Raw genomic sequence first — 144,179 nt, 5'->3', positions numbered from 1 at the left:
ATAAACATAATTCATCATTGTTGAAGCAGAATGGGAGCATACCTGCTTAGGTAGTGTTTGTCAGGTTTCTCCCATCTGAAGGCATTTTTCTTTTTCCCTTTCCCTACCATACCCTGGAATAAAGTCACTATGCATACGCACATTTACAAATAAGAAGTTGGGCAGGGAGTATCTGTATTTTTCATAATTATGCAAAATTTTGTCTGTTCACTTCTGTCTGTCTATCTATCTATCTATATATCATCTATTTATCTATCTATCTATATTATCTTTCAATCATTCATATTAGTGAGGAGTTGGGGATATCTGTTTTATAGTTATTTATATTCTAACACTACATTATTTTCTGCCTCTAATTATCATAGCTCTGGGCATTAGGAATGTTTTCACAGTTGGGTCTTCTGTCTGTTTGACATACATATATTGCTGTGTTTCCTGTTCACCTTTGCAAAGAGAGAGCCTGCATATGGTCTCTCAGTTTTTAAATCCCTAGAGAGAAAACAATTTAATATTTGTGTGTTTTTCAGGTCAATGAAAGGAAGTGCACAGAGAGCACTGGATCTGCATATTTCACTTTGTTCGATGCCTTCTGTAAAAATGTGAGTGCTGTGTTATTATTTTTCATTGATACCTCACAATGTGTGTAATATCCACTTAAAACTCAATGCTTTAGCCTGCAAATCTTTGCTTGTTATATTTTTAAAAGTTGTGAATTTCATAGAAAATGAACCTTAATTATGTTGCCTTATTGGCAAAGAAATTTGGCATTGTCTAATACTTGATTAGTCTCACATTGCAATCATTTTTATAATCCATCATTTGGAAAAACACTTTGACTGTACATAATCTAAGGGTAAGCTATTTTATTATAACAGATTGCCCTTTGATACCATAGAATTTTGTTCCACACTGTACACATGTAGGGAAGTATCACAATGAAATCCCCTCATATTACAAATGTTTTTTAAGATTTTACTATGCTCTTCCATTCATTATATTTCACCATAATAAATCAATCTGTTTTAGCAAGTATTTTCAATTTATTATTTCTAGCATTTATGCTTATGATGAATTCATGATGAAATGTAAAATTAGAATTTGTTTTCCTTAAATAAGCATAATTCAACAGTGAGAAAAATGTTCTTTGTTTAAAAAGATCACACTGTTGAAATACAGAATATTCTGACTATATATTTGTGATGACACAATTGGTTCTGATTGTGGCCTTTTTACCTTAAGAGGGCTAATAAATATGACAATTTATCTTATTTTTTATTTGCATATAATAGTTGTTACAGGATGATACATTGTGACATTTACACATGTGCTTGCAAAATATCTTAATTAGATTCACCACCTCCATCATTCTCCCTCATTCCCTTCCTTCTCCACCATCTTAGAACAATTTCAAGTAAAAGAGTAAATCTTTTTATTCATCCAACAACTATTTAATGAATTTTGTATACTAAGCAAGTGTTTCTTGCATGAGATACAGCAGTGAGCAAGCCAGAAAAACTGCCTACCCTATGACACTTGTGTGTTTTCTATCCATGCTGTGTAACAGAAATATAATGCAAACCACAAATGGGAGCCACATACGTAATTTTGTCTTCTTTGGTAGCCATGTTTTAAAAAGTAAAAAAATGAAATATATTAATTTTAATACTTTTATTCATCCTGATGTCCAGAATATTATTTCATGTAATCATATAGAGATAGTTAATGTTCTTCTTTTTCAAACAAGGTTTTGGAGATATGGGGTGAATTACAGAAAGTTTCAATTTGAATGAACCACTCTTAAAGTGCCTCTTAGGCACATTTGGCTGGTGTTCACTGTGTTTGTCAACACATTTCCATGTGATGAACTCCACAACAATGGTCATTTTAGGCTAACTTATTGTAAGCTTGGAAAATGGAAATATAGATGTCATTTATTGTAAACCATGGTAGAATTTGAAGAACAAATGTGAACTTGTTGAAACCAGTGACAGACGGTTTTGAAATTTTTGAGTCATTAAATATTTTTAAAACCAGAATACAAGAACATCTCCATTGTAAACTTTTGTAAATCTGGACACCAATAACAGCATTTCTAATTTATTAAGGAAATAAAAGATAACCAGATTTACTTAGTATTGTTCTCAGAGACTATTTAGAAATAAATCCAATTTGATGCTTCTAATATATGTATTTTATTGGTAATTGATAGACTGGTATACAATTTCATAAATGAGTTATTAATCCAGATAATTCTCCCTTCCCACTCAATTCACTATTTTTGTTGCAGTGTGTTAGTTTTTATCCCTTTTCTGATGCCTTCTGAATTACTTGGATACCTTACCTCCTTGGATTGTATGCTCTGCCTACTTCTTTAATAAGAGCAGTTGTTTAGCGATTACTAAAACATCTTTAAATAGTTGACTGTTTTGCACAATAATTTAATGATTTTCATGTATCTCTATTCTCTTATTGGGTGGAAGAATAGTGAGAGGTATTAGAAGGTGAGAAATGTAGGCAAAGACCAATATAATGAAAACTTTGCTGAAGTGCTTTGACAATAATTCTTATTTTCTAAGTTTGTTTTCTTCATTGTCATATTTCTTGTAATTATAACAGGAATGCTCTTGGTCTGTTTTCTAAACTCCATATATTGTTAAAGATCACCATTAAGAACAAATTTCTCTCTAAATGCTGAGTAGATTTATTTGTGCCTTCAAAGGTGATTAATACAATAAGATGAGCTTTTGCTGCTTAATAAACATTGAATTAATAAACCATATTAATATTGTGTGACAGTGTTATGTAACAGGTATAACAAATTAATTATATATTTACAAAAATACAAAATGTGCCAATCATGGTGTGAAAATTTTCTTCTCTTAACCTTGCTTAACTACCAGTTATAAGGTCCCCATGGACATGTGGGGAGGCGTGTGAGGTTCTTGGATGGCACTGTCTCTATTGCTAAGTGAATATAGTCTGCTGAGCTTTCCTTTTGTCTTTATCCAAGATTTTCTTTCTTCCTCTAACTACATAAGATAAAATTGTTGAATTTAAGGTCTTAAAAGGAGAATAATAATTACTAGAATTCATTCTTTTTGTTCTCTAACCCCTCACATGTGCCTGAACCTCGTGACAGAGGATAATTACTTTTATTTTGGTTTGTCTCTTCTTAATATGCATAACAAAGTTTTTCTTGTTTATTCTTTGTTTTACTCCTTGACTGATATTAAGTGCTTATTAAGCAAAGATCTCTTACAAACTTATATTGAACCAGAAGTTTTGAAAAAGAAGACTTAAAGAAATCATATAGTGTGTGGATGTTTTGTGTGTGTGTGTGTGTGTGTGTGTGTGTGTGTGTGCATGGTTGGTTAAGGGGGTGTGAATAGTAGTAGTAACAGTGGTAATAGTAGAGAAGTAGAAGTAGTAAAAAACATAAAACAAAAACAATACAAATGAAAACATACGTTATTCTCCTACCACTCTCACACATAGTATTTAGTTGTATGGAAATCAGTATCAAAAAATGGCTTACAATTTTAGCTTTTAAAATAGATTCCTGTATTCTAGGTCTGGTCTCAGGGAACAAAGGAGTTTGAGATGCCTATAGACAATGTCTGGCATTGACTGTGTTAATAAGGTAAATGAAAATTCAGTAAGTTCGACTGTAGTTTGGCAGATGTGATAAATTAAAAAAAAAAAATCTGCCAGCATGTTAAAATTTACATGTAGGAGTCCTAGAGAGATTTTAAATTAAAGAGAAAATTTGAAATACATGTTCAAACTTATACCTTGTTTTTCTATAACTAAAATATAACAGAAGTAATTGTATATAGACTATTTTCTTTATATTTCTGTAAGCTTCATCTTACCTATTGTGACATTTCCAATCATTCTCCAATCTATGAGCACATTCATTTAGCCATTTATTCATGAAGCATTATTTTTCTTGAAACAGAACTGATGAGTTCATAACTACTATCATGTCTACCCAAAATTTAAGATCATATAATATCCACATAGAATTCCTCAACTAATGCAACTAATCATAACAAAATGTGCTTTTTCAGTGAATTTCTTCAGCTACAGTATTAAGATTTTGATGTCATGGCTTAAGGCCAAAGAAATCCAGCAAGAAGTGAACAGTGAACTTCTAGTCTAATTTCTAAAGTACCTCTTTGGCTTGCTGAACATTAGGTTCTAAACTCCATACTTATTCCTGTCCATTTTTTCATCTATAATATTGAAATGTTTCCTCCACTGTGAAAGAAAAGATATGTAGTTCCTCAAGCTCTAAAAATTTCTGAATATCTTTAATGTAACTCACCTTTGGGGACTCTATCTCATATAAATGAGATGCAATTCATAAAGAAGAAAGGATATCAGTCACCATGTTCTTCTAAAATATCCCTATTACCCAATAGCAGTATGATAATATACACAAAATAAAATTTTTCTCCAATTAAAAAAATATGGTAAAACATTTAGAGACATACAAGATAATGTAATTCAGTGGCTAAATATCAATGTATTACTCCTTATGACATGAAATACTATATGTAATGCTAAAACATTATAACATCAATCTTGATATTGTACCTCTCTTTCCTCCCAGAGATGACTGCTATGTTGAAATTTGTGTGTACTATTTATGCATATATTTCATATATTTACTGCTAATCCTTGTATTCCCTGGATACCCCCATCAACTTCGCAGCCTTGCAGGTGGCTGCCTGATAAATACTGCTGGGAGCCTCACCTGTGTGTTGGTTAAGTTCAAGAGCACTCCCCCAGGCAGCTTCCAGATGAGTATTTTTCAGCATTCCAGTGAGTAGTTTTCTGCTGTCAAATCTCAGCCTGTGGCCACCTCATTAAACTGCTCTGTGATCAGTAGGCTATGGCCTTACCTTTTAAAATGAGGTCGAAATATCAGCCTTGGGGAAGGATTCCTTCTTCCACATTTGTTCCTTGTTTGGAACCCTGCTTCAGCCCTGGGGATAGTAGTTACTCAGTGAATCTGCTTTTCATATATTTATTGGATTTATCTTTATTCCCTGGTAGCTATTCCTCTGTTTCTAGTTAGTAATCTTTTATATTAAACATTTATTATTCAAATTTCTCTGTGGTTTCTTTTCCCTGATTTTAATCTGACCACTATGGTACATAATTATATTTGTACTCTATAAACTATCTCATGGTTTCATAATCCAACCAGAAAATATAAAAATTACTTATGGCTCCACAAATATACACAATGTTTTCGTTCTCAAAAAATAGAGAATGATTATCAATATGTCTAATGACCAAAGGAGATCAAACTCAATTCACACTGATGTGAAGATTGCTTGCTGTCTTGTCATGCACTAAGCACATTCATTTATATAATACAGAGCTAATATAAATAGATAAAATACATCTGTTACTACTGAGGCATAGAGTGTCTTTATAACTTACTTAAAGTTTTGCCTGCATCAAAGAGGGAGCTAGCTATTAAACTGAGCTTTCCTGAATACTAATCTTTTATATATTGCCATATTTGCTTGTGAACTTTCCCCATCTTCTTCTTACCATGTTTCCGTAAGTGAGGCTGGGTACCAAAAGAGGTGAAAAAAAATTTTGCAATATTTTAAAAAAATGTTTTCTTCCTGATTCATGGTTCTTTTCATGCTTAGTCTTCCTTTTCTTTTATTATTTTTTTCCTAAAAACATAATAGATACAAAGTGCATGTTCCTCCCAAACCTGCATTTTCTAGACAGAGTGCCATTTTAAAGTAATAGATTAAAGTATTGGTTTTGGTTCCTTGATTTGCATATTGTGGTATAATTATTGTAAACGCTTGTATGCGATATTCCCAATGTTGTCCCTGACAGTGGTCATTGCTATTAGTCCTTCTCGATGTTCATTAACATAACATTCGTGGTGACTATTCATTATATTTAACCTCAGGAAATAAATAATGGATGTTCATGTCAGCTCCATACACCTGCATAAATGTTTTCTGCTTTGTGGTTTAGGAGAAGCTAATTTTGCAACTGGAAATATATGAAATATATTTTAATAAATTGTAGAGATAAGAGACATGTAACAAAAAGTCCCAGCAGCCTGAGGACAAGTTTGGTTTGTCCCAACTGCATGATCTTACTTAAGTTTCTCAAGATCTCTGTACTTTGAGTTCCTCTTCAATAAATTAAGCCTAATAATATTTCATATATTATGACGTTCTGATTGTTTGAGAACTGCTTAAAACTGCTATGCAGGAAAACTGCTTACAACAATGGATATGATGAGCAATATAACTAAACACCATCACCATCAGTAATAAAGATATATTAGAAATCAGCGATTTAAGATATCTGGTGAAAAACAATTTCCAACTTAGTAACTTTTAACCTAGATCAGGATACCTGAAGAAAATCATTTTATTATTAAACTAACTGGAGAAAAAAATAACAATTTTCTCTGTAAATGAAGGAAATCAGAAATATTCTGTTAAACAAAACAAAACAAAAAAAGACAGTGAGCTTAGTTTCCAAATCAGTAGATATTCAGTGCCAGGAAACACATTGAAGATGCAGTGTGGGACAGGGAACAAGGACACAGTAGTAACCTGGTTTGGGTTTTTCTAAGAACAAGTCAACAAAGGCCAGATAATTCTGTACATCTAGGTATAAAATTTAGGCTGATTTTAAAATTTCAGGCTCTGTTTCCCTGGCTTTTTGTCATATATTCAAACAGACTACCTTGACCAATTTTTGATCAATCTCAGACTGTTCTAAGTTCTACTAGAGTGGCTGTCAGTGGTACTGCAGCCAACGAGTTCACATTCCCTGGTATGCTACAAACCTCACAGTTCCTTGTGTTTTGGGCACGTCTGTGGCTCAACATTGAAGATGGCATGACAATGAACCTGGTATTTGAATTATCTTATTCTCCTAAAAATGTATTGCAATAACACTTATTATTTTATTGCTTATAACACTTACATATTATCTTTTTTCACACCTACTAGTGAAAAGGAGTTTTTGATAGAAGAGTCAACTGCCATATTAGAAGGCAGTTTGTTTTGTTTTGTTTTCTCAAAACCTCCATAAAGCAGGGCAAGCTGTCATAATACTCAGCCTCTAGATTTATCAAGGAATCTGTCACTCTCCATCTTCCTTCACCTCAACCTGGCCTACACAACAACAAAACAAGTAAAACAACATCAATTTTTACTGTCTTCTAAGCAGTTTATTTTATTAATGAGTTTGTTTTTCTGAAACTAATCTACTAAAAGGATCTGAAGAAAGATTGATTAAATTAGGCAATGAGAATTGTCTGAAATTATGCCAACAGATTTATTTAGCATTATTTTAAAAGGCAACATTTGGAAATAAATACACAAAAACAGAGGACTTGTGGAATATATGATTATGATGATGGATTCTATATGTGCGGACTCCTTAAGTTGCAGCTGAGCAGAATATTCAATGGCATAGGGAGACATTTTTACATCAAGCCATATTTTCAAGATCCTAAAAGTGAATTTCTGTATGCAGTATACTTTCTCATCCCACTCCACATATGTGCACACATATTCATAAAAACAAACACATATACAGATTTTACATTGCAAGAATAATGATTGGAATGAAATCACAAAGGCAGTAACAGTGCTTATCACCTGATTGTGGAATAATAGATGGCTTTTAATTTTTAATCTGTCCTTATCTCTATTTTTCATTTGTCTCCACTGGATATGCATTATTTTATAATGAGATTAAATGTTAATTTTTTTAAAAAAAGAATACCATCAAGGCCGGCCTCCCACTCTCTGTGTATTTTCTTAGGTGAAGATGACAGACTAGGTTTATATCCTAGAGTCATCCAATCTAGCAGAGAACTAAAATAGTTCTTTCACTCAGCAAGTGTGATGAGTTTCACTATGCATAAATGCAGTATGTGGTTGTACACAACCACAAAAGAGGATTAATATAGTTGGGAAAGCCCACCCTGTGGAAGAGATATTTAAGATAAGCCCAAACATCGAGTTTAGATAAAATCAGTTTTGTAGATAGCAAAGAAGGTAATATAAATGGCCTGAGAGAGTCTTTTAACCAGGAGAATCTCATGGGAATAGAGCCTGAGAAGAGAAAGTCACATGAATAACAGAACAAGTAGTAAGGGAGAGGAAGACTTATATAAAATGAGATTGGACATGTTTCCAAGTGCTAAATCTGGTAGGGGCCTTAAGCTTATCAATAATGCTTGGCTTTGCCCTCAGGAGTAAGGGAGCCATTAAAAGCCTTAAAAAGTAGGACATATCAGGTTTGCTAGTTTAATTGATCACATTGACAGATGAGTGGAGAACAACACAGAGAAGAGAGGAGTCAGATCTGAGAAACCACTTAGGAGATTATTTCAGTAACCCAGACACGAAAAACTAGTGACTTGAATTAAGGAAACAGCAACAGGGGATGAAAAAAGGGAATTAAACATAAAAGGCTTGGGATGGATCTAGTGTGTGGCGTGAGAAGAAACAGGAGTTAACATCAGCTTATTGGGTTTTGCCTTGTGTGTAAAGAAGAAATCACAACCTTTGCAGCAACACTCCTGATATGAAAGGAAGAAAAATGTTATCAAATTACTCTCATAAACAATCAAATTCTAAGTCATTTCTAGAACAACCAAAAAAGCAAATTCCAAATTTCAGTGCAGGACAAATTATAATATTCACAGAAACTGGATCAATGATGCCAAACCTTTAAACACTCTTTGAATGCTATACCAGCTAATGAGTTTTAACACAATTAATATTGACAAATACCCTTTTGTTTTTTGAGCTTATCCCAATTCTAGAGTTCTTAATAGAATCAGCTGAGACCTCTGCTGTGATTACATCACATTTTAACTTCTTCTTTTACCCAATCCTGCCTCCTCACTCTCCAGAAATATGTTGATTCTGAAAAATCTCCCTGATACATCTCCTTTAAGCACATCTCCATCTCAAATTCAGTTTCCTGCAGAAACCAACATGTAGCATCATTTCATTAAAGTCTGACTTTCAGTCCTTCCTATCTGAGATACAGGCAATATCTCTCAAGCATATTTCTGCAATTTTGATGCCTATGTTCTGAAATCTAAAGTCACTGGACTCTAGAGATTCAGCTGAGTATATTGATAGTTCCTCAGAAGTTAAGAAATCAGTGTTAAGGATTAACACACTTTTCAATAGACAATTGCTTTATAATTGTGGCAATTAACTGTTGAATCTTATCATTGATCTTTGGGCAATTCTGATAAAATTATAATCACATTAGTGAAGTCAAATACAGTTTTAAAACAGGAATGACTGCATCAGAAAGTTCAGACTTGCTTTCAGTTATAATGGAATTGTATCAAAAGTCATCTTGCCTAGTGTTGCTGTTATCTGAAGTAACAGCTAGTCCCTCATGACACCAAAAAAGAAATCTCAGAGCATAAAGGGCTGGTGTTAATACAATAATCAAAGAAGCACTAATTATGGAGGCTTTAAAAATTGTTTGCATACCTGTATGTTTCCTACCTTAGTTTTTATTTGTCTTTCCCTAAAAAATACCTCTACTTGTGTGTTTGTTCTTGATGTCCTGAAAAATGCTAAAAGCAGATAAGAGAAAATAATGCTTATCTTTAAAAAGAAGAGGTATCCACATTTCACAGTGCTGTGAATGGATGAAAGCACAAATTAAGGGAAATAAAACTACAAAAATGTGCTAAGTTTTACATCTTTGTGTTCGAGATACAAATCCTTTAACAGAATGGGAAGTGGTAAAAGGGGTGGATTGGGCAATGTGGAAGATGACTTTTTAAATCAAACTTTCATGGTGAAACACAGAAGCATGCTAGAGATGTGTTATTGTCTATATTAGAGGTCCTGGGATTTCTTAGCATTTTGTTTGCTTTGTTCTGTAGGATATCTATTGTATTGACTTGAACAGATGGGCACTAGATGGTTGACATTTGATGAAGTCTCCTAAATTTCTGAAATCGGGTTTCCAGGGAAATCTTAAATATGCCAGAAGAGGTCAAAAGGTGTGCATTTGTTAATCTTGTTTTTGGGTTCTAGGAGACAGAAAGTCATTCAAAAAAGTGAGTAAGAAACTTTTGAATTTTCAAATTGTTTTTAGTGGGTGTCTGGAAAATTTGATATTTACTGGAAACATTTTAATTATTGATCCATACACAGACTCAGCAAAATTCTTTCCCCAAACTCCTTCAAAATGGGAACAAATCCCCACACATATCTAGCTATATACAAAAAAATCTCTCCACACATCTGTATGTGTGTATGTGTCTGCTCAAAAGGAATATAAAGCACATTAGACACAATGAAACCAAACAAACTATGAGAAAAATACCCCAGAACATCATCCAAGCAAGTACATGTTTCAAACGTGTGAGGCATGAACTAATGTCTAAAATTGAATGGAAGAAGAATGTGCATAACTCAATGAGAAAGCCTTGTTACCTTTCCAGAGTAATTGAAACTGAGGATTAACCCTATCTGCCCAAGATTAATTTTTGCACTGGGACATAAAGAAGCTAAAAACTCCTAGTGTGTAAGAATTCACTTTCAAATCTGAAACATTTCACAATTTCATGCTCAAAAGCGAGTACTTTTTCTTTTAGGGATTTTAAATGATTTAAAATTACACTTCATTGTTATCCAATATCTGCAATTATTTCAGTGGCTCTTAATTCATTATTTTTCTTTCAGAACTTTAATTATTATTAAGTTCCTTGACTATATCTTTATAAAAACATTCATTAAAAGAGAAGACACTGTTTCCCAAACTTATTTAACATTATGCTTAAGGAATAACAGCAAATCTCTCTGACCAAAAATGAATACGTACAGGCTGCATTAACATCACCTGCTGAGTTTATCTCCTTTAAGCTCAATGACATTACCATGTTATTTGTTTTTTATTTATTCTTTCAATCATTTTGTCTCTTTTATTCTCAGTGCATGATACTCTTTAGTTTAGATCTTTTGATACACAGATGTCAAAGGACAGATTAAGGCATTCAACAGTGGATTCCAAAAATGTATTATAATATTAATATGTAATTATTGGAGAGCTATCATTGTAGAGATTTAAAATGATGCAATATAAAAATTTATCAGAAATAGAAAAAATAAAAATGAATATTTAGTATTAATGAAAACATTAGTTTTTTTTAATCCAAGAGATCATTGCTCTAAGTCTACTTTTCAGATGAAGAAGCTATAGCTTATGGAACTTAATTGCCCTGCTCTGGAGTTACAGGTGATTTTTGACCAGAATATTGATGCAAATATGTTTTAAACAGTGCTTCTTATCTTTTACTTATTCTGTAAATCACTGATGTATTGGCACAAAACCCCCACAAACACTGGAATTTTCTTCAAAAGAGTAGGGGACATGGACAAGAGCACAGATGAAGCAAAAGTAGCCTGAACTGAAAATTATTTAGTATAGGTAGTGGATAAATGTTTATCCTACTTGTCTTAGAAATATATTTTCTAGAATTCACATGAAGAGGATATAAAAATTTAATAACAAGCACTAACAAGTTGAAAAGGAAATTAAGAAGCAAATCATTGCTTGACTGGTGATACTAATGAAAAAAATCCTAAAATTAACATAAAAATTTAATAATTATAATCTTTTTTTTGCAGTACTGGGGCTTGAACTCTGGGTCTACATCTTGAGCTACTCCACCAGCTGTTTTTGTGTTAGGCTTATTTGAGAGAAGTTCTCATGAACGATTTGCCCAGGCTGGCTTCAAACCACAATCCTTCTGGTCTCTGCCTCCTGAGTACCTAGAATTATAGTGTGAGCCACTAGTGTCCAGCAACAATTATGTTTTGTTTTATCACATGTCTTATCTTCATTGAATGATGTTCAACATATACGAGAAAATAATGGCTATGCAAGAATATCCCTAGAGAAAAGCAGGAAAGATGTATTTGCATTGGTGCATTTTATACTCTACTATTAATCAATAAATTGAAACATCAAGACTTTGAAACTTCATAGAGAGATTGTTGGGACAGCAGAACCAGAAATTCTCCAAAAAGAAAGACAATTTATTCTGATAAAGAGCATTTCAAATCACCATGAAAGAATGGATTATTCCGTAAGAAAATTGGATACTCACTGGAGAAAAAATTAAATGAGATTCCTAAATAGTCATTTCTCTAAAATAAATTTCAGATAAATCAAAGATAAATTTTATTAGACGAACCATAAATATACTAGAAATATATTTAAAATACTTATGGAATTCTGTATTGAAAGAAACATTTATAAATATGGAAATAAAACCAGAAAGTACAAAGTTACAGTCAATAGTTTTGGTGACATAAACACTTTAAGCTTTTGTGAAACAAATACATAAAAATATCAATTAAAAAATCAAAACACAACTTGGCAAACAATTTTGTAGAGCATAAGAGGGAAGCTGTTCATTTTCTACAGAATTTTTGTGTAGTAAAATGAAATAATGGCTGTGAATAAAGTGCTTTGAAAAACAGAAATAAAAGTTTGAAAAACAGAAATAATGTTTTCCTCCCAGAAGGGTCTCTAGACACAGAAGGAACTTCATGCTGAACAGCAGTGGAACCTGAATAAAGCATACTTTCAAGTCAGTACTGACAAGGAAACTTCAAATGCACACTACCCCACATCTACACCAATAATCCCCTACCGAGGTATAACCAAAGAGGGACTGAATTTGATGCTGTATGCATTGAATTGAAGCAAAAAGGACAAGTTGCACAACTCTGTGAGAAAATGCTGATGGTTGCACCAAATCCTGAAATTACCTTGAGCTAACAGCAAAGGGAGGGAGGTATGGGACTTCAGACATTAGCTAAAACCTTGAAAGGAATTAGAAAAGAGTTCTTGAAAGCACAAAGGCAAATGATCAATTTAGATTGATAAGAATTCTCAATAAAAACAATGGAAACCAGAGGTAGGAAAAAATATTTTCGGTAAAATAAACTACACAAGTACTGTGTGTTCTCTCTCAGATGTGGAAATTAAAACAGAACTGAAAGTAGAGCAGTGATTATCAGAGATTGGGAAGGGTGTGTGTGGTGGGCAAGGGGAAGGAAGGGGACAAAGGAGACTTGGTTTTGCCAGTGCATGCTATATACATGTATGGAAATATCGCACCAAACCCCATATGTACAATCAGTATGTGTTAATAATAAAGAAAAGAAAAAATAGAAATATTTTCAAAGTGCTAAGAAAAAATAACTATCACATAATACATTTAAGACAAAAATGTAACATGATATAAACACATAAATACATCCCTAGAAACTAAGCTGAAGAATCTCAACTTGCCATTGATCGTCAGATTAGAGACTGAGGTAAGCAAATATGTTAAATGCCATACAGAACAAACAGATCTAAACCTAAAGTGTGGAGAGTTTAAATGTACAGAAGGACAGAAATATTATAGACATGTAATGTAACAAAATACAGTCTGAACGCAATATAAATATCAGAAAACATGGGCTTTAAAGACAAAATACAGTATTGGCCAATGCAAAATTGTGGTAAATTAATAATGATTATAGCATCTGGTTAACATCAGTATAACATGGACTATATGTTACACCTTATTCTGAAACTTTGGTACTGTATTAGGTTGTTTTACATTATAATAACATAAATGTTATAATGAAACACCTGAAGCTGAATAACTTCATAAAGAAAAATGGTGCTTTTTTTTTTTATAACACCCCTCTCATGAAAACTTCAGGGTCCTGTAACAACTTTTCAAGACCATGATAACCAATAACTTTCCACTAGGCTACACCTCTTAAAGTTCCTACTACATCTACACTGCCACATTGAGGACCAAGACTTCAACACATGAAACTTGTGTGGAGGGCACATCCAAAACATTCCCTGACCACAGCAGATAACCTAATTCATTTTACCTTTGCCATAATCCAATGAGGTATCTGTTATCTCTGTCCTTGTTCACCAATGAATAAATAGTTCATAGTAATATAATGGGGATACAAAATGCCCAGCAATATACAAGATACAGTTCATAATGTCTAGTAACCAATTAAAATTTACCAGGCATGCAAAGAAGCAGGAACAATGAAACAGAATGAGAATGTAATCAACCACTATAAACAGAACCAGAAATCACCCAGATCATTCTTAAGATAGTTATTATACATGTATTTCATGTGATTAAAATAAATAATGAACACATCAGGTAGAAATACAGAAAATATTAAAAAGATCCAACAAAAAATAACTAATTACTAAGCTTAGCCAAGACATTGAACAGCAGTGTATATTTACTTATTTTAATCTATAAAGCAGTTAAAACATTCCATTTATTGGAAAGATGTAACAAGTATGAAAGTAAATGTACCAATTTTTATTAGCATACATTAATAGTAGAAGGGGTTTTTATTATAATATTTCCATACATACTTGTAGTGTACTTTGGAAAGCCTTGAGATGAATGACTCCTAAATTAATAAAACTAAAGGGAATAATGGATAACTCTATTATCATAGTACAACATTTTAATAGGTTTCTTCCAATCATTAATAGACCAAGTAAACAAAGCCCATAAATATACTTCATATAAGGAGGGTAATCAATAAGTTTGATTAAATGAACATATATAGATTTCAGCATCTAATGACTAGAAAATGAACATTGTTTTCAAGCATAGTTATCACTATACAGATTACTTTATGAAAAGAATTCCAGAAGAGGACTGTTTCCTAGTAATGCTTTGTATGTGTATAGTTGAAAGAATGGCCAGAACATCTATGTAACAATGTCTTCCAGGCCATTTCCTGGTCAAAGAAATGAAGTTAATAAAAATGAAAGTTTCCAGCTGCACTGTTCAGTACAATAGCCACTAGTTATATATGTTTATTGATAAGTTGAAATGAGGTTACCATTTTTGTGAGATACACTTTTTGTATAAAATACAAATGAGATTTTGAGAATAAAGTGTAAACAAAATGCAAATATCTCACCAATAAGTTTTCTATTGTTTAATGTCAAATAACAATATTTTGGACACACTAGTTTAAATAAATACATTATGAAATTTAGCCTCATCTGTATGTCTCTTTACTTTTATATAATGTGGTTATGAGGAAAATTTAAGCTACATGTGTGTCTTGCATTACATACCTACTGGAGAGTTTAGTGCTAGCCTAGAGACTCACTGAGCTCAGACTACCTGAGCCGGCATTTTACTAAACTACAGAATTATTTATCTGTCCAAGTCAAGCCTCAGGTTCCACCAGAATTTTTCTAAAAACATAAATGGAGATATTTACTGTTCTTACAGCTATGGAAATTCTAAATCATATAAACCTTAATTGTCTTCTAATTTATCTAAAATTCAATGCAAACTCCAAAAGTTTTTCATGAATCTTTATGAGCTCATTTCAAAAGCTATCAGGAGGGCCAAAAGATCAAGGACAGATGAAACTAAAAGGTGTGCCCTACCACATATAGAGCTACCATATAAGGCTCAAATGATAAAGTCAATATGGTATTTGCCCAGAGATAGAAAAAATATTGACCAAGGGAAAAAATTAAGTATCTTGGAAGGAGACTGTGTTTTACAACTTGATATAGCACAAGGTGGAATTGAAGGTCATTGTGGAATAAGGGTGGCTGAAAAATTAATCATCCACATAAATTGGATCCTTAAGTTGGATTCTTAATTTCCATCATACACAAAAATTTTTTTCAGATAGGTTTAGGACTTCAAAGTTTAAGGGGAAAATTTGAGGACTTACAGAGACCAAGATGTCTGGTTGATCTTGGAACCCTGTCCTACACAATTACAGAAGTATACTTCAGTTTTGTCAATTAAGATACTATCAGTACCTAGGCAGAACATAATGTGCAACAACCAACCCTCAAGTTAGCTTTTTAAGCACATAACAGCCCCAGAAGCCTGGACGCTGCAACTGGCAATTGCTGGCTGCCTGCTAGAAAACAGTTCTCTGGCAAAAACACAGTGCAGGGAACTGCAAAAAGAGTTCTGTAAGCATCTAAGATGCCATAATTCACACACACAGAACCTCAGAAACTCACCTGTGCCTTCCTGTAGCTGACCAGATTCCAATGGAGTGAAACTGCAAGCCCACTAGGTGAGGGCAACACATCATCTCCTCTGGAGAGAATCACATAGTCCAGCGCAGCTGGTGAGCAGAGTGCAACCTCCCCACTCTCTCCCCAAAAAAACTATTGGCCAAATAAATAGAAGGAATATTTCACCTCCACCTGGTGAGGGTGGGGCAGAACAGTGAGTTGATCCATCCTGCATGGGGGCAGGGTAACTCATCTGCAGTCTGGCAAAAACAACACCACATTCCCCACCACCTTGGTGAAACTGGTAGTGAGCTGAAACTGACAGACATCCAAGAGAAAAGTGGGGAGCCAAAAAGCTCAATTCTAGCCCCCATTCTTGCCCTGTGGACAGTAGGGTCTGGAGACTACTCACATTCCAGCTCCTCATGGAACCACTTTAGAGAACCCATCTACCTGAGATGGCCCATCCCACAAAGAAAAGTTTGTACTAAAACGCCCTCGGCAGATCATCCCACCAAAGCTGTCCTATAAGGAGGGGCAACATCCAGTGCCACACAGTCCAGCATATCAACCTTAAAAAGGGACAGAGACACAGAGAAAGCCCCTGTCAAAAGAGTAAGCAACTGAATTAGAAATCAGAGGAAACAGCTCAGCACTGAGAGGGAATTCATTCCTTTTCATAACAAGGAAGAAATATGAACTATGTGTGTGTGTGTGTGTGTGTGTGTGTGTGTGTATAGAGAGAGAATCCATATATATATTTATATATATATATGCATATATGTCTCTATATATGCATATATTTATATATATATATATACACATACATTTAGTATTTTTATTTTTTATGTTTCAATTTGTTGTTACCTATCTCCCTCTTCCATTCTGTCCAAATATCAATTTGTTTAGGCTATTCTTCTTCTACTTTCCTTATTTTACCCATTTTTTCTCTTCTCTTCTTTTCTTCTCTTATCTTTCTTTTATCTCCCTCCCTTCCCTCTATACTGTCCCTACCCCTTCTACACTCACCACTCATTTAATAGTTTGTTATACCCACTTTACACATTACCTTTGCAATCCCTAACAATAGCACCCTCCCTCAAAATGACTGATTGTGATAATGTGTGTATAACTTTACACACATTAGGGTCTTATTACTTTGTTGCCCCCACACCTCATACTTCTTCTCCTCTTCACCCCATCTCCCTTCCTTATCCTCTCTTCTAGCACCATATTTTCAATTACTTAAGTACCTACTTCTATGCAAACAACTGTTATCTCCCCAATGCCCACTGTTTATAAAAAATATCACCAAGGGTTTTTTATATATTATGTAAATAACTGGTTTGGCATTGAATCTGTGAATTTGTTATTGCTAATTCTACCTCCAGGTTAGGGAACAGAAATATTACAACAAGCTAGCTAACAACTAAACTAGTCAGAGCACAGAAATTATGTCAAAGGAAAGATAACAGGTGATTAACCCCCCCAACTAACTAATCAACAATACATGAGCAAAACACAAAATAGAAACATGGGGAAAAAAGAAGGAAGGGGAATACAACCCCTCAAAAGACTAACAATAACATAACACAAGATTTGATGGCCAGTGAAGGGAATGAATATCCAGTTGCTGACATCAGAAAAATGTTGACAAAAATGTTCAATGAGCTTAAAGCAAAGCTTAAAGAGGACATACTAAAATAACTCAATGTTATAAGAGAACACAGATTAAAAAACTCAAGAAGACTCAGAAACAACTAAATGAACTCAGTGAAGATTTCAACAAATGAAATTAAGGAGATTAGTAAAAAAAAGAGATAATGAAATAAAGAAGACAGCACAAGATATGAAAGAGGAGATTACAAAAGACGTGAAAAGTCTCAAAAAAAAAACACAATAAAAGAGAAATCCTGGAAATAAAAAAAATCCTTAAGTCAAATAAAAAATAAAATTTAAAGTTAATCCAGCAGACTGGAACAAGTAGAAGACAGAATTTCAGGGCTCAAAAGAAAACAGATATTAAGGAAAAAAACAAAAGAATTCTTAGAACAAAGATTCAAGACCTGCAAAAAGAATATGTAAGAAATCTACAACTCCATGAAAACATAAGCCTGCACAGGAATTAAAGAAGGAGAAGAGGTCCAAGTCAAAGGTATATGTAATATATCCAACAAAATAATAGTAGAAAACTTCCTAAATCTTGAGAAAGAGATGCCCATTCAGGTACAAGAAGCCTCTAGGACACCAGTCAGACATGACCAAAATAGAACCTCTCCATAGCATAATATAGTTAAAACAATTAGCACAGAGAACAAAGAAAGAATGTTGAATGCTGTAAGAGAGAAAAACCAAGTGACATATAAAGGTAAACTCATCAAAATAACAGAAGATTTCTCAACAGAAACATTAAAAGCAAGAAAGGCATGGAGTGAGTGATTTCAAGAACTGAAAGAAAACAATTTCAATCCTAGGATACTCTACCCAGCAAAGCTACCATATAAAATGAAAGGAGGAATAAAAATCTTCCATGATAAACAGCAACTAAAACAATACATGACCATGAAATCACCACTACAGAAGATTCTGAAAGGAGTCCTGTACACAGAAGATTAAAATTAACATAGCCATGAAAAGATGGGAAATATTAAACCACAAGAGAAGAATAGACAAGTAATCAGAGAGTAGCATAGAATTAGTTGCACACACACAAACCCTTACACAGCAAAACAACTAAATGGCAGGAATCACCACATACCTCTCAATATTAATAGTGAATGTTAATGGCCTCAACTCCCCTATCAAAAGACACTCCTCTATCACCAATACATAGGTCAACCAGGCAAAAAAATCAGACTGAGAAAGAATATAGGAAAATAATTTCATTTACAATACACTTAGGAATCAGCTTAACAAAGGATGTGAAAGACTTCTACAAGGAAAACTATAAACCATTGAAGAAAGAAAGAAAAAAACACTATAGAGGATGGAAAGATCCTCCATGCTCATGGGTTGGTAGAATCAATTTTGTGAAAATGGCTACATTATCAAAAGCATGTTCAGTGCAATCACCATCAAAATTCCAATGACATTCTTCACAGAGATTGAAAAAATCAAACCCAAAGTTGATTTAGAAGCACAAAAGACCATGAATAGGCAAAGCAATACTGAGAAAAAGAGCAACCTGGAGGTATCATAATACCTGACTTCAAATTATATTACAGAGCCACAGCAATATAAACAGCATGGTACTGGCACAAAAACAGATATGAAGACCAGTGGAACAGAATAGAGGACCCAGACAGGAATTCACGCAGCTATGCCCATCTGATTTTGACAAAGGCTCCAAAACATACGATGGAGAAAAGACAGCCTCTTCAACAAATGTTGCTGGGAAAACTCGATATCTTCAAGCAGAAAAATGAAACTTGATCCATGCCTTTCACACAATATAAGTATTAACTCAAAGTGGATTATATATATTTCTATAAGACTTGAATGTTTGAAGCTAGTGCAGGAAAAAGCAGGGAATATACTGTAAATAACAAGCATAGGCAATGACTTCCTAAACAGAACTAAAATGGCTCAGCAACTAAGATAAAGGATTGACAAATGGGACTACATAAAATTAAAAAGCTTCTGAAGAACAAAAGAATTGGTCACTAAATTGAAGAGGCAGCCCAGAGAATGGGACAAAATCTTTGCCAGGTGTACATCTGACAAAGTATTAATAACTGGAATATACAGGGAGCTCACAAAACTAAACTCCCCCCAAAATCAATGACCCAGTGAAGAATGGGCAATGAACTGAACTGAACTTTTTCAAAGGATGAAGTCCAAATGGCTAAAAAACACATGAAGAAATGTTCAACATCTCTGGCCATAAAGGAAATGCAAATCAAAACCACATTAAGATTCCACCTCACTCCTGTCAGACTGGCTACCATCAAGAACACAAATAACAACAAATGCTGACGTCAACGTGGGGTAAAAGGAACCCTCATTTACTGCTGGTGGGAATGTAAATTAATATAAACACTATAAAAGCAGTATGGAAGCTCCACAAAACTACTAAAAATAAAATTGCTTTATGATTCATCAATGTCACTCCTAGGGATGTATCTAAAGGAGTGTAAGTCAGGTTACAATAAAGGCACCTGCACACCTGTGTTTATTGCAGTATTATTAACAATAGCTAAACTATGGAAACAGTCCCTATGCCCCACTACTGACGAATGGATCAACCAAATGTGGCATTATATAAAATGGTATAAATGTTGCTTGTAGGTAAATGGACTGAACTGGAGAACACTATCTTAAGTGAAGTTATCCAGGTCAGAAGGTAAAATGCCACATATTTTCTCTGATATCTGGAATTCAGATCTGGCAGTATTATAAAAATGGGTCATGCTAAGGGAAGGTCACATACAAGAGAGGGAGGGTAAAAGTAGGAAGCTAAGAAAGCAATTATGGTTGATGTACTCTCCATATAAGAATGAATATAGAATTTTTAAACACGCTGAAATCACCATAAGAAAGGGACTAAGGTAGAAAGGGGAAAAATAGAGGAGATGAACCAAGTCAGGTTATAATTCATACATGCATGGACTTGACTCTAGAAAACTCTCTGCTCAGCTATCTTGAACAAACTGAAATGTCATTTTTTTTTTCTTTTTCTTTTTCAAAATTGGAGAACAAGAGGGCAAAACAGGTCCTTTCTGGAGGATTGGTACCAGTGGGGAGAGAGGTGTGGAAAGGGTGTAGGAGGGTGGATATAGTACAAATACTATGCACACATGTATGTAAATGGAAAAATGATAGCTGCTGAAACTACTCCCAGAATGAGGGGTGGGATAGGAGAATGATGGGGGAGTGAATTCAAGTGTGTTTTCTTTGTCAAATTGTAAGAACTTTTGTGGATGCCACAGTGTACTACCACTCAGCATAACGTGAAATAAATAAATTTTAGCTAGATTACTACATATTCAATTGAAATGTATGTTAAGCATTAAAAGGGAAATAAATTACACTGTTATTTAATGAAATATTCTGCACAAAAGGGCAGCCTAAAGACAGTGAAAAGGCAAGTTGAAAACTGAGAAATGTTTGCAGTTTATAAAATTAACAAGTAAATTAGGAAAGAATGAAGAATCATAGATAATTGAGGAAGGGACACAAACATCTAACCAGAGAAAACATCATGAGAAAACAAACTCATGAAAGAAGGTTTAACTTCACTCGTGCTAAAGCAAATACAAATTGCCATTTAAAAAGCCATTGCCATGACTTTTTTTTACCGCTTTCATAATAAGTCCTACAACAATTAAAAGTCAGATGAATCCAGCTGTTAAAAAGATGAATCAATTAGTTTTTTAAAGAAGTATAATATAAGCAGAAATAAGCTGAGGTTGAATATTTTCATAACTTATGATCCAACAATTGCATTTCCAGGTAAGGCATTATAAACTTTCTTTCTATCAAGTGTCAAAAGAGAACTGTGAAAATATTTGTGGTTAAACTATTGTAATGGTAAAAAAAAAGACTACAAGGAAGGAACAGATGAAGGGAAGAAATAAAGGAATGAAGCAAAGAAGGGGAAAGGGAAGAAAAGAAAAGGAGAAAAAGAAATGAAAGAGAAGAAGAGGAAGGGAAGGGAAGAGAGATTTAGGAGAGGCGGATGGTTAAAAAAAACAGAGAAGGAGGGATAAAAAGAGATGGCAAACTCTAGACAATTGGATATATAAAATAATTTATTCACCTCCATGTATTTATGCATTTGGAGATGAATGAAATAGAGCTATATGCTACAATATGCATAAATATGTCATAATAAATCCCAAAACCTAGATATGATATACTTTTGTTTACAAGGTTTAGAAAGAAGAGAATGTGCCAATTAAAAGTTTATGAATTAACATATATGTAGTAAAATGGGTAAGGAATACTAAAGAGATTATAAATACAGCATTCATAGTCTGGCATTTGTGGGTGAGATAGGAGATAAGGGGAAACAAAGATAAAATGGTATTATAAAATTTTACTCATAAATTGAATGAGGGGGATGTATAGGTGTGGTCATTCCTTTTAATTGATGATGTGTATATTCCATAACCTCACAATAAATGCCTAAAACCACAGAGCACCAAACCCTAGAAATTCCATCTATACTAAAAAGGTTTAATTTATAAACTAGGCATAGTAAGAGAATACCAATAATTAGTAAGAATGAAATAGAAAAACTTATAAAAATTTTTATCTGTAATAAAAATTATTTAAAATTTATAAATTATTTTCTTTATGGAATTTCCCATTCACTATTTTCAAACTGAGGCTTATCACAGCTAACAAGTATAGAAAGGATAACTAAGTATAAAGGAAAGCATTCATTCCTTCATTTATTTTATGGTTAGATCAATACATAGATAGATGGAGATTATAGATAGATATAAAATGCATGCCATATTTATTCTTTTCCATGGATCAAATACTGTTGCATGGAAAGTAAATAAATGCATAAACACAGAAATACCATGGGAATGAGGAGAAAGATGATGGTGGTTCAGTTTTTGGAACTTTCTCCTTATTCCTTGTTCTTTATCCTTTTCCTTCCTCTCCTACATCTATATTCAAGAGCCAGTTTTCTTTTATTCCCTTAAGATTTCCTCTTTGGCTCACTGAGCCACGCAGTGTAGAAAAATGCATGAAGCTATTCAAATCTGTGTTCTGCAGGTGACTTGTTCCTCATTAGAGGATGTGCAACAAATTAAAAATGATCAATGTGTTCCAGATTGTGAAATATTGTGAATAATAATTCTATGAGAATTTCCTAAGCAGAACACCCACCTATTGAGTTCCAAGTTGCATAAGTCATGTAGAAAGAAGGTTTTTTCCAGCTATCAAGAAACAGCACAGTCCTACACACTGCAGGGAAATTATATTTTTCATAATATGTTCTTAAGAGAAAGCAGTAAAAAGAGCTTCATAAAAGAAGGAGAAAAATGCATATGTGCCTTTCTGAAAATGTTGTAAAGCTGACAATGATATTTCTCCTCTGGGCATTAAATCAGTCTCATGCATAAACACTGAAATAGAAATAGACTTACTAAAGAAATAGATCATTGAATGTCTGAAAGCATTTGTGTTATGGGACTAGTAAAAAATAAAGAATATTTTCTTTCCTTGCAATACAATGGAGAGATTTTAAGTGGGATACATATATCTATATCTATGTATCTATATGTATATATAAGTCACTTGTCAAAATCTTTTGGGAAATACAAACTCAGATACATGAGACAAAATTATTAAACAATTAAAGAATTTAAAAAATAACTTTCAACTTTATTATAATAAGAAATGACACCAGGTAATGTTCAGAAGGGAATAGTTTTGTCTCAAAGATTCTTTGTGCTTATAGGTACCTCATTCCATCTTTAGAGGAACTCAGGATGTGCCAAGCAAGGTTATGATTCCATTCAACATCATATATTATTCTGAGAACAACATCATACTTACAGGTGAGATTATGGATATGTTCTTATGGTGTTGATTTGGTGGCTGGATCAAAGGTTGGATTTGAATTTCTTAAATCCTTGTATTTATATGTCACTTCTTTCATAAAAATTATTCACTTTTCTTCTTCTTCATGATATGCTAATGAATGTGGTCTCCCTTACATTTTACAGGAAGAACAAGAGCCAAGATGGAGACAAAGACTAAAAGAAACTTCTATTATCTTTCATTGTTGGTGATTACATTTATAGTATTCTTGGCTTAATAATTATTTTTTTAATTAAAAACTTTTTTTTGCAGTACTGGGGCTTGAACTAAGGGCCTACACCTTAAGCCACTCTGCCAGCCTTTTTTTGTGATGATTTTTTTCAGATAGGGTCTTGTGAACTATTTACCTGGGCTGGCTTTGAACTGTGATCCTCCTGATCTCTACCTCCTGAGTAGCTAGAATTATAGGTATGAGCCACCTGAGCCTGGCTAATAATTATTTTTAATTGAATGCTATTTGATTTTTCATTGTTAGTTTATTTTAGATACTCTAATGATAATAATGTGAATGCTTAATGTGTCTTAAGTATTATTTCTCATTGGTTAAAAGTGCAAATTAGGATCAAATATCAGGGGGCTTTTTTTTTTTTTTTGGTGGTACTGGAGATTGAATTCAGGGCTTCCTGTGTTCTACTCTTGTGCTACACACCTAGTCCCTTTGCTTTTAGTTTGTTTTTCGGATAGGGACTTGCACTTTTGTCCAAACCAGCCTTGGACCACGATTCTCCTATCTCTGCCTCCCTAGTAGCTGGGAATTTAGACGTGAGCCACCATGTTTGGTCCATGAAATAGTGATTCTTAGGGAACTGTTTCTAATAGAACAATATCATCGGTTAAGCTATCACATTAATTTAAGACTTCTCTGCCCACTCCCTGCCCACTTGCATACATTGAAGGTGTTTGGAGATAACACACACACATTCTGACTAGTTGTAATTTCAAACTTGAAGTAGTCTAAAATGTTGCCAGATAATCAAACCACATTTCCCAGGATCATTTATTCTTATATTCTTTCAAGTGATTTATACCTTCTAATCTCTCTTCAAAATTAAAATCCTTATTTATTTAGGTTGCCAAATTTAGTTAACAAAAATACAGAATACCCAGGAAAATGTCAGTTATTTCATAAAGCTTATGTATATGTACATTAAGATAAAGGAAAATGATTACACAGAGAAAACATATTAAAATTATGGATCTGAATTAAGTAATAAATGTATAAATTGCCCACTCTGTTTTTAAAATTTATATTCCCTAATGATTTATCTCTCCTAACTATTTCCTTTTTCTCAGTCTTTGATTATAAAATTCCTTACAGTCTCTGTTTCATTTATGTTCTGACAGCTTTTTCAGTGGTCACACTTACTTACTTTGCAATTTTGTTAACTAAGCTTTTATTAGTAATGACAGAAGACACTCAACATTATGAGCTAGTTTACTACATGTGGTGGCACAAGGTTAACCAGTCTAAGAATGGTTCTCCAAGTCTTAATTTGTTGACACACATAAACCATCTTTCATAGAGTAATTTTTTCTATTCTCCATTTTTTGGTATTAGGTGGCTTCTCCCAATGTATGACTTTTAAAGTGCTTAGTCCTGAATAAAAAGAACATTGTTTCCTGGGTTTTTCTTTTTTCCCCCCTTACTGTTCACACTACCCGTTAGGATTCTACTTGTTCTCATATAACAAATATGTGAAAGAATCAAACTCTTAACACCATAAATACAGTTGGAAAGAAGTTATGGATAGTACTATAATACTTACACATTTAAAAATAGAATTGCCTTTTCTGTTTAGCAGTCATGTCCATTTTAAAATGGCTTTTAAAGGAACACATTCTTCATTGTGCTTTTCTTTAATGCCGTCAGCATGTTTCTTTCAGCAATGGAACACTTCAGTAACACTGTTTGCTCTTCTTCAATTTGCATAATCCTGTTCCTAAAAAGATACTGAAAACTATAAATAATGAATAAATAGGAATAAATAAGGAATGCATTCAGTGTGTCACTTTAAAAGTCAACAAGAATTTTGGAAGTGTCTTTTTCAGAAATAAGTATGATTTTAATAAACAGGACTTTTTCTAAAATGTATTTGTTAGAGCCAATGGGTTTTTAAATGTATGGCAACTAAGAATACCAAATTTCAGCAAAGTCTCAAAAATCCTTTAATCACTGAGTTTGACAGTAAGTGCTAAAATTAGGGAACAATTTTATATGCTCATTTCAATGTAAATAAAAATGTTCAGTGCCAATAGAATGCTGTTCTTTGAGCAGGATAATGAGAAGGATGTGTGTAGACAGTTCACATCTTCCATAATATCATTCATGCTTTGCTTTAACTTTAAATAAACCTTGTTTGCATCTTTTATACATTTGCTAAAATTTGTATTTTATTACTTCTACCAAAACAGTGTAATTTCTCACCCATTATACCTCCTAACTAAAAAGAGTCCCTGCAAAAATTTGCTATTGTTTCTGAAGATTGACCTAATAGGCATGCTAGTCCACATAATCCTATAAGGAAGACTTTGTCATGAGGAAAATATTGTACAAGCCAAGGAAATATTTTTCTGCATTGTGATTATTTTCAGCATTGCTATTTCTTTTTTATAAAGTGAGCCATTTATATCATTGATAATCTTAGTCACAGTAAATGTAGCAATTATATTTTTGTATTATTTCAGTCAATTCAATTCAACTTCTTCAAAGTCTGCTGGAAATTTTAGACTCAGAAAATGCTTTTGATAGCATGTTGCAAAAGCTGTTTGTGCTGGATGACTGTTGCTAATGTACAATGCAGAAGGCCATTACAACTTATATTGTATCTTCTTCACACAATTTCTTTTTTTTGAGACAGGGTCTCGCTCTCATGATCCTTAGTGTCACCTCTGCCTCCTAAATGTTAATATTATAGGCATGCACCATCACACCTGACCTAAATTTCTCCTAATGAAAAACATTGTTACTCTGACACTATTTTGACACTAGTTAATAAATTTGTAACTCCCATGCTTGTGTGCAGGTTTATCTATAATTTTCCACCATTTTGCATATTGAAGGAATAATTGCCTACTGAACAAAAAGCTCAAAAAAAAAAAACCTAAAGAAAATGCCACTTTCCTTGTCTGGTGACTATTATCCACTTCTCAGGAAACTCAACACAAAATATTTTGACATGTGGGGTTTCAAATAAAAACAAACAACAAATAGATACTTGGAATCATCACAAGAATTGAAAACATTGATAATCTCATGGCAATGTTTCTGTATGTGCCACATATATAGTCTGAACCCGAAAGTAACCTTCTGGTAATAGGTGTTAAACCATGGAAAGAATTGTGAACTTGCAAATTTACAATAAAAGTGACTAGCTGGATATGGTGGTGTATGCTTGTAATTGCAGTATAGAGTATGCTTAGAAAAGAGGATAGCAAGTCAAGGCCAGTCTGGGCTACTTAGTGAGACTGTCTAAAAGAATGTAATAAAAATAAAACTGGCTATCTGATGTAAGACAGTAAACTTTTTGTTTACCTGCAAGAGACAGGGATGATTATAAGGCATCATCTCCATGAATACAGTCAAGATTATGGTACATAAAATTTAGCCTGGCTTTCAGAGATTGGTGGACTTTCAAAGTGGTAGGTTTTAGGGATCAGGGTACATTCATTGTTACTAGTGTGCTCACTGTCATAGGGCTGATGTTAACCAGGTGATTTACAGAATCACAACTGAGGAACATGGTGACTAATGATTAAAAGTGTAAGATTGTCACTGCTTGGCCAGTGTTCAAGACAAGTTTTGTCATTGATTGGCTGACCTTCAGTAGTCATAGTTATGGGACCCATTTTTCTTGAGTGATTTTCACAATATGGGATCCTAATCTTGTCTCTACTTGTGGTTACTTATTCATGACATGGAACTTGGGCCAATCTTTTTATTTCTTGAATATAAAATATTTTATAGTTCTCATTTTTACCTCTCTCTTTTGATCTTGTCAAATCTCCAAGAGGAACTATAACAGACTGTCCAGATCTTTGTTTGTAGAAGCATGACTTTTAGCTGGAGTTACCATTTATATGATTTAAACTGCCAATGGGTGTGGTAGAAAAATTATTTTCACAGCTAAATTTTTCTCCCTTATTGAAAAAACAACTGAATACAGGACATTTAGTGTGCCCCAACAAAGTCAGTAAAAGACACAGGGTGAAATTATTTGGTACAAGACTTATTCTGAATACACAAGGCACCTGGCAAGCCTATCTATAATACCTCTGTCATTATCACCCTTAGTTATTAAATTTGTTTTTGAGAAAATAAAAACACATGAAAATTCCACAATTCCAGCCTACCTCATGTACCTTTTTACTTAAATCTGTTCCTATTTATGTTAACTTTTCTCTGGTTAATCATACAGGTAAATGCTCTATACCACTTACAAAGCAAATAATTACATCAAACTATTAGAGTTCATCACATTTTAAAACAATGTCATAATTCAATCAGTTCTCGTCTTTTTCTCAAGTGTGTATCTGTAGTCAGGATTTCTTCCCAGAACTCAGGTCTGTATATCCAACTGTCTACCAGATGTACTTACCAAGTTGTCTAATAAGCATTGGAATCTTTCAGCATCCATAACCTTTCCAGCCCTCAAAAAGTCCCTGACACCATTGTCACCAAACTTGTGCTTTATACTGTATAAAAGAAAATGCCACCATACCAGTTGTTCAGGTCCAAATCTCTACTCACTCTGTCAAAAATTGAATATTTTTGCTTTTCTCTTTTTTTCTTAAATAGCAGTCAGTGTAATATTATGAAAAGAAAGTCAGACTATTTTCTGTACCTTTTGATTACTCACTATCTCACAATAGAAAAAGCAGGCATTACTGTATCCATCAAGGCTCTATAGTATCTACTTCTTGGTAATTCTCTGACTTTCTCTCCACCACTTCTCCCTTTGGTCACCCAACTTTACTTCACAATGTCCTCTTTGCTGTTTTTCAAATGCCAGCCACAATCCTGCTTAAGGCATTTGTGCTTGCTGTTCCCTAGATTAGTTTCCCCTACTTTTACTGATAGTTCTTTTATCTAGTGCGTATGTACTCTGATGTAACCTTCTTAACCTGACAATGCTGTTGAAGATTACAATATTCCAACACTCTTTTCTTTCCCTGTTTTGTTTTTCTATCAGTTATCATCTAGCATCCTATATATTTGATCATTTATTGGCCACTTCCCTCAACTGCATTGTGAGCTCAATGAAAGCAGAGGGTCTTGTCTGATTTATTTTGATATTCTTGGTGCTTAGAATGTTGTTCTGATGTTTTGTGAATGTTTTTTAAATTTTTTTGCTGTCATTTTATGAACTGCTATAATCTCATTAAAAATTTGAGGACATTAAACTGCTCTCAACTTTTTTTGAAACCTGATAGTATAGATTTTGCACTTTCTCCCAATAGAGTACCTGAAAATAGACATTCAATTTAATATAATTTTAAGCTTACTTTAACCTGTATTTCCTTCTTACTATTGAACTACTTTTTTGACTAAGGGGAGATACAGAATATAAATAGTATATATTATTCTCAAAGTGCTTAAGTACTTTCAAGAGTAATGGAATTTAATGATTAAAAGAAAAAAGTACATGAATGGTAAAATATATATTCAGTCATTCTTTCAGATCTTTAACAACTATATCTTGTGTCATTTACAGTCCAATCTAGATGTCATGCATAATAATAAATAGAGATTGATCCTTAGGAACTCATATTTTAATAAAATGCCCCAAACACATCGAACAGAAAGTAAGAATGGTCAGCAACAGAGAGATACAGAAGATGAAACTCAGAGAGGATGTGGTATAGAGATTTTTTTGTCTGGATAACATAGACTAGATGATCCTCAGTGGGAACTGAAAATCTAGTGTGTCAGTCCATGACCCAGAAAATGTCCTCATTTCTTCCATTCCCTTAAACTATGATAATTGGTGTCAAGATTCCTTCTATTTTTACCATAGGTGTAAATTATTCCTCCACATATATCTTTCTATATTACTGTGGAGCTTATGAGCAATGATAACATAACTTTGAGCTAAAACTGGGCTACATTCAAATCTACCTTATGGATGGCCTATAGCTGTCAACTAATTTGGTTCTTTAATTATTACCTCCTGCCTCCTGCTTTTAAATTTCCTCTGAGTATATGTAAAATGAGGATTTCTATCTACTTACAAGGTCATGTTTCACAGTTCTGTCATTCCCTAACAGATGCTGCAAACCTGTTCAGCTCCCATCTATGTATATGCAGGGCTGCCAGTCCCTCAAAGTTACTTTGTCTACCTTCTCCAATGCACTTAGTTTACCCTGTTTCCTAGCAACTGGCTCCATTTCATTTATTTTCCTGCAGCATACCTTGTGCATCAAGCTTCCTTGTTCCTCTCTCTCATTAAGTGGATTTATCAGTGTCTAATATCCTTTATGCCATGTCTATCAAACTAGCCTTCTCCCAGCAGAGCTAGGGACTGGGTAACACCATGCAACCTCAGTGGAACAATTTTAAATTTGGGGTCTGAACATTATTTTCTGGGAGGTCTGGTCACATACTTTGTTAATCTTGTTTTATCTTACAGTATTAAAAGACCTCCCTAGTGAGAAACCACTTTCATTTCCAAAGGCTCATTATAAAATGTTGCATAGATAATTTTTACATTTCTAAATGCAGTTTGTGACTTGTTCAAATTATATGAACTTGCTCTAGTGTTGGCAAAACATTACTTTATTGTTCCCAGTGTCAGCTCTTTCCTTATCTTATAATGAGTATTAAGGGGGAATACACTTTGACTGAATCAATGAGGATCTAATCACGCACATCCTGTCTATAGGACAGCATCCCATTTTTATCTTTTCTGTAGAACAGTGTGACCTACTTTTATAGATTACAGATAGCAGATGGGTAGCAATTCATTCTTTCTAATGGTCATTTTATATCAACCTAATTCAATCAATGATGTACTAATATATATATAAATACCATGGTGATTATGGGCTAGTTTTTGAGTGATAGAGGGATAGAATGTGTGTGTGTGTGTGAGGGAGAGAGAGAGAGAAAGAGAGAGAACACACACAGGTTACCGTGGTGTGACTTCCTTCACAAAGTGAAGATGTCTTTGGAGACTCCCTCCCAAGTGATAGAAGAGCAGTGCCATGCCAAGCATGTCTACACAGGCTCTCCAATGCATTCCACTCTCCACTAGCAGAGCTAATGAAGAAGTGGAAATAAGCCAGAGTTATTCTTAGAAAAAAGTCCATCTTCACAGAAAACTGAAATGGTAAAATCTTCCACTTTAATTCTAAATGTAATTGGTGCTATCTTGTGAATGAAATATTAGGTAACTTACATTAGAAATAAAACCAACAGCATTTTGGGTGGACTAAATGTGTTCAGACTTTAAAAGCAAGAACTGGTAAACCCTTCCATCCCAATGTTCTGTGTTTAGAAAGGGACTTCAAAATCACCAGGAGATATTTACCATACATTTGCTGAAGATCTATCCATAAAATTGCCATCCTCTGAAATGGAGTTTCAGAGGCATATCATGAACATATACAGTCAAAATCTTTTGCAATATATTTATTCGGTACCCTAAACAATGGTATCCCATAATTAGGACTAGACATTTGATTTAATTAAGGGATATTTTATGTATTATTATAATCATTATTACTTTCTGGGGGATCCATCTTAGGGCCTTGCACATGCTAGGTAAGTACTCTACCATGAGCTATACCTTCAGGCTAAGGGACAATCTTTAGGTAGATAAATAGTGACTAATATAAATACTGATTACTTACTATAAATTAGATATAAATTACATATTTTCATATATGAAGAATAATTTGATTTATGTTCCTTTTTCACTGAAAAAATTACTCTGCTTTCTTTTTTCCGGAAAAATGGTCTCTTCTCTTTTTCTTTAATATTAGAATTACACCATATGTATTCAGTAACAATGTCTTTAAGGCCCAGAAGTAATTCATAATGATTCTAATTAAAAGTATTTTGCTGTCATTCAGAAATTAACTTGAATTATCAATTCCTAATTCTTACTGAAAAGATTTTACCAATAATGTAACAATGTAAGTCGACATTTTTCTCACATCTCACACCCTTCTGAATTTTTTTTGACAGTATTAGGGTTTGAATTCAAGACCTTACACTTGCTATGAAAGTACTCTACCACTTGAGCCACACCTCTCCCAGACCTTCCCTTTTGTGCTTTATTTTTCAAAAAAAGTCTTGTACTTTTGCCTAGACTGGTCTAGGCTACAATCCTCTTATTCACGCTTCCCATATAACTGGGATGACAGGTATGTACCATCACACCCAGCTTTTGTCACTTAAAATGGGTTCTTTCAAACTTGTTTGCTTCAAACTGTGATGCTCTTGCTCTCTGCCTCTGGATTAGCTAGGATTATGGGTGTAAACCACTGGGTCAGCTCTTTTGATCTTTTTAAGTATTGTCATTACACATTTTATTGTGACTATAGTCTGAAATAAATGGGATCACATAAAACACAGATGTGTGTATTTTGACATGCCTGCTTATTTCCCCAGATACCTGACTGGTAACTTCACACGTGAAAGATAGTCAAATGTCTTTTGAATGAATGAATAAGTGACCGAAAGTATTAACATTTTCTATGATGACCAAGACCAAGTTTGGTGCTAAATTTGTTACAAGATTGATGTTTTCTAAGTAGAGCTGGAAAATTGTATCTTTTCACCCAAGGTTCTTGTCTTTATGACAAATATTTAATAACTTTCATCTGTTCCCTCTAAACTATCCCCTAAAACTGTCTCACATTATCATCTTTTGCTACCTGGGGGTAATTCCTTCTTTTCAGTACTCTGACATGATTTCCTAAGAAGAACAAAGGAAGGAAAGGAAAGAAGGAAGGAAGGAAGGAAGGAAGAAGGAAGAAAGGAAGGAAGGAAAGGGCTTCTTAACCCTTTCTCTCACTCCACATTCAGCCACAACGAAAGCATTATGTCTTCAAATCTCTCATGTTTCTGGAGGATCCGCTTCATACAACAAAATGCGTCTAGAACAACTAGAAATTTCTTATTGTATGGGAAAAAGTAATTCAAATTCTTTAAAAATGTATTAATACTTTGACATGTAAATAGTATTATGATGTCCCACATTTCCCCTATATAAAATTCATACCATTAAAATTTTAGATATGAAGATATAATCTGGAAACTTTCCAGTCTGCCATATCTGCTGCAGTTTGCTAAGTCACGTTACTTTGTTCTGATTTGTGTGGTTCAAGCCAATTACCCATATTTCATTCTGTGAATTTCTGTCTGATTAATGTGATTTATTTTGGCTGCAGGCAGCCAAAAATGATACGCTTAGCTCTCTGTTTCACAAACTTTACCAACATTTATACTTAGATTCAATTACTAACATTAAGTCAGAGCTTCAGCGCAAAACTGAAATCTAACATCTTCTCATGCGGTACAGAGACTCTCAGTCCTGCCATTTTTTTTGAAGAGTAAACACATAAGGGGTGCACAGCCATTCCTCAGTATCCACATAGGATTTGTTCCAGGACCTCTCATGGATACTAAAGTCTGTGATGCCCTAGTATTTTGTAGACAATGGCATATTATTATCATATAATATATACATATGCATCCATATACTTTGTATCATCACTAGATTAGTTATAATAACTAATGCTATGTAAATGCCAATAAATAACTGTTAAACTGTATTGTTTAGGGAACAATGACAAAAAAGTCTGTCATTGCTCAATACAGATGTAGATTTTCCTAATACTAAGAAAATGGTTCCATAGTTGTAGAACCAATGGATACAGAGGGCCAACTACATTATTGGTCATTGGGTTACAATGTATCAGTTCCATTTTCCTTAAACTTATTTTAGAAAATCTTGCAAACGTGGTAATAGAGTGAATTAATCCAGCTCTCGACTAAAGAATTATCACTTCTTTTTCCTCTATCATTTTAGTAATGCATTTTCTGTCACAATAGCAAAATGTCTGAGACTGAGTAACACATGAAGACATTTGTTTAGCTCATAGTTTTGGAGACTGAAAGTTCAAGACTGGGTAGCCACATTGTTTGGCCTTTGGTAAGGGTCTTATGATGGATGGTATCATATTGGAAGCTGAGAGAGAGAGAGAGAGAGAGAGAGAGAGAGAGAGAGAGAGAGAGAGAGAGAGAGAGAAACAAGACAGAGAGCAAGAGAAAGAAAGAGAAACTTGGTGAGACAGGAAATCAGACATCAGAAAGGGGCCAGTCCTGACCTTTTTTTTCATAATGGTCCTCACAAGAACTAACCATGAGGAACTACATTAATTTCTTCTGAGGGCAGTGAACCCAGTAACCCAACCACCTCCCACCAAGGTTCACTTTGAAAGGTATCACCACCCCAGTACTACCACACCGAGAACACATGAACCCTTGGTAGAAAACCACAGAAAAACCATAGACATCACAAAATAACTTTACATTGAGTCATATTTAGTGGCTTATTTGTTTCTATGGTACAAGTGTTTACACTCAGATCCTTACACTTGTTGGGTGAGCATTCTACCACTTGAGCCACACCTTCAGCCCCATATTTAGGGGTTTTTTTGGTGGCATTTGTGATAGTTTTTTACATACAATTTCCAGAGCTTAAGTCAATTCATACCTATGATGGTGGAGAGAGGACAAAAAAGAAGAAAAAAATTTGCCAATGGAGAAAGCTTCTTTCCTTTGGTTGACAAATGGAAATTCAATATCAGTGTAGCAAATATCACATTTTTGTTTATGTGGCTATAGTATAAATTAATCAATCTAAACTTTGTATACTATAGTTGAAGTAATAAAACTGATAAAATATTCCTGAATTACACTTCACATGAGCAAGTTAAATAAACATTTTTTAAAATGTACCTTCCTGTGAGTTTTAATCATTTTTGCCCATGTGATTCTTTCTTATGGTAATAAAATACAATTACCACAATAGGTTTGAGTTTGTTCTACATTTGAGGAAAAGGAATAAAAAGTATTCAAAATTAGATACTTTGACCAGTTACTTTCTGTAACATAAACTAACAACCAGTACTTTTTCCAATAGCAAGAGCAATAAAATCATTCTAAAAAAGTCAAGATGATGTTACAAAGCCAAACAGCAAGGTTGTTTCCCAATAAGCCTCTGTTCTCATTTTAGGAGCAATGGATTTGCCCAACAGTTGACTTAGTTTGAGTTTCCAGAGGAGGATTCTGAGATGAGGACTTTTGTACAAACCATTTATTGAGGAGAACTTCCAGGGTGCATTAGGGATGGGAAGACTGGTTTAGAGAAGTGAGAAGCCAAGTATGGGTGAGATCTCAGATAGAAATTCCACAGCTTAGTCCCATTTATCTAGACCAAGTGGCTCCAATAGCTGAAGGATAGTCCTTTAATAAAGATTGCAGAGCTAGCTATTAAAGGTCCGTGGGTGGGGTGGGGCAAGAGGCAAATTACTTTTTGCATTACTTGATTCATTTTGGTCACTTCTTATCAAATACAGCACATGGACAAGATTTGTTTTTAATTTGTCTTGGCATCTTTTGAAATAACTTAAAAATAGTATTAAATATTCACAGTTCTGCAAAAATTAACTTCTTTCTACCTAGAAATATAATGCTTGCAACATTTTCCTGTCTACTTTTTACTTATTTATTAATATATTTGTGTATTTATTTATTTTGCAATGCTGTGATCAGACCTCACACATGCTGTGCAAGTGCTCTTTCCTGGAGCCACACCCTAGCCCCTAGCCCCTCGCCTGCATTTTAATGAATATTATTGCTAGTTTTCACTTGTATTTTAAATAACCAGTTACTCTCCTATGTTGGAAGCTTTTAAAATATTTGTACACATTGATATTATCTGATTTATGAAATTCAAATCATAGTCCAAGTAGAATTTTATGACTTTAATGAATTATGCTATGAAAGCTATTCACCTTCCCACTTTTTTGGAAAGACTGGTTGACTGGAAAGTATAGAATACCTGTCTTTTGGATGTATTTCAGCTGGGAAGTCAGTCTTCTTCTTCAGACACATATTCAAATTGGAACTTACACTATCGGGTACCATGCTTCTCGGTCTTTCATATTTGGAGTGGAATTACCTGATTGGCTTTCCTGCATCTCCAGTCTTATAAATGCAGGTCATAGACTTTTCAACCTCCATAATTATATGAGAGCCAGTCTCCTTATAGCAAACATGTATGTGTATCCTATTGAATCTGTTTTTCTGGAGAACTCAGACTTACACATCTGTACAAGAAAAATTATTCTATAGATAAATTGCCTAAATTCATAAAAAATAAATTCTTATTTCATGTACGGGTACCAGTATCAAAACTAAGAATTAAAATTTTAAGAAAATACCAAGAAATTATAAAACATCCTGAAGTAGAAAGATGTGCCCAGCTGACTGTGTAACAGGGTGGATCCCTGGAGAGTATTTTCTTCTTCACCACAGCTAAATGGTAAATATCTGGAGATGAATCCCCAACTCTTATTTCTTTACAATGTTTTCAGTATCTACTGAAATGCTTTGTTCAATGTATGGGTACCATACATTTAGTATGTCAAGGTATATGAGACTGTGATACTAAGTGACTGAGAGATGTCACCTCTGTGACCATGGAACCCTTCATGTCTCAGTCTCCTAAGCCTCTTAAATATGAGCAAACACATAAAAGGACTTCACAGAAAACTAAACACTGCATTACTACATACCTGATTACTTTAGTGTTGTGCGTATTTTCACAAGCCTGGCCAGGTTTAGCTATGTATAAAATATTAGAAAACTGAGACATTTTGTACTTACATAAAAGCATGGAAATTTTCTTCTAAATCCAACATTTGAATGTATCACACCCACATATGGACATACTGTGAAATGTGTATAAACATCTCACGAATTACAAAAAATAATATTATCAGTTTTGGAAGGATACTTGCATGCTTCTTCCCAATCCCATTATTCTGCCTCATTCCACAAGTAATTACTATTTTATGTGTTACATTTATCATTCATATCCTTTTAAAATCTTGAGTTTGGCTAATTTTATTGATTGATTCCTAAGAAACGGAGTTTAACTTTCTTTATTCCTGAATTTTAAAAATATGACATCACACTAAGGTAGTTATGTAGGATAGCTTTTATTAATTCATTTTTTATTTCAAGAATGCATGTAAAGGCCAGGCATGGTGGTGCATACCAGCAATCAGCTATGCAGGAGGCATAGGTAGGAGGATTGTGGTCTGGGAACAGCACCAGGCAAAAGTGTTAGACTCTATCAAAAAAATAACTATTGCAAAAGGAGTTGGGTTTGTGGATCAAGTGGTAGAGCACCTGTCTGACATATGCTAGGCCCTGAGTTCAAACCACAGTACTCTAATAATAATAATAATAAACTAATAATGCATCTAAAATCCATGCACAGTTTTGCTTGTGGGCATATTTATTTTATGGTCCCCCTGTGCACTGAACTGAGGAATGACAATTTCACAATATTTTCTTCAGTTGATGGGAATTAGAGTGTTTCCTTTTCAAAAAAATTATATGAATAAACATTTTTGAGCATGTTTTCTAGTATAAATGCACAAGCCATTATCTAAGTTGTGTACTACATTCACCCCAGCATGAAATTCACTGACAGTCTTGTCAAGTTTTTATTCATCATTCAGTTTGTTTTTATGTTTGATGCTTACTCATAAGCACTTTTTCTTTTATGAAAATTTTTGTATTGATTTTGAGAGTTCATTTTATATATCCTGAATTGCAGGGTTTTTTTAATAGTTTAGCGTTTAAAAAGAAACGTATAGGTAAAATTCCCTGACACTTGAGAGATAACTCAAAGTGATCATGAGAAGAACAAAGTAGAACATCAGAGACACGAGTACATTGACAAAGAAAATGTGTTTATGAAGATAACTGGGCAGTCACAGAAACCTAAGAGAAAGTTGAGGGGATTTGCCTTTCTAAGTTACTTAAAGAAAGAGAGCAAAAACACTACTGTTTGTGGTGATAACACCAGAATTGCTCTTCTTGCTCAGAATTTTGCTTTGACTATTCAGGGTCTTTTATGCTTCCCTATGAATGTTAGGATAGATTTTTCTATTTCTGTGAAAAAATGACATCAAAATTTTGATAGGGAATGCATTGAATCTGTAGATTACTTTCAGTAGTATAGCTATTTTCTCTGTATTCTGCCCATCCATTAACATTGGAGGTATGCCACCTTCTGGTGTCCTCCTCAATTTACTTTTACAGTGTTTTATAGTTTTCATTTTAGAGGAATTTCACCTACTTAATTTATTCCTATGTTGTTTTTTTTGATACTATTGTGAATGAGATTGTTTTCCTGATTTCTTTCTTAACTTACTTACTATTGGTGTACAGAAAAGCTACTCCTTTTTATATTGATTTTGTATCATGCTTCTTTTCTGAAAGTGTTTATCAAATTTAAAAGGTTTTTGATCAAGTCTTTAGGATATTTTTAAGCATAGGACCATAATATCTGTAGTAGGGATAATTTGACTTCTTCATTTCCAATCTGCATCCCTTTAAATTCTTTCTCTTGTCTTCTTGCTCTGGATCAGAATTCAAGCAACATATTGAAAAAGAATGTAGAGCATAGACAACCTGAACTTGGTCCAGACTGCTGAGAAAATGGTTTCAGTTTTTTTCCCCATGCAGTATAATGCTGGCTACAGGTTTGTCTTATACATATTATATTTAGGTACATTCCCTTTATTTCTATCCTCTTGAAGGATTTTATCTTGAAAGGATGTTGAATTTTTCAAAGGCTTTTCTTGCATTTATTGAGATAATCATGTGATTTTTGCCCTTTATTCTGTTTGTGTCCAATTTTTTGATTTGCATGTGTTGAACTGTCACTGCATTACAGAAATGAAACCAAGTTGATCATGATGTATGTTCTTTTTAATGAGGTGTTGAATTTGGTTTGCAAATATCTTTTTGTGTTTATATTCATCAAGCAAATTGGTTTGTAATTTCATTTTTGTGTGTGTCCTTTTCTAATTTCAGTATCAGGGTAATACTAGTTTCACAGAATGAGTTTGGTAGATTTTCTTTCATTCCTATTTTATGGAATAGTTGGAGAAGCTTTTGTGTTAGCTCTTCCTCAAAGATTTAGAGGAATTCAACAGTGAATTCATCTGGTCCTGTACTTTTCTTTGTTGGGAAACTCTATTATATCTTTAAGTATACATTATCATCTGTTTAGGTGGGTTATATCCTCTCGGATGAATTTTGATATAAAGTTTGGTTTATAAACTTTGATATTCATATTTATTGAGAAATGTATATATTTCTTCCATGCTTTCCTGTTTATTGGAATAAAAGTGAAGTTTTCACTGTGTTTCTTTTATAGCTCTAAGATTTAATATTTCTGAACTTCTGAAGGTCTTCAGCTGGCAATTCTTTTACTCCCTGCCTTTCTAAATTGTCTTGTAGCCATGTATCTGACGTTTTATTTCATATTTGTGGAGATACAGGAATGTGGTGGGTGCTTCTAATCCACCATCACATATTACTTCCTTGGGTAACTGGGTGAAAAGTAGATCAATCAAGAGTCGGTAATGTATTGCCAAAAATATTGAGTAATGAGGGATTTGGGTGTTTGTTTTTTGCTACAGAATTTATTCTGCCATCTGGAAGAAACTTTCACAGCCAAGCAAAAAGTTTGGCAGACCTCCTACTACTCAGACAAGAAGAGTTGATAACTTACACATTTTCATTTATAGGTATTATATTTAGTAAGTTATATTACATTCTTATTTTCAGAAATGGTTTACTTATTGGGCTTTCTTGATTAGTTCTGCCCCAGAATATGTAGAAAGATTTCCATGTTACTGAGAAAACAATCTAATATTTTCCATTGAAATCAAACACATGCAGAAACTCCCAATATGCAAAAATTAAAATTCAAGACTTTCAGAATCTATAGGAATAGTAGAAAAAATATTGTTTAGGGAACTTTCTAAATTACTGTTTTAGTCAAGCTACCTACTTTTACTTGCTTATTTCTGTAAATTAAGATATTTAATGTTTACCTATCTGTTTCTTCCATTGTCATTCAGCAACTGAACTTAATAGTCCATGTTTCATTTTTTTATCTTCAGCATATGGCACCATAACTCATACCATTAGTTCATCTGTTACTATTATGGACAAATGCACTACCAGAAGATACTTGTAATATTTCAAATATAGTTCATAGTGAATCTCAACACAATCCATATGTTGCAACAGCATATATATGGCCTGCTGGAATCCATGACTCGGTTATAATAAATGCCATTTAAATTCTTATTATTGTTTGCCTATATTCTTGGCTCAGTTAATACTTTGCCATGAAGAGTTTAGTCAGATCCTTAAAAAATGTTTTGTTCATTAACTGATTCAACAACTATTTTTAATTGTCTTCTTTGTGCTTGGATTTTTACTGCATGCTGGCAACTCAAAGATGAATATTGAATCTGACGTTGGCAGTATTTGGAAGTAGGGCTTCCAGTTCAACAAGAAGAGGTAGACATATACAAAGTAAATGCAGTGGAATGCAACCCATGACATATAACATAGGTTTAGAACACAGCATAATCCCTAGGGGAATGGCAATCATTTCTACATGGAAGAGCAGTCAGAGAAAAATCACACAGATTAGAATCTGATTTTTGGATAAAAGTTAACTTTTGTGAGAGATAAGAAAAGAGAGAAGAATGATGATTATATCAGGGAAAGTTTTGTAGTACATGGTTCCTGTCTACAAAGCTTACTGACTTGATAATTAGATGTTTCCTTTAGATTTTCTAAGAAATAATTTAAGTTTCATTGTTATGACATCTGTAGTATTCATAACAGTATTCTTATGATTTGCTTAATGAATATTTGTTCAATGGATAGTGGAACAAATGAATGAATATGACAACCATTTAGGATCTCTAATACCACTTTGTCCCTTTGTACTTTTCTGTTTCATGATCTTTCTCCTTAATTATGTGCTTTCTATACCCATTTCTCTTTCTCCTCTTCTTACTATTATAACTTGTCTTCCAATTTTCTCATCTTAAAAATAGCATGAAATATAACTCATAGATATGATAAGGGACTGATTATCCTATGAATATGTTCCAGAAGCCATTTATGATAATGCAATGAAGTTTTAAAGTTTTTTTTTTTAAATTATGACTGCCCTTATTCTGATCAATACCAAAAGCCTGCAAAAAAAATCTATCAAGTCATGGAGCTTCTCCTTTAATCCAGTTAAGGAAAGTAAAACTAAGGCAATTTACCTATTACTTAATTTGATTATTGACTCACAGTGATTATATTAGATTCCTTTGGGCAACTCAGTACATGATCCTGAATGAAACTTGCACAGAAAACTCCTATTGTTGTCTTTATCCTCTAGAGGCTTACTCTCAAATTAGCATTCACCAGACCCTCTTTTGGTATTTGTCAAAAATCCACATTTCCAGGCATCGATCCTGCAATTCTAATTCAGTTGATTTGGCTTGGAACACTAGAGCATAGAAATTTACTATGCCAATTCTGGGACTTTGAAGTAGTCTTTATGATCATATGTTGGAAAATTATGACCTATAAGCCTGAAGCCCTTTGCTTTGCACTACAAAAAAATGAACTACTTATAATATACTCTTGACTTAAGATTTACAATGAAAAAAACAGGTGAATTATATTATTTTCTCGGTGGCTTATATGATGTTCTGTAGTTCATCAATGGATGATTATAAAGTAGTAATCATCTCTCAGTCTCTCAACTATATCAAGCAATCATTCATCAATGAATCAAGGAAATAGTCTGCATTTGCTTTGGAGGAGCTGTTGAAATGGACCACACATAAAATTTCCAGAGGAATAAATCCAGCTATGGCAGACATATCTAATGTTAATGCTATCTGAGCTATCACATCTAAGTCCCTATCTTAATTGTCATTGAGAGTTGGTTCTGCTCCTTTGATCCAGTTCTCTATCCTTCTGTTCTCTTTTCCTTCCTTATCACTTCTCATTCTCATAGGTGCTGATGGTTGAATTAAAGATATTCTTCGGGTCATTGAACTTTATTAACCTTGGAATATGCATGCACTCTCCTTCCTTTCTCTATACACATACACAGTACATATATGTGCAGTTTTGTGTGTGCTTTGATCAGATTCACTTCCAGTATTATCGTTTCTTAATCCTCTTCTCCCCTCAAACTTTTCCCTTCCTACATCACCAATATTCTCCCTCTTACTTCATGGCCATTTATTTCTAAGTTCCACATGATAGAAAACTTAAGATGCTTATGTTTGTGAGACAGACTTATTTTGTTTAAACATGATGATTTCCATTTCCATCCTTTTTCCTACAAGTGACATAGTCTTTTTCTTCTTTGTTGGCTGAATAAAATTCTATTGTACATAATATATACTACATTTAAAAAAATTTTTTTTATCAATTCCTCTGTTTATCTATTGATGGAAATTGAAGCTGATTCTATAAATAGACTATTGTGAACAGTGTTGCAGTAACATAGGCATGCAGGTAACTTTAGTAGATTGGCTTTTGATTCTTTGGAGTATAAACCCAGATGTAGTATAACAAAATCATATGGTGCCTATATTTTTAGTTTTTTGAGGAACCTCCATACTGATGTCCATAATGGCTACATTAATTACATTCCCACCAACAGTGAATAAGCATTTCTTCCCCTTATTTCTGCCCTCCTCCTACTTCTCCACCAGCATTGGTGGTTATTTGTTTTCTTGATGATAGCCATTTTGACTGAGGTGAGATGGAATCTCAATATAGTTTTAATGTGCATTTCCTTAATGGGTAAGGATTTTGACTACTTTTTCACATATCTACTGGCCATTTGTACATCTCTTTAGTTCAATTGCCCATTTATTGACTACATTACTTGTTCTTTGTTGTTTAATTTTTGAGTTCTATATATATTTTAGGTATTTATTCCTTTTCAGATGAATATCTGGCAAAGATTTTCTCTCATTCTGTGGGCTGTCTCTTTACTCTGTTGATTGCTTCTTTTGAAGTGCAGAAGCTTTTAATGTAATGCAATCCCCCTTGTCAATTGTTACTATTAATTCCAGAGCTGATAGGGTCCTATTAAAGAGTCATTGCCTATGCTTAAATATTAAAATGTTTCCCCTATGTTTTCCTCTAGTAGTTTCAAAGTTTTAGATCCTGCATTTAGGTCTTTGATGCATTTTGAATTGATTTTTTTCATAAGGTGAGAGATAAGGGTCTAATTTCAGTCTTCTACATGTGGATATTCAGTTTTCCCATCACCACTGTATTGTGTTATTTTTTTCTATTGTATGTTTCTGGTACATTTATCAAGAATGATATGACTGTAGGTACTTGTGCTGAATTCTGGGTCTTCTGTTCCATTGGTCTATGTGTCTCCTTTTGTGTTAGTACCAGGTTGTGTTTGTTATTACAGGTTTGTGCTATAGTTTTTGATTAGGTATTGTGATACCTCAGTATTGCTCTTTCTGTTCAGGGTTGTTTTGGCTATTTGGGGTCTTTTGGGTTTCCATATGAATTTTAGGATTGTTTTTCTATTTCTATGAATAATCTTATTGGAATTTTGATAAGGATTGCACTGAATTTGTGTATCTCATATGGTAATATGACAATTTTAACAATGTTAATTTTGCCATTCCAGTAACATGTTAGGTCTTTCTATCTTCTAATGTGCTTTTCAATTTCTTTCTTCAGTGCTCTATAGTTTTCATTGTAGAGGTCTAAATGTCTTTGGTTAGGTTTATGTATTAACTGATTTTTTAAAATGTGAATGGTAAGGATGAAAAAACTGTAGGATTTTTTTCTGACAGAACCATAGTCATTAAGGAGAATGAAGCCAAAGAAATTTAATATTCTATGCCACACAAATATATTTGGTGACTGTAGGAATAAGGTAAACTTAAGGTCAAGTCCAGTTTTAGAAATTAGAAGAAAAGAAGGTCTTCGATTTTAAAATATTTTCTTCTGAAAAACAGGGCAACATATTTATTAATAAAAATAATATATTTGTACATTTTAAAATTTCAACTTGTATAAGAAAACTAAAAACTATGGGAAAAAGTCTATCAAAACCTTCAACCTTTTTGTTCCAAATGTAATGACTAGTAAGTTTCTTGTGATTCATTTCAGGGAAACAAGTTGCTTATTCTTACATATATAATTGTGAGAGTCTTTGTATATATGTGTGAACACAAAATCACACACACACATACAAACATATATATATAAACCTATTTAATTTACATACCATAAAATCATTTATTTTAGTATATGATTAATGATTTTAGTAAGTTTATAGAATTATATACCTATTATCATGGTCCAGTTTTTAAAATAGCTCCATCTACCCTACTCTGCCAAAGCCCTTGGAAATCACTTATCTGCTGTATGTATAAAGTTGTCTTTTCTAGAATTGCTATACAAATGGAGCATATAATATATAATATTTTTAATCTGGTTTCTCTGAATTAAAGGAAGGTTTTCAAATTTAACTAAGTTATCACATATATCAATAGTTCCATATTTTAAAATATTGAATAGTATTCCATCATATGGGAATATCACATTTCATTTATTTATTAATAAATTGATAATTTATTTCTGGGTTTTGGCTATGTTTAATAATTCCATTAGCCCAGCAAGATCCCATGTGCCTACAATCTCAACTACTTGGGAGGCCAAGGTAAGAAGACACATTGAGCCCAGTAGTTCGAGATCAGCCAGGGCAACATGGTGAAACCCATTTCAGAAAAGTATTATATCTAGGATATAGCCTAGAGGTAGAGTTACTTGGCTAGCATCTATGATATCCTGGTCTTGACCCCCAGCAGCATATAAGCCAAAACCAAAACCCAACAGCAACAACTGAAAAAGCCATATGAAAAATGCTGCTGTGAATATTAGTGTATATGTTTTGTATAATACATTTTTCTTTCTGTTATAAATTTTTCTAATCAGATTTATACTAAAAACATTTAAGGCCTATCATTGAGTACAATTGCTTTGCATTAGTAACTATATTTTTAGGGACAAATATGTATCAAGCACTGCTTTTGGACACAACAAGAAAGTGTAAAATGACAAAATCTGCTCTGATAAGGCTTCTTTTAAAAATACAAATCGAAACATCCATTTATCAGTTCACATTCTAAAGGTTAGAAGCATAGGTGGAGTTGGCTTGGTTCTCTGCTGAGGGTCTCTTAGGTCAAAGTCAAAGTTTCAGCTGACTGGGCTCTTATTTGGAGATCCTGGGAAGAATCTGCTTCCAGGTTCATTTGGGTTATTGAAAGAAGCAGTTCTTTGAGGTCGTTGTGAAACTGGGATTACTTTTTCCTTGCTGTTTGTTGGCCTCCCCCAGAACCACAAGCCTGCCCATATTCCTCCTCTCATGGCACCCTCCACTATGAAACCAACAAGAGTGCATCATATCCTTGTCATGCTCAGAACACTTCTTTTCTGATGTAAGACATTAACAGCAAATAAAATGTACAAGTAAATCATGACGAATTTTAGAAAATGGTCATGGAAGAAAAATAATATAAGAAATGAAGATATAAAGTAAGTGATTAAAAAGACTCTACTAGTGACTGAAAATTTAAATTATTAGCCACTTTGAAGGGAGAAGTCCCACAACTCTACAAAAATTATTGGTCTAGAATACTGGTGTAGGAAGAGATTACATTTAATTTGTCATATAAAATATAAGTTTTACAATTTTAGCTAATTGTTTACTTAATACAGGTGATTCCTGAAATTATGGTTTCATGAACTTAATATATTAAGTGCATAGTGTTAAGTGGGGTGAAAAAAGAAACGAAAACAAAGGTGGAAGCAAAGATGATAGGTGAATATAGACAATGTAAATAGAATGTCTGTGCATGACATATTATAAATTTACTCAAACTTTTATAAAAGTTAATCCAGTCATTTGTTCACCATATTTTTTTGCAAATTTTGTACTAAGGGTTCATTGTATTTGTGAGTACAACATCATGAACATCCTTGAAAATACCTGGTTTTCTTCATATTTGAGAATTTTCATCTTGCCCAGTGATTTTATTCACTTCCATTCTCAATCCTGTTCCAGAAGGAGATATGAGAATTTTCTTGTAGTTGAAATATGAAAATTGCAATATTTTTGAAAATTCTTTTATTTGTAAACCAAAGTAAAAGTTTCATGCTATACGTAAAACAAGTTCTGACAATGTCTACCTATTTCTTTATTTAAAAATAAATATTTATAATCATAAAATTATACTTTAGTGTTGCTGAATATTTAGAAAATACAGAACTTTGCGAAAAAGTGAAAATAGAATATAAATGTCATTCCCCAGAGACACAGCTGCTAATATTTATGTATTTTTATTTTATTCTTGACCTGTACATATTTTGCAAAACACTTACCTTGCAAACTCTTAATTTTGCAGTCTACCACGGAATTCAGTGCTTATAATACAGGATTTTCAGAAAGCTATAATAATCCATTCTAAATACTCATGAACTGAATCCTAGTTTGTCTTCTGATTACATAATAATTTTATTTCTATTTTTTTCTTCCTTGGGATTAATGAAAAATCACTGTAAAATAGTATTCCCAGGAACATCTGTTGTTAAAAAATATTTTTAAATTATAAATTATATGGCAGGATAGCTTATCAAAAGTACATCATGCAAGTAAATGATACTAACATTTCAAAGTCTTAATATACATTTGCAATCTGTTTTCCCAAAAGAGTTATATCAATTTAGTCTACTGTCAGGAATGATGGTAGCCACTTTTCTCATAGAATTTTGAAAACTTAACTTTGTTTACTACTTTGCTTTGCATATCTGTCTGCTCGATAGATACTTTGGTATATTAGTCTATCACTATTATATTACAACTAAAATTTAAGTATGTGAGAAAGGAGTTGAGAAGAGTTACAAGAGATATAAAATCAATGTTAAGGAATGTCTTATGGAGAGAAGTTGCATCAAAATCTAAGCAGAACATGCCTTCAATGCAGATTCTAGTTTTGTGGCTGAGAAATTTTTAAAAAGGGGAAATGGTAGAAATTGAGAAATTTCTGAATGGAAATTAAGTGGAGAAATTACAAAAATTTTCAGAACCCCAAAACCAGCTCTATAAAGGCCCTAACACATTTTCAGATCCCAACTTTGAGGGAGAGAGCAAGAAATTCCTTGAGTTTGTAAGAAAACAGATTATTGACAAATCTAATTTCGTGACTATTGATTAATAGATATTTCATTTAGAAGTTCAACTGAATCTTTTAATTTTAAATCAGTTTAAAAATTCTAGTGGAATGAGTTCTTTTCACATCCTTGTCAACAACAACAAAAATAATTCATAAGTCACAATTTTTTCCAAAAAGTAAATTTGTAAAATGTTTAAAAAACCAAATTAAAGTTTTTCTTTATAAAATCTGTCAGTCCTGTGTTTTCATGTACAAAGTCAAAATTATAAATTAGCAAGAAAGAAAAGGTTTCTATTGTACTTTAGAAAAATAAATTTGCATAAAATTATCAGTTTACACTGTCATAAATTTGGAACACATACAGTTTTTAGGAAGTACAAGAAACTAAATAATGTTTTAATATAAAATGTATTTCTGAGAGTTGCTATGCATAATAACTGCTTAGAATTAAAACATATATTCTATGGTAAATAAAGCTACTGATAATGGTTAATAAACCAGAATAATCCCCCAAGAGAAAAAGAAGTATGTTACCCCAAATATTATAACAGTATCTTGTTAATATTGCCATGCCAGATCATCATTCTGTTTCCACATCTACATCTTTTTAAAGATTGTGTAGACAATTATTGACTCTCTTCAGAGCAGCTCTTCTCTTAGAAGATTTACTGATCTCTCTCAAATTGTTTCAGGGAAGTTGTACCTTCTAAAAATTATAGCTTCCTCTGTCAGCTTGAGCTTTCCTATCCTCTTGCCTATTAGAAAGATAGGCAGAAAAAAATCTATTTGGGTATAAGGTGTTAAAGTTCACTTGCAAATATGTTCTATGAGCTGGTTCTAAGTAATGACGATGGATGGGCTTGGCCTGAACCGTGGCCTTTGCTGATGGCTGCCAGCATACCTGTAATAATATCTTGCCAATGGATAGAAAAGAAGAGCACTGAATAGAAACAGTGAAGAATGCTTCATTACAAATTGGCTTCAAGAGCAACAAAGCTGGGAAATGAGCAGAAAGGAATGAAAAGGATTCATCTTTCTTCATCACTGCTGCTAAAGTGACAAGAGAATAATCAAATAACTTTTAGTTATTTTCTACAAATTACAAACACTTTTTATTTCTTTTGTAGGAAGGCTGTGGTCTAAACTGGAGTGAAATATGTGGATTAAGGTTGGCCTGTATAGTTTTTTATGGCTATAAGGACAATTTGGGGGACAATAAGGAGTAGAAGTACTGCTATTTTTCTATTATTGTTAAAATACACTGCAAAGTTTTGAATTATGTTTTATTGCAGAACTTGTTGACTTATTTCTAATTATTAACATCTTACTGAAAAAGTCAGAGACAGAATGATCTCATAAAACTTTTGTATGGTATTTTTTCAGTGAATTGCAATATAAATTGCTCCATAATTGACATAAATATATTTTCATATTAATCTATCCAATCTTACAAGTTCTGTTAGTTGACTTTTAAATGATCACAACCATTGAATACTGAAATTGAATTTATCCTTGATGATCTCTAACTAAAAACATTTTCTATCATTCTAAGTAGAAAAACAAAGGTGAACCAAGAGCAACTTTAGAATAAGAATTGTGAGGCATCCCAGGCCAGGGCAGTCTTTACCCTAGTTTCTGATTTCTGCTTTATTATTGAATGTGAGTAATCCTAGCATTTATTGATCTGACATAAATGCTTAAGGCATAAATCTATGAGCCAATGAAGGTCACTTGTTAATTGTTTAGTGCATGTGTGTATTTAGAGAAGTTATAGTTTGACATTTTGCTTAGATGGCTTACCTTTGTCAAACAAAAATCAAAACCCTTTGGACTGATTAAAGACAGAGGTACTAAATTAACACCCAGATAATGACTTGGAAGAAACATAGAAATTCAAATTAAGCTGGAAAACACCAGATATGTGACTTAAGGTAGCTATTTAACCATTCTGAAATTCAATGTCCTATTGACTTCTTAGCACTGTGTGAAGGTTAGGGAGACATAAATTGAAATCCTCTTCTGTTTCTCTCTATCCTGGTACTGTACCTTATGTCAGTCAGCTTGCACATCAACCTTTTATAAAATTTTACTTCCTAATGATGATTTTCTTCATGGCTCCCTAAAAGTCTATCCACAACTCCTCAAACTCTTACTAAGCAAATTGCCACTTCTTTTGTCTTCTTCATAGGATAAGTACTTGTACTTATTTACAACTTGCTTGGCTTTATGGGAACGAAAAGCATTTTCTCTGTAAGGTAGTATTTAGTAAAGCATTCCTGCCACAAGCAAAAGTCGAGGTAATTTTCCTAGTTGTTAAATTCTACTTAGCCTCAACCCTCAACGTCACCTGCAGAATGCTGGTAGGTAAAATGACATAAGTGCTTCCTTTCCAAGAGAAGAATCTTTACAATACTTCTAAAGATAGAAAGTGCCCTCATTCTTTTGGAGAAAGAAGGTATATTAAATCCCTATTATGTGTCAGTTATGTGCTGGGTATGAGGGGCATAGCATAAAGATTCTCTGTTCTGTCCAAGGCTTTCATAATCACATAATAATTATAGTGCAATGTAATGTAATGTCTGCAATCTGACATATATGTGTTAAAATATGCTTAAGAAAGGGTTCACACAAGGGGTAAGTTTTAAACTCATAATTAAGTCAGTTTGTCTTTTAAAGAGTAGGTTGGAGTAGGTGAGATAATTGCATTTTACTCAGAAGTAAGAAATGACACATAAAAGTAAGGAGACAGGAATGGGGTTGGCATTTCCTGGGAACGACAATCAAGCAGCATTAGCAGAAGCTAGGACGTGTGGGAGAAGGGTAGAAGATCAGATTCCACAGAACAGGCAGCAGCTGAGTCATGATGGGGAGACTGAAACTTTTCTATCAGAAAATTTATTTGATCAGATTTGATCATTTTAGAAACAGCACTTTAAACGCAATACTCAGGGAAAATAAATTGTAAGGAGTCAAAACCTGAAGTTAGAGGATCTATTTTCTGGACTGTTGCAATAATCTCCAGGAAAGAGATAACAAAGAATGGCAGAGTATATAAAGAGAAAGGCCCAGGTGTGGGATGGCGGTTGCCTACATTGATTTCAGTCATGCACTTGAGAAGTATATTACTGTGTAATATACTATACTGAACTTTTAAAATTCTTTCTTTCTCATTTGTAAAATGGAGATTATGCTACTTACCCACAGAGTTGAGTACAAAATTGAGCAAGACAGTGTAAGCAAAGTTCTAGCAATGAGGACATAATGCATTTTCAATAATTGGTACATATGTATAGTATAGAATATTCTATAGTATAGAATATTGTTTGTACTAGAGCAGAGAAAGGACAATGAGGAAAAATAATTTCCTTATAGAAAATAAGATTTGAGGGGGATGATTTGGGAGAAGTTTAGCTTGAATTGTGTGGGACAATCACTTGGCATTGTCTGTAGACATGTGGAGGACAAAAGACTGAACAGAGGCCATTTCCTTGAAAAGAATTTATTCCTCTATTCCTCATCCTTCCTGAAGAAGAAAGAGCTTCTATTCTTGAGGGAACAATATTGGAAAAGCACATCAGCCATCACTTTGTTCTTTCTTCCATGTTGATGGGATGGAGAATTGAGAACCCAGAAAATCATTCCTTTTCTTCTTTCTCCCCTTAGCTTTCTATCCCTGTCTTGACTTTGCCTGTCTCTTTTTCTTTATCCTTCTATTACCTCCCTCACCCTTCTCTTTCTTGCATGGGTCCATGTGTACTATATTTGTCACTGCTTCTATTTTTTTGCTACAACCTCACCAGGTCTTCTGCCTTCCATAGAGTGTACAATGTGGATTCCTGGATGCTATGGACTCTCCACTTGGAAATGAGTGATTTATTTCAAGGTGAGAAAAAAATAGAAAGCCCAATTTGGACTAAAGGTGAAACTTCTTCCATATTTCAACTTTGCTAGCAAAACTGTTAAGAATTTTCTTTTTAACTCTTGGCGGTATCCTTCTCCCTCTTTTTTCAGAACTCAAAGGTTCAAGTTATGATTTAATGCTCAAATTCCCAAAGAAACATAACTTGGAAATCATCAGTACAAATAGGATAATAAAAGAAGTTGTGAGTATGGATGAAATTGCCCAAAGTGGATTTTACGAACCGAAAAGAGAAGAGGAAAATGAGGGTATTTGCTTTTAAGATATAGGCAAAGCCTATAAAAGTATGATGGAGGAATACAAGGAAGATGAAAGAATTGAGAATGAGAACCAGTCCTCTGGAATCAAGGCAGATCACTCAGGTTAAAAACAAAAACAGAAACAGAACAGTAGTGCATGCTATGCTGATTAAAGACTATTATTGTGATACCTAATATCTCATTATGCAACATGTGTTTGAGGAACAATTCCCAAGTATGTAGGGGCGTTGGGGGAGTGGTAAGAGCATGGAACCATTGGATGTACAGTGGAGAAATGGAGCTATAAGGTATTGTTTCACTTGAAGAGCAGGTATAATCACTACAATGAAAAGTATTTGTGTATGTATCATCTCATCTAAGTCTTCGGAGAGCCATCCAGATGGTATTAAATTTGCCATTATGTCAGGTTCTGAATGGCACCTGCTCTTTCATTACACAGATATGATACATATAGTTGATCATGAAAATGTAAATCACAATCATATAGAACAGATTTTGAAGAAAAAACCAGTAAGAAATAGTAGACAGTGACAGTGAAAATGGTTTGATTTTAGATCTGTAAAGGGTACAGATTGTGAAGTGCTGTTAAATCACACTTACATTGAATGTAAATAAAAACCTCAACATACCTTTTGATATAGTTAAATTAGTAGACACACTGAGCCAGGGCAGACATATATACTAGCTGATGTGGGATAATCTCTTTAAAAACACATCCCATACACTTTAGGACATAAGTCAATTTTCAAGTACTTTATTGAGAGAGAGAAACTGGAATGAAAAGTGGAAAATAAAACTTCCAACCTAAAATGGATGTCTCCTAGAAGTAGAAAGAAAGCAATAAAGCTCCCAAATATGGACTTTTCCTTTCCACATGAAATCATCAGAACATCTCATTTATCACTTACCCATGCAGCATCTTTTGGCAAACCATGGACATGAAGAATAGTTTGATATATTTTAAGTCTGTATGGATAATCTGCTTTCTCTTGGGGTGTATGGAAGATTGCAGTTGGCATGAAAACTTAATAAATAATAGAAATATAATAGTCACTCCAAACAAGGTATTATTAAAAGAGTATTGTTGTACAACCTAGTCTATCCACTACATTAAGCACATCCTATGCATCATTCAAATAAAATTAAATCCCTTGAGAAGAAGATATTACTTCCCACATTGCAGATGAGGAAAAATAAGTCCAGAATGATAAGTAACTTGCTGAAAGTTTTATAGACAATAAGAAACAAAGCACTTCATCATACATTCAATTTAAATCACACTTTTTTTTTGGCGGTGTTAGGGGTTGAACTCAAAGCTTCACCCTTGGTAGGTAGATGCTCTACCACTTGAGCCACTCTGCCAGCTCTCAAGTCACAGTCTTAAACTTTCTCACTTTACAGCTAATGCAAATTCTTTTAACAACACTAGTAATTGTGACAAAGTTGAAAATAATTGGTAAGTTAACCATGAAAAAACAAAAATAAATGTGGATTAACATAGGTATGTGCCAGATATCTGGAGCTACTGCCCTGCAGATTTAATGTCTCATGGTATCAAGAATTTCTCTCCCTCAAGCTCTCAAGCACACAAGTCAAAACACTGGCTTATGCAAAGCAAACAGAGGGAAATAAAACGTTAGAGAATGTAAAATATTGAAACAACCCATCTGTATATGACTACAGTATAATGTAATGCACTGTAAAGTGTTGAATAGTAATAGGGAAGCATGGTGAGAGAGAAAGAGTGAGTAATGGGGGTCAATCTGATCAAAGCATGATTAATATATACATGTCTGAAATGCTAAGGTGAAACCCCCTTGGACTATCAATATTATATAAAATGAAGGACAGAAGGGTAAAACAGGTCTTTTTCAGGGGTGGATACCAGTGGGAAGGGTAGGGGTAAGGAAAGGGTGAATGAAGTGAATAGTGGATATATTTTATATTCACATATGAAAATAGAAGAATAAAATATGTTGAGAATCTTCTAAGAAGGGGGTAAGTCTAACTAAGAAATATTGTAAGCATATATGTAAATACCATAATAGATCCCCCTGTACAACTATTACATGCTAATAAAAAGGAAAAAAGAAACTTCACAGGAATTCTATAGGCAGGAAGAAAAGAACAATAAAAATAAGCACAAGGAATGAACATATATAAACTAAAGAAGGGGTGAGGTTCAAATGGACTGGCCCACCTTTGTATATAAATACTTGCATTTATTGTTAGACAGCAAGAAGATAGCCCACCAAGAGTATTTACTCACGAGATAGACTGGCTACATGGGAATTTGGATGTAGTGATGCAATGTCTACATGAAGTATATCTGAAAGCCTGTACTCAAGGATATGAATGACTACAATATGTAGTGAATTTTGGACCACTGCCTGTTGACAGTTGATGTCACAGATGACAAATCAAACAATACAAATGAGAATATGATGTTGTCAAAGAGATAGGAAGTTAAAAACCAACTCCTTTAAAGGGCAGGATTTGTTCTCCAGGGATTTATTAAGCATGATAGAGACAATCAGCAATTTTTCAACCTCTTCATTTCATAAGAAGGTAATAAATTTTAATTAGCAAAGAAGACAGCTTTCCACTAAGGAGAAGACAGCAAAGAAAATAGGAGTATTAGTGTGCATGCAAGATAATGTTAAAGTACGTAACACCCCTTATTAATGTCGAATTTATGGCCAAATCTTTTTGCCCTCTGCTGTTGTGGAGCATAAAAATAAAACAAAAACTGGAAAACAGAGCTACAGATTATGAGAAAAAGGACAGAAAGTGCTGCTGCAGTAAATAAAGAGATTTTTCTAGATCACAACAAACTTAAGCAGGTGATCATCACTCTTAATCAATTGTAATTGATGTCACCACATTTTCAACAATGTTTGCTCTGTCCACAGAAGATTCTGATAGTACTCTTTGTACTAGAGGACTGATAGGATAGAATAATGTGAAATAGTTTCTCTCTTTTTTTGTTCTCCAAGTATTTGAATGAGTTTCAAATACTGCATTTGCTCTGTTAGATACTAGTTTTGCTTTAGAATGATTAACTATGGTTAGTTTATCACTTGACTATTGGCTCTTTGCGAGTTTTCCTTTGGGCATAGCTGTCTTCTGCATTGTAAAACTTTTAGCATTTTTAGTATCATGCCCAAAATTCATGTCCTTGCATTCCATCTTCTAAATTAGCATATTGTCTCTGAAAAATTAGTTTTAACCAATTAATATCAATAAAATTCATTTTGCGTTATTTAATGCCTCCAATATGTGTACAGATGAACATGGACACTTTATTTTCTATTACAATGTATATATGAGGCTCTATACCCTTTAGAAATAGGATCTTTACAGATGTAATCAAGTTGAGTTCATATTGAATTGAGGCAGATCATAATCCCATATGAGCAGCATCTTATTTTTCTCCCTGGCAGCACCAGTATTTGAATTCAGGGCCTTACACTTGTTAGATAATTGCTGTATCTCCTGAACCATGCATTCAGTTAATTTTTAGATAGGGTCTTATGCTTTTTGTCCTGACTGGCCTTGGATCTCCATCTTCCTATCTTTGCCTCCCAAATAGCTGGTTTTATAGGAGTGGGTCACCTTGGCAGCCTATACTGAGTGGTATCTTTTTTAAGAGTAGAAGAAAATGCCGTCTACTTTGAGATAAAGACAGTTGATTACAGAGATAGAGATTAGAGTGATGAATTGATAGCAACCACCAGAAGCTGAGAAGAGGCAGGGAAGGACCCTCTTCAAGAGCATATAACTGACTGCTGACTCTTTGATTACAGACCTCTAGTGTTCAGACTTGGGAAAGAACAATTTTCTGTAATCTTAAACTATCCAGTTTATGGTAATTTGTCATGGCAGCCCTGGAAAAGTAATGCAGACAACCTACCAAAATTCTCTCTATATTCAATACCCTATCTGTTAAATGGGACAAATAGAAGAGTTCTGAGCAATAATAAATTAATATTTATAAAACATCTTGGGTTAATCTTTAGTATATGATTGTTATATAATTAGAAATCATGTGTTAGCTATATATACTTTACATAGGTGAATCAGACAATGTACCTAATTTCTATTTCTAGGAAAATTTGCTTTTTTAAGCCAGAGGTTGGAAAATTATGGGTCAAAGGCTGAATCCAGGTGTCCACCTGCTTTTGTAAATAAAGGGTTTTTTGTAATGGAGTCATGTTTGCTTTAAATGTCATATAGTTGTTTTTGTGTTATAGCAGTGCAGAAAAGTAATTACCACAGAGGTGGTACAGTCACAAAGCTAAAATATTTACTATCTAGACTTTTAAGGAAAAGTTTGAAAACTCCTATCACTGACTCTAAAATCTGCTATATATGCTATTTTCTTGTTTTATTTTTCAAGAAATAAGTAACTCATCTTTGTTGTCAGCATGGGTTTCCTCCAAATTCTTTTTTCTACCATAACTTCAGTTCTATTACAACTCAAGGTGGCAATAAGCTGGGTAAATGGTCGGTGGGTCACTTATCCCAAATAAGTTCACAATAATTATGAGAATTTACAGCCACTGATTGAAATATATACTCAGTAGTGCCAACTGAAATGAAGAGTAATATAGTAATTTTTTATCTTACATTCGCTAATACAATTTTATGTGATAATGATTCACAAGAGTTTAGTGAGCTTCTAACTTGAAGCCACATTTTCCTATTGAGAATAATTTTTCTCTAAAGCAGTTTTTCAAGCTATTGATTCCTATAGCTAATAGTGCTGAATGAATTAAACAAAGCAGTAAAGTAAAAGCAATGACCCCAAGCTGAATGATAAATTTGTAAAGTGCAAATTACTAGCTCTTACAGTCAGAGTATGGGTAATATAATCATTGAGTGAGGAGATTGATCTGGGCCATCTTGCTGAGTTTGATATGCATGTCCTGAGGAAGGAATCAGGTTCTATCCCCAAAGAACTAAGAGGTTAACTCTTTGTGACTTCAAGGGGGTGCTATTCTTATTGTTGCTGATATGGCTGGCTTTTAAACCCTTGCCACATTAAGGGTCCTTCCTAGGTTGAGGAGGGTCTGCTCCACACAGTCATACAATTTATTCCCTCTTTCAAAATTTATGGGTGAAAGGTGGGGCAATTATATGTAGTTGTTTTCTTCTATATATCAAACTTTTCATGAAACTAATTATTTTTAAAATAGTGAGTTGTCTTTTTGGAAGAATCTATTTAAAATGAAAAAGATAGAACATTTCATGAGTGTTTAGGAGACTTCAGCTACTCTAGGGCATCTCAGGTCAGGATAATTCAGAACATTGAAATGCCTGTAGATAATTTGGGGCTTCTTCATATTCTTATCTGGCCTGCAGGATTCTGAGACCTAATAAAACCTCAGTGCCTTTGAGAAATTATGCAATTTTTTTTCATAAGGCCTGAGAATCACTGGTAATACAACTCATCTATGAAAGATTTTAAGCAATCATTTAAGACTATTTCAACCCAGTGCCCAAAAGGCTTTATCCAAATTAGGTTCACCTCAAGAGGACTTATTCAACAAACACTTATTGAGGATGGACTAATTAGTAGACAATATAATTATAGAGAGTGGATTATGAGAAGCCTATGAGGATATTAGCAAAGCTGTGCCCAATGTTCTGTAGGCTGAGTTTGGCATAGCCCCAGCTACAGAATAAGGTGAGAATAAGATGCGAAACAGCTGCTTTTCCTAAGTTGTTTACATTCAGAGAGGTAGATGGCAGGTTTCTACTGTTACAATGTTAAGCCCCTCCTGGGGAGCTGTTGGTGGGGCTTTGGGCTTTTGCTTTTGGCTTTTGGGCTTTTGGCTTTTTGGATGAGGGAGGCTTTTGGAAGGGAAAAGGATTTCTGAAGGGAAAAAGATTGCTGAAGGGGGAAAATGAATGGCTGAAGAGAAATTTCTGAAGGGAAAAGAATTGCTGAAGGAGAATTGCTGAAGGGAAATTTCTGAAGAGCGGTCGATAGAAAGTTTGCACTGAGAACTTTATACATAGGCTTTAGAAAGGCTACGCTAGAGAACATGGGAACATGCAAGCATGGGGGCAAAGACTTTAAGAGAGATTATGCTAAAGAAAAGCTAATAGAAAACATGGGATCCCCAGAGAGAGTCCAAGGAAAGGGGTTTTAAAGAATAGCAAAGCAAGGTTTTGAGGAAAGACTTTCGAAGCAAGGTTTTAAAAAACTATAAAGGAATGAGGCCTTAAAGAATAAAGATAGAGAAAAGAAGCAGAGTAAAATGAAGAAAATAATAGAGAAAAGAAACACTGAGGGTTGTGTTTCTCCTCCTGAGTGCCCAACATACCTAGCCCAAACTTTATGTCTGTCTATCTTGTGTACTATCTGCATCTCCCATTGCCACCCAGTTAGGCTCATTTAGGTTCAGTAATAACCAGGATCAAGAGAAAAAGCTCACTCCACATGATATCTTGTCTTTTAGTGAAAAGAAACAATTAAAAACTAATTTAACTAAGTATTTTAGGATGTATTGGGTACTTTAGACATAAAAGTAGAAAGAGTTATCTGATTTCTAGGTGGAGGTGGAGAGTTGCATTTTTAAATATGATAACCAAGGAGTGTTTCACTGTGAAAATAAACAATTGATGGACATTTAATCAAACATATTTGAGAACTTTTGAGTATCCATATCTCCCAAAACCAAATGTAGGCTGTCTCAGTATAGCTGAGTTATTCATAAAAGCAACACTTGTTTTCATAGGATGGAAACAATTAGAAATCAGAGCATTTTGATGATGCTAATAATAGAATAGAGAGGAGAGAATGTTGGTGGCAGGAGTAGGGACCTTAGTCCTTATCTCCATATCTCCAGACACAGTCCCCTCCTGTGTCTGGAGGTGACAGTTAAGTCACCACAAATAAATAATCTTAGCTAAAATCTTGAGATTTGATCATTAAGCTAATAACTCCTTAAGAGGAGTCTCATAAATTGAACAAAATAACAGAATGGAAGATTGAGGCCAAAGTACCACTTTTGTGATTAATTTATTTTGATTTTGACTGTGTAGTAAAGTAGGAAAGTCATACAACCTGAACTCCAGAATTGCATAGATAATGCAGCAATCTGGCAAAGTGGTAAAGAATGTAGAAGGTACTCTACAGTCACTAATAAGGGAAGAAAATACATGCTCAGAGAACTGTATTTTTAAAATATATCTCATTTAGACAGAAATGTTGCACAAGAAGAAAGTAGAGAAAATGAAGATTGGTGTAGGTCCTTGAGGACACTCCAGTTAAGAATAGGCCAATTAATGCATGTGGATGAATACTCTAGAAGAAAAATGAAGAGTTGAATTGTAAAGTATAACAAAGAAGTATTGGAAGAAAATTACTATCCTAGAACTTTCAGGAAAAAAAAAACAACCCTGATATTTTTACACAAGAAATTAAAGCAAATGTTTTATAATTTTATAATTTATAATTTATTCAACTCTGTTAGAGCAACACATTATACATATTTGATACAGCATACTAAAAGAATGCATTGCTTGCATGTGTCAAGCAAGGCTAAGTTTGAATGATAAATACAACAATCTTGGAAAATGGAACAGATCATATACAAATAAATAAATGAGTGATAATAATGATGGATATATTCTCTTAAGGTTTATAAGTAAAGTGGTTAGCATAGAGCAGAAGCTTGTGAATCCAATGAAATTACTAGACAAAATGAATGCAGTATATATAGTCTTAGTAAAAAAATTCAATAGGAAACATAAAGAGTCTAAATATGTGCAAAATAAGGACAATTATAAATGTTGAGGCAGGATTAGAGCAGAGCTGTTTGATGAACTAAATCTAAGAATGAGATAAGTTAAAGGGACTATAATGACAAAGAGGTGAAAAAGTGTCACAGTGCACTTGAAAAACAATTACACCTCCTTAGAGATACATTAGACAAAGATGTTTGATGATTCATCTTCATAAATTAGAGTATCTAGCAAGAAATTTTGATAAGAGCAAGTTGACAGAAGCCACTGAAGTCATGAAGTCAATGAAGTCATTTTGTGCAGTATATTACAGAAATTTAAAAGACTAAGCATGAGTTTGCTAAGAAAATTTGCTCACCCAGCATAATCATTTTCTTTTTCTAAAGTTTTTAAAAATTTTTTTATTATTCATATGTGCATACAGTGCTTGGGTCATTTCTCTCCCCTGCCCCCACCCCCTCCCTTACCACCCACCCCACCCTGTCCCACTCCCCCCCAACCCCTCAATACCTGGCAGAAACTATTTTGCCCTTATCTCTAATTTTGTTGAACAGAGAGTATAAGCAATAATAAGAAGGAACAAGGGTTTTTGCTAGTTGAGATAAGGATTTTATATCCTGCTACCTTGCTATAGATATTGATGGTGTCTAGCAGCTTCTGAGTAGAGTTTTTTGGGTCTTTAAGGTATAGGATCATGTTGTCTGCAAATAGGGATATGTTGACAGTTTCTTTACCTATTTGTATCCCTTTTATTCCTTCTTCTTGCCTGATTGCTCTGGCTAGGAATTCCAGTACTATGTTGAATAGGGGTGGAGATAGTGGGCATCCTTGTCTAGTTCCTGATTTGAGAGGGAATGGTTTCAGTTTTTCTCCATTAAGTATAATGCTGGGTGTAGGTTTGTCATATATACCTTTTGTAATATTGAGGTACTTTCCTTCTATTTCTAGTTTTCTTAGAGCTTTTATCATGAAATGGTGTTGGATCTTATCAAAGGCTTTTTCTGCATCTATTGAGATGATCGAGTGGTTTTTGTCTTTGCTTCTGTTAACATGGTTCATTACGTTTATTGATTTTCATATGTTGAACCACCCCTGCATTCCTGGGATGAAGACTACTTGGTTGTGGTGAATAATCTTTTTGATGTGTTGTTGAATTCGGTTTGCCATTATTTTATTGAGGATTTTTGCATCAATGTTCATTAAGGAGATTGGCCTATAGTTCTCCTTTTTGGAGATGTCTTTGCCTCGTTTTGGGATGAGTGTAATACTGGCTTCATAAAATGTGTTAGGGAGTTTTCCTTCCCTTTCTATTCCTTGGAACAGTTTAAGGAGGTTGGTATCAGTTCTTCTTTAAAGGTCTGATAGAATTCAGCAGAGAATCCATCAGGTCCTGGACTTTTCTTTTTGGGGAGACTCTTGATTGCTGCTTTAATTTCATTTTGTGTTATAGATCTATTTAGGTGAATGTCCTCTTGGTTCAGTTTTGGATGATCATATGTATCTAGAAATCTGTCCATTTCTTTAAGATGTTTGGATTTATTTGAATATAGGCCTTCTGTATCCATATATTCCCCATCAGTAAATTCAACCAACAATGAACCAAAAATATTTGGAAAAACTGCATTTGAATGGAACATATATAGAGACTTCTTCTTGCCATTCCTACACAATACCTCATAGATACATGCTTAGTATTTACATTGCATTAGATATTCTAAATAATCTAAATATAATTAAAGTATGCAGGAGAATATGCAGAAGTATATGCAAATAGAAGCCCATTTCACATAAGGGATTTGAGTATCTGCAGCTTTTGTATCTTTGGGGATCCTGCAACCTGTCCTCTACCAATATCCAGGGATGTTGTATTTTCCATCAGGCTTCCTCTCTCTTTCTTTGCTTTGCTTTCTTGCTTAATAGTAACATTCATCTAACACACTATCTAGTGTGTTACTTGGCTTGGTTGTTTTGTTTATTATCATGTTATTTGCAGCAAGAATACAAGCTCCTTAGAGGTTGGGGGATGCTGTGACAGAAAAACTGCTATCTCGGTATGATGTAATATACACAATATTTTTAAAAAATGGGTTGCAGGAAGAAATGGAAAGGAAATGACTGTAATCAAACCAGAAATCTGTACCGTTTATACTAAGAAATTTGAGTAGTGCCAAGGGAAATGATATAAAAAGACAAAATAAGTAACACATTTCATTTAAGAATGAATCAATATGAATCAGTGACTAATTGAATCTATGATAACTATCTTGAGTGAGTCCAATACTTCAAGTCTGTGTACATAGAACTCATTAATATGAATAGGAACTGCTAGGAAATATGATTTCTGTGGATGTTGACAACTTAGTTTGGAAGTTGTTCATTTAAGAAATATTTGATAATCATGTACATGCTGGGAAGTATGTTTATTGTTGGAAATCTTGAGACTCATACTTTCTAATTGAGGAAGGAACTATATCATTGTAGATAATTTGTAATAAAATATGATTACTCATAATAGATATGTGTATAAAAATTGCACAAGCATGATTGAACTTTCAGTTAGGACAAGGCATTGTTTGTTGTGGTAAGAAGTTAGAATTTTATGCATTCCAATAGTCCATTTTTTGAGAACCTGTTATTATCATATTTTAAGACTGTCACTCAGATTAAAGTGATAGATCTGAAGATAAGTGTTAGGGAGGCATAATTTCAAAAGATTAATTGCAGCCATGTATATTTGTGAGCTGTTTGAAATAGTAAAAGATGAGAAGCATGTATTGGGCTATACTCAACTTTTGGTATATAGTGGGAATAATATATAACCATAAAACCGAAATGACTCTAGAAAGCCTAGAAGTCTTGAAAAAAAGGTGAATTTCAAGTAGAAAATGTTAAACTTCAACACTAAATGCTTCAGATAGATAAGAAGCACTAAGGTGGAGAGATCCTTAGATATGTAATGATACACATTATTTGTAGAATTTACCACACACTCTCCACAAAAAGAGATTTTAATGAAAGGAATGGACAGAGTTAGGAAAGAAAAAGAAGTTGGTGAGACACTGGGAGTTCAAGAACAATGAAGAACAACTTCTCCATGATAAGGTTTCTTCCCCATCTCCAGTACTGGATTGAAGGGAACAGTTACCTGTCAGACAGGTGTTACTTGGTGAGAACTGTTGACATGGGGGAGGGGATGTTACCTGCTCCATTCAGGTGGTACTCTCTTACCTGAGGGTTCCATTAGCTGCTTTCTCTCTTTCTTGTTATGTACCCTGAAGTGACTTCTTGGTTTCTTACCCAGCCTGCACTATCATACATGAATTCTATGTTAAAATCTCCTTAATTACTTAATCTAGGTGTGCCATCCTTTTCCTGCAGGATCCCATCCCTGTGAAAGAAAGCAGTTGTGTGAGGCAGTCATTATTACCTCTCCCCATTATTCAAAAATAAAGATATTTATAGAGATGAAATGGATTTTCAAAAGTAACAATTTGCAAATGATATAATTGCCCCTCCTTCCACCATATTATGCTGCACACTTGACAGAAAGCAAAAAAAAAAAAAAAAAAGAAAGAAAACCATAGAGGAAATAAAAGTTAGTTTCCACAAGAATTCATGAAATGACGGAAGAAGGGTACAGTGAGGAGAGACACTGCTTTTTTTTTTTTTTTACAGGAAGTATTTCTCTTCCTTTCAGATGAGAAGAAAAGCTGGAATATCTGCTATACAAGTAGAGATACATTAAAATATGTATGAATGCTGGAGGTGGTGCCATTATAAGTAAGAAAGGGTTAGTGAGCACTTGTTGAGAGGAAAAGAGTAGATTTACCGAATGTGTGGTGAGGAGGGGACCATTCCATGGTTAGAAGGGATACCTTAATGATGTACAGCACTTTTTGCAAGTATGTGACATATATCAAAGGGAATGAAAATAGATACTTCTAAATGGTACATAAAATCATTACCATTGCTTTGAAGAACTTCATCTCATATATGGTACTACACAAAGTTAGCTACTTTCATGTTTATATGTGAATGATAATATCACATGATTGTTTTGAGTTTAATCTTTATCATTTTTGATCATAGTAAAAGAATTTTTATCTTTGCCTGTTTCATTATCAGTAACCTCACCAAGATTACCAATATACGCTTTTATTTTAAAATCTTTTTTGTATTCTTGCTTGTTGCATGAATGTGTGGCTATGAGTTAAAGAAATCTCAGAAGTCTTCAATTAATCAGATTCTAGTTCTTAAATCTGCTTGTTACTACCTTGGTAAATTCTTCTAAATCCTTAGCTGCTGTGCTTGCCACTTTACTGACCTTTCCTGTTGGCCCCCCTGCCTTACTAGTAATATCTGCCCACTGCTCTCAAAGACTCATCTTATCACATGTTGGTGGACTTGTCAGCTAATTGACTTTGCCCAATGTAAATAAGTAAAATCAGCTCCCCATGTCCAAGTTAAGGAGAGAATTCATCAGAAAACATCTGACCACCTTTGATTAGAATTCCCTCTACTGATTAAATGAGTTAAGCAAGACAAAGAGGAAAAAAATCCTTTTGTTGTAGCATTCAAATTAAAAAATCTTACTTATCAAAAGTTATTTGCATCATGTGAATTATCATTTGGAAAGTAAAAAGAATGCATACCAGATTTTGTCTAGATCTATACTTCACTGTCTATTTCTTACTGTATCTCAACACAGTATTTAGGTGTTTCTATGTAAAAGAATTATAAAGTGCCAGTAGAATATAGACATTTTTTTTACTTATTTCTGTCAATGTTTCAGATCAGATGCGAAACTTTCCTAATATGGCCTAGGCTTGGTTTCTTTTGTTGGTTCTTCATACATCTCTGATTAGCTGGTAAGATGGCTTATCTAGAACATCCTCACAGTTCTGGAGTTTTGGTTGCTATTGCCTGAATTCCAGACGGTGAATGGGTGATAAGTCTCTTATTATCCAGCTGAATAATCTATTTCTTCATGGTGTCTTGTCAGGTTTCTAAAAGACCAAACAGAAGCATCCAAGATTTCTTAGGGCCTAAGTCCAGAACTGGCACACCATCACTTCTGTAACAATTTGCTGTCCAAAGATAATTACATGACCTTTTCGGATAGTATGGGTGGGTAAATTAACTTGACCTCTTACTGGAAGGAGTTACCAAGACCCATTACAGCAAAGGAAGGGACAAAGGAAGTGAAATAATTGAGACTGTATTTATAATTAATCTACTTTTCAAAATTACCGTTTGCCTCTGCTAACTCAATTGCTCCAATACTTACTGACTTCCTGCCAAACTCCAGATACCAACTCAGTCCATCTTGTTCTTTAAACTGCTTTGGCTTCTTCCGAGTCAAAACTCTACTACTTTCTTCCTATTCCCCTAGTCTTCTGGGCTCAAACCATACTGAGAAACCCTTTTGCATTGCTGCCAAAAATTTATTGAAATAACTTACTGAAAAAATAGCCAAATTATTGGCCAAATTTTGGTCTGCTGAGGATGTAAGTCTCCATTCAGAGAATGGACTACCTGTGATTCTTTTTACTTTCCAAATGATAATTCATATGATGCAAAGGCAGGCCTATTTTCATCAAATACACTGATTATTCAATAAATACCCCTGGTGAACATCAACAAAAAGTTAGAATCCAGACAGCTGCATGAAATCAGAATACCAATGAGAAGCAAACATGACTGAGCATGGTGACTACTATAATCCTGTTTATACATGGATTACTTACTAATCCTGGATGATTTACTAATCACACCTTGTCATAAACAATTATCACACATTTTCGAGCACTACATTGATTAAGAGAAGTTACAAGTTGCTTTGTTTGTGAATGCTTGAAGATAATGCTTTATTATTTTGTAAGTTTATAGAGTACTGTCTTATTTAGGAAGGGGTTAAGCTATTCTACACATAAGGTTTGTTGCAACATACGAAGCTGAATTCTAAGATAGAAGGACAGGTATATATCTGGTATAAGGAGAGATCACGTGTGAGATAGTTTCAGAGGCTAGGTGTGCATAAGAACATAATAATAATAATTTAAAGAAGCAGAACCAGAAGGTCAGACTAAAAGTTAGTAGTTGAAATATTGGTGTGTCTAGTAAAGGGCATAAACACTGTCTAAGAAGAAGCTCAAAAACATCTAGCCAAAAGGTTTATCAGGAAAAATATGTAAGAATACGTGTGGAAATTTTCATTCTTTAACCATTTTCTCTATATATAAACTCTAACAGGTGCAATTAGTCACAAAGATGAGTAACTTTTAAAGGAGGGACAAGTTTATTGAAGACTAAAGATACACTTAGTAAAAGCCATCGTACAGCATGCACAGTTCTTGCTGGAGAAAGAATGAATATTCATTGGGGATGTATACAAGAGAATAAATGTTTATGCTAGAAGAATTCAGTTGTACTTGAACAGGACAAATGAGTTTTAATCAGATGGACAAAAAGATAATTTTAACTCCAGAATTAATCAGCAAAGAAATGTCTGATGTTTTAGTAACATTTCAAAGAATATGTTAATTGTACAAAGTAATGGGCTTCATTATGACATTTTTCATACATCCATGCAATGTACTTTGGTCATATTCAACCAAGTGTGTATAAAATTATATGGTAAATTTTAGAACCTGCAAGTCTTCAGGAAATAGCCTTTGTAGTCTATAAAGAATAAGCAAATAAGTCTGAAAATTAAGTTCATACACAGTTTTAAAGACCTTGAATAGTTTGCTAAAGGATTTAAAAATGGACAAAGCAGGTGCATGTTTTCAGAATCCAGTGGACCTTCTTAGTTGAAAACAATTCAATTTTCTCAAATGAAAAGGTTATGGAAAAGGTCAAGCACTTGGAGTTAAAAGCAATGAAATCATCAGACTAATGTGAAGAAGGCTACCTTTGGGGGAAAAAAGTAGTCCTGAAGTTCAGTTTCTAGTGTTGCTGAGTTAGTTTCTATCAAGCCAAACCTCCCAGAGTTAATAATTATAAAATTTGGGCAGAATATTAAAAATAATTATCTGAACAGAGAGCAAAAGATGGAAGATTCTGGAGGAAAATCAATCATTTGAAGAAAAGAGTGCTATAATGCCAATTTCTTTCATTGCTACTCAACAAAGGTGACTACCATCTAAATTACTGAGGTGGACAAAAATGCCATAGAAACTTTGCAATATGACCAACATGGAGAACTAAAGGACAGGGTTTATTGTGGACAACCACAGCAACTTAAAAGTTAAAAGAAAATCTGAGAAAGGAAAAAAGTGTAGAGTCACAAATTTTGTATGTGAATTCCCAATTTTCTTGATACTTGAATCCCATGCAATTGTGTAGGCAGCTTCCAATCAATTCAGCTCTGGCTAAAAGAAATAAACAGAAATTTGAGCTTCTGTCTATCACAGACAGTTTTATAGTTTGAGTTCAGCCAAGTTAACTGCCTTCTTAAAAGTCAATCAAAATAATACTCTTCAGAAAATGAACACACAATCCAGAGTTTCTACAACTATTAATCTGCTTACTTATCAGTTAGAATGATTATATTAATTAATTGTGTTTTAATTTAGATATTCTAACAGTTGTACAATGGTGTCTCATTGTAACTAATTTTTCTATTGACTAGTAATGTGTAACACCTTTTCATGTACCTATTTTCTTACCAAATGCTTCACTTGCAGAAGTATCCAGTATCATTTGCCATTTTAAAATATCAGTTGTTTTTGTGTTCTTTTTATAGTTTGAACATAAGTTCTTCGTTAAGAGTGTAATTTGCAACCAGTTTTTTTCTCAGCTTTTCGTTTCTTTTTTGTTTTTATAGTGAGTATTAATTATATAAGATGAAGTTTCATTTTAACATTTTTCATATATGTATATATTTTGATTATATTCACCCTATTTCCCTCTCTTGTCTCTCCCCGCCCACTCTGCTACGGTCACCTTCTTCGACTCTTAAAGTCCCTTTTCTACTTTACAGTCTGCTTAGTATTTTTTTAAGGCTGAGTATAATTCCATTGTGTGAGTATGGGTTTGTTTGTATGCATACATATCACACTTTTAAGATCCATTACTCTGTGGATAGACACATTGTTTCCGCACCATATCTATTAACTCCATTTTTATAGCATGCAGTGGAAAATGCCTAGGACCCTAGGCAAGAGTTCTGGTCTTTGTGACTCAGTTTTCTCATTAGGGGACTCAGGTGGGTGGATTAGACTCAGTAGTTTTCAAGCTTTCTTTTTAACAGGGAAATATTGTTTTCTCAAGTGAAGTTTTGATTTATCTAAAGCACCAATAGACCAGAATTTATTAAAAGTTCTATTTTAAAAGTTTACATTTATCCTAGCTACTAATTAGTAAGTTGGCATGTGCAAAGGAAGGAGACTTCCTTCCTTCCTTCTCCCTTTCCTTCTTTCCACTATCATTTCTTTTTTTTCAAACAGAGGTCTTTTTTTTTAATAAATAAAACATTGGAAAGCAGGGCTTATTATGGTAGCTGGTGTCTCTTATCAACCTAAGTTCCTGATTTATTGTTTTTCTTATTAATTCTTTAATTCACATGTGCATACATTGTTTGGGTCATTTCTCCTCCCTGCCCCCCTCCCCTCCCCCTCTCCCCTTCCCCCCTCAGTTTCAGGCAGGTCCTGTTCTGCCTTTATTACTGGTTTTGTTCAAGAAAAGAGAAAAGCCTAATAAGGAAGACAAAGCATTTTTGCTCATTGAGTTGAGGATAGCTATACAGAAATATTCCTAGCATTGCTTTCATGAACACGTGTTATGACCCATGTTGATTCATCTCTAACTGATCTTTACCCAGGTTACTGATCCCCTTGTCATGACATGATAACCTCTGTTGCTTTAAGGTTTCTGTATTAGCTCCTTTGGAGTGGGGGCATCAAACGCTTTCATGTTTTGGGTTTCTACCTATTTCTATAACTCCCATATGTGCTCTCCCCTTGTCATGTGATCCAAGTCCAACCACACTGCTGTATTTGCCCTAGATCTAAAGTCCGCATATGAGGGAGAACATACGATTTTTGGTCTTCTGAGCTTGGCTGACCTCACTCAGAATGATGTTCTCTAGTTCCATCCATTTACCTGCAAATGATAAGATTTCATTCTTCTTCATGGCTGCATAAAATTCCATTGTGTACAAGTACCACATTTTCTAGATCCATTCATCAATAGTGGGAAATCTTGGTTGTTTCCATAACTTGGCTATTGTGAATAGCGCCACAATAAACATGGGTGTGCAGGTGCCTCTGGAGTAACCTGTGTTATATTTTTTTGGGTATATCCCCAGGAGTGGGATTGCTGGATCATATGGCAGGTCCATGTTTAGATTTTTAAGGAGTCTCCAAATTTTTTTCCAGAGTGGTTGCACCAGCTTGCATTCCCACCAACAGTGTACAAGTGTTCCTTTTTCCCCACATCCTCACCAACACATGTTGTTGGTGGTGTTTTTGATGATTGCTATTCTAACATGGGTGAGGTAGAATCTTAGTGTGGTTTTGATTTGCATTTCCTTTATGGCTAGAGATGGTGAGCATTTTTTCATGTGTTTTTTGGCCATTTAGGCTTCTTCCCTTGAAAAAGCTCTGTTCAGTTCTTTTGTCCATTTTTTAATTGGTTCTTTAATTTTAGGATAGTTTAGTTTCTTATGTTCCCTGTATATTCTGTTTATCAGTCCCTTGTCTGATGTATAGCTGGCAAATATTTTCTCCCACTCTGTGGATGGTCTAGTCAGTTTAGACACCATTTCTTTTGTTGTGCAGAAGCTTTTTAATTTTATGAAGTCCCATTTGTTTATACTTTCTCTTAGTTGCTGGGCTGCTGGGATTGTATTGAAGAACTCCTTGCCTATACCTATTAGTTCCAGAGTGTTTCCTGCTTCTTCTTTTAGTAATTTTAGAGTTTCAGGTCTGAAATTTAGGTCCTTGATCCATTTTGAGTTGATACTAGTACAGGGTGATAGACATGGATCTAGTTTCAGTTTCTTGCAGATGGATAACCACTTTTCCCAGCAACATTTGTTGGAGAGGCTGTCTTTTCTCCATCATATGTTTTTGGCACCTTTGTCAAAAATGAGGTGGGTATAGTTGTATGGATTCATATCTGGATCTTCTATTCTGTTCTACTGGTCTTCATGTCTGTTTTTATACCAGTACCATGCTGTTTTTATTGTTATTGCTTTGTAATATAGATTGACGTTGGGTATTGTGATACCCCCAGCATTGCTTTTTGCTGTTTATTGCCTTGGCTATTTGCAGTCTCTTGTGTTTCCAAATGAACTTTAGAGTAGATATTTCAATCTCTGTGATGAATGTCATTGGGCTTTTGATGGGAATTGCATTAAACAAGTAGATTGCTTTTGGTAGTGTAGCCATTTTTACTATGTGATTTTATCAATCCATGAGCACAGGAGATCTTTCCATCTTCTGTAATCTTCCTCAATCTCTTTCTTCAGGAGTTTGCAATTCTCCTTATAGAGTTCATTCAAATCTTTTGATTTTTTTTGTTTGGATGACCTATCTATTGGTGACAGGGGAGTATTAAGGTCTCCAACTATCACTGTGTTGGAGTTTGTATATGTTTTTAGGTCCTTCAGAATATGTTTGATGAAACTGGGTGCGTTGACGTTGGGTGCATATAGGTTGATAATTATTATTTCCTTTTGGTGTATTTCCTCTTTTATTAGTATGGCGTTGTCTTCTTTATCTCATTTGGTCAATGTAGGTTTGAAGTCTATTTTGTCCAAGATAAGTATGGCTACTCCTGCCTGTTTTCGGGGACCATTGGCTTGTAAATCTTTTTCCAGCCTTTCACTTTCAGCCAGTGCTTATTTCGGTCAATGAGTTGGGTCTCCTGTAGGCAGCAGATTGTTGGATCTTCCTTTTTAATCCAGTTTGCCGGTCAGTGTCTTTTGATGGGGGAATTTAATCCATTAACATTCAGTGTTAGTATTGGTGAATATGTGGTGATCCCTGTCATGTAGATGTCTTTGTTGATTAAGAGTTTGATTATGTGTAGCTGAAACAATGTTACCCTTTACTTTCTTGCATTTTCTTCTCCTGTGGTTTGGTATTGCCTGCCCTTTCATGGTTTTGTTTGCCTCATGATCTGTGTGCAGAATTCCTTGGAGAATCTTTTATAGTGGTGGTTTGGTGGTCATATGTTGTTTTAATTTCTGCTTATTATGGAAGACTTTTATTGTTCTATCTATTTTGAATGATAGTTTTGCTGGGTAGAGTATCCTAGGATTGAAGTTATTTTCATTCAGTGCTTGGAAGAGCTCACCCCATGCTCTTCTTGCTTTTAATGTTTCTGTTAAGAAGTCTGCTGTCATTTTGATGGGTTTACCTTTGTATGTTATTTATTTTTTCTCTCTTACAGCCTTCAATATTCTTTCTCTAGTCTCTGTATTTGTTGTTTTAATGATGACATGTCATGAAGTAGCTCTATTTTGGTCAGGTCTGTTCGGTGTTCTGGAGGCTTCCTGTACCTGAATGGGCATAGTTTTCTCTAGGTTTGGGAAATTTTCTGTTAATATTTTGTTAAATATATTACCCATTCCTTTTGCTTGAACCTCTTCTTCCTCAATGCCCATGATTCTCAGGTTTGGTCTTTTGATGGAGTCAGTGAGTTCCTGCATTTTCTTTTCACAGGTCTTAAGTTGTTTAATAGTTCTTCAGTTTTTCATTTAATTGCCATTTCATCTTCAAGTTCTGAGATTCTGTCTTCTGTTTGTTCTATTCTGCTGGAATGAGCTTCCATTTTTTTAAGTTTCTGTTTCATTCTTTTTTTTTTGAGGTTTTCCCTATTATGGGTTACTTCTTCTTTAATATTGTCAATTTTTGCCTTTAATTCATTTATCTCTCTGTTTCTGGTACCTTTGTTTCAGTTTGGTGTTTGTTTAGGGCTCCTATGATTTCATTTATTTGTTTCTGTGTTTTCTGATATTCTTGAGTTTTGTCGTCTTGTAATTTCTTGAGTGCCTCCTGTACACTTTGGTTGACCATGTCTAGTAGCGTCTGTATGAAATTCTCATTAATTACTTGTAGAATTTCTTCTTTCAGGGTGGTCTTGTGTTCTTTGTTGGGTTCCTTGGTATAGTTTATCTTTGTTTTGTTGGAGTCTGGGTCTGGGTATCTATTTTCTTCATCTTGCTCTAAATCCTGTACTACTTTATTTTTGGGGGAAGAATGGTTTCCATCCCTTTTTTTTCTTCCCATATTTCCACTAGGTACTGTTTCTGTCCCTGGACTATGTGTAATTTGGTATTAGCTGGGTTACAATATTAATAATAACAAAATCATGAGAGAAGGATAAAAAAGAGAAAGAGAGGGAAGATAAAAGGAAGAGAGAAGAGAGAAAAAAGGAAAGAAAGATATAAAGGGAAAAATAGAGACAGTGGGTGATCAAACAGCAAACTAGGCTGCCAACCCTTAACAAAGGGAGAAAAAAAATCAGCAGTTCTGGAACAGTAGGATTGGAGGCTTAGTTGTTTTTAGTTCTTTAGTGTCCAGTACAGTCTGTGAGTGTCTCTTAGGCATGCTTGGAGCCTGATAGTGGCAGCCAAGCAGGAGCCTGGTGAAGCAGTTATCTGGCAAGCCTGTAGAGCTGGGGCTGGCTGCGTCCAGGGGGCAGGGCTCCCGGCAGGCTGGTGGATGCAGCTGTTTTGCACCAGAATGGTGCCTGTCCCAGCGGGGCACATGGTGCTTGAGCCAGGCAGGGCCTGATGGGCGGGGTGGGGGTCCAGTCATCCCACATGTGGCTGTGGCTCAGAAGGGCCTGCAGGGTAGTGGTCCCCAGTGAACTGAGGGACCTGCTCCAGGCTTTGGTCCAGTGCAGACTGGTGGCAGGGATCCCGGTGGTCATTGATCCAGCAGCCAAGGGGTGAGTATTCCTGTGTGGTGTGGGTCTGGGGTTGGAGGCTGGCATGGCTAAGGGACAGGTATCCCGCCGTGTGTGGGTCTGGCATAGGGGGCTGTGGCCTGGCACAGCCAGAGAGCCTGGCAGAATAGAGTAGAGGCTCTGCAGACATACAGGGCAGGAATTTGGCAGGCCAGCTGTTCTTTTATTAGATTGTGGTGTGGTGAGGCCTTCCATGATCTAAGTCTTTAGAGTGCTGTGTTTTTGGCTGTCCCTGGAGCTTTACCTCAGTCAGGAGTGTGTCCAGCTCACGAGGTCTGTGGCTCTGTCTCCGTCACCATCTTGGGTCCTCCTCCATATCCTTACCAACACTTGTTATCATGAATTTATATGAAAATGTTAATATTATTCTTCACAGGAATAGAAAAAAATTAAAATTTGTTATAGAACCATCAAAGATTCTGAATAGCCAAAGCAAACTTACCAAAAAGAAAAAAGCTGGAAGCATCATATGGCCAGATTTCAAAATTTATTACAAAGTTATAGTAATTAAACTAACATGGTACTAGCATAAAATGATATTTCAATCAATGAAATAGAATTGAAAGCCAAGAAATAAGCCTGCATATCTAAGGTAAATTGATTTTTCACAAAGATGCCAAGAACACACATGAGGAAAGGACAATCTCTTCAATAAATGATAGTGGGAAAACTAGAATTCTACATACAGAAAAATGAAAGTGGACTTCATCTCATCACTTATACAAGAATCAAGTCAGAATGGATTAAAGACAGACATAAGACTTGAAACTATAAAACTACTTAAAGAAATATAAGGAGAAGATTGCATGAAATTGGTCTGAGTAGAGATTTCTTTCATATAATCCCCAAAACATAAGCAATAAAAGCAAAAATAAGCAAATGGGATTGTATCAAGCAAAGAAAAGCTCTGTGTAGCAAAGAAAACAGTAGAGTGAAAAAGAAAACATTTCCAAGTCAAAATTGAATAAGGAACTAATATCCAAAATATCCAAGGAACTCAAATTCCTTAATAACAAGAAAGCAAATGGGAAAATGATTTGATTAGAAATTTCTTAAAAGAAAAACAAATGACCAATAGATACATGAAACATCTGTAATCAGAGAAATGTAAATTAAAATCACAATGAGATACCACTTTACACGTTTTAGATTGGTGATAATAAAAAATATGAACAATTCACCAAAGTTTTTAATCCATGAATGCTTTTGGTATAAATTCTGTACCATGTGCAATCAGCTTTTGTAAATAAGTTTTGAAAAGTCATCAGATATACATTAGACTATTCTTATCTGAATATGTGACAGGAAAATGTTTCAATTAATATGTAATCCAGTCATGCAAGGTGACATAATCTGAAAGAAAGTGTTTGCATAGAGAATATCAAGAGCAAGAATATTTAGTCTACACTTGCAAATAGGGATTGAACATTTGAAGAAACAGACTTATTTGTTGACAGAATTTCCCATGTTAGTATAGATTATATGCTGTTTGATAAGAGACAGCAATGATCAGGTTAATTGGAGTATTTTTTTCCTTTTCAGTATAGTAAATCTTCAGTATTTCTGTGGATAATGGTTCCAGGATGCCCTTGGATGCCACAATCCATGGATGCTCAAGTCCCTAATAAAAATGGCAAAGTATTTGCATATAACTTAGGAACATCCTCCCTAATACCTCAAAATATCAGTAGATTACTTATAATACATATACATTGTAAATGTTATCTAAATAGTTGTTATATGAGTTGGGGAATAATGACAAAAAGTATGTCCATACATGGTCAGTATACACTTTTTTTTTTCAAATTTTTTTTATCCTTTGTTGGCTGAATCCATAGATGTGGAACCTGTGGATATGGAGGGTAGGCTGTATTTGCTTTAAGTGAAAAATTAAAAAGGTTGTAGGATTTTCTGATACCAGGAAACCAGGAAGTAGGAGAGTATGTTTAACAATCAAGTGGCCTAGCTCAGGGTAAGTGGCCTATGCATAGTGGTAATTTGCACTCAATTTATCTTAACTGAGATGTTCTTAATCAGTTGAGCATAAGATTAATAAAAGATTGCTTTCCTTTAGAAATGAAGTGGAGAGAGACTTTGCAGAATGGCCTCATTGAATTGGTAGGTGAGCTTTCTCTGGACTTTAGTGATTTCCTTGGGGCTCTGGCCATTTTCTGATAAGTCCTGGTCTTCCAGTGATCTTTTCTTTTTTCCCCAAAGTTTAGCAGTTTTTTTCTTTGTGTTTTAATACCAACTGAAGATGCCTTTGTTTTTATGAACTCACTGGATACAAGACTCTGTATCAGGGATTTGTGAATCTATTCAGTCTCAGTTTCTTCCTGCCTTTTCCTCCTTTTTGCTGAAAAGCAGCAAGTTGTACCAACTGGTTTTCAATTATGTTCTGCTGAGATTGGTGAATATTTCCTTCAAAATAGAATTCTTCAGTGTTGTTTACTACAGTTCTCCATTTATAGACATGTTCCTCTGAAGGAATACAGAGGAAATTCCACAGTAGCTGGAGTTTCCTCTGGTGTGAGGATAATGGCTAAGTCAGATAATTCTTATAATCTGGGCTGTACTACACATCCCCAGTTGAATGCTGCCTCAGTACCTCAAAAGCATCTTCAAATGCTCAACCCATCTTGTTTTGTATAGCAAAAGTCATGCTTTATTAATAAATTGACAATTTGGGGGTTGGGCTGAAGCTCAGTGGTAAAGCACTTGCCTAACATACACAAGACCCTGGGTTCAATCCCCAGTACTGCTCTTCCAAGTTCAAAGTAGCTCCCACTTGTAGAAGAAGGAATTAACTTTCTCTGAAGCATGTGTATAATCATCTTTCAACTTTTCATACTTTAACAGCATTTGTTGTTGTATTTTCCTTTAAACAAAACCAATAACTTGTCTAATTTCCATATTTGTAGGACTCAGTGAGGAAGGTTTATGTCAGCTCCACAGTGTCAGCTAGGGTTACTTGATTAGTGGGAGGGGCACGAGTTACTCTCATGTTTTACAGGCCATTTTTGATGGTTTGTGGAAGGCTTCACAGAGATGGAGTCAAGGATGTTAGTTCTTTTCCATATAGGCCTCCTATAGGCTATAGAATAGGGGCTAGGTGGGTTCCATGAGAAAGTACTCCAAGAGACAGGTAGCAGATGCTGTCAGTTTTGTTTTGTTTTTGAGATGGGATTTCGCTAACTTTGCCTGGATTGGCATTGAACTTGCCGTTCTTCTGCCTCCGTTTCTCAAGTACCTAGAATGGCAGGTGTGCGTCAACATATTCCACTACATTTGGGTTTTTTTGAGTTATGGAAAAAAAGAGTAGTTTAGTGAGTGAAGCTTCATTCCTGCAAGACATTTCAAGGTTAAAAGTTAAGTTTGCATCCCACCAAATTGTTGGTTAGCTGGAAGCATTAAGTACCCACTCTTATTATGTCAGGTAATGAATGATATATCATATTTTGTACTCCTGGTATTTAATATAGATAATCTATGCTCTAGGAAATTGTATCATTTTGTATAGCATATTTAGTTTCCTAATATAGAAAAATCTCATTAAGAAAGCCACACTGGGAAATTGAATTCCTATACATACTATAATAGACTCTGTTCTTATCTAGAACTTATACTAACAGACAGTGGATGAAAAAAAGTATATGCTTATATAAGAGATCCTAATTTATTTTAAATTGGAATATATTTTATAAGGAAATATAAAAATATGACATAATACAGAGAAAATGATGATTGATAATGTTATATGTAAAGTGTAATGCTGATTATAGAAGACTATAACTTTTTATCTCTAAATCATTTTGAAATATTTATGTATTTACTGAAATTTATGTATCTAGTGAGCAGTTTCCTTAAATAATCAGAGATTTTTAGACCTAAAAGACCTTTTGGAAGCCACCTGTCCATTGCCTTTATACATGAGAAAACTTCCTTCCAGAAAGACTGATTTTGGCAAGGACATATGACTAAATTATTGCAAAAATAGGACTCAACAATGCAAGCCGTCTGCTTTCCAAGGCTATTGGCACTATTACTTCAAAAAAAAAATAACAGAATTATCCTTAGCTTGGTTTGAAATTGTGATTAAAAAATTACTGTGGGAAATGCAGGGCATTTTGAAAGGATGTGAAGTTCAAGCTAGGGTTCCAGCCTCTAGTACAGTTTCATTCTTTAGATTCTGATAACAAACATCATTTTAATGAGGCTTCTTTTTAGTTAGAAAACATCAGAGTATCCATGCTTACACTAAAGCAGGGCTCCATTCTATTCCAAACAAAACACTTCTTTACTATTTTTGTGAAAAAATACACCAAATGCCTTCATGGATTTCAACTTTAATCTAAAACACTTCAAATATTATAACTGGTGACTTAGGAAATAATGATGTTAAAATGATTTCATGTAAAATAGAGAAAACTTAAGAAAAAAGAGTTCTAATGGGTGCAAACTACTTTGATATTAAAAATCAAAAGAAAAGAACACTAAATATTTCAGCTTCATATTTGATACCATTTTAAAAAAATATTTGATGTTAAGGAAAATATTTGCTGTTTGAACATTTTTGTGGAAATGACATCTTCACTTGTAAACTGCTCAGAACAGAATGGGAGTCACATAGTGACTACAAGGCAGTCTTGCAAAAGCAGGAGCATAACATGGGGCAAAAGAATGAAGGTCTGAAACAGAAGATTGGCTATTGTTGAACTGCCAGGTCTGTTTATTATAAGAATATAAGAGGATTAACACCGTAAATCTTTGCCAAAATGAAGGGAATATGAGAAGCAGAAAAATACAGCTCAGAGCACAGGATCAGTTATTCAGAATACAAATAGATCAAGTGAACGGAGGGATGGAGATTTCCTTCCTTAGGAAACAACCCTAAGAAGCATTCCTTCTGAAACATTATATTAAAAATTGAAATGTGATGCCAATATCTACATTTGAATTGAGAGCATGGATATTTAAACTGCTGTGAAAATGATAGAACAGTAGGTAGAACTATACTAGTTGGTCATTTCTTCTTATGTAACAAGCCAAACAAATTGAGATCTGAAGACTTGGAAATGGTAACCCCTGTCAGATTGCATTTTCTGTTTGCAGTAGAAAAGATATTTAAGAGACTTCATCACAAGCATGTCATGAAAGAAGATACTAGTAACAACAGCCTCCTCGTTAAAGATGAAAAATTGGATTCTCAGATTCTAAGAATTAAAAAACAAAACCAAAAACTCTGCCCTTAAGTCGCTCACCAGTTATTCAGCAGCAATGTTGGTATTGGAACCCAGGTGTGGCTGCCTCAAAAATCTGTGCTTCTAATCAGTTAACGTGTTTTCTGTTTTACTGCACAATCATTAGCTTTTATGGGTAAAACATACAATAGGTATACTGTTGGGCATGACACAAATTTTTCAGTCTTTCCTTCCTTTCCCAGTATCACAAAGGAATAGAAGAATTTCCCTGTCCCTTTTTTATGTTCTTTTTTTAAATACTGTTGTGCTGAGTGGGCGTCCATTGTGGAATTTACAAAAGTTCTTACAATAAATATATTAAATATATCACACTTGAATTCACCCCTCCACCATTCTCTCTTATATCCCTTTCTCCCATTTGTGCAATAGTTTCAACAAGTGTCATTTCCCTGTCTATTCTTAATCCCTCTCATTGTGCTCTGTTTCTCTCTGTGTGTCAAATTCTCCTCAATATTTATTTTATTCCTAGTTTTTTCCTCAAGTACATCACAAGTCTGCTTTGCTGCCTATTTGGTATCTTAACATACATGCATTTGTTTCCTTCTTAGTATAAGAGTTATAGCTACTAAATCATTCATGATACTATCCATACAAACAAAAGATGTCAGTCTTAAAGTAAAGCACACTGACTGGTCTCTATCTTTATTTATTTATTTATTTATTTAATTTCTTTTATTCATATGTGCGTACAATGTTTGGGTCATTTCTCCCCCCCTTCCCTCTGCCACTTCCCTTTTCCCCGTCCCCTCCTTCTCCCCCACTACCCCTTCGCTACCAGGCAGAAACTATTTTGCCCTTATCTCTAATTTTGTTGAAGAGAGAGTATAAGCAATAATAGGAAGGACCAAGGGTTTTTGCTAGTTGAGATAAGGATAGCTATACAGGGAGTTTACTCGCATTGCTTTCCTATACATATGTGTTACATTTTAATTAATTCTTCTTGAACTAACCTTTTCTCTACTTCCTGGTCCCCTTATCTTATTGGTCTCTGTTGCTTTAAAGTTTGTGCATTAGTTCCTTTGCATTGAGGACATCAAATTCTATCTTGTTTTTTTTTGGCTTTCTTGCCTATCCTCATACCTCCCTTGTGTGCTCTCGCCTCATTATGCCATCAAAGTCCAGTCCTCTTGTTGTGTTTGCCCTTGAACTAATGTCCACATATGAGGGAGAACCTACGATTTTTGGTCTTCTGGGCCTGGCTAACCTCGCTCAGGATTATGTTCTCCAGTTCCATCCATTTACCTGCAAATGATAACATTCTGTTCTTCTTCATGGCTGCATAAAATTCCATTGTGTATAAATACCACATTTTCTTAATCTGTTTCTCAGTAGTGGGACATCTTGGTTGTTTCCATAACTTGGCTTTTGTGAATAGTACTGTAATAAACATGGGTGTGCAGGTGGCTCTGGAGTAACCTGTGTTACAGTCTTTTGGGTATATCCCCAAGAGTGGTATTGCTGGATCATATGGCAGATCTATGTTTAGCTTTTTAAGAAGCCTCCAAATGTTTTTCCAGAGTGGTTGTACTAGTTTGCATTCCAACCAGCAGTGTATAAGGTTCCTTTTTCCCCGCATCCTCGCCAACACCTGTTGTTAGTGGTGTTGCTAATGATGCCTATTCTAACAGGGGTGAGGTGGAATCTTAGTGTGGTTTTAATTTGCATTTCCTTTATTGCTAGAGATGATGAGCATTTTTTCATGTGTTTTTTTGGCCATTTGAATTTCTTCTTTTGAGAAGGTTCTGTTTAGTTCACTTGCCCATTTCTTTATTGGCTCATTAATTTTGGGAGAGTTTAGTTTTTTGAGTTCTCTATATATTCTTGTTATCAGTCCTTTGTCTGATGTGTAGCTGGCAAATATTTTTTCCCACTCTGTGGGTGAAATGATCTCTTCAGTTTAGAGACCATTTCTTTTGTTGAGCAGAAGCTTTTTAGTTTTATGAAGTCCCATTTGTCTATGTTATCTCTTAGTTGCTGAGCTGCTGGGGTTCCATTGAGAAAGTCCTAGCTATACCTATTAGTTCCAAAGTATTTCCTACTCTTTCCTATACCAACTTTAGAGTTTGGGGTTGATATTAAGGTCCTTGATCCATTTTGAGTTAATACTGGTATAGGGTGATAAACATGGATCTAGTTTCAGTTTTTTGCAGACTGCTAACCAAAAGGTTCCTGGAAGTCAGTGAAAATGGTCTGTATCTTTAGAAATTCACCATAAAACAGCCAAAGGGCTTCTTCAACAATCACATCACAATCTCTCTACTTTTCTTTAATCTTTTTATTTTTGTATTTTTCATTCTCCACACTGCAACCATATTGTTTTCATTTATGAATAATGCATATATGTATGGAGTTTTAAAAATTGAAAACAATGCAAACATGGAGTAAAAAAGCTCAAACATATCCTTTGCCATTATGAAGTCCCCCCCTCATGACTATTGATTATAGCCAGCATTATGTAACCATTATGTTTTGATCCTGTATAGTTTGTAGAACACTCCTAAAATTTGCTTTTTTCACAGTTGATTATATTGGGTCTCAGAATAAAAATCATATTTTTGAATATTAGGTAGGTGTGGATGATTTATTACCAAAAAGTGTAACCTTTTCTTTCTTATTTTATCATATTGACTAGATCTTGTAAGACAATGTTGAATAGAAATTGAGAAAAAATGCTTTTTTTCCAACTTAATGAGAATGCATCTGAAGTTTCATTATCAGTGAGATGAGGTTTTTTATTACTCCATTTATCAAACTGTAGAGATATTTCCTCCTCTAGCTTGTTAACAGGTGATCAATGATAACAGTTGTTGAAAACCTTTTTAAAATTGGATCTGAGATGATATTATGGATTTTACATAAGTGACTTAGAGAAGAGTTTTGTTTCATTTGTTTGTATATGTTTTTTGAGACAGGGTCTCACTATACAGCCCAGGCACCTGACATGAACTCACAGTCCTCCTCCTTCAGCATCCTGAGTGCTAGGACTACAGGAGTACAGCACCAGGAGCTTATTTTTACTTTCAAATGGCGATGTGCCACATGTGGTTAATACAGTTAAATTACGGTTAAGTTTTTTATTTTAATTTTACCTTTCTTTAAAATCAGGAAAAAACTCTATTTGGTCAAATATTATACTAACTCTAAGACTGCTAAATTTGATGCACTTTATACTTTGAGCTTTTATAGTCATCATGTTCACATTGCATATTATATAAGAAATTTTGTCATATCTGAAGTTGTCTTACAGTTCTTGCATCATGTCACTAATTCTGTTTTGTATGAATTTAATGCTGAACTCTTAAAATAACTTGTCTTAATTATTTGTCTTGTTTACCATTCTCTCTGCTTTAGAATGGATTAAGTGATCTTAAGTGAAGTTAACCAGGTTCAGAACACCAAAAGTCACATGTTTTCTCTCATATATGAAATACAGTCCTAATATAAATACAGTAATATATGAGAGAGGAAGAGTAAAAGACGGAAGTTAAGAAGGTGAATATGGTTGATATACTTCCTATATAAGAATTAATATAGAAATTTTAAAACTGTTGAAATCACCATAAGAAGTAGACTAAGGCAGAAACGAGTTAAAAATAGAGGAGATGAACCAATTGGGTTATAATAAATGAATGCATGGAAAAGTCACAAGGAAGCTCCCTGTATAGCTATCTTAAACAAACAAAAATGTCTTTTTTTTTCTTTCACAAAATCAGAGAAGGCAGAGCAGCTCCTTCCTAGGGGCACTGGTGCCAGTGGGAGGGGAGAGGATATGGAGGAAGGGTGTAAGAGGGTGAATATGGTGCAAATACTGTGTATGTACGTAAATGGAAAAATCAGACCTATTGAAACTACTCCAGCAATGGGGAGAGGGGAGGATTACAGAGAATGGTACAGGGGGTAAATTCAAATATGATATGATAAGAACTTTTCTAAATGCCACAGTGTACTCCAAGCACAATAATAAAAAAAAAGTCTGTTTTTAGATTTTCCAGAGTCCTTAAAATCAATTTTTATAAATTAATTTTATTATTCTTTTATGGTCATGATTTTCTATTATTTTTATGATTTTTCAATATTTTATTTATGTTTACAATTCTTAAGTTCAAAGCAGGAGTTTTAGGTTCCAGATATTTATGCTCCATCCACCTCCCCTGATGACTTTGACGTTTTGAAAAATATTTATCTTAAATTCGAAATTGCTTATTAAGTATACTTCTTACATTCTTCCTTTGATTTTGATACATTTATCTCATATTTTTCATCTACATTTGATAGTACACACCTACTTACATAACCAAACTGTAGATATGGCACAAGTGTGTATTTGTGAACATAATTTGGCAAATATCTTAATACCTATTTAGTTATTCTTTAGATTAAGCCATAATCATGCATGGTATTTCCTTTTAGAGACTGATGGATATTTCCATTGTGACATTAATAAGATCATCAATGGTCTCCAGTTCTACAGGTCTCATTGATAAGTGTGATATACTTCAAATTTGTAATTATCTATGTATCTAATAGGCAAAATGTTCCTTAATCTTTTCTCTTGGCTCATCCTCTGTCCTCACATAGCCTTGTTGTTATTCTATCAAGACATGCAGCTGTTTTTAGTTGAATACCCACTTATCTATTATTTACTTCTTTATTTTTATCTGTATTTCTTGAAGGCCGTCAATATTGTATCTCCAGTTAATACTGCATCCTCAGTGTCATGGTTCACAAAAATTCCCCACATTGTTTATTGCATGAACATTCAGTAATTGGCTAATATTCAACATTATGTTTAGGGTTTCAATGATCTATAGGGTGAACTTTCACTAAGACATTCTATCTCAGGTGGATGTGAAGGGATGAATTTACCTAACTGATATTAAAGCATAATAGAAATTCTATAAATTAATCAATTCTGTTGCTTTACTTTGTAGTCAATGTTGTGAGCCTCTAGGTTTGATCTTAGCAATTACTTTTCAGCTAATCCCAATTGCAGTCATCTCTGAGTGTGTACAAAATATCAGGAAATAAACATACGTTTATGTTTGATAAAAGATTTTGCCAAGTGTCTGATAGGACAATTTGTTTCAAACATCCTTCCACACACTTATCTAATTTGAGCCATCAGAGCCCCTTGAGTTTGGCTGGAATTGCAGGTTTTCTCAGACTTTTGATGGAATGAGTCAGATCCTGCTAAGACTGTTGTGCCCAGTTTCCTTTTGTCTCAATTATAGTTCATCTCTTCTCCCTCTGTGATACACAAATGGCCCTGGGGGGTCTTTTCCTCAATAGTTAAATGTTTCCACTGGCACAGTTTTTCAGTAGAGTACCCCACTAGTGAGCTTTAAAGTAAACATAAAAGCTGTTTCCCTGTAGTAGCTTGGCTGACTTTTCCTTTCACAGAGAACCCCAGGGATTTGCTGTGAATCATTCCCGTTGAGGTTAATTGGACAACACATTGAGAAAACTGGTCATAAACCCAAACATCATCTGCTTAGATGCTAAAGACCAAACAGCAAATTTGTAGCTTATTTTAATTGGCACACTTCTGTGAGGGTGGGGAAAGAAGTCAATTAGCAGATTTTACTAATTATTCTGTGTCAAAAGTTTTGTTGTATTTTCTTCTTCATTCTACAGTATATATTGTTCCATGACATTTTACTGCATAGAAAATATTTGGATTATTAAATGCAGCCCTGATAAACTGAATACTATATGCACCAAAACAGAAATGTCTATTAATCAAAATCTGGCTGTGATATTTCCTTCATCAATGTAAAACAACTCATTCCTTACACATACTGTGGTCTTTAATGCATGACTGACATATATTCTTTGGGAACATATTTTTAATGTATATTTGAGACATATTTTCTTTGAGTCATTTTTCCTGATTTATGTTAGGTACTAATTAGAGATACTTGAAGAAACCTAGTCCTTTTATGAATGGGTTGCATCCTCTGTAGCTCATGAGTGTGACTAATTTAATTACCTGGAGACTGCAGTGAAAGCTATGTTTAGAAAAAAACAAAACCCAAAAATCCTCACTAAGATGATTTTTAAAATACAATCAATTATTCTCATTTTTTTGGGCAGTACTGGGCTTTGAACTCAATGCTTTGCACTTTGTAAGAAGGTGCACTAATGCTGAAGCCACACCTCCAGTTCTCTTTTCTCTGGTTATTTTGGAGAGAGGGTCTCACTTTTTGCCCAGGCTGGCCTGGATCCTTCTATTTTATGTTTCCTGCAGTAGCTGGGATGACATGTGTGTGCCACTAGGGCCAACTTATTTTCTGTTGAGATGAAGTCTCCCAAACTTTTTTGCCCAGGTGGGCCTGGAACTGCAATCTTCCCAATAACAGCCTCCCGTGAAGTTTGAGACGACAGGCATGAGCCAGTGTGCCCATTTATTGGTTGAGATGGGGTCTCTGAACTATTTGCCTGGGCTGACCTTGAACTGTGATTGTCCCATTCTCAGCCTTTCAAGAAGCTAGGATTACAGGTATAAGCATCTGGCACCTGACTTTGACTATATAATTTAAAAATAAGATTTAAAAAGTAAAGCCAGAAACAACATCAGTCTCTTTTTGTCAGAAAAATATTAGCTTAATTGTTTAGTGTACTATCATTGACTTAATAGAATGACTTTAGGTTTGCTTCTAAGGTACTAAATTTTTATTGTTACTATCAAACACTCTTTAGCTCAGGATACTGGACTTGCCAATGGGATGCTTAAAAATGTTCACTCTTTTTGGTATGAGTTTTTAAAAGATCGCTGAATCCGAATCTGAATATATATGCTCTATACAAAAGTAATTATCACCAGTTACAAACTACTTTACTGCTTGGACCATGTTCTCTAATATTTATCTTTCACAATTTTACATTAACTTGCACATTCCAAGGAACTCATTCAATGCTTATTAAAGAATTGAGTTGAAAGTAAATTTATTTTTCTTTTGTCTAGTCCCATTTATCAATCCTTTGTCTTAGTTGCTGAGCCATTTGAGTTCTATTGAGGAACTCATTTCCTATGCCTATTAATTCATGTGTTCCCTGCTCTTTCCTACACTAGCCTCAAAGTTTCAAGTCTTACATTAAGGTCCTTTATTCACCATGAGTTGATACTTATACCTGGTGAAAGACAAGGATCTAGTTTCAGTTTTCTGTAGGCGAATATCCAGTTTTCCCAGCAACATTTGTTGAAAAGGCTGTTTTTTCTCCATTTTATGATTTGGTACCTTTATCAAAAATCAAGTGGGTGCAGTGCATGGATTCATAGCTGGGTCTTTTATTCTGTCCAATGGCCTTCATATCTGTTTTTGTGCCAGAACCATGCTGTTTTTATTGCTGTGGCTCTGTAGTATAGTTTGAAGCAGGGCATTGTGATACCACAGTGTTACTCTTTTTACTCAGCACTGCCTTCGATATTAGTGGTCTTTTGTGCTTCCAAATGATTTTTCAGTCTCTGTGATGAATGTCATTGGAATTTTGATGAGATTGTTTTGAACCTGTAGGATGCTTTTGGTAATATAGACATTTTTACTATGCTGGTTCTTCAAATCCATGAGCATGGGAGATCTTTTCATATTTATTTTGTAGTCTTCAGTGTCTTTCTTCAGTGGTTTATAGTTTTCCTTGTAGAAGTCTTTCACATCCTTTGTTAAGTGTATTCCTAGGTATTTTATATTCTTTGAGGCTATTGTAAATGGAATTATTTTCCTATACTCTTTTTCAATCTGTTAGTTGTTGGTATATAGAATGGCTACTGATTTTTGTAAATTGATTTTGCATCCTGCTACTTTGCTGAAGCTATTTATTGTGTCTTGGAGATTTTCCAGGTATAAGATCATGCCATCTGTAAATAATGATAGTTTGACTACTTCTTTTCAATTTTGTATTCCTTTTATTTCTTCTTCCTGTCTTAATTGTCTAGTTAGGAATTCAAAGACTATGTTGAATAAGAGAGTACAGAGAGCTTTCACACAATGAAAGAAACAAAAAAAATGGTCTCTAAATTGAAGAGGCTATAGACAGAATGGGAGAAAATCTTTGCCAGCTATATGTCTAACAAGTGATTGATAATCAGAATATACAGGGAGCTCAAAAATTAACCCCCAAAAAATCAATGACCCAGTGAAGAAATGGGTAAATGACCTGAATAGAGCCTTCCTGAATGGAAGAAGTCCAAATGGCTAAAAAACACATAAATAAATGTTCTACCTCCCTGGCCATAAAGGAAATGCAAATCAAGACCACATTAAGATTTCACCTCACACCTGTAAGAATGGCTACAATCAAGAACACAAACAATAACAGATGTTGGCAATGCTGTGGGGGAAAGGAACACTCATAGACTGCTGGAGGGAATGTAAATTAGTACAACCACTATGGAAAACAGCATGGAGGTTCCTCAAGAAAATAAAAATAGAACGCCATATGATTCAGCAATTATGCTCCTAGGGATATACCCGAAGGAATGTAAGTTGGGTTACAATAACCACGTTTAAATACAGCATTATTCACAATAGTTAAACTATGGGAACAGCCAAGATGCCCCACTACTGATGAATCAATTAAGAAAGTGGTATTTATATATAATGAAATTTTATTCAGCCCCCAAAAAGAATGAAATTTTGTTGTTTGCAGGTAAATGGATGGAACTGGAGAACATCATCTGAAGTGATGTTAGCCAGGTTCAGAAGGCCGTAAGTTTCATGTTTTCTCTAGTATGTGGAATATAGACCTAAAATAAATACAGCAATACTACAAAAAACAGGTCATGCTAAGGGGAGTTCACATAAGAAAAGAGGAGAGTAAAAGAAGAAAGCAAAGAAGGTGAGTATGATTGATGTACTCTCTATACAAGAATGAATACAGAATTTTTAAATCTGTTGAAACCACCATAAGAAAGGAACTAAGGTAGAAAGAAGAAAAATAGAAGAGATGAGCCAATTTGGCTATAATACATATATACATGGAAGCACCGTAAGAAAACTTCCTGTGTAGCTCTTTTAAACAAGCAAAAATGTCATTTTTTTTCTTTTACGAAATTGAAGAACATAAGAGCAGAACAAGCCCTACCTGCGGGCTTTGGTTTCCTGTGTGTGTGTGGGAGGGAAGGGTGTGAGAGGGTGAATCTAGTGCAAATACTGTGAACACATGTATGTAAATGGAAAAATGATACCTTTTGAAACTATTCCAGGAATGGGGAGGGTGGGATGAAGAAGAATGTGGAGGGGGTGAATTCAAGTATGATATATTTGATATATGATAATAACTTTATTAAATACCATAATGTACCCCCACCCAGCAAAACAATAAAAAAAATTTCTTCAGAATCTAGTCTGATATTATAATTCAAAACCATTAGTTGATTTTCTTTAAAGTGGCATATTTTTAATGGTCCATTAATTTGCCTATTCTAGTGATAGATGTTGATGCCACCTAGCAACTCCTGTAGGTCCGTTTTCCCTCTGTTTTTTAAAGAACGAAAAGATAGGAGACCAGAAAGTAGCAGGACAAAGAAAGTATTTATTGAGAAGCAAAAGGAAAGACTTCTCAGCGAGTAAGAAGTAAGATCCAGAAACCGGTGGTGTGCTAAAGCACTAAGGGAGCTCCCTTTTATGGATCCCATTGTCTTTACCTCTTTTCCCTCCCCCGTGTCTGGATTTTCTTTCTGGCATTTGTGCTAGGATTCTCCACCAGTATTGGGTAGATTTGGCACTGCAGTACTTGTTAGGAATTGACTGGGAGAGAGTGTAAAAGTGGTTCTTCAGGCACAATTCTTCAGGCACAGCCCTCCAGGAAGAAGACAGCTTATTCCTTTGTGAGCTCTTTCTCTCATTGCCATCTTTACAGTAGCCCTGGCAGTTTCTCTTTCAAGTCCTCCCTCTCAATGGCAGCCCTAACTGCACTTAGGGAGTAAGGAGGATGACTCTCTTTCTCTTAGCTTCCTGCTGAGAAGGGGCAATAATAGGGGGCTTCAGGGCATTAAGGCTGACCATGAGGGGGACCATCTAAAAGACCATAGTAATAGTCCATCTTCATTTCTATCAGCATCTGTAATTTGAATCTCTGTAGGCGAGAGGAGACTAATTTAACTAAGACAGGTGCTGAAAATGTGCAGAAAGATATAGCAACTTTGAGGCCCAAAAAGGGCAGGAACCAAGTCATTGAGGGGAGCCAGTATTTAATTTGTCCCCATACCTGTGAGGTGATCTGGGTCTCAAGGGACTATTCCAGGAGTCATTTAGTCTGTTATAAAATATAATCTTCACGTTCTTCCACAATGCCTGAGGTGTTTATATTGGTGCAACAGGAAGTGTTAGCAATCACACGTACCCCTCCTTTTTCAGCTAAAAGAAAGTCTAGGACCAGGCAGTGGTCCATAACCATTTCAGAGAAGATAGGAACCTTTGCATATCTTTAAAGTTAAGACCAATCTTGTGTGAAGTTTTCTCTACTATTTTGCTGATAGTTTGGGTAGTTTCGTTGTTGAAAACTACACCATAGGGTATTCCAGTTAGTACAGCAATTAAAGTGGTAATGCCCACCGCTAATGTGACAACCTCTCTTTTTTCTGTATGAGAGCTTATCGCTTTTCTATGCGAAAACTCTGTTTGTTGGATTATGGTGTTGTTCCAAAAGGTAACATGATCAGGATTTGGCACTATCTGACTACTGCCCAGGTCCCCTGAATATGATTGGGATGAAGGTATGGTAAATGGTAATTCTCATACCTGTGTTTTATCTCTTGTTCATCCCGCAAAGAGATATCCCTCCTCCAGGCAAAGGATTCGCCCTGGTTTGAAATTAGAGATGTTGGTGGGACTGAGGGATGAAGCCGTTCTCCCAGGGAAGCTAGTTTTGTTAGTGCATATGAAGCTATGGAAATAAGGCTTTCATGGGCAGGGACTACAAGTAGGATTGAGGTCTTCTTGAGTGGGATTGGTTATTTTCTCCCACTTTATATATGCACTATAATTGCAGAAAGGAGTTATTTGGTGCTATAAAGCATACAGTTCTGGATGGGTCCCAGTAAGCAGGAGCCTCCACTGGGGTTGTGACATTATATATAGATCCACTACAGTCTACTGGAGATAACTATCACCATAGCCCTGGCAGCACTTTAAAATTAACACAGCATCAACCAGAGCTTGGGTACTCACTGGGCAGGGGACAGATTCCCATCATTATCGGTAGAGACTGGCAGGCTGGGTCATAGATCTGATTGACATAGTGAGCTATAGTAGTGTGCCAGGTGAAAAAGTCCCAATCAAATGATACTTCTGGGGCATTATTCCATAAAATCCCCATCGGGATACCAGTGTGTAGGAATGATTAGCATTTCTTGAGTGCACCAAGTGATGACAGGGCCGTCTCTGGAGGGTCCAGTGATAATTAGAAAAGTTAAGCTGGACCCATGCCAGTAAGCGACCAGCTACTGTTTTTTCATAATGAATCCAACAGTCTTTTAAAGGGGACCTAGGTAAAACAAATGCTCTGGAGAAATTTAAGAAAGCAATTTATCCCAGAGTTGTAGTTTGCTATGATCTCCCTCTGTTAGGGAGATCAGTGTAGCCAAAAGACTAAGGACCATAGCAATATAGGTGGCAGATAAAAAGAATATGTCAGTGCTGTTTTTTGAAATCTACTCTAATTGGAAGGAATAGTAGTAGTCATTCTCACCCTTAAGATGAGCATAAGCAAAATAAACAAACTTAGCAGAAGGTGTTGTAACTCAAGATTCATGGACTCATGGGGGTGACTTATCTGAGAGAGTAGGTGTGTCCTTTTTTGAACAGATGTTTTAGTCCATCCAAAGGTTTGCACAAGAATGAAGTGGGTTTTGTTCTTGAGTCAGGAGATGAGGATGGAGTAGACTCGGGTTGTCTCTGCAGGAGGAATCCAGTGCTAGACTCTCAAATGATGAATCCAGGAATCCAGGCCATCTACTTGCACTGTTGTGGGGGTTGATAGAAGGACTAGGTAGGGATCCTCCCAAGGAGGCATGTTTAAGCCCTGAGTTGGGTCTGAGGACTTTATCAGAATTAAATCTCCTGTGCAGAAGAGGGAGGGCCCTGTATGCTCTCTCTGGGAAATCACTGTTTAATCTCAGAAAGTGCCTATTAGAATCTAGCCAGTTGAGTAACATGAGAAACTAGTTGAGCTGTTTCTGGTCAAGGAGAAAGTCATTAGTAAGAAAAGGTCTGCCATATAGAGACTCAAAAGGAGTTGGACCCTGTTTTCCTGGTGTATTTCTAGGCCTAAGAAGTGTGATGGGAACAGCTTAGTCCAGGGTGAGTGAGTTTCCTGAATAAACTTGATCAGGTGATAGTTTAAAAGTTCATTTGTCTTTCCTATTTTGCCAAAAGATTAGGGGCGCCAGGCACAATGGAGATAATAGTCTATTCCAAGGCTCGTGAAAGTCCCTGGGTTATCTCAGTCTTGAAGTCTGGGCCAGTATACTTTGGAGGCTCCTAGGGAGGCCAAATTAGAGTATGATCTCCGTGGTCAGTACCTGAACTACTTCCTTGGCATGTTCAGTTTTGCTCAGGAAAGCCTCCACCCATCCTGTAAAAGTATCTACCAATACCAATAGCAGCTTAGAATTGGGTCCCCATGGCATATGAGTGAAGTCTAGTTGCCAGTCCGCACCAGGGTAAGCTCCCTATCTCTATATCCCTGGAATTTGGATATGCCTATTATTAGGATTTGTCCTTTGGCTTATCTTGCATCCATATACTATTTGTTGGAATGTATTTTTTAGGCCTATTTCCTTGAAGATTTTATTGACTAGGAGTAAAGTATTTTCTAGCCCTGGGTGATGTAGTTGATGGAAAATTTTTTAATATTTTCCATTGGAGGGCCCCTGGGAGCCATAGCTTCTAGTCAGAAGAAACCCACTGGCCACGATGATCTAGTTGGTATCTCTGACTGAAGGCCTGTCTAGCTTCCTCAGATTGGCAATGAGTCATCTCTGGTGGGTGTAAATAGTTTTTCCGAAGCATAAGACCAGCTGGAGATTCTCCCAGGGCTGCCCTTTTTGCAGCTTCATCAGCTGCCCTGTTTTCCTTAGAACAGTGTCCTCCCCTTTTTGATGGCCTGGGCAATGGATCACTGATACCTGCTTGGGTAACAAAATGACATCCAGGAGAGCAAGTATGTCCCATGCATGCTTAACAGGGGACCCACTGTAGTCACCATCCCTCTTTCCTTCCAAATGGCTGCATGAGCACAGAGTATTAAGAAAGAATATTTGTAGTCTGCAAACATTAACTCTTATCTTTTGACAGTTCTAAGGCCTTTCCAAGGACTACTAGCTCTGCTAGTTGAATGCTGGTATTGGGAGGGAGAGAGCCTGGCTGGAGTGTGCCAAACTCCCTCACCACTATGAATCTGGAATATCTGATTCCATTCCTGACAAATGAGCTGTCATCAGTGTATAGTACCAGATCAGGGTTAACAAGGGGCTGGTTGGTTTAATCAGGTCTGGTGGCATTAATTACCATAAGAGTTTCCAAACTCTTCACATAAATGTTCAGGTTTCTCCCCCACACTCCTGTAGGAAAAATGCTGGATTGAGACTTTGACGAGTCTTTAAAGTAACCATATTTCCTTCTAACAATTGGGCCTGATATTTAAGGAGATGGCTCTCAGACAACCAAAGGCCTCCCTTAGAGTTTAGAATACCTCCCACATCATGGGGAGTGTAAACAGTTAAAGGCCAGCCCAGGATGAGCTGTGGGCCTCAGGGATTAAGAGGTTTACAGCAGCCACTGCTAGTAAACATCCAGGCCATCCCTTAGCTTCTTGATCCAATTCCTTACTCAAGTATCCGACTGGTTGGGGAGATGGCCCTCGGTGTTTGGTTACTACTCCCAGAGCCAGCCCTTTCTTTTCACAGACATATAGCTGGAATTTATCTTGAGTAGGGAGGCTTAAGGCAGGAGCCCTAGTTAGAGCTCTTTTTAATTGGTGAAAATCATCAGTGGTATCATAATCCCTTTCACTGAAGATCTGGAAGTATTTTGGGACTTCTCTAAGAGCTTGAAATAGGGATTGAGCCAGATCTGCATACCCTGGGATCCAGATCCTATAATTGCCTGTCATCCCCAAAAAGGCCCTCAACTGCTTGAAGGTCCTGGGGTGGAGGAAGGCTAGGATTGTTGAATTCTATCTTCACCCAGAGCATTTGTTCCCCGAGCCAAGATGAGTCCCAGATAGGTAACCTTAGTGGCATAATGGTCTTTTTCCTTGGACACTTTATAGCTTCAGTTTGCCACAAAGTTTGAAAGAGACTCAGTGGCTCAGGAGATGATGGGCTTAGAAGGTCAGAAGATCTTCCACATACTGCAGTAGAGTGGCTGTGGATAGTTCCATTCTGCTAAATTCTGAGCCAGGGCCAATCCAAAAAGGTGGGAGCTGTCCTGAAACCCCTGAGGGAGGACAGTCCAAGTGACCTGTCCTGTTTTTTGAGTTAGATCCTCAAAAGCAAATATAGGCTGACTGTCTGGGTGTAACAGAATACAGAAGAAAGCATCCTTGAGGTCTAAAACAGAATAAGGGGTGGTGTTGAGTGGTATCTGAGCCAAGAGAGTATAAGGGTTTGGAACCACAGGGTAAAGGGGAACAACTGCCTCATTGACCAATCAGATGTCCTGGGATTCCTTCATTTGTCAGGTCCCTTCCTGATCCCCAAAATAGAAGTATTGTAGGGGCTTAGAGCACTCAATGAGGAGTCCTTGCTCCTTTAGTCTCTTAATAATAGGGATTAGTCTCTCTCCAGCTTCTGGTCACTGTGGATATTGTTTTGGGGGAGGAAACTGAGAGTGGTCTTTAAGGCAGACTAAAGCCAGTATTGTGGTTTTAACCCTCCTCACTGAATACTCACTCATCTGTCCACAGAGTGGGTTCTACTTGTGATTCCATTAGGCAAAAGTATTCCCCTGAGGGCAAAAGAGGCTGGACCTTTAGTTGAGATAGGCAGTCTCATCCCAACAGGGGAGTGGGAGTCTCAGGGACTAACAAAAAGAAATAACAGAAGTGGAGCTCTCCCCAGGAGCAGGCAAGTAGCTGGGTGAAATAATGCTCTAGGGGCTGGCTTGATATGCTCAGAACAGTGAACTTATTTGGGGACCTGGGTCCAAGGGAAAAAAGGGATAGCTGAAAATCATGCTCCTGTATCCAGAAGGAAGCTGATCTCGCACCTGCTCAATTGTAATAATAGCCCGGTACTTCTCAGTTTGTACTGAGGTCACAGGTGCCACAGTATGGGAGGCCCTGGGTCCCATCACTGTTCAGATGGCTGTGCACTCTACTCTGCCAAGAACCAAGGGCAATATGCCTTCCAATCATCCCCCTTACAGATGGGGCAGGGTCCCTGAGGTTGCCTCTTCCTCCAGGGGCACTCCCTTTGGAAATGGTCTCCCTGTTCACATTGGAAGCAAGTCTATGGGTTTGGACCTGATCCAGAAGAAGCCACTCTTAGAGCAGCAATCAGTGCTCACTATTGCTTACCCTTCTTTTTCTACTTTTCCAGGTCCCTGTTGTAAAACACAGAAGTAGCTGACGGGACCATTTGGTGTAAGTCCCTGCTCCCTTCAGCTGACAGTTTTTGCAGTTTTGTACAAAGATCAGGGGCTGATTGTGTGAAAAATTTAGCTTTTAGGATGATCTCCTCCCCCTGTGATTCTGGCTCTACCTTAGTGTGATTCTGTAAAGCATCTTCAACTTTCTATAAAAAGGTCACAGGGGGCTCAGATTTGCCCTGTTGCACTGCAGTAACCTGGGAGTAGTTAAGGGGCTTTATCTTGTCCCTCCTTAGGCCATCAATCACACAGTAAGTGAAACATTTTCCTTCCCATTCATGTTTTTCTTCTCAGGGGTTTCAATCAGGGTCATTTCAAGGCACTGCCTGATCTCCCATTGGAATTTTTCATTCCTTTTGCTGAGATTTGCTCTGTGAGAGGTAGTAATTATTTCCCACTATGGTGGCCTGCTCAAAGACCTGCTGTTTCTCTAAAGTGGTTAAGGTTTGGGTTAGGAGTAACATTATATCATTCCATGCCATATCAAATTTTTGATTTGACTCTTGGAATTTCTGTATATATTGATAAGGGTTTTCAGTGAAGTTTCCTAAATCTTGCTTAATTTTTTTAAGTTTATTTAATTTGAATGGAGCATGGACAAACTTGTACCTGAACTCTCCCCCTGGCAAAGCTTACAAAGGAAATAAACCAGATCTAGGGTATTCTTGCCCCCGAGTAGTTGACTCTCCCAGATAGGGAGGCAGGGGAGCGGTGGAATTATAGTGATCTTTTAGGTCTGGATACAGACTTGTGGACCTGGGAGAAGACAAAGACTCTGGGCCCTTAGGACATTTAGTCACAGTTTTATTCAGGGGAGGAAGATCCAGGGGATCATCAGACTCCTGCTGCTCTGGGAGTTCAGGGAACCCAGAGGAGGGTCCTCTGCATAAAATGGCCAAAGTTTGGGAATCCAATTTACAGTCCTTTATCCATTCAGGGTGGTCTTGGAGATAAAAGAAAAGCTGGACATATGGGATTTCTGTTCACTTCCCTCCTTCCTACAGAACAGGTCTAATTGTAGAGTGGTATTATAATTTATGCTTCCCTCTTCTGACTATTGCTCCTGAGCCCCTAAAGGGTATTTAGGCAAAACTTGAGGACAATAGAAGATGAGGACCTTCTCTTGGAGGCTTTTCTGGATCCAAATTCTTCCAATGTTTCAATCACCAGCAAAGAGAGATCCTTCAGGGACTCAGAAAGTTTGTGTTCCCATCTAAAAAGAGGGATAAGGAATTAGTCACTTTGAGGATTCCCTTTCTCTAGGTGACCCAGGGTAAGGGAAACTTCCCATTCAGGACCAGGCACCCCATTCTCCTTTTGCTTTTTCCACTGCACACCTGAGACTAAGGTTGGGGAAAAACACGGGAGTCTGTCCAGATTGAAACTGTCTTAATGGTGTGACCCCAATCAATTCTCTGCTTGTTTGCCTTAAGACCCAGATATTTGGTTCTTTTCCAAGTGTAGAAATCCTCCAATTCAAATAGAACCTTCTCTAGGAAGGGTTTCAGAATGGCTAAAAGAGCTAGACTAGAAAGGGGCAGGATCCTGGGTGGCCCTTTAAAGGGATGTTGAACATTATGGTGGAGGACATATTGGGCATGCTCGGAGAGGGAAAGAAAGGCCTTCTGACAATAACAGAGGGAGAAATAAAAATGTGTTTTCTATTTAAAGGGGAAGTTACAGGAACATGCTCTGCAAGGTGCCTAATGTAAACTGCCAATGTGAGATCAGTGAGGGGTAAATTTCTCTTGGGCCAATCAAAGAATGGGCTACAAAAGGGATATGGGAGCTGAGAGGGACATGACTGGATAATCACAAATCAAGTGAGTTCTAGCAAGGATCTTTCCCAAACTCGACTAAAGAAAGATGCCCACAGCTGGTGGGGACAAAAGGGACAATTGCTCAAGTGAAAATAGTAAGACAGTGTATAAGATAGGTAGCAGCTAGACATAAGTGGTGGCCACAAGAGGAAAGAGGAAAAAAATCATTGTCATTTAACTTCCCAACTCCACTAATCTCTATTTAAGATAAAGTAGCCAGAGCCCAGGGGTATCACAAGATGCTTTGAAGTTGGCCACAACCTTAAAGCTTAATTCACTTTTTACCAGAGAATAATCCACATCCTACACATAAACTATGTCTGGCACAGGGAGGTTTTCACAAGTAAATTTAACAAAACAAATACTCAAACCAAAGAGCTAGATAGAGCTAAGGTTAGGAATTTCAATCAGGAATTCTCTATCAATTAGAGCAGGAACTAGTAGATCTATTCGATTACTCAATATCTCCCTTAACAAGATAATGACCCAAACCCAGGAAATCACACTAGGGGCCAGAAGGACCCAAAATTAAGAGTTTCTTGGTAAATATTCCAACCTTAAAACCTGACCCAGTTGTTCTCTAGAGAAAACTGCTTTCAGTCTGCTGAAAGTGTAATCCTTTCCTAATAAACTTTACTATTACTTTCACTAAATCTTTGCGTCTTGCTTGAATTCTTCTTCTGCTGTATGCAGGAACCAAAATAATTTTCAAGGCCATTTTTTGGGTTTATATATACTTGGGTTTGTGTTCTTGCTTGAGCTTCTTCCCCCACTGTATTCACAAAGCTTTTTATCAGATTATTGCATTTGCATTTCAGATTTAATTTGGTTATTATGATCATGAAAATGAACCAAAACTAAATGATGTAAAGAGAGGATGAAATGCTTCAACTATAAAATAGTATCAAGTATGCACAATTTTCTGTCAACAAGGTTAGCTGTTTATCTGGTTTTACTGGCACATCTGAGCAATATCACTGGAGATAGATTGCTTAATTCATTGTGGTGTTGCTGTATTTTATAGATTATAAATAACCTATTTAACATTGGCAAGCCCAAAGGACTGAAATGTATGCAAATGGAAAAATGATACCTGTTGAAATTGTTCCAGGAATGGGGGAAAGAAGAGATAAAGGAGAATGGTGGAGGGGGTGAATTCATGTATGATATATTTGATATATTGTAAGAATTTCTGTAAATGTCACAAAGTTCCCCCACCCAGCACAACATAAAAAAAGAGGGAAAAACAAGAAAATATGGTTAAAGGGTACTCCTCAGAATAGCAAATATATGCAAATTGTATTACTTTTAAGGGTGAATGAGAAAGGAACAAATTTAGAAAAGTCTCTAGCATCATCCTTGCCACCTCCAGTCTCATCCTTGGCCCTGTTGCTGACTTTCAGGCTTCAATGGAAAGAGTGTAGCTGCAGTCCACTGCATTGCAGAGGAATTGTCAGAAGACCTAATCTGGAGCTGAAGCACAGGAAGTTATATGCAAGGGTGCAGGGAAGTTTGTTGCAGTTCTGGGAGGCCAGAGCTTAATCCAAATGTAATGAGACTAGGATTACACTAGACACTAAAGACCAGAGAATCAGAAAACTATCAGTTAGTACTTGATAACTGATGCATGAATATGGCTTCAGGGTTATATGCTGAATAACAAATAACCTGTCTTTTTTGCAAAACAGGAAAAGGTAAAACCTTCTTCAGGAAAGTTTCCAGGAATAATTTTTTTTGTCTTCTGTGCTAGTTTCTATTTCTAAAATCTCTCTCTGATTAATCATATGACATTTTACTACAGAGACAGACAAGTGAGCATGCCAACATCTAAAGTAAAAAAAAGAAAATTAGGAGCATAACTTGGAATATAAAAAATATAATTTCCTTTAGCCTCCATTTTATCCCTGCCTATTTCACTACTGGTTGGCCACTTCCAAGGAAAGTACATAATTCTCAGTTTTGTAAATTCTCCTTCTTCCTCTAAAAACTAGTTTATGTAAATGAATTTAATGGCAGTTGGTTAGCATGCAGAATTTAATACCATTTTTATTTACTATTGAGATGGTGTGAATAAATTAAAAGAAAATAGGAAATAATTTTTATATTTAAGGAATAGAAGAACATTAATATATGTAGTAAGATTAAGCCTAATCACCCAATATACTTCAGAGGTACCTTTAAAGGCTCCTAAGAACAGCTTTGTTTTCTGATTTTGGAGAAGTCATTGTTTTGGCTTCAACCTCTCCTTTTTCTACACAGCCTCAGTGCTTATGACATCTCAAATAGCACTGAGTAGTGAGCCTAAATAGTAATTGCTTATAAACTAGAATGTGAACACCTGCTGTTTTTGATGGAATACTGTACTGCTTCATAGTCATGTTCAGAGTGTAATTCCCTCTCCAGAGTTCAGCTCATCTTCCTTTAGTCAAATCTGATCTTTGTCTCAAGAAAGTATGAATATATCCTTTTCTTTAGCATATGTGTCATGTATAACCAAGGGCAGGATCTCAAATTAGAGGTTGCCTATGGGATTAATTTTATTAGTTATCCCACTGATGATCATGATCTCATAAGAGAGAAAGGACAGCTACAATGAAGACTGCAACCAGTATTGACCTGCCCTGGCTGTACTCAGTATCTCACTGTTCTGATACTTGATAGACTTATAGAATATTACTTTCAAAAGCAAAAGTGGAGGCCCCCTCTATCCATATCAGGGAATGCCCTGAATGCTTTGAAAATTTTTTATATCTATATTTTATATTTATATGTGAATCCAGGTGTTTGCAAGGTGATTGTTCTATCACTTGAGCTATTTCCCCAGGCTTTCTGTTTCAGGCGTTTTTTCAAATAGGGTTCCACCAGCCAGGACTGTGATTCTCCTAATTAGGCTGCCAGCAAAGTTTGGGTAACAGGTGAGCACCACCATACCCATCTTCTTAACTGGTTGAGATGGGGGTCTCATAAACTTTTTCTCCAGGTTGATCTAGACCATGATCCTCCTGATGTCTGCCATCTGAGGTAGTAGGATTACAGATACAAGCCACCATGTTCAGCTATTTACTAGGGTTATAAAAAGCTAACTGCACAGTACTCTTGAGCATTTGGCCTGACTTATTACCTAGTATCACAATTTTTCTGCCACTGACTGCTTGACTGCTTGAAGCAGTCAATGACAGAAAAGCGATATCTTAAACTCTTTTGATTTTGGATTTATGGTCTAAGGACTAAATCTAATGAATTCTTGCAGGAAACACAATTTCCAATTTCTGTTTGGAATGCACTTTGAATCATTCAGGGATTCTGCCTTCTAAACAAAAGAGAAAACAGAGATTCTAAGTAAGAAAATAAGAAAACTGTTGAGAGCAGTGAAGATGACTGACTGTGATACTGAGAAACAGCTAGTCTGAAACATAATGGCATGAGTAGAGGACCTCAAGTCTTAATAAGTGCCTTCTCTGTGCTTTTAAGAAGACAGGATTTTGCAAAGCTCTAAACTGTGTTAAAAGGACACACGTGAAAAAAAGTCGATGACAATCTCTACTGGCTTTAAGTATGTGAGATATTTTCTTGTGAGAGTAATTGACTAGTCTAATTAAAATGGAAAAAGCTTAGAAAGAATGGAGCAGAGAGGAAATGCACAAGAAGTTCAACAGAGAATAGAGCCCTGCTCATCTGTTGTGCATGGCAAATGGAGCCTCAGCCTGTTCAAGGAAGGAATTTGATGTCAGCGAGGGATGAACAGGTTGCTCACAATGGTGACAGAACCTCGCTGGGTGGGTAAGATATGTTAGCAACAAGTTTGCTCTCTCTAACCTGCCTTGAACATTTATAATAAGTGATGAAAAGGTAAGATGATAATGATGATAATGATGATTAGTGAATTAGACCAAACTTAAAAAATAATAATTTTCAAAGTCTTAAATTTGTAGGGAGTTCACATAAATAGAATATTGAGGGAAATAAACTTTAGAAGGTGGAATGATTTAGATTACCACATAAACAAACTTTCTTTTTTTTCTTTCTTTCCATCATTCTAAATCACTTTGAGGTATGATTGACATACAAGTGGATGTACTTACTTAATATGTACAACTTGATATATTTGGCCATAAGTATCTGCCCATGAACCCATCACCCCAACTATGACATAAGCATGTGCCTCACCTCCAAAAATCTCCTCCCACTCTCACTGACTATTATTGCTTTTAATGATAAGAAAATTTCACGTAAGACTTTCCTTTCAGCAAATTATTAAGTATACAATAAGAATTGTAAATGATAGAAAACACACTGTATAGAAGACTTCCAGAGCTCATTTAACAGGTGACTAAGGCTTGTACACACTTTCACTATTTCTTCCCCATTTCCTCCTCTTTTCAGCCCCTGGAAACTATCATTTGACTCTTTTTGTATTTGTTTGATTATTATAGATTCCTCATGGAAATGCATCTTCTACAATTTTTCCTTCAGCCTCTGGCTTATTTTGCTTAACGTGATGTTCTCCAGGGTCATTCATGCATGTTGTTGAAAATAGCAGAGTTTCCAGTTTTTATCGGGCTCGATAATTTTCCACTGCATGCGTATGTCGTGTTTTCTTTCTCCACCCATCTGATGGTAAACATTTAGTTTGCTTTCATTTCTTGGTGAGTGTTCATAGTGCTGTAAAGAGCATGAGACTGCAAATACCTCTTCCAAATTCTGATTTCAATTCCTTTGTGTAAATACCCAGAAGTGGGATTGTTAGATCATATGATAGTTCCACTTTAAAGTTTTTGATAAACCTGCATACTGTTTTCCATCAACAGTGGTTAAGAATTGTCCTTTTTTCCACATCCTTTCCAATACTTATTTGCTGTTTTTGATAAGAGCCATCCTTACAGATGAGAAATGATATATTATTAGGGTTTTGCTTTCCATTTCTCTGATGATAAGTGACATCGAGTATCTTTTTATTTATCTGCTGATAATTGGTATATCTTCTTTGAAGAAATGTCTATTCAAATTGTTTGCCCACTTTAAATAGAATTGTGCTTTTTTTTTCTTTTGAGTTGAAGGGGTTCTATATGTATTTTGGATAAGAATCTTTTAGAAGATAAATGGCTTGCAAATAACTTCTCTCATTGTGTAAGTCACCTTTTCATTTCATTGATAGTTTACTATGCCAAAGCTTTTTAAGTTAATGTAGTCCCACTTGTCAAATTTTGAATTTATTGCCTATGCTTTTGGTGTCATAGCCAAGAAATCATTACCAAGGCCCATATCTAGAAGCTCTTTCTCTATGATTTCTTTTAGGAATTTTACAATTTTAGGTCTTATATTTAAGACTTTATTTCTAGCTGATTTTTCTCTAGGTGTAAGACACAGGTCCAGTTGCACTACTTTATACCACATAAGCATTAAGTGCGTAGATATCAAATGCCTCTTAATTTCTGTTTAAATGTCACAAGTGAATAGTGAGACTAGAAAGGAAGGAGAAGAAGGTCTCATGAAAAATAAAAATGAAAACAGTATAGAATTGGACAAGAGGGAGAAATGAAAGAGAACAGTAATAGGGAAATAAGTCCAGCTTGAGGGCCAATTTCCTTATGTTTCTTAGACCTTTTCAGGCTTCCTTCCAAAAAAATACATCTGTGCCTTTCTCTGGCACACAGCCTGTGTGTCCTAGTTACTCAATAAATATTTGTTAATGTGCTATTTGTTGTCTGCCCATCACCATTCACACAAGTTTCATTTCCAAACATTCCTCTCCCTCGCAAGAAAATCTTTATGTTTGCAGTTCAGTACTATAAAATAATTATTCAAAACACTTTTGTGTATTAAAATATGATTACATGACAATCCTAGTGTAGAGACTAGCACATTCTAAAATGTGGTCATTGTCTCTCACTAAACAGCATTTAACTCTTTTGAGCCAATTAAAAATACAAACTATCAGATTGATTCCAAATAAAATGAATAAAATTTATTCAAGGCTTGCAAACAGATTATACTAGTCTCTGGTTAGCCACACTGAATAATTACCACTTAGAACAAATACTATGCTTAAGGAATTTAAACATAAGAAAAACGTATCTAGACATGGTACTGTCTAACTAGCGGGTAATGTTTCCTTCACTGTGCTTTTCTGTTTCTTTGGGTGGTATTATTTCATAATCTCCTAACGCGGGAGCCTATATTTACTCTCCCTTGCTCTGTTTCTGAGTCCTTAACATTTGTAAATACTTACTTACAATAACTCTATGCCTTTACTTGTAAATTCTTAGTGAAGTTAGAAATACAAGTAAAGTTTGAAATGTATTTAAACATGGCTTTTAAGCTTGCCAGATAATGATAAATCTTACAGAATAATTTTTAAATGATTTTAACAAAACAATGAAAACCTGGTGTTTCATTGTTTTGTTAGGGAATATGCTCTAAGATATTTTATTAATTTACAAATCATAAAATTAGCCCTCTAGATGAGTGATTAAAGATACTTTTCTTGATTTGGGGAATTTGTGGTGTTACAAGAGATTTTCAGAAAGCAGTTAGTATGACTGTTTTCTTAAAAAATTAAATGAAAAATAATTTTAAAAACCCTGTTTTGTGACATTTCCCTGTACTTGATCAGTTGCGTTAAGCTAATAGAAATATAAAGTCCAGTTGTTACTAGAATATGTAAACAGTTTTCAATATTTCATTTACATTGATGAAGATTTCACTATGAAGTGTATAAGTCTTGGGTTAGGATATATGTAAATGCATCCACATAGCTACGGCATCTGTGTATAATTAAGAGCTGGTGGTACACAGTGCATCCTTCCTTATACCCTTCAATATTCACTGCAATTCAGGAAATGATAGGAGAAAACCATAAAAAATGAAGACTACCATACTGAAAATACATAACTAAAGCAATAATCAGGAAAGACTTGTCACTTTATGTAAAACAGAGTTTAATTAAGAAAGCTAATATTGAGTATCTATTGTCTTTAGGAACAGAAAGTTGCTATTTTTGAGGTAGTCCTGACTTTCTTACTCTTGTAAACAGTCCCACATCTCATTTCTTTTATGTCCATATCTTCCTCTACATTTCAGTAAGAAAGCATCTAGTAAACATGTTAGAAGGGGTGAGGAGGTAGTATGGGTGGGGATGAGTAGCAAATTGTAATAAAGGAGGTAAAATTTCTTGTGTAGGTTGAGGCAGAAATGAAATAAGACAAAGAAAATTCAACTATGTCTTACCTAGTACACAAAATACAACGAAGAGTATTTTAAAATTAAGAATTCATTTTTTCATTTTTTAAATTTTTTGTTAATCTGACAGGTGATAATTGTATGTATCTGTGGAGTGTGATATTATGATACATGTGTATACTGTAGAATGATTATATGAAGTTAATTGTTATATGTATTATCTCATATACTTATCCTTCCTTTGTTGTAAAGACATTTAAAAGATACTCTGGGAAAGTTTCAAATGCACATTGCGCTGTTATTGATTATAGTCAGAATGCTGTGCAATACATCACTAGAACTTAATCTTCATGTCTGCTGAGACTTTGTATGCTTTAACTATCCTTTCCCCTTTTCTTATCCACTAAGTGACCTATTGCTGCTTCTGGTAACCAGTATTCTACTTTTTATGAGTGTAACTTTGTTAGATTCCACATATAAATAGGATCATGCAGTTTGTGTCTTTCTTAGCAGGGCTTTTTTCATTTAGTATGATTTCATCTAAACTTATAATTGCAAATGACAGAATTCCCTTACATTTTAAGCCTGAACAATATTCCTTGTGTCTATATGCTGTATTTTCCCTTGTCTGTTCATCCACTGGAACGTAAGTGTGTCTCCATATCTTCACAACTATGAAGAATAATGCTGAATGAACACGGGAATACAATACAAAGTCTTTCACACACTGATTTCAATTTTTTTGTTTGTATATCCAGAAGTAGAATTGGTGGATCATATTTTAATTCTATTTTTGTATATTTGATGAACCTTTATTTTATTTTCCAAAATGGCTGTAACTGATTAAACTTCCCAACAACACTGTAAAAGGGTTCATTCTCTCCAACTCTTCCATATCCTCAACAATACTTTTCATCTTTTGGTAATGGCTAGTCAATGGATATAAAGTGATATTTCATTGTGGTTTTGATTAGTGATGCTGAAACTTTTTTCATATACTTGGTGGGTATTTGTTTGCCTTCTTTTGAGAAAAATCCATTGAGATCCTTTGCTCATTTTAAAATTAGTTTCTTTGTTTTCTTGTTATTGAGTTATTTGAATTTCATATATATTATGGATATCATCCTTTTATCAGATATTTGATTTGCAAATATTTTCGCCCAGACTGTGAGTTCTCTTTTCACTCTTAACTGTTATCTTTGCTATGCAGAAGTGTTCTAGTTTGGTACAATCCCCATCTTTTGGTTAGTACACTATATTTTTTAGTACAGTTTTAGGTTCACAGCAAAATTCAGCTGAGGATGCAGAAATGTCCCGTGTCCTCCCTATCCTTATATATATAGAGCTTCCCACTATCAATGTCTTCCACCCATGTGCTACATTTGTTGAACCTATCTTGACATATCATTATCACCCTCAAAATGGTAATTTATTTATTTATTCATTTATTTACATGCGCATACATTGTTTGGGTCATTTCTTCCCCCTGCCCCCTTCCCCCACCTCTGCCTCCTTCCCTTCCCCCCTCCATAAATGGCGATTTATGTTAGGATTCATTCTTGGTGTTGTGCATGAATACGTGCACATGTGTACCCAGATGCATGTACAAGTATGTATGTGAGCACCCATCTTCATATTTACTGTTTTTGAAACTGGTTATAATGATTTACAACCTACAGTATCTGTAAGTTGTTCCATCCACCTTCACAAAGTCTTCTGTGATATGGTTTTAATTTGTATTATTTTGACTACTAATAAGGCTGATTATGTTTTAAAATATTTTGGGACATTTAGGTTTTCTCCTGTTTTATGTTTCATTTTATTTTGTCCATTTTGTGTTGATTGTTTTTACAGACCTGGGGATTGAACTTGGGACCTTACATATGCTAGGCAAGCACTCTATTGTTAAGCTACATAACCAGCCCACTATACTGATTGGTTTTAATGATTTATACATTCTCTTTTATATTGTAGATTCTGTCTTTTTTTCTTTCTTCTGTTCTCCTCCTTCTTGTCCTCCTTGTCATCTTCATTCTCATCCTCTTTTTCCTCCTTTCCTCCTCTTCCTTCTTCTTCTTTTTTCTGTCTTTCTTCTCTTCCTCCTCCTTTTTTGTATTGCAACTTCTCACAGTTTGAATGCCTTGCTATTTGTTTTCTACTTGATTTATTATATTAATTTTTATAATTAACCATTTTAAATCTTTTAGTATAAAGTTTATCCTTTTAAAATTACCTCATGTCACATTTGTGAAAAATTTACCTAGCCAACCAGATATCAAATAGATATTCACTTGTATTTTATCTGAGAGTTTGAAGTTTTGCTATTTTATGTTCATCATTGATCTCAAATTTAGAAATTAAATTTCAAGCCAGTCATATTTTTCTACATAACATACTAAGTAATAAGGCCCATACAAAGAAAACAAAGATAATTTTTCAGAGTTTGCACAGCAAGAGACTCAGCCACCATCACCTGAGTTTGGTAGAGACTCAAAGGCAGGCAGGAGAATGGAGAAACTTCATTCTAACAAGGACACTATGATTGTTAGTTGTGAGGAAGCTGGAAGAAGACTACTTAGAAATGTGTTGTCCTCTATGGCTGGCATATTTGATTTATTCTAGTTGGTCTCGAGTTAGAAGCAGAGGCAGAAAATAGAGTCTGAGTCAATTGCTGAAAAGTTGTAGTTTAGTCTCTGACAGATTGCGATAGAAGTCATAGGTCAGAGTTCGACTGATACCTGATCTGGCCTAACCTTTTGTTTATTCAGTCTGAGCAAACAACTCATTTTAAATCTCTCCTTTCTTTTCCCCACTGATCTGCAAGCATGTCTTATTATGTCTTAAGTTTCTGTGTGTGTATGTGTGTGTGTGTGTGTGTGTGTGTGTGTGTGTGTGAGAGAGAGAGAGAGAGAGAGAGAGAGAGAGAGAATGTTTACTCTGGGCCCTCAGCTCTCTTTCATTGGTCTATTTGTGCACTTCTATTTCTTTGTAATAATTTTTTGCTACCATGAAGACCTAACTTTTCTTTGTTCTTTTTTATGATTGTCTCAGCCATTTCACGTCTTTAATTCTTCACTGTGAATTTATAAAGAACTTCAAGAGCCATGAAATGTGTAGAATTTATAGAACAAATGTTGCTAAGGTAAGAAAAACTAAAGAATAATTCTAGGTGCAAGATAAAAAGAAACTTGTAAGACGGTTGTTCTGTTGCAGAGTATGTGATCTAGTCACTGAATCAGTTACTTATGGAACCCTTTCTCCTGTTTGAGAGAATGTAAAGTTTTAGAAATCAAGGGAAGGAGGCTGGAATAGAACAGGTCACAGTGGAAACTAATGACCTACTCTCCAAATTCTTGCTTTCCATTCTCTTGAGATGTTGGCTGTTTACATGGGCTTAAACTTCCATCAGGGACTCAACAATGGTTTCCTCAAATTGGAAAGTAAGATACCACCTAGCCATTCTGGAATTCCCCCACATTACTGCAGTTACAGGTAGTAGAGATAAAAAATTCCTGTCTAGTGAATTATGAGCAGCAGGAAAATGCAACATTAATAGGATTGTAAAGAAAGGAAATAAGGGCCAGACATGGTGGTTCATGCTTGTAATTTCAGCTACTTGGGAGGCAGAGGCAGGAAGATCATGTTTCAAGGATAGTTTGGGCAAAAAGTTAGCAGGGAGTGGTGGCTTATTACTATAATCCTATTTACTCCGGAGGCAGGAGTGGGAGGATTGTGGTCTGAGCCTGGCTCAAGCAGAAGTTTAGACTTTATCTGGAAAACAAACTAAAAGCAAAAGAATTGGATGTGTGGCTCAAGTGGTAGAGTCAAAAGGAGGCCCGGAATTTAATATCCAGCACTGCCAGAAGAACAAGAAACAAGATTTGTAGTAACTGCCTATATTTATTCTTTAATCTGTAGTAAAAATGTAGGCAAATGTCTTTATCTCTAGCCCAAAGTTGTCCGTTTTCTCCATTTATACTATTATATTTCAAAAAGTGTGCCAATAATTGCCTTTCAATTGATATATGAGTTATAGAATGTTAAGTTAGGATAGTCATGGAGCCAGAAGGGAAATCACCATCACCAAGGACATATTTTGTTACTTATGAATTAAGTCCCAATATTAGATTGTAATATCGTAAATTTAGAGAGCGTTAATGAGGTGAGCTCCATCATCCTGACATCTTCTCTCCTCTTGGTTTACTTTGGCAAGGTAGTTTATGGATTTGTGCTTTTCCTATAAGTGTTCATCTGTTTTTCTCTTGCTGCTTTCAGGATTTTCTTTCATTTTTTTTCAGAATATTTCTGTGAATGTCTTTGTATTTATGCTTCTGTGAGTTCATTAAACTTCCTGGATGTATAGATTACTGGCTTTCATTATACTTGGAAAGTTTTCAAAATATTTGTGTCACTCTCTGTCCTCCCCTTTGGCATCTCTATCATATGTATGTTGATGTGTCATTAGATGCCCTACATTTCTCTGAGGCTTTAATCATTTCCATTCATTGTTTTTCTTTGTGCTTTGGTTGGCATATGGTCTATCTTCAAGTTTTCTAATTCTTAGCTGGATGTGGTAGCTCACAGCTGTGATCCCAGCTACTAGGGAGACAGAGGCAGGAAGACCCAAGTTTGAGGTCAGCTTGGGCAAAGTTAGCAAGAAAGACCCTATTTCAAAAACAAAATACAAACAAAAGGGCTGGGGCATGACTCAAGTGGTAGTGTTTACACAAGGCCCTAGATTTAATCCCCAGCATATGGGTAGATAGATAGATAGGTACACAGATAGAGATGTAGATACATAGATATGTATACATGTTTGTTAATTCTTTCTTCAGTCAATTATCTACTATTGAGTACCTCCAGTAATTTTTCATTTTAGTTATTGTACTTTTCCACTAAAGATTTTCCATTTGTTCTGGGCACCTGTGTCTCACACCTGCAGTCCTACCTACTGGAGAGGTGGAGATTAGGATAAGTTCTATGTCAGCCTGGGCAAAAAGTTCACAAGACCACACATCAATAGAAAAAGCTGGATGTGGTGGCGTACTTGCCATGCCAGTGATGATGAGAAGCATAAATAAGAGGACTGAGGTCCAGGAAAGTCTGGGCATAAATACAACACTCTGTCTCAAAAATAACCAGAGCAAAAAGAGCTGGAGTTTTATCTCAGGTGTTAGAACATCTTCTTAGCAGGTAGGTAACTCTGAATTCAAACCCCAGGACTGCCAAAAAGAACTAGAATCATTTGGTTCTATCTTCCACCAAAATTGTATTGTTCAATTTATTAATTATAAAATTTAGTTTCTATATATTTTATGTATGATTTCTATTTTATTCCTATTCTCTGTTTGATGCCACATTGCCAATATACATTTCTTTATTTCTTTAATTATAATTTCCTTTAGTTCTTTGTATTTATAATGTCAGCTTTGAAGGGTTTGTCTGTTAAATCAAGCATCTACTCACAGCAGTTTCCTTTGGCTGCTTTTTGCCCAGTATAAATGTTATGCTTTTCTGTATCTTCGCATGTCTTTAATCTTTTTGAAACCTTACATTTTTACAGCAGCTGTACATATGAATAGCCCGCTAGAGCTTGCTAATTTTATCTGCTTATTTACTTGTATACTGGCTGGCTGGGTCATTCAGTTGAGTCTATTTCTACTTCCTTTTACACTGTGTTAAGTCTCTAGGCTGCTCTTCAGGGAAACAGCCTTCATTATGCCTATAGTAACCCTGGAAAGACCATGGTAATGGAAAGCCTCCGTATGATTTCTATTTTCCTTTCCATACTCAGGGGTAAAACTCCACTAATTGACAGATGATCGCTCTATTGTTTTCTACAGTGCCTGGGGCAGCCATTGCTTCACCAACTAAACCAAATATCTTCAGTCTCTTTCCAAGGAATAGCTGCCAAGGTTAGTGTTGAGATTTGTTCTGACCCCAAGTAAGCTCCTCTCAGCTTTTTCTTTCCCAGGTTCCCTGTTTCTTTCTTCAGGCAAAATCTTTAAACTAAAACTCTGGAGATGGGCCTGGGTGCAATGCAACTTTTTTTCTGGAGGACACCTCCACTTCAGGAGTAAGAGCTTGGTGAGTGTGAGTGACAGTAGCCTTCTGTCTTGCCTCCTGTGACATGGCACCACCTTATGGGGGCAGGGCAAAGGCTATCCAGGCAACAGTATTCTTAGAACCACTGTGTCCAAGGTAGAACGGCATCCTGTGAGTGGAAGCTCAGTGGAAAAACAGTGCCCCCACCTCTCACCTGCATTTTCCTTCTCTCAGTTACTTTTTTATTTTTTAAATGGCGGACACCGTTGACTCCCAAAATTTCATCGCTTTCTTTCTCAGAGAGACCATAATGCTCTCTTGCTTTCCCTATCCATGTGCTGCTATCCAGAAAGATCCCAGGCAGAAATTAGAGCAAACATAGCACTCACCAGGTTGCTTCTTTTCCTTTAGGGAGTACTTTACTATATTGCTTGGTGTTTAATAACAAAATAGTTTTTTAAATGTATTTTGTCCAATGATATAACATTTACTGATGGAGGGAAAGTTTAGTACTTAGACAAATTCACCTGGAGCTCTCCTGAGATTTTCTGATTCCCTTACCACTGCATATATATATAGTCAAGCCCTACAGATAGGGTATGACTGTATATGGTCATAGTCAAACCCTACAGATCCAAGACCCTTAACCACACCACATACTTCCTTCTACAAGCTGCAAGGGGCTTTCCATTTTCCCATAGGAGCCTATGACCTTGCCTGCTATGTGATTTGCCAGGGGTACAGTAAGAACCTGTCTTGAAGAGTACAGTACACACTTTCCCATTTACAATGCCTTGAGCAGCTTGGCCATAACAGTTTTGCCAGGAAGAAGAGACACAGGGAGAAAACTAGTAATGTCAACTAAAGGACCCCACCTCCTGGACAGCATTGAGACTCTCAAGCAGGCTCACTCTGGGTCCCTTGCCTTTCTTCACCTGCTGCATTTTGACTTAGTAAAAAAAACCAAAAATTTATCCACTCAGTTTGCCTCCTTACATGATTTTGAAAACAGAATACGTGGTGTTAAAACCTTTTCTGCTCAATATATCTAGAGTGATTTCAGTTTCCCTAATTGAATTCTGGTATAATCAGAAAGAATTAAAATAAAAACTACTTTCAAAACTACTTCTTCACATTCATAACCTGAAAAATGGAAATCACGGTGCTGTTAGAAAAAACACTAATCTGTCACCTTATATTCTAACTAAACATTAGGAAGAATTTCTTTGTCTAATTATTCTCCCATAGGATAAAATCCTTGTCTATTAACAGAACATCATACTCTGTATTTCTGAATTGTGAATAATTGTAAAATATGCTGTCAAATGAAAATGTCCAAGTATTATTGAATGTACATTTTATCCATCACACATGTGAATATATTTTCATAAGAAACTAAAACTATATATAACTCTTAGTAGGGTCAGAGTTTTGGGGGGTTTATGCTAATTTTCTTATAGTTCATAGTACTTTCTGAATGATCTATAAGAAACATGAATTATTTGTATAATAAAGTAAATACAGAGAAAGATTAAAATAATATAATTAGAGGGTAAAATTTTTTCCAGTAATTGATTATGCTACCTTAGAATATTAAATGTGCATAAAATATTAATTAGTGAAAAAGTAGTTTTTATGTTAACATCATAAATTTGAAGTATTTTAAATAAACTATTTTAACAAACTAGAAAGAGATACCTGAACAGGTTAAAAGTTAACTCCAGATTATTTGGGAGCAATGCAAACATATTGTGTGTGTGTGTGTGTGTGTGTGTGTGTGTGCTTTTTTTATGTTTCATAAATATTTGACCAAGGTTGCAGAATACTTTGTAGTAATAGAAAAAAATCATTGCTATTAATGAATCGTTTAGGAAAAAGTCACTATTTGGGGTTGTATGAATAAGAAGAAAATCATTGCTATTACTGAATCTCTTGGAAATAAGTCCTTATTTTGGGTTGTTTGAATAAGGAGTTGCATTCAAGTTAAATACCATCTTCTTTGGTATCAATGCAGCCTTAGATATTTATATATAAAATGAGCAAATGGTACTGCTTTTTTTTCTTTTTTATGACTAGAATTATTCAAACTCACATGAATAATACTATATTCTGCACAGCATAAGCTCCAAATTAATTATAATTATGGTGACATAAATATTTCTGTCATTATATTAATTATAATAATGGACTTAGATATTAGAGTATTTTACTATTCTACATACAAATGAAAGTAATACATTTTAATTTTGCTTCTTTGCAGCATTAATTGGTTTACTTGGCTTTCCTATTATAGGAGCTATTGTCACAAATATTTCTAATGATTTCCAAGTACCATTCTGCCTTTTCAGGAATGAATAATTTTTGGCCATCTATACTTCATATTTAGATATAATTTTGGTCTTTTAATATCAATAGGTATTGTGACAAATGTTGCTCAGTGTTTATTTTTTTATTTATTGTCCATATATTTTATGGAAAAAGTTTAAAATAGACTAAACCAGAATATATTTGCAATATCTTAAAACGTAACATTAGGTAAAAGATTACTGACTAGATATTTCATTAATAATACTTTATGCATCATAAATTAAAGTATGTTCATGTATTAAAATCATTTTCTTAAATGATTTTGGCTAAAATTTGAGATTTCAAAATACATCACCAATCTGATAATTATCACATTTGTTTAACTATCTAATTGCAGGTTAATAGATATGCAAATTTTAACATGATATATACATAATCTTACAACACAGGGAGCAAGGGAAGGTTAAAGTTCGTAGAATTCTTTATGATATTTGTAAAAGCTCTTATTTGATAAAAATCAAATCAAAGTAAGTTAGCAAAGAATAATGGAGAAGATTTGTATCACTTTATCCTTGAAAGCAGGATTCTTAGGGAGACTTAAATTATCTTAAAATCACTGTGAAAAAATGCTAACATATTTTTTAAAAATGTCATCTGGACTAATGATTAATTCTTTGGATCAAACAAGGAATGATCTGTGGAAAAAAGAATTGGGAATTTTTCACTGTTTTTTTTTTTTTTTGCATGGCAGATCACACAAGTGACCACAGGAAATTCCTACTCAACTAGCTCAAGTTTAAAAGGGTGTCCTATTAAGGAAAATGTCATGATGACATCCCTTGATCTGTATAATAAATATATGCCAATAAAATAGATGTGCTATCTTAGATAACTGAAGTCCATATGTTGGATTTTGGTACTGTTTAGCTAAACTTTGCTCTTCAGCCATACCTTGGCTTCATCTTCAAACTAAACATAAAACAAGTCCAACAAGAAATGAACAACTCTGCCTTGTGGACTTTTAGTTGAACAAGCATTATTTTTGCATCACATCAGAAAACACACACCGTTGGTCTGATGTCTCTTGGCAATACTGCGTTATCACTTAGATGGTGATCACCAAATGTTACTAATATAAAACAATATTTTCCTTTGTAATTAGTAAATACATTTATCCTTCAGTACCTAAAAGGGATGAATTCCACATGCCTCATGGATTCCAAAATCAACAAATGTCCAAGGCCCTGATGTAAAATGGTGTAGTATTTACATATAACCAAAGCACTTCCTCCCATTTATTTTGTCATCTACAGATTTCTTACAACACCTAATATGATGTAAATGCCATGTGAATAGGTGTTAAACTATATTATTTAGTATATAATGACTAAAAGTGCACATGCTCAATATAGACACAACTTTTTAAAAATATTTTCTATCTGCAGCTTGTTGACTTAATGTATGTGTAACCTACAAATACACAGGGCCAACTACATTTAGTTGGAACATAATTTAAGATCCTGCAAATATTTTCTACGAAACAACCTTTAGGATCCACCAGTGATAATTGCTTGTTTTGGCTATTACATTAGTGACTAAGAAAATAGTTATTTCTAATTCTATCACTCTTCTAGTATTGTTGATACTAGTATTATTAGAGTTGATAGCTAGTGTTATTTTGTAAAAAAGTGTATTATACCCTGACTCTGGGCTATTCATGCTCTCCCTCCCTCTCTTTCTTCCTCCTTTCCTCCCTCCCTTCCTTCCCTCCCCCCTTCCTTTCTTCTTCCCTTCTTCTTCCATCCCTCCTTCTTCCTTCCCTTCTTCCCTCTCTTCCTTCCTTTCCTTCCTTCCTTCCTCTCTCTCTTCCTTCCTTCCTTCCCTTTCTTGTTTCTTTATAACTCTTTCTCCTACTATCTTTAGAAAATGGACTGTAAATCTTGCAGTGGAAGTTGTTTAATATGTCATTCTCTTTTGCTTTGTTTTTATGATGTTCAGATTGTCTCAAAATTGTCCAGTGGGAACTCCTTTACACCATTTCGAGTCATTTTGATAAAGCTCAATTATAATTTTAAACATTTCTAGGCTTACTTTGTGCTTTTCTTGCCATAGCCATTTTCTAAATTCTTTCCTGTGGGTTGGGAACCAGGATCCCAGAACTGTGTGTGCTTACTGTTTCTGGGGTATCTTTGCTGTTAAGAACTATTTTATGGGAAGAACTAAAAATAATTTTTTCCAATTAAAATCCAATATCACCTATTTTTCTTTATTCCATATTTGTCTCCTTTCTGGTTTTTTTTTTTTTCTGGTGGTACTGGGATTTGAACTTAGGTTCAAACTTGCTAGATAGGTGCTCGACTACTTGAGTCTTATCGCTGCCCTGTGTTTGTTTTTATTAATTTTTAAGTAGGGACTTGAGTTTTTGCCTGGGGCAGGCTTCAGACTCCAGTCCTTGTACCTGTATCTCCCATATAGCTGGGAGGACAGCTGTGTACCACCATCTAATGGTTATTGATTGAGATGGGAATCTTGCTAACTTTTTCCCTGGCTTGGCTTCAAAATGCAATCCTCCCAATCTCTGCCTCCCAAGTAGCTGGGATTGCAGAAGTGAGTCACCATACTCAGCTCTCCTTTCATTTTTTAAGGCTAATATGCATAATTAAAAAATTTGCATGTCAAAATAGACATATTTTACCTTTAGTAGTTATAAAGGAATTCACACAGCTTTAGTTCAGAATTTCTATGTTTTTTTCCTTAATATTTACATTTCTCAGCTATTTGAAGTCTGCTCTTCCGCACAGTATAAAGTATGAATACAATTCTACCCTTCCCTAGGGACTGCTCAAAAGAACTCACATGTGTAAATGTATGGTCAGAATAAATGTAAGTGAAGCCATAACTATAAACAGAATTTACATTTGGTTTACTGATTTGGTTGTATCATTCTATTAATTTGACCTAAATCACAGCGTAGTAATCTGTATTGAAAAATTTGTTGTTCAAAATTTTATTTCTATAACTTGTTCAACTTCATTCTGTTACACTTTGATTTTAAGTGATAGCATATAGATTTTCCCTCTTGATGCATTCTCTCTCCCTTCTTCTAAAGCTAAAACTGGTCTGTGATACAGGTGAGCATGAGATGTGGCAAATAGCTTACCTGGTCAGAGTAAAAGTCTTAGGTCCTTAGCATGAGAGCAATTTGACAATAGAAAGTATAAATTTTAAACAAATATATGCTATAAAATTGTGAATCATGCATGCCTTAAAATTATTATTACACAGATGCAAATCAATATCCCAGAGTTTGTAAATTAACAAATGAATAGGTTCAGAAAGGGCAATATTTTTTCAACATGAAAGAGAGAGAGAAAAAAATACCCTCTATGATTTCTCATTCAAAGAGATATATGAGAAACTTAGGGTTATTATGAATGATTTCTCCAATGTAAAAAGGAGAATTTGCCATTTACAAATTCAGTTAGTTCTTTTGGTTTTCCTTAGCATTATTAAATTTCTGTGACAAATGAATCAGATTTCTTCTCAAAACAAGATAACTCAGTCATCAGTTATTTATTGTTTCCAAATTCCATTCTAGGGAAACTGGAAATACTAAAAGAATAAGGAAGATTTTTATTTATATTTTAAAAAATTAAAAACTCAATAGTACATATTGAAATAAAATCATACTCACTTTTTAGTTTAAGCATTTTCCTAGGTTTTATAAAATAATGAAATGATGTTCAAAGCTGTTATAACTACTTTATTGCTTTGGAGTAGACATATTAATATCAAGAAATGATATGTTTCTAATTCACTTACCTAAATAATTAAGTTGTTTTACATTCCATTTGAGCAATTGTGACATTTTAATGTTGCTTTGCTTCGTGCAACTAACAACTTTTCTTAAGCATGGTACAGAAGAATAAAGATTAAAAGAGGTTAGGGAAGTAGTTTGTGCCTGTAGCCTTAGCATTATCAAGCAGCCTGGCTTTAGACATAAAACTGTTGTTTTTGACTCTTACGTCTTATATCTAAAAATTAAATATTCATTTTAGTAAAGCCACTTCAATAATTAAATGAAGCAGTAATTGTGAAACTTTTGTTACTGCTATGTGATAACTGAATTTGTTTTTATCATTATTCATATTCTTGTTATATTTAATTAGTCTACTTTTGATAAAGTGGAGTCATGCAAGTGTTGATCTCATTCACATTTTCTGATATGAGATCTTCCTTAAAAACAGAATTTGGTTATAGTCCCTGGATGCCTGGATGAAGGAGACATTTTGCATAACAATAAAATTTATTGCAGAAATTGTTTGTGCTTTCAGTTGGCTTCCATGTATACTTTGATCTTTTTCTTAATTCTAATCACTTGGGCCTTTTACCTTGGTTTTTTGATCTCACATAGAGATAGGAAACTTGACAGTTGAGCTGTTAAGTAACATTTTGAGTGTACTGGGTTGAGGTGAGGAATGTGAACTTAGGAACAAGATCAACCCTTCCCTTCCTCTTGGCCCTTCCTCACCACCACCACCAGGAGTCACTGTGCTTTTCCATCTCTACCCAGCCCCATCAGTGTCAGATAGCTAAGTGGCTATAGTGCATGGAGCTCCCAGGCAATCGAAATAAAACTAACTAGGAATATCCTTTATTCTGATATCTTAATTATAAGCAAAACAATTAAAAACAATGCTAATTTGTTGAGGGCTTGAAGGGTATTCTGGTAATAGAACTGTATATGAGCATGGAAACATTTTACTTGGGATGTATGAATTGAAATATTACAGTCTATATCCTTAGCTACAGATATCACTAAAGACGCAAATTTTTCTTTTCAGATATTAAACTAATATAATATAATTATAGCCTCTCAAACAATCCTTATGAGGATTTCAAAAGCTTCACTATTGCCCTATGATGAAATCTCACATATTTGTTGGAAAATAAAGTAATATCATTATTTTCTAGTAAGGCATTTCCACTTTATTTATAAATATTATGAAGTTATGATACCATCTAATTAAAAGACAATTACCCCCCTGACTTTTGCATAGATAAGAGTCAAAATTCATTGTTTTTATTCTAGAATTTGTTTATTCAGTGGTCCTAGTTGTTTTGCTCAATAATGAAAGCCATTTTCCAACTACTTGATATCTTGAAGATAACTTCACAAAGTGTCCAAAGAAGCCAAAAAAGGTATTAGCATTCAGAACATTACATTCTAACAGACCAAACCTAGAATGCTAAAAAGCTTTTCTGTCCTCCAAAAAGTAAACTGGAAGCAATGTCAGTTTAATTTATTTTCATGATTTTTCCTTTCTTTCCTTAACATTATGGAATCAAATTTCAACAACTTGGCCTAAATCAGTAATTGCTTCTTCAACATTCCAAATCTTGTCTTCAAATTAGTCCCTGCACTTAAATGTACATGGAAAGTTCCCCTATAGCTATGTCATGTTAAAAACCTCCCTACTCTAAAATTTTAACCCCACCCATTCCATCATTAATACCTGTTTTGTTGTTTGTTGGCTTTTTAACACTTCTTAGCATGCTGCAGAGTCACTGCTTTCTAAGGAATCCTACTATAAGATCTTATCAGCAAACATATTTTAAAACATTGGATACTTTGATAAATATTAGCAGGTACAGGGTATAGACCTTTGGGAGCAGAAGAAGACAATGTCGTGCTCTGCTCTCCACAATCACGTATTATCTAATAACCTGAAGCAGCAGAGTACCATGATCAGGGTAACAATGCTGGAGATCATGCTTGGATTAAATTCAGGCTCTGCCAATTTTGAGTTTATGACCTGAGTGAATTTAACTTTTGTCTAAATCAATTAATTTGTCTATGAAAGGGAATAACAGTGCCTAATTCATGAGTTTGTGGTGAGGATTAAGTCAGTCATTTGTAAAATACTTGGAATAGTGTCTGGCTTGTAGTAACATTCACTTGAATGTTGTTGCTACAATGAATTATGGTACAGAAAGTGAATAGAAAGTACTAAGCATAAGACATCAAGAGATGAATAAACTGTAATGAGTTTAATACATTTTTAACCATTACTGAGCACTGTTAGCAACTGTAGAAAGCAAAGATGAATTTTCTGGACCAGAGTAGAAAAGATTGACATAAAGAATGGCTACTCTGACATACATGGCATAGAAAGAATATGTGGATGGTGGAGGAAACACAAACAAATGAAAAAGACCCCCAGAAAGAGTTTTCCTAGGTGCAATGAACTAGGGGTTTCTGTAACACTTTCGGACAGACAGATTTCTGCTGAAGTCATGACTGGTGGAGGAAAGTGATTTAAAAAAAAAGAACAGTATAAAAAGAGGTAAAGTTGTTGACATTTCATAACAAAATTCACTGATTTTTATTTGAACTTGTTATGTCTAATTATAATTAAAGATGGAAATTAAATTGTGTGGGTTTAGTTGTCCTTTATGACTTGGTTTTATTCGTTATAAATATGATTTGCATTGCATTTATGTGGTCTTTAGGAAAGCATTTTTTGTGATTGGATTATGGTAACTGATTGAGCCATGCATCTTACCACTTCAATTCTTTAGAAAAGACAGAAAAATATTTGAATGAAAGCTCTGGTAACACAGGAAGATGTACAGTTCACTAATACCAAAGTCTGAAGATGTCATCAAAAGCAGAAGGAACTAGTGGCTAAAATGTGCACAGATGAGGGCTGTATGAAGGTGAAGACAACCTTCATAGTTATGGCTTGGGTACTCATAAGAACAGTTGGGTAGGTTACTGCACCTCAAATCATTAGGGAACAGAAAGAATTATGCTCAGGAGGGACATAAAGAATGAACACCTCTCACACCCAGTATATTAGTTAAGAAGACACATTTCATTCTGCCCCATAATCACTGGAGATATACTGTAATGCACTGAAAAAGTGCTTACAGAAAGGTCATAAATGAAGATGGATATACAATGAAGGAGCCCCATACCTGGTCAAAAAAAGAGGTATAAAGTCAACAGACATTTTCAAAAGAGAAAATAAAAATGTAATTAAAATAAAATAATAAGTAATCTGCTCAATTGGATAAGTAAATTTCAAGTTTATATAACAAGAAGTAATGAAACACACACACACACACACAAACACATGTGCACACAGGCACAGAAGTACTTTCACCACCCAGATATCAGTCTACATGGCTGTCTTCCTAATACATTTTAGTTTTTGATTAAGTGCAATTATAAAAGAGTACATAATGGCTTTGTAATTCTCTCCAACATCTCCAACATGCATACTTCTGGGACACTATCTTTTATCCCTCCTCAACTCCTCACTATGCTTTATTTTTCTTCATAGAACTTATTACCACATGGTCTATTATATGCTTCTGTTTTTGTCAATTTTTTTATTTCCTTCTACCAGAATTTAATTTCCACAGGACAGAGAGGTTATCTTTCTTGTCCTTTGTTAGGAGCACCTAATAAATATTTGGTATGATTAACAATACATTATTGCAAAACATGTCTTACAAAGAAAAGATGTTATTTAAATTTAGCTTAATATATATCATTACATGCATAAGCTAGAATAAAAATTTTATCAACAACTGTGATGAAATGAACATTTTTGGAAATCTATAAATATTCTTGGGTGATTTAATATCATTATTTCCAAAAGCAGATGTTTCTGACAAATTTGCATGAAAGTAACTAATTCCATTATTTAACTTACATTCTTAGAAATGGAGAGTTGTTGTTTTATAACGATGATTTCAGATGGATTTGAGGAAGGAGGATTAACCGAGACATATTTCTCACCAGGCAAGCTCTCTGTCCATGGTCCAAGTTGCATGAGAGTGAGTGAATGGGATTTACTCACCTTTACATCCCCACATCCTGGTAGAGTATTCAGCCCATAACAGACCATGAATAAATGTTGGGTAAATTAATGGTCAAAAATTATTGAACAATTTGGATTTCCAAAAAGTGAAGATTCATGTTAGTCACCCTTTTTTTTAAAATCATCAGTCCTCTCTCCTTCTGGTTTGTTTATGTATTCCAAACTCTATAGCTATTTAGGTATTCAGACTTTTTAGCATATATATTATCTCTTTGAACAGAAATAAGCTAGAGGGTAAAAAGTCTCTGCTTTTGCATGGTGCTTGTTATCTACTTTCTGAAGATCCTCAATGGGCTTAAGGCTATGGGAGGAGACAAACAAGTCTGCAAATGCCAGCAATAACATTTGGTTCTGGATGATAGAAATATGTGTAGGGCTCTGAGGAAGGTAAAGGAGCAGCAGGAAATTCTTCATGAAGATATTGAAGATGGCTGGGCATTTGTAAAACTGAAAAGTAGTGGAATAGCAGGGTAGGCAGGGGGTTTCCTGGGGACAAGCAGGAATATTCAGAGTTGCAAGCATAGAAAACGAAGAGACTGAAAAGCTAGTTGGGCTAAAGTGACTGGGGACAGTTCAGTCACTAAGTTATACATATGTTCTGCTCACTTTTATTGGCAGTGTATTATGTGGTAGACTAGGAACAAAACTCTGAAAACAAATTTTTGCTGTTGGGATCTTACATTCTAATGACAAAGACATCTTTTAAAAAGAAAAAAAAATTTAAAATGCCACATGGATAAATTAGCAAGCACTAAGTGGAAAATAAAGCAAGAAAGAGGAATAGTAAATATGAGAGGAGAGAGAAAAAATCTTAGAAAGATTTCTTTCAGACAGAGAAAATGGCATTTATATGAGGCTATCAGGAAGAGGGAAATGAGATGACTGAAATTGGAGTGAGGAGTCATTCCAGCCATAAGGAATGACCAATACAAAGGCAAACAGGCATAGAGGGAGCAAATAAGAGGTAGAATAGTTTGGGTCAGAAAAGCAAAGATGCACTATAGCTTGGGGAGACTTGGGTGTAATGATATCCTGGCTTTTACAATGAATGAGCAGGATGACACTGAATGGTGTTGAGCTATCAATGTGACTTGTATTTTGACGGTTGCATGAGTACCCAGAGAACAAAGAGGGAACATGAGGTGGGATAGGAGTGTTATTATATACCTTAAAATCAAAGGAAGAAAATGCTTTCAAGAAGGTGGTGTGGTCATCTGTGCCTAATGCTGTCAACAGGTTAAATAAAAGTTTTCTGAGAAGTGGCCATTAGAGATAACAAAAGTGATGATTGTTAAATCCTATAAAACTATATAGTCTTCTCTTTAGAATGAATATATCCAAGATTGCCAAGTACATCTAACTTTTTTATTCTTGCTGATGTATTATCTTTCATCTTTTTTCAATCAAATCCCATGTGTTTCCTTTTTTTAATAGAACTTCATAAAGCAGCTGTCACAATGGTTCAGAAAACACTCATCAACTACCCCAAGCAAATTTGTCATAACATGAAAAATTACTGGTCAGCCTGAGTCTTTGCCATGCTTCACAAAGTGCTCTTTAATGAAACTACAGGAATTTCCCTTGTCTCATGTTCTGGGTTTTCTCAAGGATGGTATAATATTTTCCTCTAAAATCAAAGTTTTAGCAAACAGCTTGTGGATATATAATGAAAATAGATAATTCGTTATAAAATAAGTTAGCATAAAAGTATTTTCTGATGAATAGATTTTGTGTAAGATGTTGACTTAATTCAAGGATTGACTCTGTCAAATTCTCTTTGACATACAGTGAGAAGCACAGATTCAAATATTTTCAGGGACTGGGAAGACAAATATATAATTGCATAAAATTGGCTGAAGTACAGTAATCATTAGTGGGGTGAAATAGTTTGGACATTGAATGTTCCTCAAAGACTTAGTCATCAGTCCACAGCACTGTTGGGAGGTGGTGGAAACTTCTAGAGATGGGACCTAGCAGAAGGAAGTTAGGTCATTGAGGGGGTTTTCTTGAAGGAGGTATTGAGACTCTGGCCCATTTCTTTCTCTCTGTATACTGGATGCCACGAGGTTGTCAGACTTCTCTGCTATGTTCCCCTACCATGACGCACTGAGCCATCACACATGTATACTCAAAACAACAAGGATCAAGTGACCCTAGAATAACACCTCTGAAAGTATGAGCCAAAATTAATTAATCCTACTTTTAAGTTATCTCAGGTATTTTGTCACAGTGACAGAAAATTTGCTAATACAGAGATCTAGAGAAACAACAAGTACCTACCTTGTCTGATGGCCTAGGAAGTAAGGTACTCAAAATGAAGGACAAGAGATATTACATATTTTTGAATGGATAGAGAGGGAGCTGACATTTCATTGTTGGAGCTAAAAGCCAAATACAGCACAGAGGTGACTGGGAATTGGATGAAAAACACAAGTAGCTACAAACTGAGAAGTAGAAATCTAGGATAAGATTACCACAATAATTTGCTTGATATGGTAATTTATCTCTGTAGAATGTTTGAGTCTGGACTTCTACTATGGACATATTGGTCTATTTCTTATGACCAGAAGTTGGCAATATTTGGAAGAGCCAGAAAGAAAACTAGTTAGGCTATGTGGACTACATGATCTCTGTAGCAACTAGTCAATTCTGTTGTACTGAATAGATCTGTAATGAACAGAGAAACTATAGACAACATGTAAACAAAGTGTGGTTATCTTCCAATAAAACTTTATTTAAAATGGACTGTGAGACACATTCAGCTCAAGGGTTGTAGATGGCTGAACTGTTATAAATTGTGAACTTTTTATTTTTCCAGCTATGCTGACAATCATCTAATGCTTAATTTAGAGTAAAAACCCTCTCCAGTCACTGAGTTTTTGCATATTTAGTTAAACTTTTTACAATTCATAAGGTAGCTCACAGATGCAAATAAATCAGTTTTCTTGTAATTTTCATCTTATACATTCATTTATTTATTCTGCCAACAAATATTGAGTTCCAATATCAAACAAAGTCCTTGGCACTAGGAATATAGGAATAAAAAGATACACTTTCCTATGTCAAGGGTAGTTACAGCTTATTGGAATTGTGACTTAATTAGTGACCATGAAAGATAGTAATTTGGGTTGATGCTGTCAGAAAGTAGAGAAGCTCTCTGCAAATTTTTTCTCCTAAGTACCCAGAAAAAAAACATATACTGGACAATGTAAAAATCCCAGAGAAAGGAGTCTGATAGAGAGCATTTCTGCCTGCACTGCTCTCATTGGCTCTTGTGAGGTGTAACTACAGAATTGGCCCCAAGGGAACAAGAACTGTTCATTTATGCCAACTGCTCTTCAGCTACTGCTGATACAGCACAGAGGAGAAAGAGCTCTTTTCAGCTAAGAAAGTTTATAACCTTTTGGTAGTTTTATTTTTCAAAGAAAATTTCATCATAATGGAATGGGGAGAGATATTCTAAAATGTGATTAAAATAAGGATTTTTCTTGTGATATGATGGCCAAATAGTCTTCTTTAAAGCCATGATAAGGGCTGGAGTTGTTGGTCAGTGGTACAGCATTTTCCTAACATACATGAGACACAGGGTTCAATTCCCAGCACCAGAGTAAATTAAAAAAAAAAAACCAAATAAGTAAAGTCATATAATAGTTTCTCATTATTGTCTCAAAGCAAAGAATAAACAGGTTACAATGCTAGACAGATCCCACAAGTGCTTAGCAAAACAAGTGGAGGGCTTAAAGTGCTCCATAAAGCATTCCATGGTAAAAGTGATGATAGCTATAGTAAAATGAAATAGGATGCTAGCCAAGGTAAAGATTTACTGCAGCTTTCAAACAATATAATAGCAAAAAGATGGGGATGGATTTTTTTTCTATATGATAGTTCAGCAGCCCACCATTCTTTTTGTTATTTTCAAAAATAAATCTTTCACAGTTCTCAAATGTGCCACTTGCTCATTGTAACTGTGCAGCATTATAGTTTGAGATAATCAAGAGCCCTGAAGGCAAATACTTTTCAAAGTTTTTAGATCGAGCACAAAATCATCTTTGTGAATGTCATTTATGCTCTACTTCTACCATGGTATCAAATGTATATATACCACTCAGATCTTGTTGCATTTTGCAATGAAGGAATAGTTGTATGATGTGGATGCATGGAGAATGAGGGAAGACATGGTTAATGAGACAAAAGAGAGTGGTTACATGATGATAAGAATAATCTCCAAATGTTTTTAAAGGTTTTTTTTTTGACAGTACTGGGACTTGAACTCAGGGCCTCATACTCTCTAGGCCCTGAATTACTTCAGTCATTCCACCAGCAAAGATTTTTAAATGTAAATGAAAACAGAAGTTTTCAATTCAGTAGGTATTTTTTATACTGAAATTTTTACATTTAGATTAAGAAAATTGGTTAACATATGGATAAAAGAAATCTTTCTAGTTGGTTTACTATCAGACAACTGGACACACAGTCTGTGTAATGTGATTTGATTCTTAAAAAGGAAAAAGGTAAAAATCTAAGTAATTTGGCTTGTTTAACGAAGTATCGGTTTAGTTATTTGATCCTTATTAATCTATTTTCTTTTCAATATCTTGAGATTATTGTTTAAGGATGTGATGAGATTTTCATTCTGTCCCTCACATAGCAGCTTCACAATCTTCATTTGATATAAATTTATTTACTTGCCTGAGTACATTTGATTAAGCACTTCTGTATACAAATGTGTACATGTATACATAGAGAGAAATGTACATTTAAGGCAGTATATATTAATTAATATTAAGTTTATATATAGGTGTATATATAAAAATATAAATATAAGTAAATAAATATATATATATAAGCTAGAACATGGTAGGAGTTTGATAATCTGGTTATTTAAACCACAAATCAAACAAATTGAAAATTTAAGCTCTGGTTTAATATGAGTGCAAATAAAATTTTTGGAGTAGATAATTGTGTTTGCCATTTCACTATCATTTATTAGTTTTTTTTTATCTTAGCCACAAGCCACAAGTATTTTTTCATAAAAATACTTTTTTTATGAAACTCCAACATTAGAAACATATCTGTTAAATATTATGAAGTTCCACTTTAAATGAGTTTCATAAAGGGTAAGGTAGACTTCAGAACTTTGGTAGCTTTGAGTATCCCACGTACACTTTTAAGTCATGATTTGCAGATCATTTTTGTAGGTGTTGCTGTGACACCCTGAGGCAGTAAAAGTATGCATAGATGGTTCTAACAGAGCTTAAAGATATGTGCATACTTATTTCTCTGATAAGCAACATTTGAGAAAACACTAAGATCTTTATCATATACCTAATTTTAAATGTGTTTTTCCCACGTTAGTACTTGGAATACATCATAAATTTCATCATCAGAAATGCATTGTTGTGGGATTAGTAAGCAAAATACAAAACCCCAATTAGTTTCTTATGTGAACATATTTTTATGACACCTATTTTCTTAAAACACCTTTACTAAGGTATAATTGCCATATGTCATGAGGAAACTTCTTGTGTAACTATCTGAAACAAACAAAAAATGTCATTTTTTTCTTTTTTACAAAACCAGAGTACAGGAAGGCAGCACAGTTCATGTCTGGGGGGTTGGTACCAGTGGAAGGGAGAGGATGTGGGGAAAGAGTGTAAAAGGGTGAATATGGTGCAAACACTGTGTACACACATATGTAAATGGAAAAATGAGACCTGCTGAAACTATCCCAGGAATGGGGAGAAAAGGGATAAGAGAGAATGACTAAGGGGATGAATTCAACTATGATATATCTGATATATGGTAAGAACTTTACTAAATGCCACAATGTACCCCAGCACAACCATAAACACTAAATAAATTAAAAATAAATAAATAAAAAATAAAAAGTGGTACATATTTAATGTGTACATCATGACCTTAGGAAGAAGTAGACACAAATGGAACACTACCATAGAGGTCACAAATGTATCCATCACCTCTAAAAGTTTCATCCCATTCATTATTATTAATATTATTTTGGCAAGAATATCTAAGATGAGATACAGTTAGCAATTTTAAGTATGCAATACAGTATTGCTACGTATAGGCAGTATATGTACAACAGATTGCAAGAACTTATTTATCATGCATAACTGAAATGTTATAGCCTTTGATTAAAACTCTCCATTTCTGCCTCTTCTTAGCCCTTAAAACTATAATTCTACTCTGCTTCTAAAAGTCCAATTATTTTTAATTCCTTATGTAAGTATATTATGCAGTATTTTCCTTTGGTGCCTGGTTTATCTCCTTTAGCATAAAGTCCTCCAGGTTCATCTATGTTGTTGAAATGGCAACATCTCTTTCCTTTATAAAGCTAAGAATTATTCCATTCTTATATAAACTGTGGCTATATATCCCATTTTCCTTACCTATTCATTTGTTTGTAGACATTTAGGTTGCTTCCACTTCTATATCTTGTCTACTGTGCAGAATGCTGCAAAGAACAAGGAAGTTGCAGATATCTGTTCAAGATTGTAATTTCATCCTTAGAAGTGGGATTTCTACATCATATGATAGCTATATTTTTTTAATTTTCTGGTGAACCTCCATACTGTTTTCCATGTTGTCTACAAAAATTTATATTCATACCAACAAGATTCCTATTTCTCCAAATTATTTAATATGATTTGTTGTAGATAAGTTTTCCCAGTTTTCCTGAAAGTATCTTTATTTATAATTTTTAAAGAATGATTTTCAAGTTATAAAATTGTGGGTAGACCGTTTTCCCATTTAACAATTGGAAGATGATATTCCATTGATCTCACTATGTCTGTTGAGAGGTATGTTAATAGTGTATTATTGTTCATTTCAGAATAATATTTTTTTCTTTTTTTATCTTCTAAAAGTTTAAATACAATACATCTAGATGTCTTTTCTTTCTAATCTTATTTACGATGTATTGTACTTATTGAATCTAATTTCTTTTATAAATTTCCAAAATTTATCAAAATCTGTCTGATATTCTTTACAATTTTCTCTATTCTCTCTTTTTGGATTTTAATTGGACTCCTTAGACCTTTTCTCCATGTTCCATATAGCTTTTACATTCTGGCCTCTTCCTGGCTTAAAACTGGATATTCAAAAATGATTTTCCCAGTTCAGTCTGCCCTTATTTATTTTTATCCAATGTACAGTTTAACATAGTTATTAAATTCATAATTTCAAACATTTTTTATTTATTTATTTGGTCATACTGGGGGTTGAACTCAGGCCTTGGGATCACCAGGCATTCTATCACTTGATTAACTTAGTCTTTTCTGTAATTGAACTTATATGAAACTGGTATTTAGTTTATGGACTCCTCCATTTCTCATGAGGACTTTAACCTAGGTATAAACCTTCTTTGGGCCTGGGGGAATTACTAGACCCCTTCTCCCATTGTCCTTAAATTCTGATTTTCTACTACCTGTCCATGAGGCTGTTTAAAGGTAGGTTAAGCTTTTCTTCATTCCAGGTATTTCTTTGCAACCCATACCTGCTTTGAGACAAAGGAACACTGAATGAGTCATTCTATTGCTTTCTTTCCCTTAGTCATCTTGATCCCCCAATTCTCAGTTCGCATATGCTTTAAACAAACTTTCCTAAATCTTCCTCCTGGTACACAAAAAGCTTGTCTCTCATAGCTGGAAGTCATAATCCATGTTCTCCTTTGCTTTTGCACATATTTACTTAGATTTTATTGGTGTATAGACTAACCTTAGAGAATATTCTCTATCTTCATCTGTAGTACAATAAACAGAGACTATAATCATACAAGAAAAGATAAGACCTACACAGGATCAGCTCAGAAGGTCAAACATAGTGAGTCTAGGAACTTTGTAAAGAAAGAACACAGAGAACAAAAGCAAATCAATTATATGTATTTTTTACTTTAATGGAAACAATTTTCCTTTATTGAATACCTTAGTTGAATATCAAAGGACTCCTAAGAATATGTAGTTTGTTCTTATATTTTTTGTTTGTTTGAGCAGTTTGGTTTCCCACAAATTAACAACACAATGTAGACAATGAACTTTCTATAGGCTTGCATCCTAGTTTTTTTTTTTCATTTTTCTTTTATTATTCATATGTGCATACAAGGCTTGGTTCATTTCTCCCCCCTGCCCCCACCCCCTCCCTTACCACCCACTGCGCCCCCTCCCTCTCCCCCCCACCCCTCAATACCCAGCAGAAACTATTTTGCCCTTATTTCTAATTTTGTTGAAGAGAGAGTATAAGCAATAATAGGAAGGGACAAGGGTTTTTGCTGGTTGAGATAAGGATAGCTATACAGGGCATTGACTCACATTGATTTCCTGTGCGTGGGTGTTACCTTCTAGGTTAATTCTTTTTGATCTAACCTTTTCTCTAGTACCTGTTCCCCTTTTCCTATTGGCCTCAGTTGCTTTTAAGGTATCTGCTTTAGTTTCTCTGCATTAAGGGCAACAAATGCTAGCTAGTTTTTAGGTGTCTTACCTATCCTCACCCCTTCCTTGTGTTCTCTCGCTTTTATCATGTGCTCATAGTCCAATCCCCTTGTTGTGTTTGCCCTTGATCTAATGTCCACATATGAGGGAAAACATATGATTTTTGGTCTTTTGGGCCATGCTAACCTCACTCAGAATGATGTTCTCCAATTCCATCCATTTACCAGTGAATGATAACATTTCGTTCTTCTTCATGGCTGCATAAAATTCCATTGTGTATGGATACCACATTTTCTTAATCCATTCGTCAGTGGTGGGGCATCTTGGCTGTTTCCATAACTTGGCTATTGTGTATAAACTCTTATGACTCTTGTCTTTCTTGCCTACCATATCACACTGCCAGGATAGCTAGAGCTACATTAGGTATAACTGATATTAAAGATAACATCTATGCACCTGATACTAGCTCTGAATCATAGAGAAGCTGGGAACCTTGGTGAGAGTAGATCTGGCATTGAAACTTGAACTGCTTACCTCCATACTTCTATTATAAAGAAAAACAAATACACTTGTTTTTTACTTATTCCAATATAATCCCCCCTCCAGGGAATGTAGCTGAACAGTCTAACTGATGGAGTTTTGCTTAGAAGACAGAGATAGTTTATTAACAATTACGATGATTCTGAGGCTAGTAAGATGGAAACATTAGAACATACTTAGAAAAAATAGACCAGGAGCAATACTAGTCTTATCTCATAGAGTAGTGAGTAAAGATTTGGAAGATATATGAATGAGAAATAAAGATTCAGGGATATCAATTAAGCTACAAGTCAAGAATATAAGGAGAAAGTGCAAACATAATTTTAATATGTTGACACAAAGAGATGGGGAGAAGCATAGTGTAAGTAAGCTAGCCTTTCTAGATTTTAATTGTAAGGAGTCAATGAATATATGACAAACTGTATAATCTAAATTTTATCTATTTTTAACAACCAAAATTACAAGAATAAATAATTAGTAAAATATTAAAATATATATTCAACGAACATTTAATATATTGATTAATGAGTATAATAAGGAAATGCACAAATATTTATTTCTAAGTAATGTGAAAAACAATAACCCAGTCAACTTCTCTGTTGTAGTCAGATTTCACTTTCATCAAATGCTAAACACTTCTTTCTTTATTTTTATATGTTGATTGTTCACTTCACATGAACATATCAAAATGTTTCTTAGAAAAAAAAAACGTGCCTGAGAAAACTGCAACCATCAGGCACATTTAATCACTACTGTCTTTTCTCTGTGATAGTACTATTTGACGACATATATGTTGAGTGTTAGTTTCTCACATTTTTTCATTCATATCTCCAGACACAACCAAGGGCATACATCAAATAACTCAGTAAAACTCCCTTTGAACTTGAAGCATTGTCTGTTTCGTGTACTTAGAAATCTCAGTCTAAGTTCTATCTCAGACAGACCATTCATCTTGATTGTAGTCTTTAAATATTTATTTCATAATATAAATATTTAAATCTTTAATATAGATACCTGACCTCTGGAAAACTGCTGATGTGAAGCAATCATTGGACATGTTTTTTCTTTGGCAAGGAAAAAATGGGTAAGGTCCTAATGAAATCCATAAGATACTTGTAAAGGTATACCAAATGTGAGCTGAATAGAGGTGGGGTAAAGTACTAGACTTGTAAATGTATAATGAGTTGATTTATACACTTTCTAATAATAAATAAAATTCCTTGGCTGAGGAATAATGTACTTTCCTATTATACTTTTGTGAATATAGTAAATAATGAACATTGGATATGAATTTTCAGACACAAATTCAAATATGCAAGTAATAGAAAACTTACTTGATTAACTTATTGTTAGTCAAACCCAATAATTATTTATTTTAGTCTTTCATACTATGCGGAAAAAATAAATTGCTATCAGCTTTAGGCAGTTTCTACTGTTTCTTCATGGTACATCCAAAATGCTATTGGAACTTTAAACGTGCCAGATAACTTCATGGGAAGGGAGTCAGTCTGTCCTCTGCACATGCTGGCATGTCCTTGCCATGCTTCCAGCTCCATGCTAGAATTAGTGAGTCCTGGGTTCTTAGTGCTTTTCTCAGACTTGGTCAGAATGGCTGATTCATCATACATTCTTTCATATCCTCGTCTTTATACCCAGGAGCTAGATTTGAGAGGTTTTCTTTCTCTCTTTGTTATTTGGCTGTTTTGAATCTTTCCTAGGGCAAGAACAGAATAATGTTCTTATAATGGTTAGTGGTAGGAGGCCAAATGGGAAGCTTATATATACCAATTCATAAATAGATAACAACAAACAAATGATTGGATTCAAATAGTGCTTTTTTCTACACTAATTGCCCACACAATGTATTAGATTCATATCAAACCTGTGAGGTATCAATTATAAATACTTTCATAACACGCATAAATAAATTGGATCAAAGAAGTTAAATTGACTTTCCTAGACCTAAGCTATGTTCCCCTACTCATTGACTTTTCAGTTTGAATCATTTTTACTTCTAGAAGAATTACTACTCTGTTTGTTTATATATAGTATCATATATCTAATTCCTCATTTTATTTGTGTATACATTTAATAAATACACTTATTTTATGCTCTATGCCTAAGGGCATTTATTTTTGTTTGTGTTCCTACTTAGTCCCATTTATCCTTTGTTTCTTCACACTTTCTTTGTGTTTTTTTTCTTTTATTTATGGCACTGAGGTTTGTACTCTGGGCTTTATGTTTGAGAGGCAGGCACTCTACTGCTTCAGCAATGCCTCCAGCCCTTTTCTGCACTGGTTATTTTGGAGATAAGGTCTTGCTTTTTGCCCAGATGCTCCTGTTTTATGTTCGCTACTGTCACTGGGAAGACAGGTGCATGCTGCCATGCTTAGCTTTTTTTCACTGAGATAGGGTCTCAACAAACTTTTTGCCATGCTGACCTGGAACTGCAATTCTCTCTTAAGCCTCTGACCTTTTTTAGAACACATGTGCAGTGGGAATTTGGCAGAGGAAACTGCGTGAAATTTTTTTCTTTTCTTTTTAGGCAGGGAAAATACTCCAGATTTCTTCTTGAGTATTTTCTTGTTTTCTTTACTCCTTTTCTAAGGTCACATTATATGTGCTGATGGCATTTTTGCTTCACCCATAAATTGACAGATTTGGCTAATATAATCCCAGTTCTATGAGGAGCATTTTTTATTGGACTCCTCTATATCTTATCCTCAATGATCTGCAAAGCCACCAAAATCAAAGTCAAAGTTGTTTCGAACTGAAATGCCCACAGGACAAATGCAGCTTCACTGCTCTACTTACTTCTCTATAAAAGCCAACTTTCACTTAGCTTCTGAGGATTATTCTTTTTCTTCCCAGTTTAATGATGTATTTAAAAATACAATTAAAAACGAAGGGCTGAGAATGTAGTTCAGTAGTAAAACAGTTGTCTAGTATGCACAAGGTCCTGGTTCCATAACCAGCACCAAAAAAAACCAAAAAACAAAAAACTAGGTACAGAGTTCCAAGATACTATTATTGGGATGTTAATTTACTTTTTATTGTAAACACTACTAAATCTTTGTGCACACCTTTAAATAGGTTTATAGGAACAATTCACTAAGTGGAATTGATTGGCTAAATAGGATGCTTTTAATTAATTTTGTGCTGACATGCTGACCATCAGTAATTTAAGAATTCTTGATTTTGTCATACACTGTAAATAATTTCCCAGTCAGTGTAATATTTTAACATACACCATTTTCTGACATAAAGAAATTTTAAATATTATACTTTAGTAAGCATACATACTTTCCCACTACTGTATCTTTTTTTGACATAATGCTTAACTATTTCCCTTCTTGCAAGTTTTCATTATTGCTCCCAAGGATTTTGCTCTAGTACTTTTTTACCCAGGAACATTTAGTAGGGCTGGATTTGGTACAGAGATTCAAATAGTTTCTCTCTATAGCAACACCAATTATTTAAAAAGTCATTTCTCCACATGTATGAAATATATTAGTATAATTTATTTAACATTATAGTAAAGATGAAAATCTTATGTGCTGCAGGTAATTTGCTTTATTGGTTTCTGTTTAAAGAGAATATGGTGCTATTTTCCACTCCTAGAATATAGCTGAGTCAATGAAGTTACAGTGATCTCTTGAACATTTAGATTGATGAACAAAACTTTCCATTTGTATGTATGAATTCAGTCTTTAATTTCCTAGTGCATGCTTGTTTTTATCTGACTCCAGTGGGATCTGAATAAAAATCTTTGTTTTATCCAGGCTTCTTTTTGACATTATGGAGAGAAACCTAATTTAAATAAATAACTGAAAAAACTTAAAAGAGTAAGTGAGAAAGTTTGTCTTCATAATCAAACTATAGAAAGGTGTACTGGACTGCATGGCAACCTCTAAAACTATGCATGCCCATGTCTTAGTCCTTGGAGCCTCTGATGGTTACCTTACTAGAGAGACAGAGGTCTTTTCAACTATGATTAACTAAGGATCTTGAGAGGTAGAGCTTATTCTGGGTTTTTTTTTTTTTTTTTTTGGTGGACCCTAAATGTAATCATAAAGATACATAAAAAAGAAAGAGATTGATTTTGAAAGAAGTCACCATTGTCACAGTGAGATACCATGAATAATTTAACATAAGTTGCATAACTCTTCTTTAGAATGAAGTATTTTCAGAAACAATTGTGTTTATCACACACTAATAATACCGCAAAAGACTTCACGAAACAACAGATGCTCTTCTGAACACAAAAAAATTAAATAGATGAATAAATGTTTACTTTAGCCAATCCCTTTATTCTACACACACACACATATAAGACATATAGACAAAGAGCAGTAATTTCAAAACTTGCAAAATGCTGGGCTCCTCTTTCAGTATACTCTTTCTTGTGTTACATGCATCTTTAACCAGAAAAGCACCAAAAGTTCTGTAGCCAATAAGTAGGTCTGATTCAGTATCTGGCTTCTGAAGCAGAGGCTGAGGATGACAAAGATGGCTCATTTTAACAGATGCCACAATTTTACCTCATTGAGGCAACAACAGATCTACCATCCCAGATTGTCATTGTGCTTCATTCATGCTCACCTGAGTTCTCCTAAACAAATATTCAAACTTGACGTGTTTTCTATAACTGATTTCTGTGTCAGTTAAACTTTTAGTCTTAATGAAAAGAATGATGTCAATTTTGGAGGTCGGGTTTTTTCAGAAAAATTTCCTGAGATTGATTGGTTGACATTGTTTATATTTTATCCTCCTCAGAGGGAGATTATAATTTGCCTCTTCCCACCTCTACTGAACACACATGGAGTTATTTGACATCTCCAAATATGAAAAAAGTCTGTGAAGTACTGCAAGCATTATGGATTACATATAAATAATTTCTGCATTTTAATTAAGTAAAATTCTAAGAAATCTAAATATAATATGCAAACAGTTAAGAATGAGATTTATCATTATGATCAATTGTGCTATCTGACATTGTCTAATCATGATGGAGAAGAAATATAATATTAAAGAGGTTTATGTATTATATATATGTGTATAGAAATGCTTGTTGCATTTATTGACAAAAATAAAGAAAAATATATCAAACATAAGGATGGAATGGATTGGTCTGTTAACTGTCAGATAAATTTTTGTCTCAGTCTTTGCTATCTAGCAGCAAATTTTACATTCTAGAGGTGAACTCATCAAAAATGGCTAAAATTCATGCTTCACATAAACTGTAGTGGTGATTTCAGAGATCTGGAGATAAACTTAGCAGATAAGAGAAATGATATACTAAAGACATCAATTGAACTACAAGTTGTATGTGAAGTAGCATAAAACATTAGCTTGGAATTTTATGTGCCAAAAATATGAAACTAAATGTAATAATGAGCAAATCTCAGAGCCATTCCATCTTAAAAACAATCCCTACATTTTTCAATAAGAGAAATGATAGAACATTGTGTAACTTCTTTAGGAAGACACAATAAGATTCCTGAATACTCAGATTTGACAGATCAGCCAAAAGAGTCCAGAAAAAAAATCATGCAAAGCTAGTAAGTTGTTATGGTCAAAGTTAGTAAGTTTTGATGGTCAAATATTAACTTTTAGCTACATTTAACAGTTACATTTCCTGAAAAATCATGTACAGTAAAGAAACAAAGAAACAGACAAGCAAATGAACTTACAGCTCAAGGAAAAGGTTAGAATGATGAAAACAGTGTTTGTATCAACTTAATTTTGGACATACTCAAAAAATAAGTGTATAATGATATAACATACAGAATCATGAGAAAACATTACAACTTATTTTAGGTCCATGCATCTAGTACAACGTCAAGTACTTAACATTTGTGCAGTGGGATTTCATAGGGATACATAGAAGGCCATATGATTTGGTTTGCCTGTATCCTTCATCCACAGTCTGTGATGAAGTGGATGGATGGCTCTACTCATACAATGTGGAACAGTCAGATTTAAGCTAACGTATTTAATCCATCTGCTGAGGCTTTTTAAGCTTTTAAAATCTGAATTTCAGCAAATCGAATACTCAATGGATTCACTTACTTTCCTTTTGGTTCTATTCTTCAGCGTTGTATAAATGGAGAGATGATAAGCTATGGGTCATTTATGAGCTATAGTCAACAATTCAAATCTGGTCTCCTGCTTATTTTTGCAAATAAATGTTATTGGAACACAGCCAATGCAATGTATATTGCTGTTTTCTTGCTATAACAGCAGAATCAGGTAAACACAACAGATATTTACTATCTGGCCCTTTACAGAAAACATTTATGACCTCTGGTCTTTAAATAGTAAATGGCAAGTATTTTGTTAAAATATCATATGAAATAAAATAAATCTGAAAGTTAGAATCATTAATAAAACTTGAAGTTCCTCTGGCCATGCGAGCATATGTAAATTATGGCATTTAAAATAACCACGAAGGAGAAATCAGAGATTGGTGTGTTGGTAATGAGGAAAGTAAACTCTTATTCAGAAAAAACACTTTGAGTTAGATACTCTTGAAAACTCAGAGGCACAGAAGTGGCTCAGAACAGGTACAACCTCTTTTGACCTCTTAGCTGAGAGACAAACAGAGATGAAACTCAGTTTCTTCTGTTTAGCCTTCAGTCTGATTGTAATTAAGAAGTGCCTTTTGATCAAAGTATACTATATGCACATACAAAAATATCACAACGAAACCCCTTTTTACAAGGAGCTGCTGGTCCTACCTTTTCAGGAGGGTAATTGCCTCGCTCTCTTCTATCCCTCAGAATAAATTCTTGGTATGGGATTATGGAGATTCCTTATGATGCATGTTATTTTAGTCAATTCAATAACCAAATCAAAATGATCATGTAGCAATATAACCAATTGCTCATTGATCTGTAATTACCGATTTAAAACAAGAAGGAAGATTGACTAAAAAACAATTGATTTGTTTTGATTATGTTCACAGAGGCAGCTATCATCTCTTTGGTTCCTGTTTAAAGTTATAATCCAAACATGGTGAAAGTGTTTTCCAATGTTAACTTTCAAAATATTCCAAAAAGAAAAACAAAGGCAATATTGTTAGCAAAGACTATATTGAATAGTATACTTTAAAGGTTTGTAATATGTTTTGACAGCAAATAGTGAAATAAAAATGAAAGTAAACATTTATTATGTTCTATATGTTCATGTTAGGACAACAGTCTGACATTTTAAAATACCATGGCGAATAAAATCTTGTTGTGGTGGAGGCATAGTTTTAGAACTGAGGCAAAATCAAAAACAAACAAATAAATACACTTGGGTTAAAATCTCTGTCACTTCCTGGTGACTTTTGAAAGTGTCATAAATGTGATGTTGGCTCAGATTCTTCTGAGGTTCCTCCTCCCCTTCTGATTCCAGTAGAAGGAAAACTAACAGATGTCTGCCATTAGACCTCTCAAAAAATTGCCCTTGGCTAAAGACAGCCATCTCTCTCGAAGTTAAATCTTCTTTCAAGGTCAGCCTCCAATCAATAACAGATCAATAAATTACCTAAATAACAGGACCTCTTTTCCAAACTTGAAAGAATTCTAAAAGGCTATTCTGGTTTCAAAGTTCTATTCAAAGTTTGCTGAAGCCTTATTGTAAGTGCTCATCCATTCCAGTTATCCCTATGTCCAATCTTGGTTCCTTTCCTCCTCAATGTGTTTATCCAAGAGCATTTCTGAATTAACTTCCTGCAAGATAATCTCCATTTCAGAATCCTGCTTCCTATAAAAGTCAGTGTAAAAAGTAGCTTGAGAAAACACATTAAGGTGAGATTTTTAGAGCCAGGCCACCCAAACACTGCTGGCAATAAAGAAACCAGTGGTAGGTGAAGAAAAGACAGTCCCTAACACAAATTAACTAGCTAATGTGTCCTAATAGAGACAACTCACTGAGACCAAGTTATCATGTGATCACAAATATCCACAATATGATTGGTTCTACGATCTTCTAGCCATGAATCAAAGAGGATCAACAGAAATCTACCTGGATGTGGAAGATGTACATTTGGGATTCAGTAGAGCAGGTCAGTAACAATAATTTTGTTACATAAACAAATTACTCAGACTCCATCCCCCAACACTATTGGATTTGCATGTCTCCTTTTGCTTACTTCATGGTCACACAGTCACTTATAAACAAATGAAAGAAGAGAAAAAAAAGTCATGTTTGTTTCACAGATCAGGGTGCTTAGCTTAAGTGATTGAATAATTAAAATGGATGACAACTGATAATTCACTTTGGGTTGCATAGACATGATCTGATATTAGTTTATGTGTAGACTCATAGGCAGGGGAAAATGGTTTGTGGATTGGTCTGGGGCTGAAAATAGAAGGGTAAATGGCCCAACAAATTCTTTAGAGGCTTGAAATTTTAAAAAATGTAAAATTGATCAGATCTGAATTAGCAGCAAATGGTTGGGGCTATAGGAATGGGCACAAAGTGTAAAAATCTTTGTATTGCATGACAATGCTCGCTGGTGAGCTTTCACCATGGCAGAGGTACTAAATAGCAACTAGATGATGTATTGGTTAGTTGACATCAGCCAGCCTCTGTTATCCCTTCTTCCTCCACTTTTGGCACAATAAATGATTAAATAGAACATTCACGAAAGCAGAGATGGGGCCAACAGTATTAATTCCCACTTTCCAATCTGGTATAGATGCTACAATTGACGAATATCCATCATACCTGCAATACAGTCTAAACCTAAGCTCCAGGTATAATCCCATCCCTCCTGGAGAACAATCATCTCCTTTATAGCAGGTTTGCCTCATTAAACTCATTGTGTCTGGAGGGAAATGAGTTTATTTTGAGGGTATTTGACACATATTTCAAGTGTGAGTTTTTCTTTTCTGCTTAGAATGAAGAAAGCCCTAAATGGAAGAACTTGTACAGAAGACCTCTCAGATGATATCTTCAAGGAATTCACTTTATAGCAAAGAAGGCAAAGCAGTGTGCGTCTTACCATGGAATCTTATGGCTCTCTCGCGTATCTACAGACCAAAAGTGCAAATCTGTAGGAACAATGTGATGAAGTACTGATAGTGGAGACACATTTCGGAGTTCAGAAACAATATTCTCCTGTCAGCACATATGCATGGAATCAATGGCTGTTATACTGTATCATACCTGCAACAGGCAGAACTCTGAAAGCAGAGGTTTCTTGATGGCTAACTACAAGTGCCCCTCAGGGATTTTCCTTTCTATGCCTAAAACGCTGAACACCCTGGGTTTAAGTTCCTAGTTTCCATGGAAAAAACACATCTTTCAAGCAACTTAGACTTTTAGTTACACTTCCACCTAGTGACCCTGAGTCCTTGTGCCATCGCACAATGAGGCGAGAAGAAAAATATCTTGGTACAGGTGATTGACCCTAATCACCAGGAAGAGAAACAGTTAATATTATATAAAGGGTACAGATGAGTATGTTGGTACTTGGGAATTTATTATTACTCTTTTGTCCAAGTTTGATAGTAAATGGCTAAGTGTTGCAACCTAGGCATCAGATATCATCATAAGTAAGAGACCATTTAATCCTCAAGCATGAGGATGTAGATGACCCCCCCCGCCACAGGAAATATACCTAAATCAGTAAAGGTGTAGCCAAAGGTGACTAGAATCTAGATTGAACATTTTAAGAAGGTTATGTTAGTATCAGTTATATCCTTACAACAAACTACATTGAGAAGAGCATTGGGTTAAACAACCTATTCTTTCTATTATAAGGACTTCTCAAGGAAAAGAGGTTCACTGCATGGAGTTCTGACAAAGATACACCTAGGACTTATGTGAATAAAGTTTATTGGAGTAGCTCAATGGATGAACTGTCTGCATGTGGTACTTTATCTGCATGTGGTACTTTATTGTCCAGATTTCCCTTTAGTCCAGCAGCTATGAAATTTGTCAGTTGATGATCTCAGCCCTTTCTAACAATTTCCCTTGGATAAAAAGAATCATCTTGTGTTCAGTCACAAACATTTTGCATGGTATCTTGCACCAAACAACTGTCTCCCTAATCCCAAATCAGAACATATATCAAGGATCATTCAGAACATATATCAAGGATCATTTGAATTTAAAATTTGAACAGTTGATTGAATCATTGTTGAAATAGCATTGAAACCCACATTTTCCCTTTGCTCAATACCCCTTCCCTGCCTTACTCCTAAAATATTCTTATAGAAGTCCTGCCTGGGAAACATACATGGTAATCTTTGAATTGGCTTCCAAGAAGACCCACCTCACAACAAAAGTGACTTTTCTCTTGTTTGCAATTCTTTTCTTTTCTGAATAATGTAAAATAACCTAAAGACAAGTTGTCATGGTAGGTGAAATAATGTTCAACAAACTTCCCAGTATATTGTTGGCAGCATCTGGATAGCCAATTAACTGCTGTTTTCCTTTTTTTCTATTGCTTTTAAAGTAACAAAGTGATGACTGACAGAATTGACTACTAATTCAAGTGTATTATGTGATTTTTAATGATTTATTATTATATGATTTGCAGATGTTGTATTCCTGGTGATGTTATGTAGGATATGCTATTATAAAAACAGATAAACAAACAATCTCTTTATTTTCTTTGATTACTCTATCCCATATTACCAAGAGTGCCCTTCAAGAGTAAGTTTTACATAAACAACTGCTTTTGTTTACTACTTAAAGGATTCTAACGCATCTTTTAAGGCTTAGCAAGGATTAACAGATTTCATACTTTCCAGCAACTTGTGGTCATGACATGAAATAATGAAATTTGGGACTGACTATAACTCAATTCAACAGTGTTTGCACCTGTTATTTGGGTTTAGGTAATACAAGAGAATATAAGTCTACAAAGGGAAGGTTTGCTGAGGTTTAAGGCACAAAGCATTTTAATAAAGAGAACTACATTTATAAAAGTTTAGGCCAATGAGAGGATGTGTGTAGTGGCTCTGAATGAGCTAGATGATGGCAGGCAAAGGAAGTAAGAGGTACAAATGTGATACATCGAATTTAGGTAGAAGTAATCATCACATGTATGGCTTACAGTTTGCTTTGCTTCAAGAAAAAATAAATGAATTGCATGGGAATTTTAATTGACCATGGGCCTCATATGGTTTAACAATGACCTGTGTTGGCTGCTAAAAACAAACAAAATCTGTTGTTTAAGTAGACCTATAATATTGTCTATTTACTCCCCATAGGGACTGTTGTGTTTAGATTAGGTTATCATATTGAAAGACAGGCCTTTAAAAATTAGAAAAGAGAAACCAGGATCTTGAAAAACTTAGAAATAACTCTACTTGAACAGCATGTGGGTAGCTTTTATAGCAAATCCTTTGAAGACAGCAGTGCATTCCAAGTAAGGACAGAAATTTATTTTTGGTCATTAGCATTATTTTCTAATCAGTAATATGAGCTCTCTACTGCTATACAATTCCACAGCCTGTCTGATGTAATATTATGCCAAATATGAGCTTTTACAAGGAAAAATAAGTCCAGTTAAGCCACAGATAACTCAGTGAGCTAGATTGTTGGTCAGCCATCTTTTAAAAATCCCACAAACCTTTAACAACCAGATCAGTTTGATAGCACCTATACATGTAGTTCTAGGTTGATTTATTGTGGCCCAACCTTATGTCTCACTCTGTCCATTACATTGGTTTCCAACTCTATTTTTTTCGTGAAGCAGGGTCTCACTATGTAGCATAGGCTGGCCTCAAACTCATACTCCTTCTGCCTCATCTGCCCAAGTTCTGGTATTAATGGTGTGCAGCACCACACCTGGCCCAATTCCATTGAGCTTGCACTTATTTCTTAGTGTGGTGATTGTTGTTCACATCTTATAATAATGATCTTTTTAAAAATAATTTGACTTGACACATAGGGCAAGGAAGTTGGATAGAAGGCATGCATATCTGGATGGCCTTGTAAGAATCTGAAACAAGAAATAGCAAAAGTACACCTCATACTTGTAACTAAAGTAGATGATTCTTGTGGAAGTGACTGTCAATTGGTGTCCGTGGTTATTTTCTATTGCTTCAGTTTAGGACTAGGACCCTAAGCACCTAGAGAGTAATTACGGTTAGAGACTATTCTCTAGACTCCCTTGCTATCAGTTTTAGGCAGACAAGCAAAGGTCACATATTTATTTACGGATCACATCTTCATAAAGGAAAGCTACTTGCCCCGTATTTTCCCTTTTCTTTTCTGATCTCCACAAAATATTAAATCCAGAAATAAATATCATGTGAATAGGATAACAGCAATTCTTCAATATTCTGTTTTCTTTCCACACTGTATTTTTAGAAAACCCTATTACAGAAGCTTAGTTTAGATTACATAAGCCAATGAGCCATATAATTCAATAAATAAATGAAGAGACAAGAGCTAAGGCCATGACTTGACAGTTAAGTTGTTCATATCTGTCCTGGAAATCAAGTGAGAATAAGAATATCTTTCTGAGGTCAGGTGAGAAGTGCACAATATAAATAGAAGCAAGAAATTAAAGAAAAGACTAAAGACTTTCTTTAGACTCAGAAAAGCTGAGAAGTAATGTCAACAGTGGAAATTATGCAAAATGGACTTAATTATTTGAATACATAATCAGTGTTCATGGTAACATTTTATGAACCTTCAACTGTGATGGCATGGATACCTGGACCTTAATACGGAGGTTTACTTTTAGGTTTCTAATTTTGATTACTTATTCTTTCCTTAGAGTTCAATTCTGATCTGAGACATAAAGCCATGAAGAGGAGATAAACACATTACATTATTTAAAAGTAGGGATGGTAGATCTCTTAGTTGCAATTTGGAGAATCTGATCCTTTATTTACTGCAACTGGACTCTGAGTTTTGTGTTTTTCTTTGATAAACAAGAATAATTTTGCTATTACACAGAGTAATAATGAATAAACACAGTTTTAAATGAATAAAAATATATAAAGGGCATGGCATATTCACTGGCACATAGTAATATTTATAGAAATAGTTTATTGATAAGATGTGTTACTGATAACAAAACACAACTGATACCTATTTTCATCAATGGCCAAAGTCTATTGTTATTAAAATATTTGAGTGTGGTAATGGAGATTATGAAAAGCTTGTATCTGCTTTCTTACTTCATAGTGATTACTGACTAAAAGGCATTTTTAGTATGGAAATTTGAGTCTATTCTCTAAGATTCCTCCATCCATAAAGAATACTCCATGCTTTCTTTATTTTCAGGTCACAATTTACTATGGGTCAAGGGCCTGGTATTTAATGATAAATGACAGTGAAAATGGCCTCTTTAAATGACAATAAATTAATGAGCCAAGACCACAGGTTTGCCTACTTTGCTTACTAAGCTTTGAATTTAGCAAATCGTTCCCTGCATGTATATTAGTTATTATCAATAGAATTTCCACTACAAAGAGGCCTTCTGTTTCTAAGTACTCTTATGGACCATTTTAAGTTTTAGGAACTTTAAATGAGATAGGTCGAATTCCTGAAGAAAGTAATGAATCTCTGAAGCTTAACTTCAACACCCATTCAACATCTAATTAGTTGAATTAGAGCCACTTTGTAAAAGAGTTAATCAATTCTTTAGCTTTGGCTGCCCCAATACTTCTGAAATCTGCTGATGTTATCATTACATTGGAAGGAGACATTATTTGCATGTTAATAGGAGCATATTCTTCTAGAACCTTAAGATAACAAAAGAGAGCAAGCATTAAAAAATATGAGTGTGTTTATATTATTCAGAATGAAGGCTTTACAAGGACAAAATTATGTCTTTATCTGAGCAACAGGATGAAATAATACATCAATTAAACATTATAACTTCCTGAAAGTCTGTATGTAATGCACTGTCTGGCATAACCAGAATTTAAGTGAATATTGTCTAATATTGTTCATTCATTTTAAAGGTAATAAAAGTATTAATGTTGACTAACCACTTAAGTAAGTGCAATGGGTTGCTAGCTACCCAATATGAAAAACTTAGAAAAATATTTTCATTGATCCTAAAATATCTTTTTTATTAGAACTCACTAAATTTTCACTAAAATATGCTGTGGAAAGACAACAGAAGGTAGTTTTTAGTCTAAGAAATACCAATGTACATAGTACAATGTCTCATGTATCAGGCATGAGACTAAGTCTTTAATCTCACAATATTCAACATTACACACTGCTGTCATTGTCATCAATCATTAACAACTAGTTTGGAAAGCACTTGAAAGATTAATGAATTTGTCCATCTAATAGGGTTCTGAGAATGATGGTAATTCAATGATAGGAAAGTATTTTGAAGAATCAGATAATCTAACATGTTAAGCATTTAATTAAATTACTAATTAGTGAATATATTGTACTCTACCTCATGTTTGATACTGTTGCATTACGACATAGGAGGATAGCATATGAAGGCAGGAAAATGCAAGGCACTATTGATAGTGTATTCAAAGCTGATTGTGGCAGGGTGCAGTCCTGCAATCCCATTTACTTGTGAGGCAGAAATCAGGAGGATTACAGTTCAAGGCCAGCCCAGCCCCCTTCAAAAAAAAAAAAAAGTATGACTTTATCTCAAAAACAAGTCAGGTGTTTCACATCTGTAATGCCAAATATGTCGGAGAAGAGGGAGAAGGATCATGGTGTGAGACTTGCCCCAGGCAAAAGTGAGGCTCTACCAGAAAAATAAACTAAAACAAACAAGAACTATAGCATGGCTCAATTGTATAGCAAGTCCAGGCCCTCAACTCAAACCCCAGAACTTTCTCCTCCCCAAAAATATATGCACATTCCAAAAGTATGAGCAAAAATGCATTAATGTAAACTATGTTTACATAAATATATCTAATTTTGCTATCTATAATAAACTATTATTTCCTTTAATCAGCTCATATACTATACTTTATGTGAGCATGCTGAAAACACTTTGAGGGACTCTTAGGTCAAGTCACAGCTCTTGAGGTCCCATATTCAAGTCCCTGCCTCCTGCCTTCCCAATGCATTCAATGGAAGAATAAGCATCATTCCCTTTATTCTATAAGTACAGAGTTTTTAAAACTCGTACATTACTATCACTTCTCCTTCCTGCTACCTCAAACCCTGCAATTTCATTAACACTCCTCATTTTAATATCCATTTTGAAAGTGCAATGTCAATAAATAAAAGAGCAAACAATTAAGGAAGTCTCTGTCATGAACTGTTTAATATCAAGTTGTTAAAAAAATTAAGCAGCAGTGGAGATTGCAAAAGTTTTCATAGGCAGTGGCACTTGGAGGTTGTACTTTTTAATAGAACTTATTGCTTCCAGCCAAATTTAGCCCACTTTAACCCAGTGTAGCCATAGGAGATATATGTTTTCCGGATGGAAGAAATTGGGCTAGAATCAGTGTACATCTACCAGCCCTGAAGGTGTTGTTCCAGTAAGAAAAATCAAAAAAATTCACACCATCAGTAAGTATAGCTAAGGGAAAACTTGTATATCCCAATCTTAGCAACAATAAAAATATTTATCATGGAACCTGTGGAAAGAAAATACTATACAATAAAGGAGATACAATATTTATTCCAACAGCTTGGTTGAATAACAGAAACTGAACATTATTTAGTAGATTTAAGCAAAAACAAAGAAATCTTTTGGCATTCTCCAACGAATGCAAGAAGCTACTCTTTTTATGAATCAGGGGATTACTCAAAGGGTAAAGGAATATGGGAGAGAAAAAGAAAGATAATGATGAAATCAAAAAAGAAGGGATGCAATCAAAGTTTGCATTATAAAGGAAATAGAAGAGAACTGACTTGCTGGAACACATAAACAATGCTTTCCATGATTCAGTGGAGAAATTAGATCATAGTAAAAAGTACAAACATGAAATGATGATTCAGTAGGTGTTAGATATGAGGTAAGCATGTGCAGGGAAGAGCTAAAGTTTAATGAGGGATCAAAGAATCCCAAAGGCTCTTTGTGCTTCATCTGTATCAAGTCACTTATTCTTAGAATCAGTCAATAGATTTGGTACTTTTAATAGCCCAGTTCACTAATGGAGTAGCATCAGAAAGCAAGGAAGTTCCAACATATGAATTTTGGGAGGACCCATTCAGACCATAGCATTCTTTTCTCAAACTCATAACCATGAGGAAACATCTCAGAAAACTCAGATTGAGAACCATACTACAACACTTGATCAGTATTGCCTGAAATTGTCAGCAATGGACAATAAAATGTAAAAAAAAAGTATTAATGTTGATTTCTTAGTTGTGACAAAAGCACAATGGTAATGTAAGAAGTCAACAATAGGAGAAACTGGTTAAGGGTATATAGGAACTCTGTGTTCTTTGCAATACCTAAAACTTAGTTGTGACAAAAGCACAATGGTAATGTAAGAAGTCAACAATAGGAGAAACTGGTTAAGGGTATATAGGAACTCTGTGTTCTTTGCAATACCTAAAACTGTTCTAAAATAAATAAAGTTATTCACTCACTTACTTATTTGGCAGTACTGAGGTTTGAACTCATGGCCTTATGCTTGCAAGGCAAGCAATCTGTCACTTGAGCCATACCTCTAGCACTTTTCGCATTATTTTTTAGATAAGTCTTGAGTTTTTGCCAAAGTGAGCCTGGACCTCAATTCTTCTATTTAGGGCTTCTTGCACACCTGGTATCACAGACATACACCACCATTCATAGGTTATTGGTTGAGGTGGGGACTCACTAACTTTTTTTGCCCAGGCTGGCCTTGAACTGCAATATACCTGATCTCTGCCTTCCATGTACCTGCAGTTACAGGCATGAGCCACTTCTCAGCTAAACAGGTTTTTTAAAGATATATTAATGGACAGGGTTGTAAAACAGGTTCTGTTTGGGGGTTGAGTAGCAAGGGAAGTGCTAAAGGAGAGGGTCAGGGGGGTCAGAGGGTCAATGTACTTCATTCACATGTGTGAAAGCAGAATAGTGAAACTTGTTAAAATTACTTTATAAAGGGGATAGAAGGGATAAGAAAGAGTAATAGAGGGGGTAAATTTGATCAATGTACATTATATGCATAAATGGAAATAACAAAAAGAAACTCCTTTGTACAACTAAAATAAGCTAATAAAAATGTAAAAAATACATATTAATGAAGACATTTTTGATGTGCCTGACAAATAAGTACAAACTTATACACTATTAGTAAGTAAAAGCTAGCTGAGGGCACATAAGAGCAAGCACTAGAAGTCAATGGGAAGA

The 144,179-nt window shown here is 34.8% G+C and overlaps 1 long non-coding RNA gene and 1 pseudogene across 1 annotated transcript; one reads left to right on the top strand and one right to left on the bottom strand.

Moving 5' to 3' along the window:
* The first annotated feature begins 71,530 nt into the window (after window positions 1-71,530).
* LOC141415021 (uncharacterized) lies at window positions 71,531-137,506 on the top strand. The gene is made up of 4 exons (XR_012440041.1): window positions 71,531-71,847; window positions 127,957-128,030; window positions 134,855-134,999; window positions 135,837-137,506. It is a non-coding gene; the product is annotated as an uncharacterized lncRNA (long non-coding RNA).
* On the bottom strand, window positions 73,847-74,527 carry LOC109702355 (transcription factor Spi-C pseudogene; annotated as a pseudogene).
* Window positions 137,507-144,179: the final 6,673 nt, after the last annotated feature.

This window comes from Castor canadensis, chromosome 12, assembly GCF_047511655.1.
Source record: "Castor canadensis chromosome 12, mCasCan1.hap1v2, whole genome shotgun sequence".
Classification (NCBI taxonomy): Eukaryota; Metazoa; Chordata; class Mammalia; order Rodentia; family Castoridae; genus Castor; species Castor canadensis.
This window is presented reverse-complemented; position numbering and strand designations above follow the sequence as displayed.